This window comes from Tenrec ecaudatus, chromosome 6, assembly GCF_050624435.1.
Source record: "Tenrec ecaudatus isolate mTenEca1 chromosome 6, mTenEca1.hap1, whole genome shotgun sequence".
NCBI lineage: Eukaryota > Metazoa > Chordata > Mammalia > Afrosoricida > Tenrecidae > Tenrec > Tenrec ecaudatus.
In genome coordinates this window covers 82,455,978-82,599,235 of record NC_134535.1, presented here as the reverse complement: position 1 = coordinate 82,599,235, position 143,258 = coordinate 82,455,978, and the positions used below count along the sequence as shown (strand labels likewise).

At 48.8% G+C, this 143,258-nt stretch overlaps 1 protein-coding gene across 1 annotated transcript; it reads left to right on the top strand.

Annotated features, from left to right (window-relative positions):
* Positions 1–45,948: 45,948 nt before the first annotated feature.
* Positions 45,949–132,731, top strand: SLC4A8 (solute carrier family 4 member 8). The gene is made up of 25 exons (XM_075551665.1): positions 45,949–46,139; positions 63,703–63,784; positions 76,907–77,053; positions 77,516–77,651; positions 78,953–79,113; positions 80,768–80,956; positions 81,946–82,037; positions 82,968–83,125; positions 84,001–84,088; positions 85,021–85,167; positions 87,549–87,649; positions 101,744–101,918; positions 102,633–102,766; positions 103,484–103,729; positions 105,804–105,909; positions 106,450–106,611; positions 109,799–109,912; positions 113,599–113,760; positions 114,631–114,882; positions 117,894–117,962; positions 119,092–119,265; positions 119,955–120,092; positions 122,362–122,450; positions 124,989–125,084; positions 126,548–132,731. The coding sequence occupies exons 1-25, from the start codon at positions 46,095–46,097 to the stop codon at positions 126,558–126,560; spliced, it is 3,276 nt and encodes a 1,091-aa protein (XP_075407780.1). The 5' UTR covers positions 45,949–46,094; the 3' UTR covers positions 126,561–132,731.
* The last annotated feature ends 10,527 nt before the right edge of the window (positions 132,732–143,258 follow it).

Sequence of the window (143,258 nt, the reverse complement as noted above, 5' to 3'; positions counted from 1 at the left end):
GGCTCTTTAATGTGTTGGGTTGTTCTGGCATTTAATGCCTTGATAAGCCACAGATGTAAAATTTGAATGTTACAGTGGTCAGGGTAGTTCCACCCCCACCCCCACCCCCACCCACCCTGCCTCGATTGGTCCTTAGGTCTGAACTCAGTGTACTCCTTCCATACTCCTTGTCCATGGGGGGCCTAGCAGGGCATCTGCTGGAGGCCTCTGCGAACGCTTTCATTTCTTTGAAACAAGGAGACACACAGTCCCTCGGGAGCCTACCTGAGGACAAAGTAACAGACCTGGGCCCCTGGCGATGCTGTGGAGCTCAGGTTCATGCTGCTCATGGGTCCACCCCACCCTAGCATCTGTTAGGAGGGATAGCTTAGTAGGCTGTTGTAGATCCAAGGTGCAGGGAGGGGAAACCAAAGGCAGAGAGTAACACCGTCCCAAAGGGACATGGGTCCCCGTCATGTGTGCAAAGATTTTCTTTGAGTCTAGACGTACTAGAACGTCTGCAGAACCTGGTGTGTGACTGGAAACAATTCCACCCGAGGAGCCAGAGAACTTTAGAGCTAATATGAACCTAATCTTTTAAGCCCAATGGCCAAGAAAGCCATATCCGGATCAGAGACTCGGTCTCCTGGGCATGGTGAGTGACTCAACCCCCACAGAGGAGCAAAGCCCTGGAGCTTGGGCTACTGTGCTCTCTGCCTTTGGAACCAGAAAGCTGGAGCCCAGGGAATCTCCATTCATTTCCACAGCGGTCTCCAAGATCTCAGGGCAATGCTACAGCAGAGTCACAGCCAGGGTCTGTGACCCGGGGAGCTAAGAGAACTTGCTCCAATCAGAGAAGAGACGCAGTCAGTGTGGTTGCATGAAGTTCCTCAGCGAGCAGTTGTAGGATGCTGGGCAGGCTGTTCAACTTTCTTCATTTTATTGTTAAAAGGGATTATTGACATGGGCATGCTGTGGAATTTTAAACAAAAACCTACTGCTATTGAGTCGATTCCTGCTCCCAGGAACCCTGTGTAGGTTTCCAAAATTAGATGAGATAATATGTGTAAGGAGTGCCTGGTTGACCCAAATGGCTTAGCCCTGACTACTAATCAGAAGGTCGGGGTTTGGAGTCTACTCAGAGGTGCTTTGGGAGACAGAATGACAATATAATCTTTTGAGTCCTGAATCTCAGTGATAGAAAAATAGCAGAGGTGACTCCACATAGCTTATCAGACTTGTTAAAAAAAAAAAAAAACAAACCCCTATGGAGCACCATTCTGCTTAGACACACATGGTGTCACCATGAGACAGAGTCGACTCACCGGCAACTGGTTTTAACATGTGAGTCACTGGGAGCAGCCCTCAGACCGTGAGAGTCACAGTAGAAACGCAGGCACCCAGGGCCGCTCCTTGCAATCTCCAAGTAGACCCAGAATCACTGAACTGTGCTTAAGGTGTTGAAGGTCCCTAGGGGCCATCAACAAGTTTGTGCTCACTGCTAACCTAGGGTTGGTGGTTCATTAGTGCACCAGAGCAGATCCCCAGGGATCTGTTTCTATTAATATTACAGTCAAGAAAACCCCACAGAGCAGATCTCATCGGTTACACAGGAGTCACCATGAGTCAGAATCAACTCAATTCAATCAAACAGCAACAAAGAAGTTGGAGCGCTCGGGCCTGAAGAAAAGGAACAATGGAGCCAACTCTCTTGATATGTGCTTCCACTTGAAAGCTTTTTATTCGGTTACAATGATTTATTTATAAACATCATATAATGTATATAATTACATAGATATGATATAATATCTGCATTAGGCCAGCTTGACTAGAGAAACAAATCCAGTGACACTCATATACATATATGAGTTTTATATCAAGAAGTAATTGTTTATTGAAAAAACATCACAGCTGTATGGATTGTGATAAGAGTTGTATGAGCCCCCAATAAAATGAATAATAATAATAAAATCCCAGCCCAGTCCAACTGAAGTTGATAAGTCCAATACTAGTCCATAGTCACGCAGCCACATGCTGTGATGCAGAATTCAGGAAGATCACAGGCCGGTGGTGCAAAGTCGTGTGGATCCAATGGTGGTAGAAGCACAACAGGGCTCTGGCAGATCCCAGAATGGCTCCCCAGCAGGAAGGCAGAGAGAGGGGGGAGGTACCCAGGGCCCTCCTTAGGAGAAGGCCACGCCCACCAGGAGGCACCATCAGGCTGCAACCTGATTGATAGGTTGACTACCACCCCTCCACTTGTATCTGTCTTCAAGTTGACCTGAAGTTATGCAACTAGCACAATATCTAGAATATATTATATAATAATATATTATACATTATATAGTTCAGTTACATTTATGTTTTTCAATTTATTCAATTATAAATATATATACTTCATTTTATGGCACATACTTCACATATAGTGTAGTTTATGTCATATACAATATAATTGTTCAATCATGTTGAGAAGTGAGGTGGAGGGTGAGGTGCTGGGAGAAAGAGGAAAACGCTCTGGGACATAGCAGGATCATCAGCCTTAGTTAGAAAATATCTAAGGATAACAGAAGGACCCATAGGAGCCTAGGCCCAGATGAGTTTAGAGTCCTTGTTCCAGCACATCATCTTCTTGGACCGTCAGGTTGAAGGAGAGCTGCTTCCGGATGCGAAGAGGTTGGAAACAATTGGATGTCAGAAAAAATTAAGAAGGCAACTGAGGAGCTTAATGAATAGAAAATCAAGTTGGAAGCGAAGAAGTTTCAACAATTTTCTAAAAAATCCTTCCTCTGACATCTTTTGTAAACTCATGAAGATGCATTAAAAAGATAATGTGTACAAATGTGCTTGACACAATGGATGTATGTATGGATTGTGATAAGAATTGTATGAGCCCCCAATAAAATGATTAAAAAAATACAGTGAAATGATAAACCAAAGGGATATATTTCTTCAAATTTTTGAGGCTACAAAGAAAACAATGGAAGAGGAAAAGTTTTTTTTCTTGAAAAGTGTATTAAGGAAGTTACAGATTTCATTTATAAATACAAAACAACAACAACAGCAACAACAATGGAATAAAATCGGGATTTGGAGTAGATTGCTCTAGGCGGTATTGTCGTTTTCACAATATTGCCTTCCGATCCAGGAACACGGGGCATTCTTTCCTTTGGGGGGTCTTTTTGAGTTTCTTTTCCTAAGGATCTGTATTTGTCTTTGTTCAGGTATTTTGATTATTCCCAAGTAGTTCATCTTTCATGTGACTGTTCTGCCTACTATTGTGTTCTTCATGCCTTTTTGATCTCTCTTAGTAGGTATTTAGGAACCCACATTGGTTTCTGCTTGTTAATATTGTATACTGCTTCTCTACCCACCACCACCTGTCTGTCAGTTTGTCCTACTGCAGTGGGTTTGACAGGCCAAATTGTATGGTTAATATATATATATATATATATATATATATATATATATATATATATATATATAATAAAGTCATAGAGAGTAAAGAGAGAAGAGAGATTGAAATAATAGAGTCAGATACATTTCATGGTGCATGCTCACCCCAGCCCTGCTCAGTGGTCCACGTGGAGATGGGAGAGGGCATGAGAGAGTGGCAGGGAAAGGAGAACAAGGGGAGAGGAGAGGGAGCGAGGACTCGGGCTGGGGGGTGGTGGGGGGAAGGACTATGGGGGAGAGCCAGGAGAGAGAGGGATCGGGAACCAGGGGAGAGAGAGCTTCCTTATTGCTAGCCAAGGCTTATATATCTTTGGGGGAGTGCAAGCCTCCTAATTACAGGTAAAGACATACATCACAGGAAGAGGTTGGACTATAGGTTATACAGTAATGAGAGGGGGACAATATAGGGCTATACACACAACATGAAGGGGAGGGATTGGGTGCACACATGTGACAAGATGGGAAAATCCTAAATTCAGGATGGCAGCCTAACTTTGGATGTCGCTGAGCAGGTTCAATCACTTCTCTGGCTCTCCATGGAAACCATTATCAGCTTGTGAATGGGCTGTAAAATCCCACCACATACAATATTGCTAAAATTTTGAGGGATAAAAACATATTTTGCCAAGGCTCTCCAGTCAGCAGGTACCCAGCAGTCAGACTGCCCACCCCTTATCATGCTGATTACTAATGAGAGTCTGGGCGTAATCATTGACTTCCTTCTGGAGACCTTTGAGCAACTCAATGGGAACAGCACTGTGAATTACTTGTGAGTGTTTCACGTAGGGCTGTATGTTAATAACTCTAACAGGATAAATTCTAAATCCCCTTCTTCTGCAATCCCTCTTTCTACCCTTGAATGTAAAGGTGCTTTCCTAGGCTTTGCCTCTTTGCTTCCATTCTCTGACCCGGTGTCCTCACCAGCTTGAAGCTCCACTTGCTGAACTTCATCTTCTATGTTAACTCTTAATTTGCATTTCTTTGGAGCCAATCTCTCTACCTCCAGCACTGGCTTGATTAATTGTTTTACAATCTCTAGTCTTTCTCACACTAAATTCCAGCAGGGGAGCAGATGCTTTTAGTATGATGTCCCCTTCTGACTCAGGCTTAATTTTCTAAACTCTTTCTAAAATCTTCTAAGCTCCCTGATATTCATTCTGCCTGCCTCTCACCAGATTTAAGTTTGGGTCTATCAGAGGCTTCTCACGACTCTGCTGGTTTTGTTTCTTTGCCTTCCCTACCTTTGAAAGCAAGGGAGCTTCCTAAGGTTGTTTAATATCCTTGCTTTGGGTCTTGGAATTTACTTCCTCTAGAGCTTTATCATCTTTAGACCTTTGCAGTCTGCAGTCCCCGTAAGGGCTTTGCCTGTGAGGTTTCCTTTAGAATCGTAGCCTTTACATAACAAATCAACCCCAGCGTCTTCAGCTTTTTTTCCTAAAGTTTCACACCCAAATGCTCATTCAGAGACTTTAGCTTGCTTTCTAGATTTGGATAGGCACAAGACTTCGCACGGCACTGATAATCCTCTTTCTCTTCCTCCTGCAAAGGTACTAAGACCGTCCTAACTTGAACCCACAGAGACCATGTCTCCACGGGGGATATTCCCCCCATCTCTGTGTGCTTCCTTTAAGTTTACAATGACTTCCTCCAGGTCGCTAGATCAAAAGTTCCTTCCTCTGGAAACCATGGATTATACCTTTTTACTACTTTTAGAAAACATTACATCTTTTTCTTTGATACTTTTTCACCCTGTCTTTTCAGTAAGTGGATGAGTGGAATACCATACGCTTCAGGTTTACTTTTACCTTGCCCCATTGTCCTCTTTAACATGCTCATTCACTACTTCCACCACTTATCTGCTAATCCCCACACCAGCTCCTCACTTCACACAACTTTCTGCAATTGTTACATGGGGTATAACTCAAAAGAGTTATTCCTACTGCTACTCTGTGGGTGACATTTGTCAGGGTAGGCCAGCCCCCTAAACTAATTGTGGGTTCAATAGGTTCAATTGTACAGTTCAAAATATATAAATTATAATAAAGTCATAGAGAGTAAGGAGAGATAGAAGAGAGATTGAAATAATGGAGTCAGATACATTTCATGGTAGCATACTCAGCCACCTGGTCCATGTGGAGATGGGAAATGAGTGGGCAGGAGAGAGGGGACAGGAGAGTGAGGACCTGGGAAGAGGAGAGGACTGGGGGAGACAGTCAGGGAAAGAGAGCGATTGGGAACCAGGGGAGAGAGAGCTTCTTTATTGCTAACCAAGGCTTATATATATTTGGGGGTGTGTGCAAACCCCCTAATTACAGATAAAGAAATATGTCACAGGAAGAGGCTACACTATAGGTAATACAGTAATGAGAGGGGGACAATATAGGGCTATACACGCAATAGGAAAGGGTGGGATTGGGGGCACACGTGACAAGATGGGTGGATCCTAGATTCAGGATGGCAGCCTAACACTGATATCACTGAGCAGGTTTGATCACTTCTCTGGCTCTCCATGGAACCATTATCAGTATGGTGTGAACCCCACCTACAATGGACCAGACTGATGTCTGAATGCCTTCAGGGATATCATTTACCATTAGTTTCAAGCAGTGTCCTAAGACTAACATATATATTTGGGGGAGTCCAGTGGGGAAAAAGTCTTTTTGTATCCCACAGTGCTGTGGTGCTGGAAGCTACGTCACTGGTATTTCAAGTAGGGTCATCCGAAGTGAACAAGTTTCCGTGGAGCTTCCAGACTCAGAACAGACAATGAAGAAGGACTCTGTCTCCCACTGTGGAGAAAGGAGCCGCTCAAAGCCTTATGCCGAGCTTCAAAGCATTTTCAAATACTGAACGGCTAAACAAAGGAAGCAGCACATTGTTGGCGACATTACCACTCAGACCCAAGGATACTCAAAATGTGATTGAAGAGGAGCTGATTTCTTGGAGCGGAGGTCAGCTGTGGTGGTGTGAGTCTGGTGAAGCCTGTGGGTGTAGAATCTTTGGGGTCTTTATTTGCTGCTGGGGAACGACTCAAAGTAAAAAGAAACAAGTGAAAAATCTGTTAATTATTGGAACTTGGAATGCATGAAGTATGAATTTAGGGAAACTGTAAGTGGCCCCACATGAAATAGAATGCATGAAGACTCATGTCCTTGGCATCGGTGAGCTCAAATGGACTGGTATTGGCCATTTTGAATCAGAAAGTCATATCTCTTACTATGCTGGGAATAACACAATCAAGAGGAGTGGCATGATATTCGTTGTCAGAAAGGATCTTGCTAAATCCATCATGAAGAACAGTGCTACCTGCGAGTGGATTATATCCATCTGCCTTCAAAGAAATCTGATCAATACAACTATTACTCAACTTTATGCACTAACCACAAAAAGTCGTGATGAAGAAATTGAAGAAGTCTTATCAATGACTTCAGTTGGAAACTGATCAAACGTGCAATCAAGAGTCACTGGATGGTTATTGGTGACTGGAAAGCAAAAGCTGGAGACAAAGAAGGGGACAGTAATTGGAAAATACAGGCTTGGTGATAGAGAGGTTATTTTTTCCTCCTTTGTGATGTTGGGGAACTTTCTTCCATGATGTTTTGGTCCTGTTTTCTCTGTAGATTTGTTTCTTCTTGTTCTGGGATCTCCATGACACCAAGGTGGTTTCTCTTGATAGTGTTCCATATTATCCCCAGATTTACTTCTGGTTTCTTTGCTGTGTTGTTGTTGTTTGTTTTGCTCGTTGACTGTAGTCAGGGCGAGTGTCTTCCGGCTCACTGAGTTGATTTCCCTTCTTTTCTATTCTATTTCCTCAGGTCTTTTACTAGCTGCCTAGTTTTGATATATCATTGTTTATCTTCTGGGATTCTTTTTTTGTTTAAGGATTTTAATATTTTAATTTCCCCCCCTCTTCTCATGAGTGTTCACATCTCTTGAAAGGATCTAAATATTATTCTTCTGAATTCTGTTTCCAGGGCCTTTTTCAGTGTATTCCATTGAGTTTGGATTTTCAGTGATTTTTTTGTTTGTTAGTTTACTATGGTGGACGGCTGTTTTATTGGCATTGTGGTACAGCTATAAGTGGCATGTGAACTTCTGGGTCATGTTGAGATGGTTGGTTCTGTCTAGCGATGTGGGAGAGGTCTAAGAGGAGCTGGGAAACACACAGCAGGGGAATGGTGACAAAAGGAGAGAAATGGGGAAGTGGAGAAGTGGAGGAAAGGAGAAAAAGAGTAAAATTAAAATAATGATAGTAATAATAACTGACTGTATAGGCCAACAGATTTGTAAAAATAATGGGGAAATATATTTTAAGAAGGGTGATCAGAATTAACAAATGTCATGGAAATATATTTCATAAGGAAAATAAGAGAGGAAAAAGAGATGATGGTGTATGTGCAGGGGAAAAGAGGGACAAAGGAGACAAAAGACTCGGGTGAAGCCTGGGTGTGGGTGCTAAAGTTCTGTTGCTGTGGTAAGTGATTATGGCATGTGTCCATGCAGCCCTCGTTGGAGTGGGTGCATTGGAATCTACGAGCCTGCCTGCTTTTGCCTTGGGGAAATATGTGTTCTCTGAAGGGTGGGATTGCTCCAGAGGAGAGGAAGTGGGAAAGAACTAGAAGAGGAAAATTTGTTACATTAGAACAAAAGTACAAAAAAACCCCATGAAATTTAAAACAAACCAAAAAACCTGCCTCTGGGTGGAGATTTCTGTTTATTTGGTAGTTTGAACACCTGCGCCACTTGGGGGAGATGGGGAATGTGGCCGGGGAGGGCACCAGAAAACAAAGCAGGAACTAAGAAAGAAGGGGGGAAAGGGCAAACAGTGAATCGAGGGGACTGATTACGTCTTCACCATGCTGCCCACACAATCTGCTAGCCACCAGGACCCCCAGAGGTGAAAGGTTTGGCTGGTTGGGTTGCCTCTGGGAAAATGGGCTCTTCCAGGGAGGCACAGGGCGCACAGAGCAGCTGGTGCCCCTTGTCCGTCGCCGTAAATGGGAGTTTGTCAGCAGGCACTGCTTCTCTCCCTACTTAAGACATTTGGATCCACCTAGCTTTGAAGTGGGATTTCTCCATGCCAGGAAGTGCAGGATTTCGCTCCTAATGGAATCTCTCCAGTAGCTGTTTGTTGTCTGGTGGCCATGTTCCCATGTCTCGCTGTTTTTGGTGTTTGGGTTGTTGCCTTGATAGCTCCTCGATGAGCTTGGCTGAACCCCGAGGTTTGGGCTGGTTTTGAGGATGAGGGAGAATGACCCCAGGAATGCTGCTGAAAGTTTACTTTATTTCCCAGCAGCTGAAAGCCGTGCAAAGGTCAGCAAACTGCCGAGGGGAACATACAGGTGGGTGGAACTGCTCCCCGTGGTCTCTTGTGTCAACTCCCACAGAAGAGCCCTCCAAAGTATGGTGATCCTATGGGTCTGTGAGAAGCAAGATGTTAGAGATATTTGTTAGACTGAAGTTACACAGAACTATAGGGTCACTGCTTTTAAAAAAAATCTTTTTATTGGGGCTCATAAGGCTCTTATCACAGTCTGTACATACATCAATTGAGCAAAGCACCCTTATACATTCGTTGCACTCGTCATTCTCATTATTCACCTTCCATTGGGTTCCTGGAATCAGCTCGGTTTCCCTTTTTCCCCCCGTCCCCCTCCCTCCCCGATCCCACCCCTGGTCCCTTGATAGTTTATAAATAATTATTATATCTTATCTTACACTCCCCGGCGTCTCCCCTCACCCGCCTCCCCCTTGCCAATCTCCCAGAGAGGAGGTTACACATAGATCTCCGAGATCAGTTCTCCCTTTCTACATGCCCTTCCCTCCTGGTGTCGCCACTCTCACCGCTGGTGTTGAGGGGTTCGTCTGTCCTAGATTCCCTGTGCCTCCAGATCCCCACTGCACCGCTGTACATCCTCTGGTATAACCAGGTCCGCAAGGCAAGGTAGAATTGGGGTCATGATGATTGGGAGGGGAGGAAGCATTCAGGAATTAGAGGAAGGTTTTGAGTTTCATTGTTGCTACACTGAACCCTGAGTGGCCCATCTCCTCCTCACTACCCCTCTGAAAGGGGTGTCCAGGTGTCTACAGGTGGGCATTGGGTCCCCATCATGCACTCCCCCTCTTTCACGGTGATGTGATTCTCACCACCACCCCACCTTTGTTGTTGGAGACCTGGTCTCCTCTGTCCTTCATGGTCACCTATGTTGGTGTGCTGCTTCCGTGTGGGCTCGGTTGCTTCTGGGCTAGATGGCCGCTTATTTGCTTTCAAGCCTTTAAGTCCCCAGACGCTATATCTCTCAGTAGCCGGGCACCATCAGCCTTCTTCACCACACTTGCTTATGCACACTTTCGTCTTCAGCAATTATGTGATCACACAATGATTGTTTTTGTTCCTTTGTATCTGCTACATGGTCCATTCAACACCTTGTATTCGCTTAGGCCGTGTGCTTCTTCTCTGTGGGCTTTGTTGCTTCTGAGCTAGATGGCCGCTTATTTGCCTTCAAGCCTTTAAGACCCCAGACGCTATATCTTTTTTTCATAGCCGGGCACTAGAGGAAGGTTTTTAGTTTCATTGTTGCTACACTGAACCCTGAGTGGAGGGTCACTGCTTTTATGCCTCCGCTTTGTTACAACCAAAACAACAAAAATAGTCAAGAGGGAATTACTCTGCTAACTGAACCATGCTACCTGGTTTTAAGTTCAGGTAGCACATTTTGAAATGATTTCTGTGCCAGCCTTGGTGCAATTGCCCCATATCTGCAGCTGTGCTGTAGGTCCAGAGGGAGCTCTGTGTCGATTAGGCCCGAGCCACGACTCATGACTTGGCAAACAAGCATGGTCCCTCCAGTCAAGTGCCCTTGTGGAGTGTACAGATCACACAACCAATGTCCCAGTCATGGCTGCAGGGCCTTGGACTTTCCGTTTCTGCCCCCTCAGTGGCGCCACGTGGCATTCCCAGATCTGTGCAGGCCCTGACACAGAAACCTCCACCTTGAGGGAGGAATGGAGAGTGGGATTTCCTCTGGTGAAGCCAGGACTGTGGGCAAATTCCAGGAATCACATGATCAGCCATCGTTCCCGCTTGCTTGAAAGCCAACCAGAGTAGATACAGTGCGATGGCGAGGAGTCACAGGAAACTCAAAAACTCACTGCCATGGAGTCGGTGCTGACTTACAGCTATGCTTTCTCCTCCTGTAGAGAGTTACAGTCTCCGAATCCCTCGGGGATAGGTTGATCCTGTCCTACAGGGGCCCTGTGAGGTACAAGAAGGGGATTGATAGTTGTCTGGAACCTGGGGCTGCCTTGTGATCATAGACTGTTTAGTCTGTGTGTAAGTTGATTCCAGATAATGGGTAGGAGAAACTGGGAGCTTGGCTCTGTATAAGGACAGGCAGGGACTGGGGCAAGGTCAGTCCATAAAGAACCTGCTTTTCTCTTTAGTCAGCATTTGTTTAGGGACCTACTTTCCTTTGATTCTTATTCCATGAGATTCAGAGGAGGCTGGTTTTACTCCCTAGTAGTTCTGGGTATGTATCATCTCCTTACCGTAGTGACTCGTTTAGGGTCAGGCGCATGACTCAAACCAGGTCAATCAAAACCTTAACCAGGACATTTGCTGGAGCTGGCAAGAACGATGCACCTACGCCTCCCCCCTCACCAATGGACGACCACCAGTGGCTTCATTCTCGGGGAAGTAAGTTTAGGCCTATTAGTAATCATCTTTGCTATTACTTGAGAAAGGAGAGTTTGACTTGAACATGAAGCAAATACAGCTAAAGCAGAGAAGGGAGGTGGAGAGTGAGAGCCTGCAGAGCCCTGGATCCTTCTGTACCCAAAGTCATTTATTCCTAAATTACTCATCCTTTCTGGTTTCCCACCTCTCTCCTTTTTTTCCTCCTTTATCCTCCCATTTCCTCCTCCTTTATCTTTTCTGTTCTCCTTTACCCTCAACTTCTTTCTTTTTTCTTGCTCTCCTTTCTTCCACTTCCCCTACCTAATCCCTCTCCTCTTCCTTCCCCCTCCTCCTTCTCCTTGTCTTGGCTAAAACTTGAATGGGTTTGCTCACTTGTGGTGAAAAGATCAGGTCAGTAAATAATATGATATACTGAACTGACTGTTTTGTTCTGAGACTAAGCTAATTTGGAAGTTGCTGGGTTAAAGACCATGAACATTATTTATTGGAGTTTTTGATCCACATTCCAGGGTGAATTATCCATTGTTGTTGTTATGAAGCCTTGGTGTTGGACTGTTAACCACAAGGATGGCAGTTTAAACCCACCAGCTGCTCTTTGGTCCAAAGATGAGACTTTTTGCTCCTGTCTTGGAAACCCACAGGGCAGTTCTGCTCTGGTTTATAGGGTCACTGTGGATAGAAATCCGTGTGGTAGCAGTGAGTTTGGCTTTGGGTTTGAGCTGTTGGTAGGTGCCTTTGGGTTGGTTTTGACTCAGAGGGATCCTATGTTCAACAGAAGGAAACACTGCCCGGCCTTGCTCTGTCCTCACAATCACTGTTATGGTTGAGTCCACTATTTCAGCCACCGTGTCCATCTTTTCTTTGAGAGCCCTCCTCCTTTTTCAGGACCAGTTACTTTATTAAGCACTATGTCTTTTCCCAGGGACCGGTATCTCCTGATTGTTGTTGTGGTTGTTATGTGCCATCGAGTTGGTTATATGAATAACACAACGAATCACTGCCCGGTCCTGCACCATCCTCACAGCTGTTCTTATGTTTGAGCCCCTTGTTGCAGCCTTTGTGTCAGTCCATCTCGTCGAGGGCCTCTCTCTTGTTTACTGCCTCTCTACTTTACCAAACATGGTGGCTGTGTTATTCCGGGTAGACTAGAGACACAAATTCATAGACACTCATATGTTTATAAGAAAGAGCTTTATGTACAAGAGCAATCGAATATTGAGAAAACATCCCAGTCCAGATCAAGTCCATAAGTCCGATATTAGCCCGTATGTCCCATACCAATTCCTCTTCAGACTCACAAAACACAAGCAATGACGCTGAATGCAAGAAGATCACTGGCCAGTGGGTGGAAAGTCTTGTGGATCCAGTTGTGGTGGAAGCATCTCAGCACTGGCGTGGGTCTCCACATGGCTCCTCCAGCTCCAGGGCTCCTTGTCATAATGTCTCACAGGGAGTCAGAGTGTGCCCTGCCTCTAGCGATCTCTTTATCTCCTTAGCCCTTTCAAATGAGGTCATCAAGCTGCAACCTGATTGACAGGCTAAACTCCACCCCTTCACTCTTAATACTGTCAAATCGACAACAGATTATGTAACTGTCCCGTCCCGCGGGAACTTCAGCGTGGATCCTGGAGGAGAGAGTGGGAATTGGGGGGACAAGAGGCACGGAGAATGGAGACAAGACAGTATCCTGATCAAGTCTCGTTTATTGAACAAAGGGTTACAGCTTATATGGGTCAGCAATGGGGGAAGCACCCGTCACACATGCAAATTAGGCTACTTTGGCGACAGGCCAATCAGGGAGTTCAGGGAAGCTTTCCTTGCCCGTGAGTCAGTAACGGCTTACAGTCTTCAACCAGGTACGCGGAGTGGCATGTTTATCCAAATCAGGCGCAGGCACTAGATAGGGCAAAGATGATCTTTTGCCCAATCAAAGTGAAGCAGGACACGGGTGCTTATCTAAAGAGCATCACCCCTTGTTTGCTCAAGCTTTACAGCTGCAGCGCTCTGTCACGTAGGCTGGGGTAGAAGAATGCCCAGAGCTCAGGCTAATAAATTCCAAGTAATGGCCGGGCCTCACGGCTCCGGACATGTAACTACCACAATATCCTTCTCCAGGGACTGGTCTCTACTGGATAACATGTCCTAAGTACATGAGATGTGGTGCCACCATCCTTGTTTCTAAGGCGCAGTCTATCTGTCTTACAAGACAGAGCTGTTGGTTCTTCTGACGGTCCATGGCACTCTCAATGTTCTTGGCCAGCTCCATCATTCAAATACATTGAATTTTCTTTGGCCTTTCTCATTCACTGTCCAGGTTTCCCATGCATAGGAGGTGGTTGAACCAGAAGCAGCGTAGTCCTCAAAGCAATATCCCTGATTTTCAACACTTTAAAGAGGCCTCGTGCAGCAGATCTGTCCAAAGCAATACATTGTTTATTATTCTTTTTACCTTGATTGCAGATCCAAAGAAAGAAATAACTTGAAGCCCTTGAAGCATGGGCTGTGATTCATAGGGTCGCTATGAGTTGGAACCAACTCGATGTAACATAACCACCACAACAATCAGGAGAGACTAGGCCCTGATCATTAGAAGGCCAGAGGCTACAGCCTTGAGGATGGATCACACCTCAACCCCGAGAAAACAAAACAAAAAAATCCTCATAATTGGACAAACAAATAACATGATAAAAGGAGAAAATCTTTAAGAGATGAGTGGTTTCATTTTACTCCGATCCACAATCAATGCCCATGGAGGCAGGGGTCAATATATTCAACCAGTATTCCTTTGGGCACAGCTGCTGCACAAGGTTGTTAAAGAGCGAAGCTGTCATGTTGAAAACTAAGTTGCACCTCCCCCAAGCCATGGCGTTCTCAGCTGCCTCACACGCATGAGAGAGCTGGACCAGGAAGACCAGAGAAGAATGTATGCATTTGGATAATGATGTTGGCAGTGAATACTGAAAGTTCTACAGATTGCCCAAAGATGTAATAAATCTGCCTTGGACGGAGCCCGGGTTGCTGTGTCAGGTCAGTATTGGCTGGCTAACCGCAGATCCGGCAGTTCCAACCCACCAGTCACTCTGCAGGAGAAAGATGAGCTGTCTGCTCATTGCTGATGGCAATGTTTTTGGTTGCTGTTATTGGAAGAAGTACAGCTAGAATTCTTCTCAGAAGAGAGGATGGCAAGAGTTCATCGCATGTAATTTTGGACACAAATGCTATTAGGCAGGTCCAGTCCCTGGAGAAGAACATCCCACTTGGCGCAATAGAGGGTCAGCGATGGATTGACACAGTGGCTGCAGCAATGGGGTTGAACCCAGGAACGAGGGTGAGGATGGCGCAGGACTGGCAATGTTTGATTCCGTTGTACACAGGGTTGCTATCTGTCGCCACTGTCTCGACGGCCCCTAGCACCAACAAAGAGCAGAAACCTAAAGAGTTGCCACCCTTGGCAGCGACGAGACGGCTGCTTTTCAAATAATTCAGGGTAAGAGATGACCTGCTTTTTCGAAAGGCACAGTCATGTCACAATGTTATAATAAATGGAATTAAGACCATAAAATGTGATGTAGGTGCAGTAGATTATAAGACATTAAACAAATTGTCTGGTTCTCTGGAGATACGTCAATCAAAAAGCCCCAGGAAGGCATACTGGGGTTACCAGGTGCCCCTACCCTTGAAAGCAGGAACACAGGATGGATGGCCGGAGCAGTCGTGAAACGCATAGGGGTTTCCTAAGTGAACGGGGCTAGGACCCGAGGAGGGCAAAGAACGGGCATTTTCTCTCCAGGAACTCTTTGTCTAAGGAGAGAGATCACCAGGTCCAAGTGCAATTATCCCAGGCGATTGATTTTGGCCTCATTTAAGAAAATGCAGTCTAAAATTCTATTTGCCGTTGGAGACATGCATTTCAAAGCGCTGTGGGAGCCACAGGGAGCAGTGCTAGCTCCCAGGGAGTTCGAGATCAGCGACAAAGTCTCTATCGATAGGAAGCTCTCACTCTAAGGAACATTTTCTCTAGAACATATCAAGAGCCATAGCCCAGGAACACGGGTCAGAGGCCCAGTGCTAACAAAAAGTGGGAGCCGTTAACTTCGCAGACTGGAGGGAAGGAAGCGTTAGAATGGAGAAGAGGTGGCGGGCCCTGGTTTGAGTTAGGGGGAGAGAGGTGGGTTGAGTGAAGATCACATGGTGACCCCTATAAGTTGGGTTTTCAAATCTGTGTGCAGGAGTGAGCAGACGGCACCGAACGACACTGTCAGAAGGGGTGGCGGCAAAAGGACTGCCTATAAAGTTTGGGTGCTGTTTCCGCAGCAAGTTATTATTTTAATAAAAATGTCCCTGTTTATCATAAGGAAATGATCTTTTAAAAGCCTGGCTCACCTATATCCATGTCCCTTCAAGGCTAAACCTCTTGCTTATTTACTTTTTGAAATTTCTAATGTACTCGGGTTGGAATTGTCATTACTGCTTCATTCCAACTCGCTTTGACTTGTGGTTTCATCCCCCAGGGCTACAAGCGGCAGCTGTTGTTTTTGTTGCTACCTGTTGCTGATCTTGGTAATTCCTAATTGTGAACCTATATCAATAACTTCTTTGAGAATGAAGTAGCAATTAAAGGAAAAGGAGAACCAATTTTCTTAAGCTTCTTAGCTACTAATAATGTAACTCAGGATGCTGTCGTTCAACGTAGAGAGATTCTGTAAAACTTGTTGGCATCCATATAATCCAAGACATACTACATTTAAGCAATATATAAGTCATACTATATATTACCTTTAAGCCCTATGCAATTTACCCCATATTGTTCTATGATTCCAACTGATAATCATTTCATTCCCAAGGATTCTGAGTGGTCTAGTTTTGGGGGGGTGCCCATGCAGTAGAGGGTGGGGAGAGACACCATGAGTTGATGAGGTGAATGACATCAAGCCCAGTGATATCACTGGTTCAAATAACACACCCTTGGGGCTCCCTAAAATTTAGCACTACAGATCCCACATTCAATGACAGCGAGTCCAGAAGGCAGCTCAGCCCTCTAAGGCTTCATTCTCTCCCCAGGATCCCTGGGGTTCACTAACACCGAGAGAAGGAAGGTAGGGTGGCCTGGTTGTGGCTCAGTGGGCTCATGGAAGCAGAGAGCCACAGTCAATGCAGAGCTAGCCTAGCCCAGGTCTCAGTGTGGCAAGGGGCAGAGTTCAAGGCCTGTGGAAGGACATGGGCATTGGGGTGATGATCTGGGTGGGATACTCTAACTGTGGGCTCCTTGTTCTCTGGATGTTACACTTTTCCCTGAATTGGTCAGCATTCCTTGTTTAAAACTCTGTGGGGGGGGGGGGGGGCGGCGGCGCAGAAATACAAATCTATGTAGGAAGTAGACACACTAGCCACACATACTAGCCAAAAGGTGTCCACAAGCAAATGTGGTGAATAAACAGTGGGACTCTCTCCAGCCAAAAAGAACAAGGAAGCCTGGTACACTGTACAGTGTGGGCCCATTTGGGAAACATGACCCTGAGGGAAGTTGGCCAGTTGAAAGGAAAATACTTTATAACCTCACTTATATTAAATAATCAAATGCCCTGAGAGCAAAGCTTCCTAGTGGTTACCAGACAGGAGGTTAAGTTTCTGCTTGAGGGCCACAACTAATTGCGGCTTTGATAGGCGCAATTGTACAGTTAAATAAATATAGATAGATTATAATAAAGTCATGTGGAATAAGGAGGGATAGAAGAGAGTTTGAAATAATGGAGTCAGACACATTTCATAGTAGCATGTTCACCTCAGCTTCTCTTGGTGCTACAGGGCAGGAGAAAGAGCAGGCGAGAGAGGATGAAGAAGGATATGGGGAGAGGAGACAGGAGAGAGAGGACAGGAGAGGGGGAGAGGGACCCAGACCAGGGAGAGAGGACTGGGTGAGAGAGAGAGCTTCTTTATTGCTAACCAAGGCTTATATATCGTTGGGGGGCATGCAAGCCCACTAATTGCAGGTAAAGACATAGGTCACAGGAAGGGGTTGCGCAATAGGGTACACAGCAACGAGAGGGGGACAATCTAGGGCTATACACGCAATAGGAAGGGGAGGGATTGAGGCACACATGTGACAAGATGGGTGGATCCTAGATACAGGATGTCACTGAGCAGGTTTGACCTGTTCTCTGGTCCCCATGGAAACCATTATCAGTATCATATGAATCCCACCTACAGTGGACCAGATGCCTTCAGGGAGAATATCTCTAAGCATCTGACCTCCCACCATGTGCTGGCAAACAGCCTCTAATGTTTGGCATATCTTTGGGGAAGACAAAGCTGGGGGAAAGTCTTTTGTATCCCACAATTTCCCTTTTATTTTGTATATAAAATTTAAAAGAGTCATAGGGGCAAGGTGGTTATTTTCTATATGTTGAACGCTGTCAAGGTAAATTTAATGACCAAATTAATATAGCCAAACATTCAGGCTTAGGGTAAACATTTTGAATCAGGGGCAGGGGAAAAAAATCTTCCCATGCCCATCTACTATTGGGGGAAGGTATGAGAGGGGTTGGATGCCGAGGCGGGAAGAAATAGAGCAAATAGGAATGTCTGCTTCTATAGGGAGATAGAATCAAACATGTGCTCACTTTAAGGCAGCACAGCTTTAATGGGAGAATCTGTGGAAATGATTGACTACTGCAGGGAAATGTACTTGGACTATATCTCCAACTACCAGAGTGTCTGCCTTCCTACTGTGGAACACTGGCCTTCCAGATTCCCTCCATACACGTCAGGGAATAAGTCCCGGTCCTATTTCCTTCAGAGTTAATGTCCCACAATTCCCCCTTCTGTATTACGTTTAAGATTTAATAGTGTCACAGAGGCAACATGGTCTCTCTTCGTAGCTCTTAGCTTCCTATAGAAGTGGCACGAGACTGCAAGCATCAAAATTTTGATGAACAACACAATCAGACTGGAACTTAAGCTACGTGAAATACTTTTAACCCAAGCATGTGGGATCCAGCCTTGTTCTATGCCATCCACCATTAGTTTAATCATCTCAGCTAGTGGAATGCCGTAAATCCACCCTTGAATTTATAGAAAATATCCTTTTAGCTGAATCACATCTAATGAAATGTTTCGCTTAAATCCTTGCACATGTTTTCTAATAAAATCCCAATCATGCAATGTCTCCTTATATGGGTAAAGGGTTACACAGAAATCAGTTACATTCCGATTATGTTTTAGCCTTAATTGATAAGTGTTTGAGTTGAGCTGAAGCAGGTCAGGGCCTTGCTTCCCTGCACTTCCCTGGAGATAACTACCAGATAAGATAACCAGTGAAACCAGATGTTCCCGCTTCAAAGAAAGCAGCAAGAAGTCCACATGCAATTCTCAGAGTGTCCAGACCTCATATGCTAATTTCCATAATTGCCATACATTCCTCACTGTAAGGTTTATTGGAGTGCAAAACAGAACCAAAGATCCAATTGGCAAAGTTTTAGAAGTAGGCTTTATTGAGAAGCTTGCGGGCGGGTTCAGCAACTCAGGGTATTGAGCTATTGAAAACCGCACCCTACAGGTGCCGAGGCAAAATTTTTATATTTCGGAGAGAAGGCAGGTGCAGCAGGCAGGCTGCCTGGGGCACCTGGTGTTCTGGATACATTCCGTGCTGACCGTAGTAATTATTCTGAGAAGGGTGTTCACTGAGGGAGGGGAAGGGCAGCAAGGGGTGAGTTTGAGAGCTAAGATGGAGGTGCTGGATTCAAAATGGAGTTCCTCGTGCCAAGACCAGGCATCCAGACTCTACCTTATAGGGAAGATGGACGAAGTTAATCTTTTCCGTAACTGCTTCCTGCTGACGGTGGACAAAGAACAAGGAGGTTTAGGCAGAGTACTGGGGGTCCTGGCCTGGCACGGGGCAGAGAGGTTAGTATTGCTGCAATATCTGATTTACAGCGTTTTGGGTGACTTCCCGTAGGCGAGCCTGTAGGAACTAAAAAGCACACGGGGCTAAGGTTAAGAAAATTATAACTAAAATTATGGGTCCTAGTATGGGGGCTAGGAAGGAGTACAGAGAAGAGTTCCATCAGGAAGAGGATCCGTCTGTTCTGAATCTGGTGTTTTGCAGCTCACGGTTTAGCTTGTTGAGGGTCTGGACTCTAGTTTCCAAAATTCCAGACTTATTGATGTAATAACAGCATTCCTCCTGGAGGAAGAGGCAGGTTCCTCCTTTTTCAGCCATGATGAGGTCTAAAGCATGGTGGTTCTGCAAGGCAACTTGTGCAACAGAGCTTATTTGTCTCTGCAGGGAGGCTAGAGACTTGGAAGAGGGCATTGATTGCCAGCTGGAAGCGTGCGGATAACTTGTCTGCTGTGATGATAGTGTCCAAGGGCCCCGCCGCTGAGTCCTACTGCAACTGCTGCTGAGGCTAAGGAGCTGCCCACTGTTATCGGGAGAAAAACTGCTCTTTTCATATGGAGACTGTATACCTGGATGTATTTGTCCTGGAACTCAGCCAGAGTATATATAGTGAGCTGCAGAACCAGTGTGACGGGCAGGCACAAAGGGTAGAGGTAGAACTAATGTTTAAATGCTCAGTGAGTGTATAGTTGCACCAAAAGAAAAATTCTTTTGGGGCTGTTAGTGGTTTGGAGGGAATTTGGGTGCCATTACATGTCTGTGTAGATGCATTAGAGTAGCAAAAGGGCACTTGAGTGCCTTTTGGTTGGATGTCTAAGAAGGTTGCTGAACAAGGACAAAGTATGGAAGGTACGAAGCTAGCAGAGGGCAATCAGTTGCAGGAAGAGGCGAGAAAAGGAAAGGTTGTCCATAGAGTATTTCGAAAGGACTGAGGCTGGGCGGCTCCCGAGGGGCTGCGCAAAGGCAAGTAAGAGCAAAGGGTAATAGTTGAGGCGAAGAAAGTTGCAGTTCTAGGGAGTTTGGTGAGCTGTTGTTTTATGAGACCTTTAGCTCGCTTAACCTTACCAGAAGACTGGGGGTGGTAGGCTGCGTGGAGTTTCCAGCAGATGCCCAGTGAGGCGCTAACTGCCTGCTGCACCTTAGATATGAAGGCTGGGCCGTTGTCTGACTGAATTGAAGCAGGCTGGCCAAAACGAGGAATGATGTTTTGAAGAAGGTGAGCAGCGATTATGCTTGCACTCTCAGAGGAGGTGGGAAAGGCTTCGATCCATCCCTTTTAGTTGAGGAAGAGAGCAACACTGGATGTTTTCCTGATCAGTGTAAGTTGGAGTGTAAGTGGGAGAGCAGAGGGTGGAGGGGACTGGTAAGGCGGTGGGAGCGGCGCGCTGAGGAGCTCGGGTAGTTCCTCGAGAGTGGGGTGGGGGGTCTGCGCTAAGAGGATTTGATGGGTGGAACAGTGGCTACAGAGCTGGGGTGGGAGGGAGGAACTCAAGTTCCAAAAAGCCTGCACATAGGGGACTTCAGAATTCTTACCAGTCCTCCTACAGAAATTGTCCAGGTTCTGTAGAACTGTGAAATCGAAAGTGCCAGTCGGAGGCCAATGTGACTGGTTGTCAAGCTGGTATTGGGGCCAGGTAACTTGAGAGAGAAAAACAAGTTTTTTTTCTTTTGCAAGGTCTGAGTATACTCTAGGCTAGAGAAGCTTTTTAAGAGACAGCCCAGTGGAGTCAATGGGTCAATTTTGGACTGCCCGCCACCCATGGTGAGAGTCAGAGGGAGGAGAAGACAAAGAGATTCAGTTCACAGACACCACAGAGGTGTGAATAGGAAACACACAGCGAGGTGAAACATTCCTAGGCTAACCCTCTGAGAGTTAGTTCAGTCTTGGGGGGGTGGTGTGGGGGCAGCTGCCGCGAGGCCTATTGCCAACAGTCTCGTCAGCGGTGGGACCGTCAGAAAGTGAATGCCAGCACATTAGGCAAAAGGCCACACGGAAAGAGGGAGAGGGAGTGAGCAGAGACAAGGTTTCGGCTTTCTTGGTGAGCTGGACCAGTCAGGAGGCACCCAGGCGTCCCCAAGTGAGTCCTGGCTGGGACGGCAGTGAGGGAGGGATTGGCAAGATGTCTCAAGAACAATCACTCCCCAAGGCCCCTGGGACCAACGGAAGGAGAATTCCAGCATGGCTGTGTCTCGGGCAGGAAGACTCTGGCATAGCTCAAAAGCCGAAACCAAGCCAGAAGGGAGTGAGAGGGAGATAGAGAGAGGGAGTGTGGGAGAGGGAGAAAGGGAGTGCGGGAGACGGAGAGACTCACGAGGGAAGCCGTAGACTGGTTTTGAATGCGTCCAAGCGTGGAAGGCAAGGAGATAGAGGGGCTCTCAGGGGACCCCCAAAGGAGAGGAGAGCCGCACGCCTATCCCGGGTTTCCGATGCCAAGAATGTAAGGTTTATTGGGGCGCGAAACAGAACCAAAGATCCAATTGGCAAAGTTTTAGAAGCAGGCTTTATTGAGAAGCTTGCAGGCAGATTCAGCAACTCAGGGTATTGAGCTATTGAAAACTGCACCCTACAGGTGCCGGAGAGAAGGCAGAGGGGTGGGGAGTTCCTACTGTTAGCAGGTGCAGCTGGCGGGCTGCCTGGGGCACCTGGTGTTCTGGACATATTCCGTGCTGACCGCAGTCATTATTCCGAGAAGGGTGTTCACTGAGGGAAGGGAAGGGCAGCAAGGTGTGAGTTTGAGAGCTAAGATGGAGGTGCTGGATTCAAAATGGAGTTCCTTGTGCCAAGACCAGGCACTCACCACCCCTTAAAAAACCCGAGCCCTCAGCTGCTGAGCGCGACTTCCCTGGCCTGTTGGCCTAGGTCACGGAACCTCGTCTGGAGCTTTCCCAAATAAAGCTATTTCTGTTTCTGCTCTCCCTTGTTCTGTCAGTTATGTCTGTCTGCCTGTACCTCAGTTTCACCTTTACATTTGGTGCCAGAAACCCGGGAGAGGTGGGGACATGGGCTCCGTGCCGTCCTGGCTCTGCTTCAGCTGGGACGCAGCCCACCCCTCCTCTCCTCTCGAACCTCCAGCGCATGTCTGAATGTGCGACTTCTGGTTAGTATCTCTCTGTGTATGTTCATTCTGTCTTGTTTATCTTTCCGGACACTGAGGACCAGCAAACTCATATGGGAACTTAGGGTTCACGTTTTTAGGGGTGCCGCTACAGGGGTTATTCTACTACCCTAGTACTAAGAGGAGCTAGAAATAACTGCCTTTTCCCTAAAAGGGTGTGCCAATAAGATCAGTCTCTCTGTCTCTCTTTTCTCTGTGTCTGTCTTCTCTCATGTGGCCTCTAGCCTTTTGTCTCTGTGTTTACTTCCTAGAATTCCTGCTGCTAACAGGACTCCTAGCACTAGGCCTAGCAGTCACTATACCTTCTGACTGGACTGGAATGTAGAGGGTGTGTCTGTTTGTGTGTTTTGTGTTTGTGGCTCTGCAGTGCTTTCTCTAAAATCGTCTGCGTCCCCTTGTTCTCACCCTGTATAAAGGCCTCTGACCAACCTCCATTTTTACCAGCCATAAAAGCCAGGACCCCCTCCCCCTCCTCAGCTCCCACTGTGTCTCTCTTTGATCCAAGGTCCCTGCCTGCTACACAAAGCCACAGGCCTGCACCAGGGAACCTTCCTGTTCCAGAGAGTCCAGGACTCTCCCCAGGTACCTAACTTTGATTGGGACGCCCCTCAGGGTTACCGGACTATCTCCTGACTGACGGTTGTTGCTGGGGACTAGGGAATGCCCTTCTCCTCTGTCCGTACACCCTGCAGTTTGAGACACCATAGGGAGCCCCCTGTCCCAATCCCCTAAGGACAATCCTTTGGGGTGCCTACTGCCAACCTTACTGAATTGGATTGGGCTCCTGATCTCCACCCAAAGCTCCTGGTCTTTTCTGTAAAAAAGTTTGGCCCCAATACCAATTGGACAATGAGTCACACTAGCCAAAAAATAGAACTTTCAATTTTTATATCCTCCTTGACCTTGATAATTTTTGTTGACAAACACACAAGTGGTCAGAAGTCCCATATGTTCAGGACTTTTCTTTCTTAACTTCCATCCCTCTCTATGTTCTGCCTGTCATCTTGCTCAAGTTCTCTTAATCAAATGCTCTCTTAATCAGACCCCTGACAGTACTCCCTTTCGTCTTTCTCCAAACCCCCTGACTCCTTGTCTGTGCCCCCAGTAAAGCCTCCTCCATATTCTGGGTACCCCTCACCATCACCTCCTTCCACTACCCCCTCAACTCCCAAAGGCTGAGGTGACTCTGTCTCAGATACCTATTCCCTCTCTGGAGCCAGACCCTTCAGATTCCCTGGAGTCTCTCCCTCTCCCCTTCCTGGCTCCCTCCCTGCTCAGCCTCCTCTGAGCCAACACCTGCAGCCTCTGACAGACCTCTCCTAGATAGGGAAGCAGAGCACAAATCCATGTTTGCCACCCTGAGACTGGCAGGAGGGAGGGGTCAGAAAGCTCCGGAAAGTAACAACTTTAATCTCCTATTGCACTTTTGATTTCAATATCCTCCGAAATCTTGACAATTTCTGCCAGTGAACTCACAAATAGTCTGAGATTCTGTATGTCCTGGCTGCCTTCCTCTGGGAACCCTGAATTGTACCTTTTTACTCCTTTTCGCAAACATTACATCTTTTTCTTTGTGTCTTTTCAGTAAGTGGATGAGTATAGTACCATAAGTTTCAGGTTTGCTTTTACTTTGTCCCATTGTCCTCTTTAAAATACTTATTCACTGTTTCCACTACTTATCTGCCAATCCCCACACCGGATCCTCTCTTCACATAATTTTCCATTCACTCTACATTCCATTGAGTCCACACAATTGTTACATGGGGTGTAACTCCTTCTGCCATGTGATGGGCACCATTTGTTAGCATAGCCCAGCCCCCCACAACTAATTGCAGCTTCAATAGGGGCAATTGTATGATTAAGATAATAAAGTCATAGAGAATAAGGAGAGATAGAAGAGAGATTTAAATAATGGAGTCAGACACATTTCATAGTTGCATGCTCACCTCAGTTCCTCTTGGTGGTACAGGGCAGGAGAAAGAGCAGGAGAGAGAGGAAGAGGAAGGACATGGGGAGAGGGGACAGGACAGAGGATGGGGAGAGAGGACTGGGGGAGAGAGCCAGGGGGAGAGAGCTCTTTATTTCTAACCAAGGCTTATATATCTTTGGGGCATGTGCAAGCCCCCTAATTACAGGTAAAGACATATGTCACAAGAAGGGGTTGTACTATAGGTATTACAGTAATGAGAAGGGGACAATCTAGGGGTAAACATGTAATAGGAAGGGGAGGGATTGGGGGCATATATGTGACAAGATGGGCTGATCTTTGGTACAGGATGGCAGCCTAACTTTGGATGTCACTGAGCAGGTTTGACCAGTTCTCTGGCTTTCCAGGGAAACAATTACTATACTTATCAGCAGGGTGTGAGCCCCACCTACAGTGGACCAGATGCCTTCAGGGAGAATATCTCTAAGCATCTGACCTCCCACCATGTGCTGGCAAAGAGCCTCTAATTTTTGGCATATCTTTGGGGAAGACAAAGCTGGGGCAATGTCTTTTGTATCCCACAGCTCTGGAACATGGTATTTCACTCACTGCTTCTCAGGATTGTGGCTGTGAGAAGTTGGAATCCCTTGCTGCTCTGCTATCTTGGGAGCTCAAGACAGGCCCTCTTGCAGCTGTTCCTTAAGGGAAGAACTTCCAGTGTAATGATGCTCCTCTCATAGTGTTTTCCTTCTAGAACATGTATTGCACTGGTTAACATTGGAATCTTTGGTCCACCTGGGATTGATTTAGGAGTAAGGTGTGAGGAAGGGATCTAACTATTTACTCAGTTTTAGCTTTGCAGAGTTGTCTTAGACAGCTTTGGTTCTCTATTATAGAACAGCCAAAGAGTATCTTGAAAATTTTATTAGGAAATATATTTTTAAATATATAGACAAGTAAAAGTAGCATTATCTTCTTTAATATAATTGAGGTTTCCCCATTGGGGGACGGCAGGGTAGGGGAGTACTTTTCCACATATTCAAGGTTTCTTTTGTGCCTCTCAGTGGCATCTTAATTTGTTATTTAGCAAAATAGTTCTCACACATTACTTATTGTGTGTTAGGTTTTTTAAGTTTATGCTTGCTAAAAATCAGGAACCTTTTATCTCATCTTATCTAAAAATGCATGCTTTGGGTTACAAGGACAACTTCTCTCTCTCTCTTTCCCTCTCCCTCTCTTTCTCTCTCGGTCTCTTTCTCATAATGCTGTAATCTTGTGTCCACTCTTCTGAATTACCTAATTGTTATAGCTTTCAGTGGATTCTTTTATCTTTACAATCATATAATTTAATCCCCTCCTGTCTTGTTTTATTTTTAAATTAAAATTAAAATTTCCTGTCTCATTCACATACACACACACACACACACACACACACACACATTTCTGGTATCAAATTCCACTGGTTAAATCCTTCCTCAGTAATTAAGTAAGTAGTGATTGTGACTGGGAATACTCTAGTATTTTCCTACTAAGTGTGGTGCTGGCTTTGCTTGTTCTGGAAAAGTCATCTGTGATTGCAGCTGGCCTTGAATTTATTCTTTTATCCACTGGAGGTGTCTCTTTAAAACATGCTACTTTCTCCATGGAAAATTTTCTTTGCTTTTTCTGTAGGGCATTATCCATTTAACTGATTTTTTTCAAACTTACACAGAATAGAGCCAAAAGGAGCCTTGGACCTTCATGCGAATGTGAAGGGTTGCCCGTCTCGAAGCATGTCCCAAATGTACATGTCAGAACGGGGTGCAGGCACACCGCAGTTTATTGTGCTTTGCCTTATCGCGCCTTACAGATGTTGCGTTTTTTACAGATCCGTTGTACAAAGGTTTGTGGCAACCCTACCTTGAGCAGGTCTGTCAGCACCAGTTCTCCAATAGCATGTGCTTATTTTGTGCCTCTTTGTCACCTTTGGGTCATTCTCACACTATTCCCAACTTTTTTCAGGATGCTATGCACACTTCATTGTGTGCACATAACTCATATGCACTGGGAAACCAACCATCTCAGGTGTCTTGCTTTCCTGAGATACTTGCTTGATGGCAGTGACCTGAAACTGGAATCCCCAGCATCTCTGAAGTACCCCACCTGGATACTTTGCTGTGTATATTCTCAACCACAAGAAAGAAAATTTAATGAAAAAGAAATCAATATAGCCAGAAGGGAAGGCTCTACTGCCTACTTTCCTTTTTATTGCATTTACCTGATATACTTTTGCCCAGTCTATTTTCCCAGTGGCCTCAGAATTAGCTTGTGGGATGATTAGCCCATGGGATGTTTATTTATTTATTTGTTTGATTGATTATGATTTTGAAAATATCTTTTTTTTACGCCCCCACCACCTTTGTGGCTCTTTATCTCCTAATTTTTAATTATAAAAATTTTCTAAATTGTAAAGTGTGTTAGACAGGGTTCTCTAGAGAGACAAACCAGATTGCTAGTAATTATATATAAATATATTTATAAAGATAGATATATATAATACAAGAAATGAACCTTTAAATTATATACAGATAGATGATACAAGAAATTAGCAGTTAAACTATAAAGCAGTGAGACACTAGCAGTCCTTTAAGGCTTGAGAGCCACCAGTTGTCAGTCCCTTTCTGTTGAGAGAGCTGGGCTATATATATCCAGGCAGCAAACAGCAAGGCAGGTCCCCAACTGTCATCAACTGCCGGTCCCCAACTCCAGAGACGAACATTCCAATCGTGTGGGCTTAAAGGGACCTCAACTTACAGCAACACAGTCCACAGGCTAGGCATCCCACAGGTAGTGTACCCCTTTAAACTGAGGCACAGAACAAGCAAGGGCGAGGCTCACTGAGCCATTTATCCCTCTGCCCTTCAGTTAATTCTACTTGTGATTATCAGCCAGGCTGGCACAATAAACTGTCACATAAAGCAAGGACAATGAAAATCTGGAAAGTCACTGTTAGATCCCACAATTGTTGATATTTTGTCACACTTGCTTTGTTGTTATAATCTATCTCCCTAGCTATTCAATACCTATACTCCTCTAGCATTAGAAAGTAAGTTATAGACAGTATAATACACTGCTGCCCCTAAACACTGTAATGTGAGTATCCTAAGACTTGGATTCATCTTATACACAACCATAATACTATTAATATGTTGTAAAATGAACAAAGGTAGAAATCTTTTAAAATTCTGTATTTCATTTCTGGAAGTTCTCTTGATGGTCTTGACCAGGGGGGCTCACACTTTTTCAGCATGTGAGTTCCTTATAAAATGATCAAGTCAAAATGATCTATCAACTACAAAAATGCAAAACATATATTTATTTTAATTTATTTATTACATTTATTCATATATCCACTGAGAATTCTTTATATGTACAATGTATGTTTATGTACCTTGCATAACCATATGAGTCCATATTGTACAACACAACACTATTAACTATGTACATTTTTGGTTATTACCTGAGTTTACTCTGATGACTTGCACTGAATGGAATGAGCCAGGGATGCGTAGTCTGGACAGTAGCTGCTGACAGCCAACCTCAAGCACACATCCAAATGATCATCAGTCATGGAGGAATGGTACTTGGACTTACTGATCTTTATGTGGGAAAAGGCTGACTCACATAAATCAGTAGAGATGAATAATGCAGTCAAGGAGGTAGAACATTTCCTCATGTTTGGGTACTTTCCCCGTGCGAGTAAGTTCCAGAACTGTTCATACACTCTGGGCTCCAGCTGAATGTCAGCTTGTGGTATCAAAATCTCCTATCCCGTATGAAGGTGATATATTTTTGTCTTCATTTTAATATCCTTGCTTACGTTTAAGAGAGAATAAGACAAGGTCTAAACATTGGTGATAACTTAGCTCGTCAGTTTTGCTGCACTTAGCACAGTTGTTTGCGCATGCGTTCCACATCTAGGATTGACTCTGATTGCGCTGTACATCAATTAAATGACGGGATTGGTGATAGGCTTACGTCTATTTTTAATGGCATGCAATTTACCCCACTACATTTGTGATTGACTAGTAGATCATAATCGACGAATTGAGCACCCCTGGTCCAGACTCTCGAGTCATAGAGTTAGTTGCAGGTGGCTTGCTAGTGATTCCATCCTGGTCACTCCCTGTCTCCGGAAGGAGCCTGGGAAGAGAAGAGTAGAGGAGGCTGTCACACAGGGCTACACGTACTTGAAGGGTTGTCGTGTGGAAAAGCAGACGTTCCCTGTGTAGCTGTAGAGAACAGCATTAGAATCAGGTGTAGCACTTTCAAGGCACAGATTGAACCTAACCTTCTTCAAGGGGGAATTACTGGTCACTGGAGGTATCCAGGGAACATGGGAAAACATGGAATGTTACTGGAGGGGAATCGGGTTGGATAGAACATTGGCCTATAGCATTTTAAAATTCCCATCAACAGTTCTCATGGAATAAGGACAAGCCGTTTAGGCTACATGCAAACCAACACAGAGGTTCTACTCAAACCCACGTGTACCCAGCCACTTTAAAGGAGGCCTCCTGTGTTACGAGTTGGTGTGTATGTTTGGGCTGCTAACTGCATGGTCAGCAGTTTGAAACCACTAGCTGTTCCACCCAAGAAAAAGGAAGCTTTCTGCTCCTGTAAAAAGTTACAGTCTCAGAAACCCACAGAGTTCTGCTCTGTCCTCTAGGGCTGCTGGGAGTCAGAAACGACTCCATTGCAGTGGGTGGGTGGCAGAGTTCCTGTGGTCGTCAGGTGCCATTGAGTGGATTCTGACTCATAGCACCCCTACATCTAAACAGGATGAAAAACTGACCAGCCCTGTGTCATCCTCACAATCGTATGTATGTTTTGAGTCCATGGATGAAAATTCCTGGTGGCACAAATAGTTCAGGGATCAGAAATTTGGGGGGTTGGATATACCCAGAAGCTCCTTGGAGGAACCCCCTGGAGTTTTCTGGAAGAAAGCTCACCCCATGGAAAACACAGTGAAGTTCTACTCAGCACCCTGTGTGGCCGGCACAAATCACATTAACTTATCAGCAACTGATTCGGTCCATTTGCCAACAAACAAAGGTGATTGTTCCTTTATCTGATTTAAGCTGGATTTTTCCCCCCTCCTCTACTTTTAATTGGCCACTCAGTTCCTTTCTTTGTGACCGAATAATCAATTTGGGTGAATATTCTATGGGCCCTTGAAAGAATGTTTTTTCATTTTCGAACAATAAAATTTAAGCTATAATTTTATAGCCCTGGTTGTTCTTGGTAAATCTAGTAAATGTTTTTTCTTAGATTTTTTGGGGGAGTGGGGGTTAGCTTGCAAAAAGTACAGAGAACTCAAGCTTCTTTAAACAGACCCCCTGCCAAAAAAACCCACAAACAAAACTCACTGCCACCAAGTCAATACTGACTCATAGCAACCCTATAGGATAGAGTAAAACAGAGTTTATGGGAGTAAAAAGCCCCATCTTTCTCTCCCAGCTTGTGATTTCAAACTGCAGACCTTGGGGATTATAGCCCAATGCTTAACCTCTAAGCCACTAGGGTTTCCTACCCTCTTTGAAGGGTAGTGTAAACGTGGCCTCGGGATAGCATCTGACATTTACCCTCACTATCAGCCCAAGCCTGATTCCTATGAGGCAGAGGACAGGCATGTCTTCCTTCACTCTTCAACCTCTTTACCAATTCCAATGCCAACTCCGCCTCCCAAAGCACTCCCTACTCCTCTGTGGACTCCATCATGGGTTGCCTTGGCCACACAGATCTCACAGACAGTACTCATGACTCTGGGATTTATTAGGGAAAACACAGGTTACAATTCAGGCTCAAGAATGCTTAGAATCTTCCATTGGGATGGCTTCTTCTCAGCTATGCCCACAGACAAGCCTGTTTCTGGCCCTTGGCCTATGTGGGCACAGTGGTCTCTTGGCCTCTGCCCTCCTCTTTTAGCCCTACTCACTATGCACCTTGGGGCATCCCGATTTGCCGGGGAATCTTGACCCTAAAGCATTTGGTTTTCTGGTTCTTCATTTTTTTTTTTTCTTTCCACTTTAAAAATAGGATTTATTGATGTTTTAAAATCATTTTATTAGGGTCATACAAATCTTATCACAATCCATACATACATCAATTTTATAAAGCACATTTGTACATTAGTTGCCCACATCATTCTCAAAACATTTGCTCTCCACTTAAGCCCCTGGCATCAGCTCCTTGTTTTTCTCCTCCCTCTCTGCTTCCCCCTCCCTCATGAACCCTTGATAATTTATATATTATTATTTTGTCATATCTTGCAATATCTGAAGTCTCCCCTCACCAACTCTCCTGTTGGCCGTCCCCTAGGGAGGAGTTCACATGTGAATCCTTGTAATCGGTTCCCCCTTTCCAACGCACTCTCCCTCTACCCTCCCAGTATCGCCACTCACACCACGGGTCCTGAAGGGATCATCCACCCTGGATTCCCTGTGTTTCCAGTTCCTATCTGTACCAGTGTACATCCTCTGGTCTAGCCATATTTGTAAGGTAAAATTAGCATCATGATAGTGGGTTTGGGGAAGGAAGCATTTAGGAACTAGAGAAAAGTTGTATTTTTCATCATTGCTACAAAGCACGCTGACTGGTTCATCTCCTCCCTGAGACCCTACTGTAAGGGGATATCCACTAGCCTACAAATGGGCTTTGGGTCTCCACTCCGCACTGCCCCCCTCATTCACTATAAGATTTTTTGTTCTGATGATACCTGATCCCTTTGAGACCTTGTGATCACACAGGCTGGTGTGCTTCTTCCATGTGGGCTTTGTTGCTTCTGAGCTAGATGGCCGCTTTTTTACCTTCAAGCCTTTAAGACCCCAGATGCTATATCTTTTCATATCCAGGCACCATCAGCTTTCTTTTTTCTTTTATTTACATTTTATTAGGGGCTCATACAACTCTTATCACAATCCATACATATACATACATCAATTGTATAAAGCACATCCGTACATTCTTTTCCCTAATCAATTTCAATGCATTTGTCCTCCACTTAAGCCCTTTGCATCAGGTCCTCTTTTTTTTCCCTCCCTCCCCGCTCCCCCCTCCCTCATAAGCCCTTGATAATTTATAGATTGTTATTTTGTCATATATTGCCCTATCCAGAGTCTCCCTTCCCCCCCTTCTGTGCTGTCCATCTCCCAGGGAGGAGGTCATATGTGGATCCTTGTAATCTGTTCCCCCTTTCCAACCCACTTACCCTCTACTCTCCCAGTATCGCCCTTCACAACCCTGGTCCTGAAGGTATCATCCACCCTGGATTCCCTGTGCCTCCAGCTCCCATATGTACCAGTGTACAACCTCTGCCCTATCCAGTCCTTCAAGGTAGAATTCAGATCATGGTAGTTGGGGGGAGGAAGCATCCAGGATCTGGGGGAAAGCTGTGTTCTTCATCGGTACTACATCGCACCCTGACGGACCCATCTCCTCTCCTAAACCCTTCTGTGAGGGGATCTCCAGTGACCGACAAATGGGCTTTGGGTCTCCACTCTGCACTTCTCCCTTCATTCACTATGGTATACATACATATATATTGTATGATGCCTTATCCTGGTCCCTTTGGCACCTCGTGATCGCACAGGATGGTGTGCTTCTTCCATATGGGCTTTGTTGCTTCTGAGCTAGATGGTCACTTGTTTACCTTCAAGCCTTTAAGACCCCAGACACTATCTCTCTTGATAGCCAGGCACCATCAGCTTTCTTCGCCACATTTGCTTATGCACCCATTTGTCTTCGGCGATCGTTTCATGGAGGTGTGCAGCCAATGATATGATTTTTTGTTCTTTGATGCCTGATAACTGATCCCTTCGGGACCACTCGATCACACAGGCTGGTGTGTTCTTCCATATGGGCTTTCTTGCTTCTGAGCTAGATGGCCGCTTGTTTATCTTCAAGCTTTTAAGACCCCAGACACTATCTCTTTTGATAGCCGGGCACCATCAGCTTTCTTCACTACATTTACTTGTTCACTTGCTTTGACTTCAGCAGTTGTGTCAGGAGGGTGAGCATCATAGAGTGCCAATTTAATAAAAGAAAGTATTCATGCATTGAGGGAGTGCTTGAGTAGAGGCCCAAGGTCCTTATGCCACCTTAATACTAAACCTATAAATATAGACACATAGATCGATTTCCCCATCCTCATATATATATTTGCTTGTACATGTCTTTGTCTAGACCTCTATAAATGCTCTTTGACTCCTAGCTCTTTCCTCCATCTCCCTTGACTTTCCTCCTGCCCCACTACCATGCTCCGTCCCCATCTGGGTTTACAGCTATAACTCTTCTTTACATAACCTTACCCTTGATCATTCCCTACCAGGCCTGCCACTCCCCCGTCACTACCATTTTGGGCCCCATGTTGTTCTCTTGTCCCTGTGTTTGTTAACACCACTTCCTTACCCCCCCCCCACCTCCCCTTATCCCAAGTCCCCCCGGAACTGTTGGTCCCATTGTTTTTCCTCCAGATAGTTCATCCAGCCTGTCCTATTCAGACAGACCTGTGGAGACACTAACATGCACGAAAACAAGACAGAGGAAAACAAAGCAACAGTATACAACCAGACAACAAAACAACAACAACAAACCACTGACAAAGAACAAAACAAAACACATCAAGAAAGAAAAGCCTGTAGTTAGTTCAAGGATCATTTGTTGGCCCTTAGGAGTGTTTTCCAGTCCAGCCTGTTGGGGCACCATGCCCTGGCCCCAAAGTCCACTTTCAGCATTCCCTGGGGACCTTGCCACTCCATTCCCTTGCTGTTCCGCTGCACTCCCCCAGTGCTTTGCCTCGGTGTGGTGGGAGCAGGTCAGGTGCAGTTCGCATACTGTGTCTCAGGTGCTGTCCCCTGTATCGCCCTTAGTCACTGAGGGATCAGCTTTCTTCACCATAGTTGCTTAAGCACCCATTTGTCTTCAGTGATCATATCAGGGAAGTGAGCACACAATGATATGTTTTTTTGTTCTTTGATGCCTGATAACTGATCCCTTCAGCACCTTGTGATCACACAGGCTGGTGTTCTTCTTCCGTATGGGCTTTGTTGCTTCTGAGCTAGATGGTCACTTGTTTACCTTCAATCCTTTAAGGGCCTAGACGCTATCTCTTTTGATAGCTGGGCTCCATCACCTTTCTTCACCATGTTTGCTTTTGTACCCTCATTGTCTTTAGCGTATGTGTTGGGAAGGTGAGCATCATGGAATGCCCGTTTAATAGAACTAAATATTCTTTGTTGAAGGAGTACTTGAGTGGAGGGCCAATCCATCTGCTACCTTAATACTAAACCTATAAATATATGCACATAGATATATTTCCACATGCTTATATATAAATATATTTACATATGTACATGCCTGTATTTAGACCTCTATAAATGCCCTTGGGTTTCTGTTCTTTTAGATGCCAACCACTCTCTCTCAAGCCACACTCTTAGGTCTGCTACCTTTGCTGTCTCCATTTCTCTGGTACTGCTTCTCACTGTCTCTTTCTCTTGGTTGAAGAAAGTTTTGATGCAGGGATCTTGAGTGCAAAGAACATTATTCATTCTCTTCCTCTTGAGGGTTGTGAGATAGCCCTTTCCTTCTCCGGGATGATTCATTTAAAATTTAGTCCAATGGAAAAATTGACCAGTCCCTTTTTCAAAACCTTCAATACTGTTTTTTTTTTCCAACAGCACAACAGGTTACTCTATGCATGTACTTCTCCAGATGGAATACACTGAAATCAAATGGACTACATCTGTGGGAAGAGACAATGGAAAAGCTCAATATCAGCAACAGAAATTAGGCCAGGTACCTACTGTGGAGCAGACCCTCAAATGCTCTTGGGTAACTTCAGGTTGAAGTTGAAGAAAATAAAGACAAGTCCACAAGAGCCAAATACAATATTGAGGTGATCCTACGTGGATTTTGAGAACATCTTAAGAACAGATTTGCTGCATTGAACACTAATGACAGAAGACATGATGAGCTGTGGGATGGCATAAAGTACACCATTCCTGAAGAAAGCAAAAAGTCTTTAAAATGAGAGGAAGAAAATATCAGAGTAGATGTCAGAAGAGAATGAAGCTTGCACTAATCATAGAGACACTAAAGTAAATGGAAGACATAATGATGAGCTGAACATGAATTTTCAAAGGGCAGTTTGAAAAGACAAAATAAAGTATTTTAATGAAACCTACAAAGACTTGAAGGAAGAACATGCTCAGCAGATCTGAAACGGAAAGAACTGAAGAAAAAAATTGAGCCTCAAGTTGCAGTATTCAAAGATTCTATGGCAAAATATTGAATTATGTCGGAAGCATCAAGAGAAGATAGAAAGAATCCACGGAGAACAGCTAGGGGAACAGAGCAACGAAGTCCTCAGGGAATACCAAAATTAGACTTTGGGCCAAGGCTTGTCTCCCCAACAGACTCGACTGGAAAACACTCCTAAAGGCCAACAAACAGTTGGACTAACTACAATCTTCTCTTTCTTGTGTTTTATTTTTTTGTCATTGGCTTGTTGTTGGTGGTGTTTTGTTTTATTGTGTTGCTTGGTTTTGCTCTGTCTTGTTTTTGTGTATGTTATTATCTCCGCAGGTCTGTCTAAATAAGATAGGCTGGATGAACATGAGGAGAAAACAATGGCCAGATGTGAGACTGTATACAGATTCATGGGCTGTGGCTAATGGCTTGGCTGGATGGTCAGGGAATTGGAAGAAACATGATTGGAAAATCAGTGACAAGGAGGTGTGGGGAAGAGGTATGTGGATAGACCTCTCTGACTGGGCCAAGAAAGTAAAGTTAATTGTATCTCCTGTGAATGCTCACCAAAGGATTACCTCTGAAGAGGAGGACTTTAATAATCAAGTGGATAAGATGACACGCGCTGTGGAGACTGGTCCTCCTCTTTCCTCTGCCACTCCTGTTATCGCCCAATGGGCACATGAACAAAGTGGACATGGTGGCAGGGATGGAGGTTATGCATGGGCACAATGGACTTCCACTCACCAAGGCTGACTTGGCCACTGCCACTGCTGAGTGCCCCATCTGCCAGCAGCAGAAACCAACATTAAGTCCAAGATATAGGACCATTCCTTGGGGAGATCAACCAGCAACTTGGTGGCAGGTTGATTACATAGGACCACTTCCATCATGGAGGGGACAGCATTTTGTTCTTACTGGAATAGACACCTACTCTGGATATGGATTTGCCTTCCCTGCACGTGATGCTTCTGCCAAAACTACTATTCGTGGACTTACAGAATGCCTCACCCACTGGCATGGCATCCCACACAGCATTGCTTCAGATTAAGGAACTCACTTCACAGCAAATACAGTGTGGCAATGGGCCCATTCCCATGGAATCCACTGGTCGTATCATGTTCCTCATCATCCTGAAGCTGCCGGCTTGATAGAATGATGGAATGGTCTCCTAAAGACACAATTACAGCGCCAACTAGGTGGCAACAACTTGCGGGGCTGGGGCAATGTTCTCCAGGAAGCTGTATACACTCTAAACCAGCAGCCAATATATGGTGCTGTGTCTCCAATAGCCAGAATTCATGGGTCCAGGAACCAAGGGGTGGAAGCTGGAGTGCAACCACTCACTTTTACTGCTAGTGATCCCCTTTCAGCACTTTTGCTTCCTGTCCCAGCATCTCTGTGTTCCTCAGGCCTGGAGGTCCTGGTCCCGAAGAAAGGAACTCTCCCACCTGGAAACACAGCACGGATTCCACTGAACTGGCATCTGAGAATGCCCCCTGGCCACTTTGGGCTTCTCATGCCTTTGGATCAACAGGTCAGGAAGGGTGTCACTGTACTAAGTGGTGTGATTGATCCTGATTACCAAGGAGAAATTGGACTGGTGCTACACAATGGGGGTAAAGAAGAATATGTCTGGAATCCAGGAGATCCCATAGGCCGACTCTTAGTGCTACCATGCCCTGTGATTAAAGTAAATGGTAAGTTACAGCAACCCAATCCTGACAGGACTTACAATGACCCAGCCTCCTCAGGAATGCAGGTCTGGGTCACCCCACCAGGCAAAACACCACAGCCAGCTGAGGTGCTTCCTGAAGGCAAAGGTAATACAGAATGGGTAGTAGAAGAAGGTAAATCTACCTATCAGCTACGACCACATGATCAATTGCAAAAGCAAGGTTTGTCATTTTCAGTGTATTTTCTTTTTATGTGCTTATTGCATATCTTTCCTTTGTTCAGGTATGATATATTACATACAATTGGACTCAGTGTGTTTTCATTTATATTTATGATAGATGTTTGATGATAAGTATAAGTGTGATTTCATTAGTGTCTGGAAATGATAGAAGTACGTATGGCTAAAGAATTGTGTACAGATGCCAAGTTGGCAAGGGGTGGATTGAGGTAGTTAGTTTATTGTGACAAGCTGGTTGATAAACACATGTGGGAGTAATTGAAGGTCGGAGAGATAAATGGCTCAGTGAGCCTCACCTTTCTTGTCTGTTGCTCTTTGATCATTGGACCAGTGTGCGGCTGCCTTGATTTTCTGTGCCTCAATCTGCAAGCTACACTACCTGTGGGACATAGAACCCGTGGACTGTGTTGTAATTTGAGATTCCTTCAAGACCAGTTCACCACACCATTGGAATTTACATCTCTTGAGCTGGGGACTGTCGCACCCTGTCACCTGGCTGACTGTTGGTGACTTGTCTTGCTGTTTGCTGTCTGTGCCTGGATAGCCTGAATTGCTCTACAGAAGACTACCTGGCGACTCTCAAGACTTGAAGGACTGCCAGTGTCTCACAACTGTCTCATGGGAGTGAGTTGTACTGAGCCATTTGTACTGCTTTATAATTTAATTAACTGTTTATTTCTTATGTTGTACATCTATCTATCTATCTATCTATCTAATTATTAGCATTCTGATTTTGTTTCTCTAGAGAACCTTGGCTAACACATTAACAGTCAATCATTTCAAGAGGTAGCATGTGATCAAAAACAAATGGTACTGAAGGAGGAAGTCCAAGCTGCACTGAAGGCATTAGATGAGGGCTCTAGGGTCCCTATCACGATGCACCAGAGGGAGGCTGGAGCCTGTCAGAAACAGGCTCCAGGAATTGATAGAATACCAATCAAAATGCTTCAACAAGCTGATCAAGCACTAGAAGCACTCACTCGTCTAGGCCGGCTAATTTGGAAGATAGCTACTTGGCCAGCTGACTGGAAGAGATCCATATTTGTGCCCATTGCAAAGAAAGGTGACCCTACAGAATGCTCAAAGTATAGAACAGTAGCATCGATACTCCACACAAGTCACACATTGCTAAAGATCAACAACAGCAGCAGCTGCAGCAGTACAGTGTCAGGGCACTGCTGGAAGTTCAGGGAGAGTTCAGATGAGGATGTGGAACAAGGGATATCATTGCCACTGTCAGATGGATCTTTGCTGAAAGCAGAGAATACCAGAAAGACATTTACTTGGGTTTTACTGACTGTGGATCATAACAAACTCTAGAGAGCCTTGTGAAGAATGGAATTCCAGATCACTTAATTTTGCTCATGCAGAACTTGCCCATGGATCAAGAGGTAGTTGTGGGAATAGAACAAGGGAATACGGCATGGTTTAAAATGAATGTGCATCGAGGCCGTATCCTCTCACCATACATATTCAATCAGTGTGCTGAGCAAATCATCAGAGAAGCTGGATTCTATGAAGAAGAACACGACATCCGGATTGGAGGAAGGCCTATCAACACCGTTGCTGTGCTTGATGAAAGTGAGGAGGCCTTCGAGTGCACGGATGAAGATCCAGGACTGAGCCTTTAGTACTTATTACAACTCAGTATGAAGAAAACAAGAAACCTCACCCTGGACCATTGGGCACCATCATGCTCAATGGAGAAAGACTGACGCCGTCACGGATGTTGTCTTCTTGGACCCACAATCAGTGCTCATGGAAGCGGCTCTCAAGAGATCAAATAACACATTGTATTGGGCAAATCTGCTGCACAGGACATCTTGAAAATGCTGGTGAGCAACGATGTTACTGTGAGGACTAAGGGCACCTGGCCCAAGCCATGATATTTTCAATCTCCTCATATTGATGTGAAAGCTTCGCATGGAATAAGGAAGACCTAAGAAGAACTGATGTATGTGAATTTTTTGTGCTGGCAAATAATATTGAGAATACCACGGACTGCCAAAGGAACATACAAACCTGTCATGCTAGAAGTACAACCGGCATGCTCCTTGGAGATGAGGATGCCGAGACTTTGTCTCACCTCCGTTGGATATATTATCAGGAGAGACCAGTTCCTGGAAAAGGACATCCTGCTTGGTAAAGTAGAGGGGCAGCCAAAAAGAGGAAGGCCCTCACCAAGATGCATGGCCATGGTGGCTGCAACAGTGGGCTCAAACACAGCAGTCGTAAGGATGGCGCAGGGCTGGGCAGTATTTCGTTCTGTTGTACATAGTGTTGCTATGCATTGGAGCCGACTAGCTGGCACCCAACAACAATAAATGCACCAAAGGCATGACATTCTGTTGTAAGCCTCAACCCGCAAGCAGTCAGTAAACCCCGCTCCCCCAATTAAGTGTCCAGAGGCACTCCACTCCCCAAGCCAACCTCCTGCCCCAAAGCACTCAGCTTTCCTTGCTCTGTGGGCTGAGACATCCACTACTCTGTCTTAAGCTGTGGCTCCAGCTCTGATTCTGCTACAGTTCCTCTGTCCTTCCTTGATGATGTCACAGCTCTTTTGAATCAAGGAGGTTCACTGCACAGAGATCTCTTGGCTCTTGCTAGCAGGGAGATCCCTCCCCTCTTGCTTCTGAGAGGACTTATTCTATATGCAGCAGGATGGCAGTCACAGTGACTCCTGTGCACTTAATGAGCACTCACAACGGAATCCCGTCAGTATCTCCCCCACCCTTTCTTACCCAGGCCCCCGAGGAAAAGGTCTTATGGCAGGAGTTATAGAGACTGGCAGGATTAGAAGAACCATATGAAATAATTGGCGGCCCTGCACACCCCAAAGGGTGCCATACATCTTTTCTAAATTATTAGCAAGTTCTCCAATCCCCTTGGTGGACCACAAGCACCTCCGTGCTTACACAGGATTTGGTGGGACTTACAAAAGACGAGGGCTCGAAGGTTCCTATCACACCACAGGGAGACTGGAGCCTTGTCAATTTGGCAAGAGATGAGAGATAAGAAAAGATAAGTCAGTGAAATTCAAATTATCTATCTATCTCTATATTTGCCCCGGCTCAAATGTTTGAGTGGTTCCTTGTCTTTTTTCATTAACTGCACAACAAAAGTCCTCACGGGCTGTATCTTTGGAAGTGAGAGTCGCTTGGATGGTTAGATAACCGTCTCCTAGAGATTAGAAGTCGTCATAATTATTTTCAGAACTCCCTGGGCCTTTGCTTCGGAAACTGATGGATGGGTCTCACTGCAAAGGTTTTCCAAGTGGAAATGAGCAGAGACTGTCACCTGATGAGAAAGCACGCGAGAAGGGAAACTCCAGGCTTTTGCTGTGGGGTGTTCCTGTCGGGCTAAATCAGAGTCATATTTTCATGGTGCCGCTGAAACCGAGTCAATCCGATGCAGGACATAGCTGCATGGAATCATATTTCTAGGAAGCCATGGAGTGGAGTGGGACGTTATCAGTCATTCTTACGCCAACTCCCCTAGCCAGTGGCCTGGGCAAGCCCGTATGCCTAGCCTCAGTTTCCTCGGCTATAAAACGTCCCATCAGCATGTATCGGCTTGTTGACTATGAATGAGGTCAAGGGGATGTTCAAAAGTTCAGATCATGCAGCACTAGGCAAACGGGAGCTATTGAATTTGCTGCCACGGCAAGGCTACTCCCGGGTCTGTGGACTAAAGTGAACAAAGAACTTCCTTACCTCGTCTCACATGGCCAAGGGATCCCACGCCTGTTCACAGGGAAAGGAACAGGGCTTATTGAAGGAGGGAAGGTGCTTCGCGGCAGATGGAAACGAAGTGCGCCAGGCGACGGCATTTTTCACAAGGTTTAAGCACAAATATTTTCGAAACGTTAACCAAGGAAAATTCTTGTCCGTGGACACCGCCACAAAAGATGGTGTACGACGGGGAGCGAAAGCCCTCGGGACAGACCTGAGGCCATGCCGGCCAGGGTCAGAAGCAGATTTATTGCATCTGAGTTCATGCAAATGCGTTCAGAGCTGATAGGAAGAAGGGGGGGCATCTTGAATGAATGCCTCTGCGTCTCCCACATCGTGAGGGGCTTCCCTCTGGCTCTGGATGCCCCGCTCTCTCAGCTTTTGTTCCCCCACGGCCTCTTCTTGGCCTTGCCTGTGGCAGCCTGCGCTTCCAGTTTGTTCTCCCTTCCGAAGGCCCTTTCCCCTGCCTCTGCCTTAGGACTAAGGAAAAGCCGAGACGAGGTCTTGGCCATTTATTTGTGTTGAGTCTACCAGAGCCCCACTTCGCCTTGAGCAAGACGTAAATGGGGACATTGTAAGGAGGTTCTAAAGATGCCTCCGACTGACGGACGGCAGATGGTCTTCCTTGTCTGGTGCTACTTTGAAAAACAGGTGGCTTGAACCCAGAAACGAATTTTCCCACACTTGATGAGCCTGGAAACCCCAATCCAGGCGGAAGGCTTCCTTTGTTTGTCAATCTGGGAGAAGGTCCTTGCTGTCTCTTTGGAGCTGCCTCTGCAGCAGCAGTGGGGTGGGCAATCTCCATGCCAGTTGGCATCCCTCTTCCTCCATTTCTGCTTGGTCACTCGCTGGTTTCATCTCTTTTCCCTCCCCAAAGAAACAGATTTTAAGACGCACCCTACACCCGCCACACAGCAGAGTTGCGAGGAAAGCACTGTTTCCAAGTGGGATTCCAACCACAAGCATAAAACAAACAACTGCTGCCACCCAAACAACCCCCAAACAGGTTGCTGAGTGGATCCTGGCTCCCGAACTGTCCCAGAGGCTTTTGAAGTCTGCCACCTTCATGGATGCAGACTGCCACCTCCAGACCGTGTGCATTCAAATGGTCCAGCTTTCGTCGACCGCTTAACAGATCCGAGGGACCTCCCAACAAGTGTGGGGTTCGGGGTTACAAGGTCTCTTTTTGGAGGGCTCGCGGCAGAAGGGGTGGTGATTTTGCAGCGTCCGCAGCCCCGCCCGGGCTGTGTAGTGGTCCAGGCGGGCAGCGTGGGACAAAGAAGGCTGCATGCAGCCGTCTCATCTCTCGCTATGCTGTGACTGGAGGGAAGTAAATCATGCACCTGCAGAACCTTTCCAGCCCCACGATCCCTTCCCCTCTCCTCCTCCCTTCCATAGGAAAGACTCCCAGACGGCAGCACAAACAAGCCCTCATTAAGTCTTTCCTCAGAACCCGACCATTTTTCCTTCCAGCCTGTTCTTGGGTTTAGACGTGTAATTAAGAAGAAGGCGGTGAGACAAAAGCAGGTAGAAGATGCAGCTGGGAATTAGGAGCTGCCTAATGGCAAGTGGACCAGGACCTCGGGCCCCTGGCCCTGAGGCATGGTCACTGGGGGAGGAATCCACGTGCCTGTGAAAGAAAAGAAATGATTGCAATGATATAAGAACATACGTTCCAATCTTTCCAGTTTCTTTTCTCTCGTTCATTCTCTTTTCGAATGGGGGTTTAGGTGAGGTGAAGCATGCGAGTTTTCCACTCAACGATTGATTTGCGTTTGATTGACTGTGTGACATTAGCTGCAATTCCCCGAATCTAACACCCTCCCTCGCCCAGCTGTGCTCTGTGGCTGAGGCTGCCCCCTGGTCTGGTATGACTGGCCATTCCAAGGAGCACATGATTCATATGTGTCATTGTGCACAGCACAGGTCTGTCTACAGTTTGGCTGCAAGACCTCCCGGGGAGGGTTCAGTTCTGGGTGAGCAGGGTGTCTAAGGGTCACCTTCTCGACCAGACCGGGAAGTCTGATCTTTCTTACCATTTTGAATTTTGTTCTATATTGTTCCCCCATTCTCTCCAGGACCTCCGGAGGTCCCGATCAGAATAGCCAGTCTACTTCTTGACCCAGGGTAGAAGATGGAGCCTGTGGTTCTGATGGCCCGTTATTCCTTTGGACCCACTATTTCTTAAGGCTGTTGTTTTCTTCACTTTTCTTCTGTTTTCCTCTTATGTTGTCACCTTATCAAACCTCCCAATGACTTGCTCTGTTGCCTTCTTCCGCCACTTCCCCATCTCCCTCTTTGGATAGTGTCTGCCCATGCACCCACGCGAACACCTGTCTGCCCTCTAGTCTATGGCTTCTCTTTCTTTTCCACCCTTATTTCTTTCTGTTATAAAAATATGTCCATATTTTAAATAACAGTGGCCTCAGACAATATATGTGCTTTTCCAGTTGGCTAATTTCACGCAGCGCAATTCCATCCACTTTACTCTTTGCTCTGGATGGGGGGTGGGGTGGGGAGAGACCAGTAATTGCATCTTAGCCTTTTGCATTTCTGGACCATTTGCCTTTTCGTCTTGTAATAAGAACATTTCAATATCTCTCAGCCAAGAGTTGGAGACAGAAGGTGCTTATTATTTCTGTGAGAAGTCTGAGAATATAGTCTCAAACTGAGAATGCAAACTTCTGGGCTGTGTGGACTGATCTGAGAAGAAAGGGCATAGTTTTATCACATCTCCAGGGGTTCAAGACTCACCCTTTCTCCTTTAGGAGCTACTGGTATTAGAGAACTAAGAGTCTAGAGACCACACCTGGAAAGATGGTCTCACATTTGGAAGCCCTGGAAAGGGGGCAAAGTCTATGATACAGAAGGGTGAATCGGAAAACAGAAGGGCGGGGGTTGCCATGCAGGGCAATGGTTACTGCTCCTTCTCAGAGCGGTTTGCCAGGCTCAGTCTTCTGAAAGGGAGCCCTGGTGGCAGAGTGAGACCCACCAACTGCTTCTCGGGAGAAAGACCGAGCTTTCTAGCCCCTTCAAGAGTTGCAGTCTTGGGGGAAGGGGTGGTGGTAAAGGGGAGCTGATATCAAGGTGTTCGGTTCAAGAAGGAAGAGAATGTTTTGAAACTGTGCTACAAATTGTATAATACTGCTTGATGCGGTTGAACTATGGAATGGTATGGTATCTGTACTAACTCCAATCAAATGGTTTTGAAGGGGAAAAAAAGAGCCTTGGAAAACCCACAGGGACCATTCTACCCTATTCCATAGGGTCACTGTGAGTTGGAATTGACTTGATGGCAGTGAATTTGGTTTTGGGGAATTTGAGTCTTCTGAAGAATCTTGGGTGGATTTAAACGACCAACCTTTCTGTTTGGATGAATTTTTAAATTGTGGATTCGGTACATTGCAGACCATCAACTAACTGCATGAACAGTTTAAACCACTCTTCAACACTCCCCATCCCCCGATTTCTCTTCTGCTGCTATGAACCTCCATCCTCCTTTTCACCCAAGTCATCTTTGCACTTTGCCAGCACGATATGAGGCTGGGGTCCCGGGGTCTGCAGGAGCCAGCCAGCCTCTGTTGGGAAAAAGCTGCCCTGGTTGAGGAGAGCCTGTCTTCTGCAGTGCCCCAGATCTCAGCAGCCGCCTTAGGCAGCCTCAGGGGCGCCTCTCTGGCCTAGTTCCTTCTGTAATTTGCATCATCGGCCAGTAGATGGGGCTATTGACCCTGGAGTCAAGGGCTAGGAGCTCTCCCTTTGTCTCCCTGTGAATTGGCAGAAAAGCAGCTTTCACAGAAAGAGCTCTCCAGAAACACCTCTTTTCACACTTTACACTGTACCCCTCACCCTCCCGGACTATTTCACTTCCTGTGGAGACCTGTCTTCTTGCAGCAGCTGGGACCTGTGTTTTTAGGAGTGAAGGATGCAGGCCGCATCTTCCCGTGGGCTACCATCCTTGACTGTGAACAAACACCATGCTGCCAGAGCTGCCTAAGTGATCCCCCGGCCCAGGTCCCGCCCCCCCCCCCCCCCCGCCCATGCTGCACCGGATGGCAGAGGTTGATAAGGGCACCACTTGTGCTTTCGTGGCCAAGAACTCCAGTGTCAGACAGACTCGGCTCGAGTCCTTTCACCCCTCCTTAGAGAGGCTCTCCCTGACCACCCTGGTCTACAGCAGGTCTCCTCACTCCGCACCAGTTACCCACTCTCTCACTTGATTCACGTTGTGGCTGTGTGCTCTTGGGTTGGGTCTGATTGATTCCTAGGACTGCTCCCGCTGGGTTTCCTAAGCTGTCTCAGTGGCAGCAGGTCACAAGGTCTTTTCTCTACTGGCCTCCAGTGGATTCAAACCACTGCCAGCTGAGTCTGTAACCACCGCCCCCCACTGCCCCCAGCCCGCCCAGCAGTTATCCTAGCCTGCTCTTCACCTTATCTATTGTCTTCCCACTGGACCATTAAGGCACAAGCTTGCAAGAACTCCGATCGCCTTCTTGTTGTTTTCCCAAAACCCGACACGGGAGGGTTCTGGTGTCTGGTGTAGAAAGTCTTCATCCATAAGTGTCAAATTAATACACGAATGATTGGCTTCCAGCTTTAATGGCTGCGTGACTTTAAGAAAGGTGCTTCACCTCCCTGAGCCTCAGTATCTTTTCATACCGGTGAAATGGGGAGATGATAGGGATGCTATATTAAATAGCACCGTGCATTTACACCACTAAACTCAGGGCCTGGCACATGGAAGTGGTCGCTAAAACATTCTGCAGAGCCCCCTATCAGAAAAATACAGTTCAAATTAATCGGCTGCCTCTCCATGATGCGACCACCTTAAACACTTCCTCTTAGGGCTCACAGGACTGCTGCCCTGTATGCCTCTGTGCTTTCTATTTCCAATACTTGAAATGCTTGCTCGACCCTAATCTCTGCACCCGTGACTGTGATCTTGTTCAGCAACACGGTCGTTAAAGATGGAATTAATTAACATGAGCTCATTGAGCAGCAAAATGAGACTGATCCTGAATGATGGTGGTCTCCTTATAAAAGAGGACACACACACACACACACACACACACACACACACACACACACACACAAGATCGCTCCTTATAGAAGCTCTAGGAAATGGACACACACTTGCACCAGACTTTGCTCCCTCCACTGCGGCGTTTTTAGAGGCTGTGAATGATGGAATGACTCATAAGTCCTCCCATTCAGAGTGCCTGTTAACGATGGCAGTCTGAGCTCTGATCATGCTTATGCAGGATTTTAGCCAAATTTCCTTCACTTCACAATTCAAACCAGATGGATTGCATTGTTCAAGGTAGTCTAACCTTGCCTTAAACCAGTAATTCTCCTGTTGCTAATTTATCTTCATTCATTCCTTGGAAAAGTTGGTCACATTTGTTTTGTTTTGTTTTTGCGGAATTACAATAACCCTTAGCTCAGTTCAGTTCTCGGAAACTCAATTAGACCTAATCATAGTGTGTGTGTGTGTGTGTGTGTGTGTGTGTGTGTGTGTCGCTAATGTAAGATATTCTTTATCCGGCCACTAGCAACAAGGAGGAACAATTTAAGAGAGCCTTCCCCCCTCATTTTCAATGGTTCTAGGTACTGAATACCCCAGGATTAAACACGAAACCAAAACACTCCCTGCCCAAGGAATAAAATCCGAATAGGCATAAGAGGCACTTCCCGAGACCGACTCTCAGATGCAGCCACAGAGCGCAGCCGAGATGTGAGCTTTTCCATTTCTCGCAAGCAGTTGGAAGGACCCCAGCCCAGAGGCCCCTGAAGGGAGGGAGGCGGTTTCCACGGCAACCGAGCCCTGGAGCGGTTGGTTCCCGGGCTCCCTCCCCTCCCGGGTAGCCCAGGGTACCGCCGGACAGCGTCCTCCCGTGCTCCGCGCGCTGATTGGCTGCCCAGGCCTCGCGCTCATTGGCTGCGGCGGATGCCTCGCGGACCGGCGGCTATGGAGGCGGCGGCGGTTGATGGTTGACCGTTGGTTCCCGGCTTGGGGTGGCCGCTCCGGCGATCCTCTTGCGCGGGCTGCTGACCCCCGGCCGGGAAGCCGCGGGCAGAACCTCGCTGGGCTCCGCCATGCCGGCCGGCAGCGCCGAGTCGGACGGCGTCCTCAGCTACCAGGTAGGGCCCCGCCTCCCGCCCCTCCTCGCCCCTTCCCCCGGCCCCGGGCCCCGGCTCTGGCCGCTCCCCGAGGGCGAGGGGAGGCCCCCCGGGACGCCAGGGGCGCTCCGGGCAGCGGGGTATCCGGCCGGGCCGCGGGAGGGTCACCTTGGGCCGAACCCGGGGGCCGGCGGGCGGGCGCTGCTGCATCTCCGGCGCCGCGGACGAGGTCGGCCAGCCGGCCGGCCGGCGGGCTGTGACCTCGGTCTCCTCTGGTGGCCCCCCTGCGCGGAGCGGCCGGCTTCTGGCCTCGCCCTGGGCTGTGGAGAAAGCGGAGCAGGTGCCCGCTTTGTGTTGTTATTTCTGGACACTTCTGGTTTCTCAATGGCCCAGAGGCAGAGCTGGAAAGACCGGCGCCCGGCACCGAGCCGCTTTCTTCACCACCTGGCTCTGTGACTTCCTGCGCCCCGCTGCACAGACCCCTGACAAGTTCAGGGTCAGGAAGCAGCAGTGGGCTCTGAATGAGACCACCAGGTCTAAGTCACCATCAGCTGAGCGGTCGAGGTGGCTGATGTAAGACATGGGGTCAGGGATCAGAGTCCGTAGCTGCTTCAAATCCTTGCACAAGCGGTGTGACCTTGAGCCAGCAAGTCCCCTGCCTCTGTGAAAGTCCGTTTCCGCATCTGTTAATAAGACCATCTCCCTTGTTTACAGCTCAGGTGTGAGGCTTACACGAGGTGCTTGCTGCTGGTTTAGTAACGTTGAGTGTGCGCCAACTAATGAAGGAATTGAATTTTCACTCCCCCTTTCCGGTGCAATCAGGTGGCAGAATGACTGCCCTGGATAAAGGGGGTTGAAGGTCGGTCACGTCTGAAGAGGACAGGCTGTCTGAGGAAGGATGACAAGGGAGGGAAGCAAGCGCGCTGCCCACAGAGGGACAGCTTCTGGAAGGGGACTGGGCAAACACCATGCCTGTGGCAAAATGGGTATCAGACCCTGACTCTGCCCCTCTTCTTGCTGGTCACAGTTTGTTACTGGAAGATCCCCAACTCCCTTGTTATTGGTTTAGTCGGACAAAATAAAACAAAAGGGGGGGGATATCAAACCACTGCCATCAAGTCAATTCGGATTAGCCATGACCCTCGTAAGACAGAGAAGTGCCCCTTCTGGTCTCGGAGGCTGTAAATCTTAGAAGAGCAGCCTCATCTTGATCCTGCGGGGTGGCTGGCGGGCCTGAACCGTCGATCTTGGGGATCAGCAGTCAAAAGGTTAACTCAGTATGCCATCAGGGCTCCTACTAAAAAAAAACAACAAAACAAAAAACCCATATTTAAGGTTTTGTGAAATCTTGCCCTGTCTAGTGCTCTAGTATTTATGGAGGGCCTCATAATCTCTGTTTGGAGTTCAATGTTAAATACAAAGAAGCGGTGTTCTTGCCCTCCTGTAGCTTCCTGGGGAGAAATGACCAGTTTAAGCCAATCACCCACGCTAATGTATTATCAGCTGTGGGGAGTGCTTTGGAAGAAAGGCAGCGCTAAGAGTTTGTGTAGCAGTGGTTGCAGCCTTGGTGTCGGATCAGAGAAGACTTTACTAAAGAAGAAGAGTGGGGCATCAACTCAGGGGAAGGAAGGGGAGATCAAAGAGCCTTAGAGGCAAAAGCCTAGTCATCCAAAGGAGCTGTAACAGAAAGGGACACCTGGCTGGAAGACCTGAAAGAAGGTCAGCGTGCCTGGAGGCTCCGGGAGCAGTGAAGGAGCAGTACCACGCAGAGCCTTTGTAGTGCAAGGTAAGGAAGGAGGCATTGATCCCAGAGAATTAGGGAACCATTGCAGGGGTTTATGAAGCAAGAGGAGCGGAGGGATAGAGAGTAGGGGGGAGGAGGCAGGAAGAGGGCTGAGGGGGAGGGAGAGAACCAGAGATCATGATGAAAATTTCCTTTGGGGGAGAACAGGCTGGAGGGAGACTAGTGTCCTTAATGTGGGGCCCTCAGGCTTCTCTCAGGGCGCAGGGACATCCATCCATCAGTTCTGAGTGTTCTGGGCCAGGGAGAAAGCGATGATCTCCTGTCATGCATTGGTTCAACTTTTCCTGGGTGGAGGGGGTGGTGAGGAGAGAGGAGGAATAGCCTGGGAACAGTAGAACCCCATGAAGGCTGGTGGCGGGTGATGAGCATATGGGGCTCAAGGCATCGGGAGGAGGGGGAGAGAGAAGGAAGTAAGAACCCATGGGAGGAAACAGTCCATTGGAAATGACCAGTTACACCTCTTCTGTGCCCAGCTAGGCTCGCAAAGTGAGTAGATTGTGTGAGTGAGCGGAGAGGAATTTCAGCCACCACCGTGATGGAGAGCTCTGTCCTTCTCTCCCTGGTTTGGGCACTGCCTTGGCCCTGAGCCTCCTTTCTCGCCCTCGACAGTCCCCTCACCACACAGTGATAAGAGTGACCTTCTAGAAACACAAATCAATTCATGTCATAGCCTGTCTTGAAATCCTTCAGAAGTTTCCCATTGCATTTTAGAATCAATCCCAAACTCCTTATCATGGCCTACCAAATATTTATGTGATTTGGGCCCTGCCCACCCCCACTCCCCACTCTCTCACACTGCTCCGCTGACTCCTCCCCCCTCCCCCCGTTTCTTCAAAATGTTCTCTCTGCCCAGGGCACTGCCCACCTAGACCTTCCCATGACCAACTCATACGTCACCTCAGACTGGCTTTCTTTGACTGCATGTGTCCCCCCCCATCCCAGCCCGCCCCCCCCACACTCCTTTCACATATATGATCCCTTTTTATTTTGTTACTAGCACATCTCACTTTCTTAAAGTGTTTGCATCTGGTTTTGATTTCTTATTATCCCAGGGTCAAGGAGGACAGGGAGCAAGCCAGCCGAAGTCTTTGTCACCAGGACAGTGCCTGGTAAGAAAGACCAGCTGCTCAGGTGCATGAAGGCCTGTCTCCTCCTCGAAGCGAAGCCGTCTCTCCTTCAAGAGCACAGGCTCTGTCTGGATGGGCACAGAGCCCCGCTGGCCATTGCTCAGTTCCACACAACTCTCCCTGCTTGCTCTGAGCAGCCACAGCCAGAAAGTCATTCCCCTCCTCCCCACCTAGAAAACTGTTCATCTTCAGAGGCAGCTCCATGTCACTGGATCAGAATTTGTTAGCCAGTCTCTTTTGCTCCCCTTCCCCCTCCACGCGCCCAGCACCCCCCTCATTGACCCATTCTGACCCCTCGGGAGCCTGTGGACAGAGTGGGACTGCCCTCTAGGGCTGCCAAGGGAGCCGGGCCACAGCTTGCTCCCGAAGGGCTACTGGTGGCTCAACTGCCCCCCTTTTGGTTAGCAGCCAAGCACTAAACCCCTGCGCTACCAAGACGCTGTGCTCTGCCCACAGCACCGCCAGGGGCTGCCACTGCCCCCGCCCCTTTCTGGGGAGCCGTAGGCAAATAGAGAGCGGCCTTGCCGCTCACCTGGGGGCTCCCTTTGCGGTTTGGCTCACTTTTCTGGAGCGCATGTCAGAGGCTGGTGGTATAGGGGCGATGACAGGGCTGCCTTTGAAAACCACCAGGTGCGCCGCGGGAGAAAGCCAGGCTTTGACGCTCGTGAACAGGTGCCGCAGTGGTTCTCAACACACTCCATGCTCTCGTACAGTGCTGCGTGTGGTGGGGACCCCAACCATGACCTTATTTGTGTTGCTACTTCATCGCTGTCATTTTGCTACTGTTATGAATCTGGCAACCTCTGTGAAAAGGTCGTTTGACCCCCCCAAGGGGTCGCGACCCACAGGTTGAGAACCACTGCGTTACAGTCTTGGAAACTCACAGGGGCAGTGCCACCCTGTCCTGTAGGGTCGTGATGAGCCCTCATGGACTTGCTGGCAGGGTCTGCTCTGTCACGAGCCAGCTCTGTGCTCGGTACCTCGCATTTAAAGCTCACCTTGAGCCCGAGAGGCAGGTGCGCTTATTTGCTCCATTGAGGCCAAGAGAGATGAATCACTTCCAGGAAGTGGCCGGGCTCCACAGATGGGCCCTTCGTCGCTCTGTGTCACCGTAGGTAGTGTCTTTGCCCCCTAAATCCTCGCTGACATCGAGTGAGCACTTCAGGAGTGGTTGGGAAGGTATGTGTGGCAAGGGGGACAAAGGCCGTGTCTGCAGGAGAGACTGAGATGGCAGAGCCTGTTATGAGGCTCTTGCTAGGATGTAGGGAGCATCAGCGAAGGCCTGGTTGTTAAAGACCTGGTTGTCAAGACCTCTGAGGTGGCTACTGGCATCTCGAGAATCAAGGGGGCGGTGATGGAGGCAGATGGTTAGAGGAGTAGGTTAGGGGCAGACACACAGTTTGAGTGGAAACTGGGGACCTTTCTCAGCTTCCCAGAAGAGAACCTTCTGCTCTGGGGGAGTGCTGGAGGAGCAGGCGGAAGAGATGGGAACCTTCAGGAGGGCTCGGAGAGGGCGGAGGGTGGTGGACGCCGGAGGAGTGCGTTGGTGCACTTACCCAGGCAGGTGCTGGTTTATGTGTCTCAGACCAGCTGCAACCCTGGTAAGTGGATAGGAATCGGGGTGCATGGCCGAGAGGAGGAGGCCGTCTTTGGTGGACCTGGGAAGACTCCCCAGACAGGAGTCTGTTCCAGTAGGACTCGCAAGTGCCTGGTGGCCCTGGCACGTGTCAGAGGTCAGTGCGGATTTGCTGAACAGTGACGGGCTTGTGAGCAGGCCCCCTTCTCTGAGGGCCACGACCCATTGATGGAAAACAGTAATGTTTGGAACACCAGTATCCACCGTGGCCTGTTCTCCTCCCAACTCTTGGCAGTGAACAATCCAGACAGACCCTGTGCGTGGCTGATCGTCCCCTTCCTCCACATTGATCATTTTTGGTGTTTTGTCCCCTGTCTGTAGGAACCATTCTCTCTGCCTGGTTTCACCAGCTCTGCTGGGGAGCTTCAGAGAGTGTGGCCTGAGTTGCCAAGCAGAGAATTGAGGTGGTTTAGGGGATAATGCAGTCGGCACATTTACTTCCTTCCTAATTTGTAGAGAGTTGTCTTAGCTCATGGTCTGCCTTGGCAGGATAGACAGGACTCGCGCCAGTTGAGCCTATCACAGTAGCAGTCAGGACACAGAAGCGCCCGGCTTTATCCCCATCTGCTGCTAGGCAACAGCAACACATCTTGCTGGAGTGGCTGATTGTTTCCCACTGGAAGTAGCAAGTTGTCTTGGGCCTTGGTAGCCAGGTAGCTAGCCACGAAGTATGTATCTGTTTCCTGCTACTGCCACAGCAAGTTACCAGGAACACTGTGATTTACCATGACACATTACCTTCCAATTGGAGAGTTCAGAAGTCTGACACCAGTCTTACCGGGATAGAACCCAGGTGTTTGCTTGGCTCTTTCGGGAGACATTAGGGAAAAATCTGCTTCCTCACCTTTTTGGTAGCTTCTAGAGGCCTCACACATTCCTTAGCTCACCTCTTCCATCTTCAAAGCCAGCAAGTCTGCCTCTCTCAGACCCTGCCTCTCTCAGACCCTGCCTCTGTCCCCTAGCTCTTTTTCTCACCGGACTCTTCGGCTTCCTTCTTCCATCTTTCAGGAGACTTGGGATTACATGAACCCCCCCCTTCCTGTATAATCCAAGATGCTCCCCTTCTTTTGAAGTTGCCTGAGTACTCTAATTGCAGGCTCAATTCCCTTCTGTCATGTAAGATAACAGAAGTAGTCACAAGTCCTGGGGATACTGATGTATACAGCTCCCCGGGGGACCCTATTTTGCCTATATTAACTCACTCACTGGAAATCTATGCTGAGCAAGAGTGATTCTGAGTGGGATTCAATTAAAAAGTCATGGGAAACCAGAGCCATTTAGGAATCGTAGGCCCCTCCCTACTAGGCTGCTGAAAAGTCGGGCTGGGGAAAAGTCAGAAAGTCAGTGGCCAGCCTTGAGCAGGGCAAGTCCGGAGCCCTTTTGCTGCTGCTGCAGGGCTGCTTCCCTGGGGGCAGTCGAGTTGAGAGTGCCAGAGAGCTGGGCATCCGTGTGGGTCAGGTTTAGTGACAAGGAAGACGGAGCCAGAATTCAGAGGCCGTTGCTGGATGGAGGAGAAGGTGGAAGGGGACAAGGAGCGGGAGGAATTTGGGGGTAACTGCCAGTTAGTAAGGCAGCACCTTGGAGCCCGAGGTTCTGCGGCACCTAAGAAGGCAGTCATGCGGCTCTGGAGCTATTCTCCTTGTGGGCACGAAGCCGCGAGTGGGTGACTCGAGCTCTCTAACATGCCCGCAGTTTTGCTTTTCATGAGATTAGCATGTAATGAGGAGCCCTGGTGTCGTAGTGGTTGTGCATCGGGCAAGGTCAGCAGTTTGAAACCATGAGCTGCTTGGGAGAAAGATGGTGCTTTCTACTCCCACAAAAAGTTACTGTAGCAAAACCTGGCAAGGGCATTTCTACCCTGTCGTACAGGGTCGGTATGACCTGGAGTCCACTTGATGGCAGGGAGGGAGGAAGCATGTCATGAGCCCAGCAAGTTGGAGCTCTGCCCATGCCCTTTAGCTCTTTTGAGGTCTTAGCCTTGACTTAGGGCTCTGAAGAAGCTTCAGTGAGATGATGTAGGTAACGTCCTTAGTACAGTGCGAGGCATGTAATAAAGTGTTCAATAAAAATTTGCCCATGCTAATTTACTAACACAGTTTGCTAATTAGAAACCGCAAGTCGTTTTTGTATTCGTTGATGTTAAAATGATTGAATAAACTCAAGGAACACTGACTCTTTTTTGGCAGGCCAAGGGTGTAGGATCTGGGAGGTACTTGATACAATCTTTGATCAGATACAAGCATTTGACCCTTAGGGGCGTGAGAAAGGGTCTTTAGAGTTTGAGACTGATAGCGGAAGCGTGGTCCAGTCTGGACAGTTGGAGAGGGAGCAGCAGCAGAAGGATGTGTGGGGATGAGAGGGCTACAGGCTGGCTCCCCACTGTACCCCATTGCAACCCAGACCTGCTGCCAGGAACTGGGGCCATTTTGGAAGACTCAGCCTTCCCCTGCCTTTTAATTTGTCCATTAATGTAAGCGATGGGGAATCTGGTGTGCTACTCAGTCAGAGTAATTAATGTTTTAAGGTGCATGGCAGTGCCTTCTCTCTCAGTGCCTGCCTTGCCATCTTACTGTTTTAGTGCATTTACCTGCTTTAGGGTTTTCTGTCTTACCTAGTCCTGGAGGTAGCCATCCCAACTGAGCCAGTCGTTCTTTGCAAGATAGGGGAACTCAGGAATGAAAAGAGGCCATTTGGAAGCAGGCACTTTTCTGTAGCTCAGCCTTCTTTCCCTCCCTCCTCCGTGTCCTTTTCCTCTTCCGTTTGTATAATGTGGTTCTCATGGTTCTGATCTTTTCGGGGTTACAACCTTCTCTGAGAACTCATTGAACCTTACAGCCCTGGTGTGTGAACCTTAAAACCAAGGTCCCGGCATCACTGAACTGGGTGACTTCCATCCTCAATTAAAGTTCCATTTTGTACCAAACTGCCGTTTGGCGCACAGCCTTTGCTCCTGCTCATCCGACAAGACATACTAGCCTCTTGTAAAATGTAACCTCTAAGTCTGATGGGCCAGGGTCCGATTTTAGCTCATACTAGGTAAGACTGCTTGTTAAAAGATGTTTGTCAAGAATATTTACAGAGCTTGCCTCGGAGAAGTTGGTTTGGTCAACCTTTCCCAGGGGGCTAGGAAATAGCACTGACAGTGTTAAGTCAAGATGAAGCCCTGCAGTTGTGCCGGAGCTATGTGACCAAAAGGAAGAAGCACCAGTGAACCAACTCTCAACTCTCATTTCCTCACTCCCCCGAGACATAGTGCTATTTCTGCTGGCTCTCTATAAATCTGTAAAAATATAGCTTGTTATCTTTTAAAAAATCATTTTATTGGGGCCTCATACAACTCTTATCACAATCCATACATCCACCCACTATGTTGCCTTAAGAGGAAAAGGCAGACATGCAGAAAGTTGACTTCTCATTATTCTCTAGGTCTTGGCTGCATGTTTCAGGAGGTCGGTTCAAAATTAGGGTTTTGTTTTTGATTTTTAATTTAGAACATTTATTAGGTCTTAAAAGATAACACCAAGACACAGATACGTCGTCCGGATGAGGGAGGTCCTTCCCATGAGGCTGAAGCGGCGTCCCAGAAGTTACTGTTGAAGATGACAGTGTAACAGCCCCACCCCTGTAACTTGTAGCTACGCTCCGTGTGGCTTGAGGGCACGTAACCCTTTGCTTGCCCTCCTTGATGCGAGCCTCACCGTGCCCCCTGCACTGGGAGGCTGCAGCTTCTTCCCTGGTGCTCGGGCCTTCTCCCAACTTGGAGAAACTTTTCACCCTTCCACAAGACTCCGGCTTTATTTCTAGGAGAGTGTAAGCCTGGCGTTCTACTCTGCAGCCTTTTCACAAGAAAAGGCCACTCTCCCGCAGATCCGCTGAAGTCAGCCCGTTCACAGAGACTTGGGGAGACGTAGCATTCAGGAGAAGGCACCCATCCTCCTTGTCAGAAATAAGAGTGATGCTGTACGAAAAGTCTTCCAAAATATTAGAGTAAACGATAACCAACTGTTGAGGAATCTGTAACAGGTACAGACCAATGAAACCTCGTGTTTTTTCTTTTCATTTTTAAATGATTTTAAACAATGCTTGTAGATGCTTGAAGTTTATGATCACTTCAGGTGTATACTGAAATAGATTTGCATACCAAATCCTCATGCCCCTGTAACCTGTGTTCAACCAATCTTGCTTCCTTGGTGACTCTACTCCTGCCAGTCCCGTAACCCATTATTCAGAGTAACTCCTAGTCATCATTCACAACTTCAGTGTGTGTTACTGAAATTAAAGACCCTTTAGAATGGACATAACTACCATATCACAATATTATTATCACTCTGTAAAAAGTCCAAATATTTGCTTAATATATAAACTACCCACTCAGATTTCTATGTGCGCTTTGTCTTTTTTTTTCCCCCCAGTTGATTTGAAGTGGGACTCCAACAAGGCCCACACATTCACATCCATGCCTGACATTTCAGATGCTTCGGCTAATGGTTATTGATAGTGCTTCTGTTCTTCTTTAGCAAGACACAGTGGATGAACAGTTATTCAGTGAAGATAAGCTGTGGTTAACCATCCGAATTAAGGAAACTAACAACTCTTTTCTTCCAGTAGTCGATTTTCCAACCTGAATTTTCCAGATGATGGATCTTGCTCTTCATAGCTTTACGTTTAGCGCCTGAGCCGGCCCAGAAATCAATCACCGCTTACTTCCTTACTGCCTGCCGTCTTTCCTTTCCTGACCCCCGCTCCCCTGGGGCTGGTGACTGGGCTGTACCCAGTCGTATCACCCATGGGTCCCTATCCTCGAGCAGGAAGCCCTGGTGCCATCGTGACTGGTTAGGCGTTGGGATGGTGAATGTGAGATGGGTATTTGAAAGCCACGAGCCGCTCCAAAGGGAAAAGGCAAGGCTGTTTACTCCCACTAGCAGTGCAGTCTCAGAAACCCAGAGGGCAGATCTTCTCTGCCCCGTGCCCTCACCAGGAGCCAGAATTGACTTGATGCCGTAAGTTCGATTTGGGCTTCTGGATATTATGAACTGGTGAGGAATTCAACATGAACAAAAGCACACATAAAGTTGTATATTTCTGTGTGTCTGCACACAGGAAGGTAAGTGAAAGCATTGCTACAAAATAAACCTTTTGCTAAACAAAAATATCAAGTGTGAAGCTCCTGCTGCTGCTCTGCGCAGTCGTTTGGGGAGCTGGGTCAGTCAGTCACCTCTGGTAGCATGCTCGCATCCCTCGGAACCCCCAGGAGAGGCCTGTGCTCTCACATTGACGCCACAGCAGAATGGGGCTCAAACTGTGTTCCTGTTCAATGTTCTTTGAGTTTGGGGAACAGAAGGAAGCCTGAAGGGGCAGGATCAAGGCCATTGAGTGGGCAGGGTAAGGTTTCCCAGCATCATTCCATCCCTGGCTACTCGGGAAATTGCGCAGGTGTATTGTTGTGACAGAAGAAAAATTCCTTAGTGCAACTTTCTCACAAACATAGCTTCCCGTTTTCTTAAAGTGTTTGTATAAAAAAGATGTGACTGTTCTATGCCCTGTGAGAAAATATGTCAATATTCTCTCTTTGGGATCCAGAAAGACTGTCACCATCATCTTCTGTACTAACCTCTGACCCTTGAATTTAACTGGTCCAGCCAATCCCCTCAGAGACCACTTATAAGGCACTCTAATGAGACCAGCATGATGCCTTGCTGAGAGTCTGCATCTTCAGCACCCACTGCCTGCAGAGACGTGCTCGAAACGTCTGTGTGTGGCGTAAGCCCTGTGTGTGTATAGGAACTGGAGACATCGCAGTAATATGTATACTTTTACTTACCTGTATGGATACATGTGTACATATGTGTGTGTGTAAGTATTTTTACACACTCATATACAAATGACTATATTTAATTTTTTATAAGTTCATGGAAAATAGAATTAAAAGATCATTGAATTTTTCCACAAACGTTTTGAAGCCATCTTTTATATATCTATATATATATCCCACTCCTTACTTATCAACCAAAGTTCAGATCTTTATCTAAAAATTGGCCTTATATGAAAATAGAAGCTCACCACATCAGATCGCAAAATGGAGGGTTGACTGCATCATTTCATCCCTCCCAAATTACATCACTGCATAACTGCCAAACCACTGGAAAGCCTGACCCAGCCAGGTTGACATAAAAACCGGAACCACCACAGCCCGCGCTACTGTTGCCTGGCACCTTAGTGTTCGTTATAGCCAGACTTATATTGTGAATTCACAAGACTGTAGGTCAGTAGACTCCTTGTTGTAAATGTGAAATGTTGGCTAATAAGATAGTTGATAGATGAGAAGAAAGTGTGTCATTCTTTTAAATTTTATTTTCTTGCTACAATGAAAAATTTTCGTCATTTATTTTAAGGTACCACTCAAGTTTTCAAAATAGTTGGTTCACTAACGTTATCTTCCAATGTGACCACTCTGTTAATATACTCAGTGACATTGTGAACTCATGAATGTTGCCATGGCTGATGGACCCAGTTTGTGGTAGTTGTCACCCCTGTGGGTGTTTTGGCTTCCTTTACGTGACTGCTGAGTACTTTTGACATCACTGTAGTGGTCTTTGAGAGCTACTTTGCCGTCTGATATGGCAAGGTATTTCAGGCTCATCTTGTACATTTCCTTCCCCAGGTCTGTGTCCAGCAGGCCATTTAGTCAATGAGCTCTGGTCTCTGTTAGTAGACACAGTATTTATTTAAAGAGACCACACTCTAGATGCTGATGATGCGCATTTCTGTAATCCGATCACTTCTATAGGCCTTTTGAATGGATAGACCTAAGAAATGCACATTGTGAAACATTTACATATAAAAAGATATATTTATATTGATAAATCTAATTAAAACTCAGGACTACATGGTTTGTATTTAAATTCTTCTTCTGTACAATTGTATATACCCTTTCTTCTTTGCTGAGAATTCCAGTGTGCTGAGAAGTCCATTTGGAGTAGTAGAAGATGCTCTTGTAATTACTCATGTTTTATCCCACAATACACAGCAATCTCAGAATAATATCACCAGTACTGTAGCCAGCGATGTGTGTGGTTAGGTACCATTGAGTCAGCTCTGACCCATAGTGACCCTGTGCACAACAGAACAAAACACTGCATGGCCCTGCGCCATCCTCGCGATGGTCCCGTGCTGGAGCCATGGATGCAGCCACGGTGTCAATCCATTTCACTGAGGGTCTTCCTCTCTTTCACAAGCCCCTCCTCTTTACCAAACTAAGAACTAGTCCAACGTACGTAAGACGAAGTCTTGCCGTCCTTGCCTACAGATTGGTTTGTCCTTTTAGCAGTCTTTCAGTACTTTTCTCCAGCACCACAAATCAAATGCATCGATTGTTCTACAGCCTTTCTTATCCATTGTCCCACTTTCACATGCGAATGATGTGAAGGAGAATACCCTGGCTTGGGTCAGGTGCGCCTTAGTCTTTAAAGAAACATCCTTGCTGCCCAGTACGCTAAAGAGGTCTTGTGCGCAGATTATCGAACGCAATCCATCTTTTGATCTCTTGACTGCTTCCTTGGGCATTAATGCTGGATCCAAGTAAGACAAGAATCTTTGACAACTTCAATCTTTTCTCCATTTATCATGATGTTACCTATTGGTCCAGATGGGGGCATTTTAGTCTTTCTAACATTGAGTTGTAATCAGTACTGAAGGCCACCATCCTTGCTCTTCATCAACAAGCGCTTCAACTCTTCCCTTCAGCAACCAAGATCGTATCCTGTGCACACGGCAGGTGGTTAGCAAGCCTTCCTTCAGCCCTAAATGCGGCACTCTACTTTGTATAATCAAGCTTCTCTGATGATTTGTTCAGCGTGTAGATTGAACAAGCATGATGAGATGCAACCCTGACACACACCTTTCCTGATTTTAAACCATTTACTCTTGCCTTGTTCTGTTCACACAACTCCCTCTTGGTCCATGTGCAAGTTCTGAATGATCACAATCAAGTGTCCCGGAATTCCCACTCCCCTCAAGGTGATCTACAGTGTATCATGGTCCACGCAGTTGGATGCTTTTGCATAGTCAGTGAAACACAAGTAAGCATCTTCCTGGTATTCTGTGCTTTGAGCCAAGATCCAGCTGACACCAGCAGTGATGTCCCTTGTTCCATGTCCTCTTCTGAATCCAGCCTGGACTTCTGGCACTTCCCTGTCAGTGTGCTGCTGCACCCACTGGATGGTCTGAAGTACAATTTTATTTGTGTGCTATATCAATGATTAACGATCTATAGCTGGATCGTTATGTTGGGTCACTTTTCTTCGAGACAAATAGGAATGTCTTCCAGTCCGTGTCTAGCTAGCAGTCTTCCAAACGTGGTAGAGATGAGGGAGGGAGTGCTTCCGGTGCTTCTCCGGCTTCCTGGAACATTTCAGTGGGTGTTCTGTTACTTTCTGGAGCCTGGTTTGTGACTAATGCAGCTTGAACTTCTCCCATCAGCACCATTGGTTCTTGCTCATAGGCTACCTCCTGACACGGTGGACTAGTTGACTAGTTCCTTCTGCTACAGTGACTCTGTGTCTTCGTTCCATGTTTTCTTGGTGCTTCCTGTATCAGTCAATATTTACCTAAAGGATCTTTCAAAATTGCTCTTCAAGGCTTGACTGTTTTTCTCGAATTCTTTCTGTTTCCAATACGCTGAGTGTGTTCTTCCCCTTGGGTTCTCTAATTCTCAGTGCTTGCACAGGCCATTATAATATTTGTCTTTGCATTCTCAAGCCGCCCTTTGAGACTGTTATTCCACTTCTTGAGTCTACCCCTCTGAACTTCAAGGACATCTGAAGAACAGATGTGACACACTGAACACAAAGACAGAGACCTGATGAACTGTGGAAAGGCATCAAGACCATCATTCATGAAGAAGGCAAAAAGCCACTAAAAAGAAAGGAAAGAAAGAAAAGATCAAAGTGGATTCAGAAGAGAGACTCTGAAACTTGGAATTAATCATAGCCAACAGTAGGATCGCTACAATCAACTCAAGTTCTTTTTGCCCATTGAATGAAGGAGCTGGTGGTGTCATGGCTTATGCATTGAGCTGCTAACCATGGAGGCCAGCTGTTTGAACCAGCTGTTTGAACTCCACGGTAGAAAGGTGAGGCTCTCTACCCATGTCAAGATTGACACGCTCAGAAACCCCAAAGGGCGGTTCTACTTTGTCCTGTAGGGTCGCTATGAGTCCGAATCAACTTAATGGCAGTGAGTTTAGAGTTTGTCCATTGGCTATATAAGAATGTTCAGTCCATTCATTGGGTTTTAAAATTACTCAGAACAAAATTAATATAATTATTCAGAATACTTTGTCTTGGACAAAGTTATGCCCTCATTGCGCATTTCTTTCATTGTGAAGAATTGCTTTTTTTCAGTATCAATTTTGTTTAAGAATTATGTCCTTTCCACGGCTGGCCTTGTGGCTGCGGCTCAAGGCTGCCGGCTCCGACCTGGAGGAAGCGGTATGCTGGCGTCAGCCAAGATGGGGGCGTTGCAGAGCCGCAGTGGACGGGCCTTGGAAATACGAGTGAGGATGGGCGCCTCCTGACCTAGGCGGGCTTCAGGAATGAGGAAGCAGACACGGAGTCAAGACCGCCACCTCAGACTCAATGCTGAAGCTAAAGGGGCCCTTGTGGGCTTTCCAGAAGTCTCGTGGAAGCCACATTGAGTCACTGGAGTAAACGGTGTTCTGTGATGCCATGCCTGTCCGCGGGCGGTGCAGTCTGAGGCGCTGGACTTGCTGTTGTCTGAGACCTAGCGCCAAGCCGGATGCTGCTCTGAATTCCACAGGTGGTGACTGGGCACCTCCTCCAGACCCTCTGACCTCCTGGGAGAGGCCTCATGACCATGGACACCCTCTGCTGGGAGGGGCTGGAGCTCAGCCTAGAGCAGGCGTCCTCAAACTGCAGGTTTACTTCAAAATAAGATACGTGCCGTGTGCACAGGAATTTGTTCATAGTTTTTTTTAAAACTATAGCCCGGCCCTCCAACGGGTCTGAGGGACAGTGAACTGGCCCCTGTGTAACAAGTTTGAGGACCCCTGGCCGATAGCACCATTTCCTGGGTGTGAAGCTGTCATGGACCCTTAGTTTACATTTTAAAGCATAAATAAAAGGATTTTACTAAAAAAATTATGTAAAAATATTTACAAAATAAGATATGGTCAAAAGAAATCTAGTTTCTGCCTTGATCCTCTACTTCGTTCTCTCTCTCCCACCACAGGCAATTATTAAAACATTTGTTTATTCCCTTTTTGCCCTTGATTTAATTTTAAATATAAGCAGAGACTTATATTCCTCACCCTGCTTCTTAGATAAAAAGCAGCCAACTATCTATACAGTTTTCTCTACCTTGACTTTTAAACTTATTACACCTTGGGGACCATTACATGATAGTAGCACATATAGCTTTAAATACATCTGTAAAACGAACTAAGGAAACACTCTCAGTGAACCTTTGAACATTTCATCTACTTCTCTCAAAGGCTGCTTCATTCAGTTTGGTGTCTTTGGAGCCTTCCCGTTGGGAAACGGGCTACTTTACAGGCAGGGCTGCCTTATGTTGGGGCACAGGTGATAACCACAAAAGAGTACATTTCAGGAGCAAGCTGGGAATTTGCTGCCGGGGAAGGTGTGATGGGGAGCTGGGGGAAGGACTTGCCGGTGACTGGACAGTCCAGCGGGGATGTGTCCAGGGTTCTCGGAACCAGTGTGCTAGAACTGCAGGTTTGGGAAAGGAAGTAGGTTGTAGGGACATTGACTAAGATGTCTTTGAAATAATCCAGGTGTGAGGTCCTGATAAGGCAGATTCCATTATTTATTTCACAAAGATTTATGAATACCGACTGGTCAAACATCGTGCAGGGTGCTGGGAATACAGTGCAGAAAGGCAGATATTGCCTCTCAAGGGGTTTCCCTGTTGGAAAAGCATTGGACTGCTGACCCCCCCCACCCCCCATGTCCATGGTTCAAACCGCCAGCTGCTCCCTGGGAGGAAGCTGAGCGCTCTGCTCCCATGGGCTTGGGGTTATGGTTTAGAGTTTGGGAAGCCCAACCTAAGGGTGTTCTGAGTCGGCATTGACTTGATGTCAGTAGGGTTAGTGGGCCAAGGAGCATAAAGAGAGATTGCACTACTAAAGACAATCGCAGTGTGCTATTGGGTGCCGTGTCCGTGGCTTGAGGGTGTTAAATGAGTGCGTCCCCAGGGTCCATGGTGAAGTGGTCAGGTGCCACTGGAAGGGTGGGGGCTGAAGAGGAGTCTCGGAAGAAAGGACTGGTGAGAAAGGACCGAGCCTTGACAACCCTAGAGAGTGCAGTTCTAGGCTGCACACATGCGTTGCCGGGAATCAAAGTGGACTCGAGAGAGGGGGTGGGGGTAATGAGGCAGCTCTGTCTCCAGGTGGTGAAGTTGTGGTGGGGGGTAGTCAGGGAAGCCTTTCCAGAAAGCACTTTCAAGCTGGGATCTGTGGACTAGTAAGTCAATAGTAGCTGCTGGGTAGGGAGAGGCAATAGGGAAGAGGGTGGTCGATCTAGGCAAAGGGAGCAGCAATTCAGGAAAAAGCTGGGTGTGGTTCCAGAAACTACGACAACCCCCAGTGAGAGACAGGAAGCCTTGGGTGGCACACACAGTTAATTGCTGGGCTCTAGCTGAAGGGTCAGCCCTTTGAAGCCCACCCAGGCCACCTTGGAAAGGTCACAGTCTGGAAAGCCGTAGGGGGCACAGTTCTGCTCTGACATGCGTAGGGGCACTGTGACGCAAGGGCAGCTCACACCAGTGAGCGAAAAGCTGGGCAGTGTCGGGTAGAAGAGATGAAAAATGCACATGAATTGGAAAAAATGGCAAAGGACTTGCTCTGCAAAGGCAAATGCCGCCCTGAAGGAACGTGGTAGGTGCACGACACATGGATGACTAAATCGGCTTGAAATTGCAAATGCTGGCCAGGATGCGGGGGGCGGGGGTGGGGTGCGCAGAATAAGCACAGGGAACTGATTTGGGAAGGAAGGTTGCTTGGCTTGAGACCCACGGCATATGAGACATGGAGCTGGCTGAGTCCCCTCGATGGCAGAGTGTGCAGATGAAAGCGGAGGCTGGCCACTCCTCGTGTGAAGATCGAAAGCTTCAGAAGTCCAGAAGGGCAGCTGGGCACTGTCGCTGTGGCACTGGGTTTTGGGAAGCCACATAAGGAGCCTCGGCACAGTCAGTGACAAGTTGGGCTGCCAACCATGAGGTCGGCGGTTCTAGTCCACCAGCCTCTCTGCAGGAGAAAAGACAAGGCTGCCTGCTCCCCTCAAGATTCAGTCTCAGAAACCCTGGGACATCCCTCCCCTGTCGGCTGGAGTAGCTCCGAGTGGGAATCCACTTGGTGGTAGTAGTTCGTGGGCGTGGTTTGGGTTTTGAAGCCACCTAGTTTCAGGCTGCAGCGGAGATTTCAAGACTCAAGTGAGGGAAACAAGGGATGGAGAGCTCTCAGGAACTTGGCTTAGAGGAAGATCAGGAATCGAAGCTTGGGGCAGAGGGGACAATGATTCCACTAACAGGAAGGAGAAGCTCAAGGACAGAATGGTAAATGGGCCAAAGTGCTCCTAGTGGCCAAGGAGACGGATTCGCTCCAACTGCGCACCGAGACAGTGCTCTCGCAAACTGCTAACACGTTCTCATCTGCATCGGTGGAGGGCTGTGGGGTGGGGAAGGCACGGGGGCTGCAGTCACAAGAGCTGGGCTCAGGCCTACCTCTGCCTTTTACCTCGTCTCTAACCTTGGACAATAATTGTTTAATGTTCTCTGAGTCTCAGGTTGCTCGTTTTTAAAATGAGAAAGAATGGCTGTCGTATTTGACACTGAAAACGACTGAAGTTCAAATTAAAGAATACATAAAACTTGGTGGTTTCCCCCCAAGTGTCTTCTAAAGGGCTGGGCATCTCTCAGGTGCGCAATTAAGTGGTAGAATGAATGTCTGCATTTCATGGTGACCATTGATTTGTGTCTAAACAGAGACCAGATGAAGAAGCCGTGGTGGATCAGGGTGGGACCAGCACAATCCTCAATATTCACTATGAGAAAGAAGAGTTGGAAGGTAAGCACCTGGGTGATTGGGAAGTTGGTGTAAGGCATCCCGGAGTGGGAGGCACAGGGCTGGCTTTCTCATGAAAACACCTAGGTTTGAGCCCTAATTTTTTCTCACTAGGTATAAGACCAGAGGGGAGATCACTTAATTTCTCCTAGTCTCTCTTTCCATTAACCATTAGTTAAAAATGGGGGCATTAGAATCTTGCGTACCTGACTGGGATATGGTTAGCATCTAAGAGCTCTGAGAGATTGTCTTGAACACTAGGAAAGTCCAATATAAATATTAATAAGTGAGCCAATCCTTGAGAATGTCAATTGGCTCCGATGGGTTTTTTGATACTTCAAACTACCTAGAAATATACATACACACATATATAGTTCTTTTCTCCTTCAAGTTATATTTACTCTTGTATTCAGACTACCATCCCACATCTAGATAAAAAGTGATATAAGGCTAGCTATTGAAAACAATGTTTAAACTCAATTGGGCTATGAAATCCTATTTAACCCGTGATTCACAAAATGTGTTTGGACCCCCATTCCCAAGATTTGCTACTTCCTGTAATATGCGTGTCCATACCCAATTCTGCCTGTGGTTAATCTTAACGGGAATGAAGAAACAGGCTCACCCATGTGGCATACTCCTCAGGAGGGCACTGAGTTTGCGTCACAGAGTCATACAAACACCCAGTTGCAGTGGGAGGGAAGAGGAAGAGACACTTCCCTAAGATGCTCTGTCTGGTTCATCCCACGAGGCTCTGCTTCCCTTCCTGGTTCCTGTCTGTAGCTCCCTCCGTGACCCTTGGGTGCTGGTCTGCTTTTATTTTTTCCCACATGGCCTCTTTGGAGCTTTGGCACATTAGCAGCTGGCTCGTCCCTGGGCTGGATGCTGACGCGGGGCAGCACTCAGTTTTACTAGAGGAAGTCTCTTGTCTGGCTGTGGCTTTCATGATATCCACCTTGGGCTCAGAAGCCTTTGTGAAATGTCTGCAGCCTCCGCTGCAACGGTGACGGCTGTGATACAGCAACACTCTTGTGACCGCCACCGTGTGTGAAATGTCCCCTCTGTGCTGCTGTTCCCAGGACCTGCCTTCATCCGAGTTGTACAGCCCCCATAGACAACTTGTCCTTTGGATTGGTGGGGAGAGCGAGAGCTGTGGAGGCTGACTCAGCCTCTGCGTGTGTTACCAGGAGAATTCAAATGCATAGCAGTTGTGTGGTGGTCATGGAAGTATCTAATAAAGGTCAAGGTTTCCAAGCTATTTTGGCCAGATGGAAGGAGAGCCAGGGTGGCTGAAGGACAAGTCTGTAATGGTGGGAAGCTAACGGCTGTGGAGCCCCTCCCCCCGCCCTCGTGTGTTAGGTATTGGATTACACACACACACACACACACACACACACACACAGTCTTTAATCTTCACAGCTACCCAAGCCATGGGATCGTTCTCACTACTGTACATGCGGCAAAACTGCTCAGTCCTCTAGCCTGCTGGTGAAGCTGGAGTGGAAGCCCAGTGGTTCCCACTCTGACACGCTGTTTGTGAGGACAGTCCTCAGTGTGAACCACGCAACCCCAAGATCTTGCTCCATCATGTAAACCTGCTTGTGTCACCCACTCCGCCTCTTTGCTCTCCCCACTCGTCCCCTCTCATTGCACCTCAGGGCGCTGTTGCTCTCAGTGTGGTTGTCCTCCCTGGAGTGCCCGCACAGATGTTGCCCCAGCAAGGTCACCCTGCAGCCCACCGTCGTGCCGTGCACGCTGACGCACGTCCATCCTACAGGGCAGAGGAGCCCTGTTGCCTGGGGTTTCTGAGGCTGCCAGTCTTTACAGGGCAGGCTGCCTCATCTCCCGAGCGAGGAAGGAACTATTGTTGAACACGTGTGTCCACTTGGGAGGAGAATGCGAACCGTGAACAGGCTCTCTTGGGGCCCAAGGCCTGCATTTCCTCCATGGCTATCAGCTGAGTCATTGGCAGCAGGAGCAGTTCTTCAGGATGACATCATCGGCGCCTTATGTGCTCTCTGCTTCCCTGTTAAAAAAAGCAAAATGCCACCTGTTGGGATGTCATTCCTGGGAGAGAGATGATCCTTTAGATATGGGTCTTTTTGAAAGTGAGAATCGTGCTTATGTCACTGTAAGTTTTCTAAAAGCGGGACGAATGGAGCCCACTCCTCACAGTTGAGGTTCTGGAGCGGTCTAGGAGGTGAGGGGGAGGGGCACTGCAGTTCCAAAGAGAGGACCCAGGACTCCGTGAAGCTCTGGGAGATGTGGAGTAGTCAGCCCGTGGAGGTGGAAGAGGACTAGTTGTGCCTGACTCACACACTGTGCGTGCCACGAGAAAGATGGCGTGGTGGGATTTGTCTCCACGTCTTCCTTCCCCTTCCTCTCCTTCCTCTCCTCCGCCTCACATCAACCTCTCCCGCGCGCCAGCTGCAGGATGACTTTCCGTACCTTGTTTAAAAATGGGTAAATATGGGTATTTTCGGTTTAAATTCGTTTCACCAGTGGAAAAGGTGTTACTGGGACCCTGTTCCCATGGCCAACACTTTATGAAAGGGCTCTTACCTCTTGCCGATTATCTTTTACCTCTTGCTTGATTAATATTCACGAAAGGCAAAGATTGCCCACAGGAGCAAAAAGTTTTCTTCTCGAAGCCCGTCTCACAGGAAGCTGTGCAAGCTGAAATGCGTATCTGCAGAGCCGCTGCTGGCATAGGTGGCGGCTGAGTGCCTTCTTACCTGATTGACCTGCCCAGCCCTGCTCATCTGTCTGAGTGTCAACAGGCAGAGGTGTCCCCGCTGCTAAAACATGTGGGGAGTATGCGGGCGTGTTTGTTGCCTGAACTAAACATGCGTAACTTTTAGGCCGGTGGTCACCTTTATCAATGAAACCAAATAGAAAACTGGATCAGAGTCACAGCCCATCCTGCTAACCTATCTCACAGTCACAGCAAAGCAGGGCATGGCCTTAAAAAACAAAACAAAACAGAGCTGAGAGCTGAGAGCAGGCAGCAGAGGCGCTTTCCACAGAGGTACCCTGGAAGCGCGAGAGTCCATGACGCGCTGCAGCAGCAGGCTTCTCCCCGGGGACAGGGACACCACGCGGTTGCCCGAGTGAGAGGAATGGCCTTGTCCATTTTCTCTGGCAGACCATTATTCCTGATTAACGACTAGACTCATCAATCTTGGAGTAAGTTTAATGCTTCTGAATACGGGTTCAACAAAGGGAAGAGCCATTTGCTGATCTTACTCAGTTAAAAAGCCTTGCACCTGTTCCACACATGAGCTTCCCCCCTGCGATTATTGACTTTGAGTCAACCTAGCACCCTGGGGGAGCAGAGCACCCTTTTGTCTGAGCTAATGAGCTCCGTGGGAGGGCTCAGTAAACACTGTACATACAGCACTATCATGTGGGAGGCCCAACCTTCAGTTGAACAGTGGCTCACATCTGGGGTTTCTGTGCACAGAGTTCACTCTCAGTGGACGCGTGTCTACATGTTGCTGCGTGCTGTTGAGCAATTCCAAATCACAGCAGTCCCGTGGGACAGAGTTGAACTGCTTTCTTGTGCTTATTTACTGATCTGCAGTAAATAACTACACTTGGATTTCAACACCGCTACAGTCAGTGGGCACCAGCTGTAGGCTCAGGAGCCCATGCAAACTCCTTGTACTTCAGGCCACCTAGCCATTAGCCCTACTTTCGCTCCTCTCCCCTCTGTGTCATCTCTAGTGCCCGTGGGCGAAGGTGCCAGTGGAACATATCCCTGGAGGAGTTTCCTGATGGGCACTGGCTTGTCCTACCTCCCAGACTCAACACCTAATGACAATCCACTTAGAAAAGTGCTCCCCCTCTTAGGTCCTTAGGAGCCCTGGTGATGGAGTGCTTGTGAGCCTGGCTGTGATCTGCGAGGTCCAGGACCACCGCCTGTTCCTTAGCAGAGAGATGGGCTTTGCATTAGTTTAGGCCACTCACTGGGAAGCTATGCCCTGTCCCATAGAGCTCTTCCTTGGAGGACAAATGTCCAGTCTAGGCGGCAGTAGGTCTGGGTGGGTCTGAATGTCTTTTCAAATGCAAAGTCACTGACTCTGAAGATTTGGGTGGTGCTCAGGCTTTCTCCCTATACCTCCAATACTCTATACGCCACACCCAAATCTAAACTCACTGACATTGAGTCGATGCCGACTCACAGTGACCCTGCAGGACCCTGTGAGTTTCTAAGGCTGCTAACTTTTTACGTGAGCAGCTGGTAGTTTTGAACTGCTGACCTTGTCGTTAGCAACCCCAAAGTAAGACATTACACCACCAACAGCCCGTGTTTCAGGGAAACTAGAATTCCCCTTTTAGGATAGCCAATGACACACTGACTGGAGATGGATTTACATTGTTCTTTTATCTATAATAGTTAATATTCGTTTCCATCATACGTTTAGGTCTGTTTCTACACCACTGGACCGAAAACCCTTTTTCAATAGTCCTAGTACATTCAGACAAATACGTAACTGGTAGGCTTCTGGAGTGGTAATACCTCGGTTCTTTGCCTCACGCGCTGAAAGAGTTCATGCGCAAGCACGTTGTGTGATCCAACTAGGGTTTAGGAAGGAACAGCAGAGTCTCAGCTTTCACAGCCTCAAAAGGGTACGCGCTATTTCTGGAACGAGTGTTAAGCCACGTGGCAACCATGCTGGGCCCGAAAAACCACGTGGGAAATAAACACCCACACGTGTGGAACTGGGGGGCGGAATCCCAGAAGCCCTAGAGACTAAGAGCGTGTGGGTCAAGGTGCTGTGGGCCTCGAGTAGCAGTCCCAAGTGTGCCCCCCATGGGGCCGGGGAGGGGCCGGGGTGACAGGGAGACCCTCACCCTCTACCTGCCCCTGACCAGGAGCCGGGTAAGAGAGATGAGCATTCCCCATAGCTGGCGTTTAACACCTCTGGCTGGGGAGGCGTGGTTGGAGGTATTGATTGATCTCATTGGCTGAGTTAAGCCCACCTGGGTGATGTCATTTGCTGGTACCTAAGGTGAGCATATCCAAGGTATTGGTTTTACCTGGGCCTAGGGGCTTGTGTCTGCGCGTGCTCAGTTTGGGATCTTCTCGTAGGTGTCTAATAGGGTACCTGCTTTCTTTCCAACCTCTCCTATCGGGGGCCTTGCAGGCATGGGAGGGACAACCCCCCTGTCCCTAAATCTAGCTACCTAACAATAACCTTTTTAAAAAACCTTCCAATTTCATCTTTTCTTCACTCCTTGACTACCTTCCTATTGATGTGGTCAGGGCCCCAGACGCCTGGAAGCACGGGATTTTGTAAGAGAAAGAACAAAGCACTTGGAAGTGAGCCTTTGGCTCTTAGATGGTTACATTGACTGTCATTACCTGTAATGGAAGAAAAGAAAATTAGAGAGGCCATAGCTGCATCTGAGGGGAGAGCCATATCCGTCCAGAGTGATGTGGGACGAGCCAGGCCAGTTGAACAAGATGACTGGAAGGAGCCAGGTCCTCTGGTTCTCCTTCATCAGAAAGAAGCCAGCCCCTCACACTATCATGGTTCGGTAAACGCATTGCACAGTTACAATATATAAAGGTTGCAGGAAGAGATAGAGGAGGGGATAGAATAAAGAAGTCAGACACATTTCATGGTAGCATGCTCACCTCCGGGACAGCCATGATCTCAGCAGGCAGGTCTGTGTATAGCACGGGCAGAGTGGCAGGAGAGAGTCTCTTTATTTCTGGCCCAGGCACATATATACTTCAGGGGCGTGATTACAGGCAACCACACACATCACAGGAAGGGGCTGTACAGTAGGCATAAGTGTGACAGGAAGGGGATGAGCTAGGGGTATGCACATAATAGGAAAGGGAGGGACATGTGACAAGACGGGTGGGCCCTGGACTCAATATGGCGGCCTAACCTTGGTCACCCTTGAGTGGGGCTTGACCTCCCTGGGCTCTCCTTCAGGGGAGCAGTCGCTCTCGACAGCTGGCAAGCCTTAGGGAGCAGAACCTCTGACCTACGTTTGTTGACCTCCAAGTGTATAGTTGTTTACCATATGCAGAAAGCAGCGTCTTAGGTTTGGCATATATCTGGGGGAGACAACTTGGGAGAAATCCCACAGAAGCCCAAGACTCAACTTGCTGTATATCCTCGTGTATAAGCTAAGTTTTTCAGCACATTTTTAATGCAGTTTTTGTGGTAAAATTAGGTGCCTGGCTGATATTCAGGTCGGCTTATACTCAAGTATATACGGTATGTACAAATGTGCTTGATACAATGGATGTATGGATTGTTATAAGAGTTGTAAGAGCCCCCGATAAAATGATTTATTAAAAAGAAAGAAAGCCACCCCAGGCCATCACCATATGACTAGGAAGATGTTCATGGATTCTGATGCCAGCGACCCCCTGCTGGGGCTGTAAGTTACTATTACAATGGCTACACGTAACACGCAGACCGTATTCCTAGTTGTAGAGTTCAGTAAGGAAGAAGCAAGTTAGAGTTCAGTATGAGGAATGACTCAGGATACAGTTCTGTTAGGGTAGCCTCTTCTTAGCCACACCCAGAAGCATGCCCTTCTCTTGCTCTCAGCCTTTTTAGTCCCTAGGCATTTCAGCCCCTTGCCCTGGCCTCTGCCCTCTTCCGGAAAGTATTACCAAGGAATTTCTCACGGTCATCAATTGATTCTGACTCATCGCAACCTTTTAACACAGGGTAGAGGAGCCCTGGTGGATTAGTGGTTATGAGTTGGGCTTCAGTCCACAAGGTCACCAGTTCAAAACTACCAGCCACTCTGTGGGAGAAAGATAGGGCTTTCTATTCCTGTAAAGAATTGTTCTCAGAAGTTTACAGGAGCAGTTCTTTCCTGACCTATCATCGGGTCACTGTGAGTCGTTGACTGATTGGCAATGAGTTTTGAGAAAACTGGGTAGAATAGAAAGATTCCCATCTTTTTCTTCGATCCGTCAACTGGTACCCAAAGCTACCCTACTCCTCCAAAAAGCCAAAGGTCCTCAGCGCTCTTGCTCGGTGAGTGGGCAAGATTAGCTCTGTCAGCAAGTGCCCTGAGCTTCCTGCCTGGATGCTCTCAGTGTTCGCACGTTGTGGGTCAGCAGGTCCACGCTCGCTGCCTTGCTCTGTCTGCCAGGAAGCTCACCGTGCCGTGGTGCGCTGGTCTCCTGGTTCTCCCAGCGTTGTTTATCTGCTCTTGCTTCTCATTCATGGCTCTTGGTATTTGTGAGTCCCCACTTCCCAGCTCTGGGATGGCTCAGTTTATGCCTAGTGGGATGATAAAACTGACCAATCCCCTCATTAGGGTTCCATATGCCTTATTTACATGATCCCATCCCCACCGTGGTGACACACACCTTATTTGCATCATTCGCAAGCTGTCCAATCCCCTTGTCAGGCTACAAACATCTTCTTTGCATAGTCCTACCCAGTTATTTGGTGGAAGTTAAAAGGCAATAAAAACGAAACTCGCTTCCATCGAGTCAATGCTGACTCCTAGTGACCCCCTATGGGTTTCTGAGACTAACAGTGTGTGGAAGGAGAGAGCCCAGTCTTTCTCTGAAGGAGCTGCTGATAGTTTCTAACTGCCAACCACGCACACAACCCACTACACCACCAGGGCTCCTAAGATCATAGCTAGAAATGCCATATTAAAGGACTCCACTACATCACACTGATTCGTTCTATGTCCTGTCACAGAAACATCAGCATCTCACCCTATTTTCTTCATAGTAAGTTGTCAATATTTAAAATAATGGTTTCATGATGTCGGATCCCGGGGGCAGGAACTTCGTGCTGCTCACCGCTCTGTCCCTGGCCTTTGGGACAGGACCTGGAACAATTAAGTGGGTCCCGTCTGCCAGTACTGTTACCTTGGTTGATCTCAGTAATGCACTGCAGAGACCTCATTAACATTTCAGGGTGAACACCATCCTTTAACAGATGGTGGTTTATTAAGATGCTATTCAAATGAGTCCTTTTCATGCTTCATGTACTCGATAGTTTACAGTGATAACGTCAGCAGTCTACAGTCCCACATCCAAAGATAGGACCTCTTTTGCCTCTGTATTTCTGATTACACGACGTTGAAGATTACGACAGTATATTCAGAGACCTACCTGTCAGAAATGCTTGGCAGTGTGGCCATGTCACCGTAGCACCATCCTAAGACAGATGGAGAGTAAGAGCTATAGTTCGAACAGATAGTAGACACTATGCGTTTTATTCTTTTGCATCTAAATTCTCGAACACGTGTCTGACCACGTCTCCCGTAGTCTACTTCTTCCCCCGGTCATTTGGAATTTGGGGCACAGGAAGTGCAGCGTTAAGGAATCCCCCAGCGGAGCTGATGGCACTCGGGAAAGCCTCTTCTCACAGCCTTTGTCTCTGGGGAGGCCTCTTGGATTCAGCTTTCTATTTTCAGGTCTCAGCCCCCGAGCTCTGGTGAGAATGGAATCTGCCCTAACGACATTCACTTGGCGTACCTGTGCCTCTCTGGATGAAAGGCTTCCTTTGGTCAGGTGGTGTGTTTCTGAAGGCACCCTAAGGAGTTACATCCCTGGGGAGGTGCTCAGGAGGTCGCCTCTTAGGGGAACACACCGGGAGCAGTGAGCAGGTGCACAACACTGCGCTTGGCTGTGAGGGCTTCTCAAGGAAGAAGGGCTGACCCAGGACCTTGAGGAACTTCCAGCTGAATCGTGGAAAAGGCAGATCTCTGGTTAACTGCAATGCAAGGCATAGGAGCAATGCCAGTCAGGGACGCTGGGGATTTAGGAGGCAGCAAACATCTGATTAGAGAGGACAGGAGTACCACCAAGAAGGACGGTACATGTACAGCGAATCGTGAGCGAGGAGCCAAGTCCCGGGCCAGACAACATTGGCGCATTTGTGTCACAGTTGCTTGGCCCGGGGAGCGGGAGGGTGAGGTGATGGGAGCTGCAGGAGCCCAGGCCACCTGAGGAGTAGGAAGCACCGGAACCAAGCATTTGTGTTGCTGGAGTAGATTCAGGTAACGCCTTTGGAGATACATCTATTCTCCCCTCCTGAATATTCATTATGTGTGAGCATATGGGATTTCTACTTTTAACTCTCTTGAGCTGAGCACTCAGTTCTTTAAGAGACCTTCCCTTTTGATTTCCCACTGGTGGTATAATTTTTCCCAAATGCAGTAAAAAACTAGGAAAGAGCCGGGTGCGGGAGCATGGCAGCACGGGAGTCAGAGGGTCCTGAGTGTGTCACGGGCGAGCTCTGATCAGAGCGGTGTTTCAGGCCCATCGCCTGGTGTGGTTGAATTAGTGTGGAGGCACCAAGGAGGGTCCTGGATTGTCTAAGTGGGAGGAGAAAGAGACTGGACATTCCCAATGTATAGGATGTGCCAGTGGGGAAGGTCCGAGGAGTACAGGTATAAATCCCAGGTAAGTTTGAGGTTCCGAACCTTGAGAGTTGAAGGAGTGCCGACGCTGTCTGAGCAGAAGCAGGGAAGAAATGAGGATGACCTGTGTTAGGCTGGGTTCTTCCGAGAAGCACAAGCGGTGATAGATATAGCCAGAAGTGGTTGAGGATGCTGTGAAGTTTCTGCACACAGACACAATCTGGGTCCAAGTCTGTGGCTCAGATGTTCGACTGGAGACTTCTTCCCGCTCTGGTTGCTTCAAGAACTGATGAGTCTGGTGATGATTCCAGGTCAGCCCGTCAGGTGCAGCTCAGATGGCAGGCCACTTAGGGCAGGTTCCCAGGATGGGTGGGCAGTGTGGCAGGCCATTGACTCAAGTCCAAAGAACCAGAGATTGCGGCACCAGATGCAAGATCCAGACCCAGCAAAACGCAAGCAAGCTTTTCCACAGCATCTACTTATAGAGGCCCTGAGTCACACACCCCAGAAAACCTGTCAGTCGCTGCAGGCCACCTTACCTGAGTAAGGGGCTTGCATGTAACCCTTAGCTTCTTACAACTGCTCGGTGCCGACAGCAGGTCCCATCTTGGAGGGAATGACAGTGTGCTAGGCCACATCCTGCTGGCTTACTGCTAAACCAATGAGAATCTTGGCCCAGCCAAACTAGACCCAGCTACCACCGCTCTCAGTGAGATGGTGGATCGTGAGCTTGTTTGCTGTGGAATTGCAGTAGGTAAAGATTTGGAAGTCATGTACAGAAGTGAACTTGAACTCAGGAAAGTAGAAGTCACTGAAGGAGAGAGCTGAGGAGGGGACGGGGGGGGGGGCTCACGTTGGTGGGCGTAGGAGAGATGGAGGAGGGCAGGCAAACCAGAAGAGGGGCCGTGTCAGAAGAGCGAAGATGGAAAGCTTCAAGAAAAGGGATGTCATGAAGAATGTAGCCACGATTTGGTGTGTGCAGGGCAGTGAATTGCTGAATGTGGCTCTTCTTGTCAAGGCCTCTGATTTCCATCTGGTGAGAAGGTGGGGGAGGACACGGATAGGATGCACCTGTGAGTAATTGGGAATTGGAGTCCCTGGAAGGGCATCGTGCTGCGTCTACAGTGAGCCCTCCTCGAAGCAGGAGGAGGGATTTCATTACCAGAAAGAGCCAGGAGTGAGTGGAGCCCGTCCTCTGGACCCCAGGTCCCTGTGTAGTGAGCCTCCTGGATCCAGAAGACACCTGTGACATCAGAGGAGCAGCAGAACCAGGAGCCAGAGCACAGAACAGAGTGGTGGACTTCCCAAACCACCAAGCAAGGAAAGCCGAGTGCTTTTGTGCAGGTGGATGGCTTTTGAAGTAGGGGTGTCTCTGGGTACTTAATGAGGGGAGCTGGGTTTGCTGCTGACCCACAGAGCTTGAGCTGAATGCCTTCGGGTTGAGGATGCCTGTGGAGTGGTATGCCCCTTTGGGCATTTATTAGCAGAGCTGAAAGAACTTTGTCACCAGTCCCGATAAACAACACAACCCTGAGCATTTCTCACTGCGCTCGGTGTCTGTGTAGCCATTGCCGTGGCTGCGGGAAAGCAGACAGGCAAGTGAAAATAACACAGGCCGCATGGAGCAGCCCTGGTGGCAGTGGGTTATGTATTGGGCATCTCTGGGCTGCTAATCACAAGGTGAGCAGTTTGAACCCACCAGCTGCTCCACAGGAGAAAGGAGAGGCTTCCTGCCTCTGTAAAAAGTGACAACTGCAGACACCCACGGGGGCATCTATTTGGGTTGCTGTAGTCAGCGTTCACGCAGTGGCAGGGTGGGTGGGTGGGTTGGTGGGCACACAAGGGGCTCTCTGGAAAGTCTTTAAATGGAACTGAGAGATGTCAGAGGCTGAGGGTTGGGTAATTAATGGTCTGTTTTGTCTTTGGTGAGAGCAGTTTAAGTAGGGAATGTGGTCAGAAGCCACAGTCTGAGCAAGTAAGCGGTTGAGGAAAGGGAGCCAGGTTGGAAGACTGTTCTTGAATGTGGTTTCACGGAGGAGAGAAGACAAGGGGGACAGGAGCCTGGGGAAACAGCAGTGCCTCGGGAAGACTTCTTTAGAAGGGAATGGAGATTTGCACAGGCAGGTCGTCAGGAGGAAAGGGTGTGTGGCGAAGGGACCGGAGGATCAACTGATGCAGCAGGACTGGCATGGGCAGGAAGCAGGAGGGTCCCGAGCCGTCGTCATTAGCGCGGCAGAGAGGAGAGGGCCTAAGAGCTTCTCAATACAATATGAAGATCGGAGGAGACAGGCTGTGGATAAGCCTGTGGCTTTGAAGACAGCGGTTACAGGCTGGGTCAGCTGCTGCGGTGGAAGATGTGGGCATCAGGCTAAGCCCTACAGGGCGGAGCAGAAAACCAATGGGGTGAGGCGAAGTGATGGGGAGTGGTATTGAGGAGAGTTACTGATGTTAGGCTGCAGGATGGACAAGTTGTGACAGCCCTAGAAGTCATGAACAATCACACACACACACACACACACACACACACACACACACACACACAATGCGGGGAGAGCGAAGAGGAACTGAGGGGAGGCTGCTCGGGGATCACTTACTTTCTGAAGTTCCCCTCTCTTTGTAGGGCATTTTTTGTCTTTCCGTGAATGGCAGCCTCTTGCTCCTGATGCTTTTATTCTAGACTGCAGTCCACAGAGCAGAAAGGAATGCTGGAAGCTCATCTTAGAGGGTCTTGGCTGACATTGATTCCAGGCCTTGTGCTAAGCACGTTATGCATTCTTTTATTTGCTGCTCGTGTAACCCCTGAGTGTGAAGCATTAGCTTTTAGTGGTCCCTTTAAGGCTGAGCCATCAGCTGTGGAAGGTGACCGGCCTGGCACATGGTGCAGCTGAGGTTTACACCCGGCCAAGCTGACTCTGGCCCTTGCCCTTGCCCTTGCCCCTCTTCTGAATTCCATTCCTGTGGAGCCTCTAGCAGTTGGCATAGAGGTTCTCAACCTTCCTCAGGCCGCGACCTTTTAAGACAGTTCCTCACATGGTGGTGACCCTCCAGCCATAACATTATTTCCGTTGCTACTTCATCACTGTCATTTTGCTACTGTGATGAATCGTCATGTAAATATCTGACATGCAGGATATATTTTCATTGTTACAAATTGAACATCATGAAAGCATAGTGATGAATCACAAAGCAGTGTGTACTTCTATATTGTGAAATATTTATTTCTAATGACAAAGGGAATTTTTGTCTTACAGCATGGGTAACAGGGTGAGTCTTCACTCCAGGTACTCCTGTGTGGGCATATTTGCATGTGGGCAGACCACCTGCAGACGGATAGAGGATCAGTGTCTCGGTTCCTAAGACCATGGGAAAGAGGTGTTTTTCAATAGTCTTAGGCGACCACTGTGAAAGGGTCATTTGACCCCCAAAGGGATTGCGACCCACAGGTTGAGAACCACTGGCGTAGAGAGACTGGTTGTTTTTAAAAAATCGCTCCTGGCTCTGTACAGTTTGCTGGTCACTTTTGCACACACTGTTTCCTTTATCTTCTCAACATCCCCATGAGGTTGCAGCCACCCGAGTGTGACCGAGACCACCCTTGACTCTGGGGTTTCGGATTCTCCTGTCCTGGGAGTCTTCAAAATTTGGTCCTTACAGAGGGGTGATCAGGCCCCAGAGTGTGATCTTTGTTTTCCCCCTGACGGCGCTGGTTTCCTTTCACTAAAGCAGCTCCCTCCTCCCATCTCTGCTTCTTTCCAGGCCATAGAACTCTGTACGTGGGGGTTCGGATGCCCCTGGGCCGGCAGAGCCATCGACACCACCGAACCCATGGCCAGAAGCACCGGAGACGAGGGCGAGCCAAGGGGGCCAGCCAAGGGGAGGAAGGCCAGGAGGCGCTGGCACACGGTAATCCGTGCAGGAGAGAGGGTGGGCGCTTATGCTGGGAGGCTGGGTGCTAAGGCGGTGCTCTTGATTCTGTACTCGAGTCGGGTGTTGAGAGCTTGCTTCCAAGAAAGAATACCGCTAAGCATCAAACTCCACAGTCCAGGCCTCCAACCCCCTCTCACAGGAGGTGACACCATTCGCTGGAGAATTAGTCGTTTCTCTTGATCAATGTAGGCAGGGCTTTGGTTTCTGATGGGTTTTCTGAAAGTGGTCTCAGTTCCTGAGTGTTTCCTCCCATGAAACGTCTTCCACAGGACACTTTCTTTCTGGGAATACAGAGAAGTCTCTGATCTGCATTCAGGATGGTCGCCAGTGTGTGCTTGAAGCTGTTAGGCCACCCAGATGTGCTAAGTAGGGCAGAGTTCTATTTCTGTCCTGAGTTTGAGGCTCAGGGCAGACCTTTCTGTGTGGTTGATTTTCTAGACACGCCCTCTCAGCGCGTTCAGTTCATTCTTGGCACCGAGGAAGATGAAGAGCATGTGCCTCACGAGCTGTTCACAGAGCTGGATGAGATCTGTATGAAAGAGGGAGAAGATGCTGAGTGGAAAGAGACAGCCAGGTGAGGCCCCAAAATAACCCGGGTCAAGAGTTGCTTGCGTAGGCAGATGTGTCACTTCCAGCAAGTCACTGGGCTGCCAGCCCGCCTTCATTTCTTGGTGGCAGAAGAGATGGCTGAGGTGGGGTCTGATGCTCCAGAGGCTCCTCTGGGGCATCTTGGTGTTGGCTTCTTTGTGAGGTCTCTGGTCATACCTATGCCAACCAACCTAGAACTTGGGATTGGTGACATAAACATGAAACGTACAAAGGGACCTCCCTCATTTTGGGAGGACCATAGATTAGTTGATGGCCTACATTGGTCTTGTTCGTCTGGTTTAGACGATGCCCGACAGAGTTGCCTCAGATTAGATCTTGCCCTGCAGACACAGCATAGCTCCTAACTTTTTCTCCAGGCTAACTGTAGGGTCCTTTGGCTTTTTAATTCACTTGAAGTTTTAGAATTTTTGAGAATTTCATTTTATCGGGGACGACTCAACCTCAGAGACTCTTGAGATTAGAACCAGCCTGGTGCTGGGATTCTGGGATGACCATGCTTATTTTCAGATCACACTCCCTAAGAGCCCACAGATGAATCAAGGCCCTTAGACGTCAAGGCCGTTTCTAGTAGGTGACCGGCGAGACTGAGGGATGCTGCAGAGCCCACATGCCTGAGCTTAGAGAAAGAGACAAAGTAGGTAAACATGGATCCAGCTCTCGTCGGAAAGGTGTGTATCCCAGATACACACCACATCTTCCTGTGGACAGAGAGGACTGGCTGCTTTCTATGGGTACACAAGACTAAACGTACAGATTCGCCTGATACCAAGTGAAAAGGCAATTAGGCTCGTCATTCCGTCTTTGTGAGTTTCTAAAGGTCCCACAGAACAAGATGGTTACTCTTTCTTTCTTATAAAGGGTTGGCTTTTTAAAAAAGAAAAATATATTTATATGTGATTTTCCAATGTGTCCAAAAGATATAGGTTAGACCTGTTTTTAATTGCACACACAGTACATGATTAGAAAACAGAGCGGAGCAGAAAGAGAAGGCAAATGATCTAGAACCCCACTGTCTCCCTAATGAATATAGCATTTTACTGTATTATAAATGTATATTAAATTTTTTTAACAAAACTGAAGTCAAATTATACTGTTTTGTACTATTTTATACAGCCTGCAAACAAAACAAAAACGTATCAATGTTCCCTGAATGTACAGATGCAATCTTACACTGTTCAATAGGATTATTCAGATAGCTTCTCTCTTCGGGGCTTGAAAGCCCTTCACTTTGTCCCTGTGGCCCCCGGTTGTGGTTCCTGCTTTCAGGTGGCTGAAGTTTGAAGAAGACGTGGAGGATGGGGGCGAGCGGTGGAGCAAGCCTTACGTGGCCACCCTTCCACTGCACAGTCTCTTTGAGCTCAGAAGCTGCCTTATTAATGGGACAGTCCTTCTGGATATGCGTGCAAACAGCATAGAAGAAATCTCAGGTAAGGTCAGCTGAGGGCAAATAAGGAACTTCTCTGAAATCCAAGAGGTGGTTCAGGAGCAGAGTAAAGCGGCGCCGCGTCTTTAGGCGAGTCACTTACCTTCCTCCCCTCGGCACTCTCAGTTGTGCGATGAAGTGAGGTTCAGTTCAGCAGGGCCAAGTGCTGCTGAGAGGCCAGGTTAGGTGAGTACTAGAAATATCCCTGGAATTTAACACCTGGGAGGGGATTGATGATTTTATCAAGAGCAGTTTCACTGGGGCAGCCACACTGCAAGGGCCTTCGGAATGTTTCTTTTGGGGACTTTTCATGACAGGAGAGAGAGAAAAAGCAGTAGGTAGAAAGATGGACATTTCTCTTTTTTCCCTTCTTCCTGCCCCCAAAGGAAAGATCCTGAAGTATAAGTCAGTATCAAAGTTAAAGGGACCGAAATGTGGCTCTTCATGGAGCGTTTGCAGTCCTGGAGAGTCACGGGGGGAATGCTGGATGGTAGTAGTTAAGTCAGATTGAAGTAAAGCCGCTCACGCCCGTATATGCTGTCTTTCTAATGTCAGTGCTGAGGAAAAGGAGGCTGTCTCAAGCATTTCCTGTGAAAGACCTTTTTGTATCCATGATCTCATTTAACTTGCTAGCACAGCCCCCTGAGGTAGGTGATGCGGGTAGCTCCATCAGCAGGTGAGGAAAGCGAGGCACAGAGAGGTTCTGGAGTTTGCTAGAAAGATCACACAGCTAGAAGGGGTAGTAGTACCAGGGTCGGATGTGGGTTGACTTCAGAACCCATGCTCTTCACCAAGGGTTCCAACGGCCCCTCAACACCAGGTGTGGGATGTTTGTGCCCCTCATACCGCTCGCCAGATGGGTTAAAGGGTGATGCCTGAAGCTAAGTGTTGGCAGTGAGCGGTCAGCTAGCTTAGTTGTTATTGGTTCCACCTAAAAACAGTTATTTGAGTCCTCTGGTGACCATTCCCCTGAATGACCCCAGGTCCACGAGAACTCTGGAAGAAAGGGATGCAGGAGACGTTTGTAGATGGCGGAACCGGGTGCTGTGAAGTAAGGCAGGCTTTTGAGTTCAAGGGCTCTGGGCTTGAACCCCAGATCTGCAGCTTGCTAGCTTTGTGATCTTGAGCAATTTGATCACTATTTGGCTCTCAATTTCTGTATTTGTAAAAACTGTTAAGATAATACGTACGTATTAATTTTGGGGGGATTAGATAGCATGTGTAGACAATATAGTTCCTGGTACATTTGAAATGCTCAATAGTTCTTATTCCTAATAACGATGAAGCATAACTTTTCACAGATGCCGTCGTCACCTAAGAGCCCTGGTAGCATAGTAATTATGTGTTGTGCTGTGATTCCAAAGGTCAGCAGTTTGAAACCACCAGCTACTCTTTAGGAGAAAGATGAGCCTTTTTACTCCTGTAAAAAGTTATAGTCTCAGAAACAGGGGCAATTCTAGCCTGTCCTATAGGGTCACTGTGAGTCAGAATTAACTCAGTGGCAGTGAGTTATCATATAACTCTTTTAGATACTGAAGCTAAAATTGTGACTGTGGTAGAAATGCTTCCCCACCCCACCCGTACTCCCTCCCCATTCCCTTCCCCCCCCCCCAGCTGGTTCTGGCCTGCTTGGGTTCATGTCGGCTCCTGCTTTCCAGACCTGATCCTGGACCAGCAAGAACTGTCCAGTGACCTGAGCGACAACATGAGGATTAAAGTCCGGGAAGCCCTTCTCAAAAAGCATCATCATCAGAATGAAAAAAAGAGAAACAACCTCATTCCCATTGTTCGCTCCTTTGCTGAGGTCGGCAAGAAGCAGTCGGATCCCCATTCAATGGATAAAAACGGTAAGGGTTTCAGGAGGGCCTGTTCTCTAGCTTTATAAAGAAGACGCTTGTGAACGAGGTAGACACGCTATATTTGTCTGATACGCGTCCAGCCGATTTGGAGACCTCGTACTTCTGGCGATTGATTGCTAGGAGGGGTGGCTGGGATGGCCCTCATCTCTCTCGTGGGCATCAGAGGACTCAAGATGAAGGATTTCTGTCCCTGGGTAGCCACAGAACTAACACAGGTTTTGAGAGATTTCCAATCTGGGGACAATTGGGGGGCCAAAAGATCAGCTTCTTAAGATCAAAAGATGGTGCTTTTTCAGAAGGCTTTGGGTGTTAGGTGCTGTCGCGTCCGTTCTGTCTGGAGCAACAGAAGGAGACAGCGACTAGAGTGCATGTGTCTTGAGCCAGACTCAAGGTTGCAAAGTGTGTGACCTTGGGCAATATCGCAACCTTCTTTGAACCTTACTGTCGCTTGTGAAATGGGCATGACGATGAGAGGACCAACACCATTATCACGGGAGGCTTCAAGGAGTGAGTCCATGTCTTCATCATGACCAGTGATGGTCATAAGCACGCGGTGAGTTCCAGTGGCTGATTGGTTACCTTGTCTGTGGCCTCGTCTGCATCGGCTCCTGGATCCCACATTGACTGACTCACGATCTGCAGGAGACAGGCTTGGGAATGCCTGCTGTTGAAGGGTCTTCCATGGGGCTGTCTTCTAGGCCTCTGGTTAAGGACTGCTGCCATCAGAGACACAGACGAGAGGGTCAGGAAGAAGGGACAGAGATCACAAGACCTCTGTCTTCCCTTGAGCCCTAGCAGCAGGCCACGCGGTGGGCACGCGTGTCCCTGGGTAGCCACACAGTGGCTTCATAGTCATCTCCGTTTCTTCCTCCTGCTAGTTTTCAAGAAACAGTCACAGCCGGCGGATGGTGAATGAGTGAGCCAGATGGGAAACAGGCAGGGACGCAGATAATCCAGTTTCATTTTTCTCCAAATAGGTCAGATGTTATCTCCTCAGTCTGTTCCAACTACAAACCTTGAAGTAAAAAACGGAGTGAATTGTGAACACAGTCCTGTGGATTTCAGTAAGGTGAGCAACTCCTGGGAATTGGCTTATCACCTAGGGTCCAGTTGCTAGAAACTGACTGAGCTTTGGTCCTCCAAGACGGTTTCTCCAAGGCTATGGTCCCTTCCACCGAAGAGCAGGCCCACGGCTGCTCATGGCTTCTCCCTTCTCCCTCAGCCATATTCCACCTGTCGGAACGGAAAACAGCCATGACACAGCGCTGATTGTTTCAGTTACTGATTGACATTTGCTCTGGAGCTGCTGCTTCCAGCCTCCAGGGGTTTTGTCAAAAGAGTGTTCTTGTTAGCATCTCCTAAACCTCCTTCCTGGTGGGGACTCACTTATGGGGGGCTGTGACTTTGGTATCCAATACCTCCTGCAGAAGAAGTGTCCCCTTTACAGGGCCTTGTTCCGCTCTGGTCTGCTCTGCACTTGTCCCTGCTCTGACTCTCCCCGACCCTCTGCTTCTAAAACACTAGCGGTGTTGTGTCACTTCTCATGAGGCTTCCCACTTTCTCTAGAGAAACAAAACCGCGACTGAAATGTCTGATAAAGCCTTCAGCTACTTGAAAGTGGAAAGAATCTGACCCAGAACTTCTTCAAAAGCATTGCTCTCTGAGGAAACACGGTGGTATGCAGTCCAAATAAGTGGACCTGGATTTAAAACTCAATTTTCTCTGAGCAACTGTGTGGTCACGGGCAAGTCAGCTTCACTTCTCAGGGTCCCAGTTGCTGCTGCTTTTTTTTTTTTAAGTGAAGCTCATAATCCTGCCTTGCCCACGTGACAAGGTTATTGTGAAGCTCAGCTGAAAGAAGACATTAGCTATCCCACAGAAGACCCTGCTGGATCTAACGTACAAGCTCATGGACACCTACTCTTGAGCCGCTGCTCATAGGGAAGGTGATTGGTTTGAGGTGATGGCTCCCTGTCAGAGAGTTATTTTGGCGTTTTAGGTAGACCTTCATTTCATGAAGAAAATCCCCACGGGGGCTGAGGCCTCAAACGTCCTGGTTGGAGAAGTGGATACCCTGGACCGCCCCATCATTGCTTTTGTGAGGCTGTCCCCCGCTGTCCTCCTCTCGGGCCTGACGGAAGTGCCAATCCCAACAAGGTAAAGACAAAGACAACCAAGCTCAGTACATTCTAACTCAAGTCCAGGTTTTGGTACGTTCTGGTGGGAGACATGAGTTTAACTCCAAGAATTCAGATTAATTCATTTCAAGGATGCTGTGTAAACACAGCAAACAAGGGGATATTTGATTTATCCCTGCAGAAGAACCCTAAGGTCTGAAAGCCTTTGGACCACATGTACCTGCAGCCCTAGCAGAGGAAAGCTGGGGGCTATTAGAAGGGCGGAGCAAGAGCCAATTCTGCTTTGAAGGCACGCCTGCGTTCATTCTCCCATTTTTATAGAGCCACATCCCTGGGCAACATCTGGCAGGGTTTGCATGATTTGGAGATATGCCCCCCATTTGTTCAAAAGGTGATTCCTGGTCCCTGGTAATGCAGGTGATTCAGAGCTCCACTAATTACAGAGTATTAGCAAGTTCAGAACACAGTTTAGCCGCCTCTGTGAGGCCTAATCTTTTCAATTTCTTTAATCTTTTCTTTCCCCATCATTTTCTTATTGGGACAATGAATTGGATTCAGATAACCTTAAATTTACACTACAATAAAAATGTCATGTTGATTTTTTTTTAATTAAAAAAAACACTGTCCGTTCTATAGCAAGGATATGTGTCTCTGGAAACCCTCAGAAATGTAACCACATTATTATGTGGAGTCCGACCAATCACGTCTCATGCCCTTAGTGGTGCCTGCAGGTCAAAGGCAACTCGCGTTGTCCCGTTGTCGGTATGCGTCCATTGATGGAAGGTACGGTGATGGTCACTGTTTGATGAGAGAGAGAGGGTTGGCCGTTTAGAGAGGAAGTAAGGTGCCACTTCTTCATGCTTACTTACAGTGTTCTCCTGTGTGTGTTTCCAGGTTTTTGTTTGTTTTATTGGGTCCAGTAGGGAAAGGCCAGCAGTACCATGAGATTGGCCGGTCTATGGCCACCATCATGACTGATGAGGTACGCCTCTCTTCTGCTTTTCATCCATCTCCTAAATATTGATTGTTCACTCTGTGTCAGGCACTGTGCTAGTTGGTGGGGATAGAGGAAGGACAACATCAGGGACTGTTAGGAAGCACTTCAGGGCATGCATGTCTCTGGGAGCCTGGTGGACACGGCGGACCAATTCCTCTGGTGAATTCTCCCCTTTTGAGTAACCAAGGAAGTAGAGAAGCTTCTTTTCTGGAGCAATTCTTATTGAAAAGGAGGGTACTTGGAATACATGAAAGCTGACTTGACTTTCTAGTGAGGATGGTTAATTAAGTGCATCCAAGCTATTTATATGAGGAACCCACTCTTCTCCTGCAAGTCACTGAAACCACTGTACAAGGCCCAGTGCTGCGACGTGACTGACTGACCTATCCCAGCCAGTGCATCCAGACACTTCGGCAGCCTGTGATGCCGAACCCACAGTGCATACTCTGGTGGGAACGGCCTGGCTCCTGGAGCTCAAAGCCCAGCTTTTGATGCATATGTCGCAGGAGGCTCAGGGAGATGAGGGCTGGAGCTTTTGTTTGCTTTTAAGACATTCTTTTTGGGAGACTTCTTACAAGGATGTCATTCACAATGCCACTCAGCTTTCCCCACCATTACGATGAAGACAGTTTTGCATGCCTCTGGCCTTTGCTTCAGCTCTTTGAGGAGATAATTGAATCAGACAGCTTTAGAGTCAGGCGTATAGTTAGTTCTTTTTGACTTATCTGCATTCTTTTTTCCTTCTTTTTAAAATACTTTAATCCATTTTCCTCATACTTCTCTAAGTCCTCAGCTTTCTGCATGTCAATCCCTGTCGCGAAGAAATGCAGATCGTCTCCATCCTTCATCATGTCCGTTGATGATCGTATTCAGTCGAGCTACTTTCAATGTCCCTGAGAGTGTTTCCTTTGCTTTAGATTTTTCACGATGTGGCCTATAAGGCAAAAGAGAGAGATGACCTCCTGGCAGGGATTGATGAGTTCCTGGACCAGGTGACGGTGCTCCCTCCAGGAGAGTGGGACCCCTCCATTAGAATTGAACCACCCAAAAATGTCCCTTCCCAGGTAATGTATGCGCAGCCACCAGTCCCTCCCTTGCTGAGTGCCCACCAGCAAAGACCCTCTAATAGGGGCCCTTAGAATGTCAGAACAGTTGTAAAAATGTAATACATCGACTCAGGTGTGATGGGGTGATCCCAGATTATCTGGGAGTGAATTTTAAGTCGCGCTGCGGGATTCATGTGAATGGCCGAGTACGGAGGGGAGGCTGTTTTGGAGGGGTGCCTCGCATATAAAGCCGTCACACGACAAGGCCAAGTAATTGTGAGGGCAGAGTTCTGCCAGGCTTTTTTTGACCTCTAAAGTGGGGGAGGAAATGCCCCTGCACGAGGCACTACCCCCAGTATTGTACAGATGCTACTTAAACCTCAGTATCCTAAGTAGGTAGCATTGTTCCTGTTTTTACAAATGAGGATTAAAAGCTGGAGGGAGGAAAACACAATCCTGTCTTCTAGGGGAAAGGTTAGACATAAAAGCAAAGGGCATTTATAGAGGTCTAAATACAGGCATGTATATATGTAAATATATTTATGTATGATGATGGGGAAATAGATCTATGTGCATCTATTTATAGGCTTAGTATTAAGGTAGCAGATGGACAATGGGCCTCCACTCAAGTACTCCCTCAGTGCAGGAACACTTTGTTCTATTAAACTGGCATTCCATGATGCTCACCTTCCCGACACAATCGTTGAAGACAAATGGGTGCATAAGTGTGTTAGTCTGGGTACTTTAGAGAAACAAATCCACAGAAACTCCTACATAAGACAGAGTTTTATTTAAAGGTTAAGTGAGCATCAATAAAACATTCCAATCCAGTGCTGCCCAAGCCCACAAGTCCAACATTAACCCATTAGTCCAACACCAATCCACAAAGTCATCCTCCATCTCACAAAGCAGACACAATGATGCCAACTGCAGGAGGAAAGCCAAGTCAGTGAATGTGTAAGCATCTCAGTGCTGGCAGGGGCTCCACATGGCTTCTCCAGCACCCAGACTGCATCGGGGTAGGTCCATGTGGCTTCTCCTTGGGATGTCTAGCAGGAAGTCAGCCTTGCCAGCTGAAGCAGGGAACTGCTAAGGCAGCTGCACCCTGGCCCGGCCATCACAAAGCAAGAGACCTGAGAACTAGAAAGGTGAGGCTCACTGAGCCATTTATCTCTCTGCCCTTCAATTAACCCCACATGTGTTTGTCGGCCAGGTTGGCACAGTAAACTAAATAACCCAATAAGCAAACATGGTGAATAAAGCTGTTGGTGCCTGGCTCTCAAAAGATACAGCACCTGAGGTCTTAAAGGCTTGAAGATAAACAAGCAGCCATCTAGCTCAGAAGCAACAAAGTCCACATGAAAGAAGCACACCAGCCTGTGTGATCATGAGGTGTTGAAGGGATCAGGTATCAGTAATCAAAGAACAAAAAAAATCATATTGTGAATGAAGGGGAGTACAGATTGAGGACCCAAAACCCACCTGTAGGCAACTGGACATCCCCTTACTGAAGGGTCTCAGGGAGGAGACGAGCCAGTCAGGGTGCAGTATAGCAACGATGAAACATAAAATTTTCTTCTAGTTTCTAAATGCTTCCCCTACCCTCCCACCCCCACTATCCTCCCAATTCGACCTTACAAACCTGGCTAGACCAGGGGATGGACAATGGTACAGATAGGAACTGGAAACACAGCGAATCTAGGACAGATGATCCCTTCAGGACCAGTGATGTGAGTGGCGATACCGGGAGGGTGGAGGGAAGGTGGGGGTAGAAAGGAGGAACTGATTACAAGGATCTACATATAACGGACAATAGAAAAATGGGTGAAGGGAGATGTTGGACAATGTAAGATATGATAAAGTAATAATTTATAAATTATCAAGAGTTCACAAGGGAGGAAGGAGCCGAGTGGGAGGGGAAAAATGAGCTGATACCAAGGTCTCAAGTAGAAAGCAAATGTTTTGAGAATGATGAGGGCAACAAATGTACAATTGTGCTTGACGCGATGTATGTAGATTGTGATTAGAGTTGTACAAGCCCCTAAAATGATTTTTTAAAGGTTATACGGAGGTAAATTTAACCTTGAACTTGAGGTCATATGCCATGCATGTCAAAGCCCCCATTTTTCCTGTTTCTGGGTAAGGTAGAGCAAGAAGTCATTAAAAAAATTTTTTTTAAATCTCTCTTGGATATAGTTGTATATTATCCCAAGGAAAGTCAGTAAAGTCAGAAAATGCATTGGAAGGTTACTGAGAAACACTTGGGCATTGGGGCTGCTTTGCGTTATCTCCCCATGTGCCCTGACGCCCCCCCGCCCCACCCCTCGCCCACCCGCACCCCTTACGCAGGTTGGACAGACAGATGGCTGACTTCTACGCTGGCGTTCTTCTGTTAACAGGAGAAAAGGAAAATGCCTGGAGTTCCAAATGGAAACATTTGCCACGTAGAGGTGGAGCCACACGGGGGCCACAGTGGGCCAGAACTCCAGCGGACCGGAAGGTGAGTTCTTGGCTGCTTCAGAGCTGCTGCTGCTGCCACCGCCGCCTGGGGAGGCGTGTGTAAAGGACCGCTTCCAGCCTCCGCCTCTGTGATGTCTCTGTGGTCTGGGAATGGCTATTTCTATTATAAATATGCCACATCTTGTATTCATTCATTCAGGTTTCCCATCCCCCTGACCCTGCTTCATCTCACCCCCAGTTCTGCCCACATGTTCTCGCTGCCGGGAGCACTCTCTGTCCCTCATTTCTATGGAATCACTCCATTCCCTTTGTCTCCTTTGAGAAGCCTTCTGGGACTCTGGTATGTGATGTGACAGAGGTAAGGTCTTCCTGTTCGAGCCCGTATCCTCTCTATATTTTAACTTCTTACTGTCAGTTGGGTGAACGTTTACAGAGAAGTTCGGATTTCCATCCCACAGTTCCCATGCATTGTGTTTCGTGGTATTGATTGCCATCTCACGGTGTGACGTCCAGCCCACTTCCTCCCTGGGGTTCCTGCTTGAGTCCCTCCTCCTCTTGGAGCTTGATGTCTCTACGGTGTGCACAGTGCTGTACACCTGTCTGTTGTTTGACCGACCATTATGCCATCCGCCTGAATTGATTTCTAGATCTGAAGGGTCATGTTGAATTTGGTTGCACATTTTTTCTCCCCTCTATTCTGGACCGTCTCCCAGTCTGTCCCTTTCGGAGCCGTTAGCAGGGGTAGCTGTGTGCACAGTCTGCTTCTGCTCTCGGAGTCAGGGAGACTGATATCTGCGTGGTACATGGGTCCATTAGACTAACTTGTTGCCGTGTGCTTTTTAAAAATTATTTTATTCGATCTACTCTTCATTCCTTTGAATGGGCAGAGACAAATACTTGGACCATAGAGAGCCCCATCCTTTGCTGCCAGAGTAGGACAACATTGTCTTTCTGGACTGTGAGAGGCCAGTTGACCTTGAGATTCCCCAAAACATGATCTCCCGAGCCTCCAGGCTCAGTGGCTCATTCCCTCAAAGTGTTTCTGCCGACGTTTTCGTCACTTTACGCCTATATCCCCCTCCATGGGAGACCTGGTGGTTCTGCTCTTGGACTGCTAACCAGAAGGTCAGCACTTGGAAATCACCAGCGGCTTCCCAGGAGAAAAATGAGGCTCTCTAGTAAAGCGTTGCCGTCTCCGAAACCCACAGGGGCGGTTCTGCCCTGTCCGGTAGGGTCGTTGTGAGTTGGAATCAACCTGCTGGCGGTGAGTTTGAGTCAGGCCACACCACCTTCATGGATATATTTGCTGCAAAGATCGATAAACAGGTTAGCCTCTGTCAAACCTATATCTACTCATCGATAAGCTCCCACGCTCCCTCCCGCACCCGTTTAGCCTGCACTTCTATCTGTGCATAGCTGTCTCATTCATAGATCACCATTGTCGCAGGATTATGCAGATACGTTTTTACTTCTGTTGCACCTTCCAGAGTCTTCTCAGCCTGCACCAATGTTTGCTGGCCCTCCTCCAATTGCATGCCACCTTTCACCCCCGGTCACATGAGTCTGACCTCTAGCCCAGCGGTTCTCAACCTTGCCAATGCTGTGACCCTCTCATACAGGTCCTCATGTGGTGGGGACCTCCAACCATAACATTATTGTCGTTGCTACTTCATCACTGCCATTTTGCTACTGTTGTGAATTGGGCGACCCTGTGAAAGGGTCGTTTGACGCCCAAAGGAGTCGCGACCCACCGTTTGAGAACTGCTGCTCTAGCCAGTCATTTGCTTCCTTTGCCTCCTGGTAACCGTCAAAAGATGTTTCTTTTACTCTGAAAACCTTTTCTTAACTTTTTATAACAGTGATCTCATATATTTGCCCTTTTGTGATTGATTTCTTTCACTCGGCATAATATTTAACTCCAGGTTCATCCAAATTAGGAGATGCTTCACAGAATCGTCATTATTCTTAATGTTGCACAATATTCCATGGTGTGTATCTATCATTCTTCCACTGATGGACAGCTAAGTAGCTTCCATCTTTTGCTAGTGTGCAGATTCCGGTGCACATGGGTGTGCATCCATCTATTTATGTTGTGACTCGTTTCTCTGGGGCATGTACTGTGGAGCAGAATGGCTGCGTCAGGTGGTCTTTCTGTTTCCAGCTTGCCATGCTGCACTATTTTACAGCCCCCCTACCCCCCAGCAAGGGCATGAGCGTTCTAGGCTCTCCACACCTCGCCAGCATTGTTTTAGCAGCTTTTACTAATAATGCTGGAGTTAGAAGGAAATATCATTGTCGCTTTGATTTGCGTGCTCTGTTGGCTAGTGATCAGAAATATTTCGTACGCTTTTTGGGTCACTACATGCCTTCCCTGGTGAAAGTTTGTTCTTGTCATTCGCCTATTTTTAAATTGCATTGTTTGTTTGCTTCAGGTGTTGAGTTGTCTATAAACTTTAGAGATTACTCCCTTATCCAATATGCCATTGCTAAAATATGTTTTGCCTAGTCTGAGGATTCTCTTTTTACTCATTTATTGAAATCTTTTCATGCACAGATGTGTCTTAACTTTTTAGAAATTCCAGTAATCTAATTTGTCTGTTGCTATTAATGTATTTTTAATTTCTTGATAGTGTATTTATTGCCATGTGTTTAGGTCCCTAAGTTTGTGACTCTTTATCGTTCTAGATTTTACATTGAAGTCATTGATCAGTATTGAGTTTTGATTTTTTAAATGGTGTAAAATGGATTGTTTCATTTTTATGTAACGGGGTAGCCTCTTTTCCCAAGACTGATGATTAAAGAAAGTGTCCCTCACCATTGGCTGTGTTTTTGGCCCTTCGTCAAAGATGAGTGTCCGCAAGTGGATGAGTTTCACTCGGGGTGCTCAGTTCTGGTTCCCATGGGTCTGTGTGCCTGTGGTTGGACCAGGACCAGGCGTGCCGGCTGCCCTGACTGGGGAGCAGTCTTGTGTCTGGAGGGAGGCCTCCTGCGCTGCTGCTGAAGGCGCTTCCCTTTCACAGAAAGGCGATGTGTGCTTTCCTCTCCTTCAAGAATGATGTTTGAGCCTGGATCAGGATTGCGTTGTAACTGTAGATAATTTTGGGTAGTATTGACATATTCACAATATTAAACCTTCCTATTCGTGAGCATGGCATCTTCTTCCGTTTATGTGGGTCTCTTTTGGTTTCTTGCTGTAGTGTTTTATGGCTTTCTTTGTCTAAGTCCTGTTTCTCTAGTTAGATTAATTCCTAAGTATGTCATCATCTGGGCGGCTACCGTAAGTCACATTACTTCCGCAGTTCCTTTCAGAGCTCTCTTTATTAGTGCAAAAGAACCCAACGGATTGTGTGTGTGCGTGTGTGTATTGATCTTGTGCCCTGCCACTTTGCTGACTCCATCAATTCCTGTAATCATTTTACTGAATACTTGGCATTTTCTGCAAATATGGTCATAACATCTACAAATTGTTTTACTTCTTCTTTGCCACTTTGGATACCTTTGATTTCCCTTTCTTGCCTGATAGAGCCGGCTACGACTTCCAGCACAGTGTTGAATAGAAGAGGTAATAAAGGCAACCTGCCTGGATCCCACTCTCAAGGGGAAAGCTTTCAGTTCCTCTCCTTTGAGCCTGTTAGCCATTAGTTTTGTAAATATGCCCTTAATTATACTGAGGAATTTTCTTCTTTGTTGAGTGTTTTTTATCAGGAATGACTATTGAATTTTGTCACATTTATTTTCTCTGTTGATGGATGTGATCATGTGATTATTTTTCTTTTATTGATTTGGTTGGTTGCATTGATTGTTTTGCTAACGTTGAACCATTCTTGCGTACCTGGTGTGAATCCCACTTGATCAGGATGATGTACTCTTTTTTTTCACATTATTTGAATTTTAATCTGTAAATTCTTTTTTTAAAAAACATTTTATTAGGGGCTCATACAACTCTTATCACAATCCATACATATACATACATCAATTGTACAAAGCACATCTGTACATTCTTTGCCCTAATCATTTTCAAAGCATTTGCTCTCCACTTAAGCCCTTTACATCAGGTCCTCTTTTATTTTTTTCCCCTCCCTCCCCACTCCCCCCTCCCTCATGAGCCCTTGATAATTTATAGATTATTATTTTGTCATATATTGCCCTATCCGGTGTCTCCCTTCACCCCCTTCTCTCCTGTCCATCTCCCAGGGAGGAGGTCACATATGGATCCTTGTAATCGGTTCCCCCTTTCCAACCCACTCACCCTCTACTCTCCCAGTATCGCCCCTCACACCCTTGGTCCTGAAGGTATCACCCACCCTGGATTCCCTGTGCCTCCAGCTCCCATATGCACCAGTGTACAACCTCTGCCCTATCCGGTCCTTCAAGGTAGAGTTTGGATCATGGTAGTTGGGGGGAGGAAGCATCCAAGATCTGGGGGAAAGCTGTGTTCTTCATCAGTACTACATCGCACCCTGACTGACCCATCTCCTCCCCTAGATCCCTCTGTGAGGGGATCTCCAGTGGCCGACAAATGGGCTTTGGGTCTCCACTCTGCACTTCCCCCTTCATTCACTATGGTAAGATTTTTTTTTTTTTTTTATGATGCCTTATCCCTGCTCCCTTTGGCACGTCATGATCACACAGGCTGGTGTGCTTCTTCCATGTGGGCTTTGTTGCTTCTGAGCAAGATGGCCGCTTGTTCACCTTCAAGCCTTGAAGACCTCAGACACTATCTCTTTTGATAGCCGGGCACCATCTGCTTTCTTCCTCACATTTGCTTATGCACCCGTTTGTCCTCGGCGATCTTATCAGGGAGGTGTGCAGCCAATGATATGATTTTTTGTTCTTTGATGCCTGATAACTGGTCCCTTCAGGACCACGTGATCACACAGGCTGGTGTGTTCTTCCATGTGGATGATGTACTCTTTGATACACTGGTGGACTCTATTGGCTAGACCTTTGTTGTGCATTTTGCATCTGTGCTTGTGAGAAGTATTGGTCTGTAGTTTTGTACTCTGATGTCTGCTGGATTTGTATCAGGGACACAGTCACTTCATAACTTGAGTTTGGAAGGAGCTTATCTTCTTCTACACTCTAGAATTGGTGTGGGCTCGTTGACTATTTGGTAGAATGTAAGAGACGCTGTCAGGGCCTGGATTTGGTGGCTGTGGGGGAGTTTTTCTAACGACCACATGGATTTTCCTTTTGTTACAGGTTTTTTTCAAATTTTCAATTTCATTCTTTGTTCAGTTAGAAAGGTTGTGTGGTTATAGATATTTGTCAATTTCTTCTAGGTTTTCTTTTAAAAAATTAATTGTATTGGGGGCTCTTACAGATATTGTAATGATCCATAAATCAATTACATCAAGCAAACTTGTACCGATGCTGCCATTGTCAGTTTCAGAACATCATTCTACTTGAGCCCTTATTATCAGCTCTTCTTTTTTTCCCTTCTTCCCCTCCCCCACCCTTGTGATCCCTTGATAAATCATACATATATTTTTTTTTCTCCTCTTACACCGTCCACTGTATCCCTTCACTCAAATTTCTGTTATTCATCCCGCTCAGCGGGGGTGAGGTGGGGTTATCCATCCATCCATCCATCCATCCATCCATCCATCCATCCATCCATCCATGCTATCATTTCCGTTTCTCCATCCCCCAGTTTCTTCTAGGTTTCCCATTTGCTGGAGTACAGTTAGTTCTTCATAGTAGTGTGTGGTCATCTTTGCTGGTTCCATTGGATCTGCCTGTCGTCTGCTCCGATGTGCTTGTGTATTGCTGGAAAGAGCCCTCTGCTGAGCGCTGCTCTTGCTACGTCCCAAAGGTTTGGGAATGTCGTGTTTTGATTCTAAGATTAAAAAATAATTTCTTCTATCACCCAGTAATTTTTAAGGAGGGTGTTACTCAATTTCCTTGCATATTACTTTTTACTTGATCCTCCCATTTGATTGATTTATTTTATTTTCCTAGTTTTATTTTGATTTGATTTTATATTGGATGGTTTCTGATTTTATAGTGATTTGAGAAGATACTCTATCGTATTCTGATGTTTTAGAATGGATTGAGGCTAGTTTTGTGGCCTAGCATATGGTCTATGTTGGAGAACATTCTGGGTCCTGAGAAACACTGTCTGCTGGGTTGTAGTTAGGTTGAGGGTCCTGTGTTTGTCTGTGCGGTCAGGTAGTTAGCTGCTCTTCTGTGTCTTCCCCGAGTTGAATTCTCGTTCCTCTGTCCTTCATTAAAAGTGTTTCATTAAAGCTTCCTGCTATTATTACAGAGTGGTGTATCTCTCTGTTCACCTCTGCCAGAGTTCTGATGTACGTGTCATTCTGAGGCTCCTTCGCTTGGTGCATAGCTATTCAGTATAGCTATGACTTCTTGTTCAGCTGACCCTTTCATCATCACAGAACGTCCTTCCTTGCCCTTTCCCTGGTTTTGCCTTAGAGTGGATCTGATCAGAAATGTAAATTTCCACTCCTGTTCCTTTTTGATTAGCCCAATTTACTTTATTTCATCCTTTGGATTGTTAGTCTATTTGTCTTTGCAACTGTGTGTCTCTCTTGTAAATAACATATTGGTGGGTTCTGTTTTCTTATCCATTCTTGTACTTGCTGTCTCTTAACTGCTGCATTTCATCCATTTGCATGCAGTGTAATTATTGATACTTGGTGAGGCTGCAGGAAGCACAGTGTGACTGGGCTATGTAGGCATGGTTACTTCTCCTACCTGGTGGGACAAGGGGAAAAAACAACAGCGGGAAATAAAGTAATAAAGAAATATGTGTGGGAGAACAAGCAAACATCAAGAAAAAGAATTATTAAAAGGAAAAGGAAATAAATACAGGGAAGAGGGCAAAACTCCAAAGCCAGGAAAAAACCCCCATACTAACCAAAACTCGGGGGTGTGGGGCAGAGGAGAAAGGGAAATAGAACAAGAAAACCGAGGCGAGAGAAAAGGAAGGACGGGGGGGTGGTGTGGGGAAGGGAAATAGAAAGAAAGATGAAAACTGAGAAAGAAAGTAAAAAACAGGGGAAGGGAAAGAATAGGAGAAACCAAGGTTGGGGGAGAGCACCTGGTAAGACTTAGTACCCACTGCCAGCCAAGGGGGTCATAGGGACAAAGGGAGGGGTTGAAGACAGCTGCTCCTGGGTGGAACTCCTCCAGCCTAGGAGGTTTCTGGGGTTAGGGCACCTGCTCCTGAAGGAGGTTGTGCCAGCTCAGAGAGTGGCTTGGGTCAGGGTGTCTGTTCCCAGCAGGCATTCTTTCAGGCCCAGAGGGCAGCTGGGGGCATGGTGGCTGGCTACAGACGAAGGGCCTGCTGATCCAGGAGTCACCAGGACAGGACACCTCTTCAGCAGTGCTGCTGTCCTAGTGGTCTGAGAGGTGGGGTCTCTCTGCCTTCAGATGTCAGGGTGGTATGCATGAGGGCCACACCTTCACCTTCAGGCTGAGCAGGCACTGGGAGTGGGGCCCACTAGTGAGGATGGGGCTGGTCAGCCCACACTGAGGTTGTGGGAAGTAAGAGGGAAACACACACCTTCTGGTGATAGCCCTGGTCAGTGTGCTGTGCGGTCCTCAGTGGGCTGAGCAGATTGCCCGGCCGCGGTCTTCACAGAACAGGGCTGTGTCAGGCCATCCGACAGATCGCACACCCTGCCCACCTCTCTTCTTGCCACTTTGCTTCACCTTCTGCTAGTAGAGTCTACTGGTCCACCCTTCCTTCTGCAGCTCAAGGTTCCAGGATTGTCATCACTATCTATTTTATTTGGTCTCTCGTGTTCTGTTGTAGAGGGTGTGCCTGCCATCTCGCTCCCTATTGCTGGATTGTCTCTCTTTTCTGCTAGACGGCTTCATCTGGGAGAGGACTCCCTATGTCTCGTTCCCCTTGTGTTCCCCAGATCCAGTCTCGTGGGCTAGCCCAGAGTAGACACGCAGTTAGTGTCTGATGAATGAATGGATGCCTCTCGAGCAGTAGTTCTCAGCCTGTGGGTCTCGACCCCTTTGAGGGTTGAACAACCCTTTCATAGGGTTCGTCTAATCCATAACAGTAGCAAAATGACAGTGAAGAAGTAGCCACGACAATAATGTTATGGTTGGGGGGTCACCACAGCATGAGGAACTGTATGAAAGGGTCATGGTGTGAGGAAGGTAGAGAACCACTGCTCCAGAGTGATGCCTGTGTTTTATAGCATGGAATGGACAAATGATAAATGATGGTTCTGGGTTAAGAAACTCCTTAAGAATAGGAAGTACTCTCTTAGGAATGAGTGCGTCTCAGAATAGGAACTATATGAAAGGACTTCAAAAAGTTCATGGAAAAATGGAGTTGAAGTAGAGCAGACTTTTCCTGGAGTGACTGAAGCCCTCTCATACACTCACTCTTCTAGTGGAAGGCGTCAAAGATGTGTCCTGGTGGAGACCCTTATCGTAGGGAAGGGGAAGCAGGCTCCCAGAGTAGGAGGTTTTATTCCCAGGTGGAAGGATGGTAAAAATTATGTTCTTTTGGATCAGGGGCGTCCCCAGAGCAGGGGAGACAGTCGCCACTGTGGCCCCGGCTGCCTGTGCTTACGCTTGAGGAAGACGGGTTGGATGCAGAGTCTTAGGACAAGAGCCTGAGCACGGAGACCAGTCGAATGGCTGCCCCTCCTTGGCTTTCATCACTCCTGCGTCTTTGCTTGACATGGTTCTCCCCTTTGATTCCTCCCCAGGACTCCACCCAACAGAAACGCAGGTCTGTTTTCTTTGGGACTGGTAGAAAGTTTCTTTTTTTAACTCCTTCACTCTTAGAAATTCTGGAAGAAGCCAGAGAGGAGCTAGAGAAGCGGGAACGTGACCTTTCAGCAGCCGTGTCGGCTCTGGAGTGTTTCCTGTTGGAAGGCAGGCTCTTGTCAGTGTGAGAGAGGCTCTGAGGAGTGGGTGCTGGAGGAAGGCACCCTTTTAAGGGGAAGAGTCACCGAAGAGAGCGAGCAACCAAGAGGAGTTCAGCACTGTCTTTGATGTTGGGAAAGATTTGAACCGGGGGGAGCCTAGATAGCGAGGCTCTCTCTAGAATGAATGAGCTCATCATTTGGGGAAAAGACTATTAAGTGATGGATATGATAGTATTTCCAAATAATGTAACTTCATCTTTGGGCACAAAGGGCATTTGTACTCCAGGATTTAGAGTTTGAACGTTATCCATAGAAAGGAGATTTTAGGTGTATTTTGGTGCCAAGAACATGGAAAGTTGGTCAGGGAGGCAGGCACCGCCTCACACACTTAGAATCAGTTCTACATGAGGGGTTTAGGAGGCCGTTGGGCAGAATCCCAGTAACCCTGGAGAGTTAGAAATGGTGACTGAAGTCCCCAAAGAGAGCTCTGATGACCAGGACCATAACACGCTTAACCACCAAGGCCGAAGAACTTATTTACAATTCAGGTAGAGCTTGAGAGAGCGCTTCCCTAAAGCTGTGCCCGGAATTTTGACGATCGACAGAGCGGAAAGTGTTGTCTGGGGCCAGGGTCTAGTTGTGCTCAGTGTGGGAGCCAAGTCCTCTTCCTGAGCTGCTGCCGCTTGATCTAAATAGTCCGGGGAGACACGGTCTCCCTCTCCCAGGGTAGGTCTCCAGGTCGGGGGACTGAATACTGGCATCTGGGAGTCATCGTTTCGTGCCAGCTCTGGTTCCTTCCCCAGCCTGATTAAAGGAGGTGGGGTGTGAACGTGAGCCTTCCTCTACAGGTGGGCCACCACACAGATACAAATCCACACGGGCCTGGTTTCATGAGTCCTTCAAGTCACTCGGTGTAATGCTTGCGTTGGAGAAGCCACTTTCTTGGCGTCACGTTGCACAATGGAGCAGAGCTGTAGAGACTTGGGAGGCGCCCCCTCATCGGAAGAGGGGCGTTTCAAGATGAGGTAGAGTAGACTGGAGGAAGGGGTGAAAGGAGACAGAGTTGAGAATAATGCTGGGGTGCTGTTTTATCTGAACCTCCACCTTGGGCTCAGGGCAGCGTGGTGAGCCGCCCTGCAGCCACTGCTGGGCAGCGCTGCTACTGCGTTCTATGAGACCAGCGGGGGGGGGGAGGGGGGGCGGGGGGGCTCTCGCTAGTGTTCCCCAGAAGCCTCCCTGCAGGGGAGCTGCTGGAAAGGGGTCTTCCAGGGTAGACCCGTGCCCACACTTTGAACAGTTTCTTCCAAAGCACATCAGGTGGCTGGCTGGCCTGTCCTTAAAGCCCCACAGAGAAGGCTACCCTAAAGCAGTGCTCCAGAGCCCAGTGACCCCCCCCCCCAAACTGGTCAGTTCTTTCTTGTATCCCACTTAAATTCATATCCCTGTGTGTCTCCTGCTCCCCCAAAGGTGACATCCAGGACAGCATTGAAAGGGAAAGAAAAGAGCATATAAACAGAAGGGTCCCTGTCTGATGAGTGTCCGAGGTAATTCTGGCTTGATTTTTATCACGAATGAGCCATCAAGCTGACTCCATCAATTGTATTCAGATCTTATTCTAGTTACACCACTGATTGCGCCTCAGATCTCTCTCCCTGTAATCCACTAGCTACCCTCCTTTTTGATGGCGTCTCGTGAATCCATTTCACGTAAATACTTTGTCTGTTATCCCTGGCACTTGCTTCTCTCAGAAGGCATCTTGGGCCCCCAGGGGCCGGCCTGTGGTGGCAGTGTTGTCAGCAGCCTCAGTGGGGCACAGGGTGACGGCTGGCTTCATTCATGCAGCAGAAAGCGATCGGTCGTTAAGAAGTGACTGTGTGGTCATAGGATGATATGTTGACTCAGAATTGAGGCGTTCTGGGATCTTGGTCCAGCTGAATCCTGGCTGCCTGTCAGGCTTTATGGGCTGTCGACAAAGTCACTGCCAATTCTGAGTCCATCCTGAGGACCCTATAGGACAGGGGGCAACTGTTCCCTTTGGGTTCCGGAGACTGTAACTCTCTATGGGAGCAGACCGCGAAAAGCCTTCTCTTTTGGGGGGCTGCTGCTGGGCTCGAACTGCCGACCTTGTCGTTAGCAGCCCCACACATAACCCAGTGCATGCCCAGGGCTCCTAAAAAAAAGATAAAGTGAGATGCTTCATACTCTCTGGAACCTTTAGCCCGCGTGCTGAGGGAGGACTAGGATGGCTGGGGGTCGCCCTTGACCTGAGCTGGGATTGCCAGATGGGCTATGACTGAAGCCGCCCATGGGGGTGCTATGCTTTGCTTCCTAAACTCAGACTCCGATGGCAATGGTACTGCTGCCCATGGAAGAGATGTGAATCCCGAGGACACCCACCCAAACTAGCGGAAAAGTGGGGAACAGACTGTTCATTATCTGCCCCATGTCCCTGCGGCTACCCACTGTAACTGCTAGGCCAGGTAACTCCTAGGCCAGGTAACTGCTAGGCCAGGTAACTCCTAGGCCAGGTAACTGATAGGCTAGGTAACTGCTAGGCCAGGCAACTGCAAGGTCAGGTAACTGCTAGGCCAGTTAACTGCTAGGCCAGGGGGAAGATCTGATTGGAGAAGGAAGGAAGGAGAGGAGGCCGGGTCTTTTCTGGGATGAGCACCCAGGCCTCATCGGGCACCTCTAGGCAAAGAGGGGGCAAAACTGGCTCGGCCTTTCCCATTAGAGTAGCTTGTTTTTTCTTTTCTTTGCTTTTATCCTTCTCTTTTTCAAGTATGATACTCTCCCCTGAATTTTTAATACTTCGCCAATCTTATTTTATTTTTGTGTTTTGTAGGTTATTTTAAAACCAAATCACCGCTGGTAGGTCATTTTACCTGTAAATATGCATCTTCATTTGATAAGAGCGTTATAAAAAATTGCCATCATGCCAGTAGCAAATCTAACAAGGTTAGCAATAATTCTCTAAATTACTGAAGGCTCAGTCCATATGAAGTATTTCATGGCTGTCTCTTTGACATTGTAATCTCCTTTTAGAGTTCATTTGTCCAGCTTGTAGTCCATTAAGATTTGCATACAGTTATTATGTGCCTGTCTTAGGTAGGTAGTGCCGCTATAACCAAAGCATCACCTGTGGAGGGCTTTGATGACAGAAATGTCTTCTCACCCTTTAGGGGGCTGGCAGTCTGGATTCAGGACGGCAGCTCTCAGGGAAGGCTTTCTCTCTGGGTCGGCTCTGGGGAAATGCCCCCTCCCTCACCCCCCCCCCGCCTTTCTCTCTCTGACATCTGTGATACGGTGCTCCTTGGCCATCTCTGTCTTGGCATTAACTTCCCTCGGTCCAGGAGGCTCTTAACACAAGAACTCTGGGTCCAAAGGATGTGTTCTACTCCTGGCTCCTTTGTTGTTGTTGCTCCTGAGGTCTCTCCTCTGCTCCTGCCTCTTCTCTTTGATCTCTCAGAAGATACAAGCTGATGCAGGCCACAGCTCAAGGAACCCCCCCTTAGGTCGGCTCAGGCCTGTGACCTATGAAGGATGTTGCATCCCACCCTAATCAATCCCTCAAGGGTAATGATTATAGCCTTACCTAAGTGTCCAGTGTCATCATTGCACAGCTGCCGAACCACCGAGATTCACAGCCTATCAGCTACGTTGACCGTCTTTTGGGGGACACACAGTTTAATCCATGACAGTCCTCTTTCTGTAAGTAACAGCCCTCCTTGTTATCCCAGCCATTGGGTTGAGAAGGCTATAGGAGAGATCAGATCATCTGTCCTATCGAAGGAATGACGAGCGGCTCTTCCATCACACCAGCCTTACCTGACAACTTCACCCTGGCATGGTGACGTCATTCTTAGCCAAAGTGACCCCTTTGGGGGAGGGTGCCTCCTTTGGTGGGAGAGATCTTGCTCCAGGACTGTCTCCTCCCAGGAAGCAGAGAGGGACCCTGTAGTTCTGCCATCAAGTCATGTGGCTCCACCTTCTTCTTTTTAAAATCATTTTATTAAGGGCTCATACAACTCTTACCGCGATCCATGCATATATCAATTGTGTAAAGCACATTTGTACATTCATTGCCCTCATTATTCTCAAAACTTTTGCTCTCCACTTAGGCCCTTTGCATCAGGTCCTCTTTTTTTCCCCTCTCCCTCCCCGCTTCCCCCTCCCTCATGAGCCCTTGATAATTTATAGATTGTTATTTTGTCATATCTTGCCCTATCCGGCGTCTCCCTTTCCCCCTTCTCTGCCGTCCATCTCCCAGGGAGGAGGTCACATGTGGATCCTTGTAATCAGTTCCCCCTTTCCAACCCACTCACCCTCTGCTCTCCCAGTATCGCCCCTCGCACCACTGGTCCTGAAGGTATCGTCCACCCTGGATTCCCTGTGCCTCCAGCTCCCGTCTGCCCCAGTGTCCATCCTCTGCTCTAGCCAGACCTGCAAGGGAGAATTGGGATCACAGCACTCAACTCCACCCACTTCCCAGTTCCAATCCGCCGCCTCCTTGCTTGTCATGCTGCCACCAGAGCGACCTTCCTAGAAAGCACACGCAGTCCTGCCTCTCGCTGTCTGTAATCTCTCAGTGACCTGCCCCGAGAGGAACCTTCAGGGCCCTCCATGGCTCAGCTTGTCCAGCCTTGTCCCTTTCACACAGTCTCTTGTCAGCTGCAGCGCCCCTCCCTGTGCTGATCTAGCACCCCACCACACCGTCTGTCTCCCACACTAGCCTGGGACCGGGGAGCCAGGGCTGTGTCTGTCTTGGTCACGGCTGCATCTCCAGCCCTGGCACGCTCCCTGACAGGAAGCACCGCTCCTCGGCCTGCCAACTGCATGAATTAACTATTATGCCAATCCCTGAAGAGCACCGTAGGAAATGCATGTGAGAGAGATTTTTCACCGAGAAAGTGCATAATAAAGCTATTTTAATACCTTAGTTCGACTTTGCACACTTCCTCCTACCAGTTCAGAATTGAATTGTGAAGCAAATGCACACTGGCGTGGTAGTGGTTTTGACCGTTTCCCTGACTGGGTCGTGTGCGCCTCAGTTCATGTTCTCCGTGCGGGGTAGTCGTTCGGATGCACCGCAAGTCATGTTCCTTGTTGCAAAGAACATCTGCGCAGACCCACCCCAGAACGCTCTCCTGCCCTTGGGGTCCACTTAAAGCCGCAGCGCTCCCTCCACGCAGGGCACATTTTCAAATGTGTGTGGGCACATGCTTTTGTGGAAGAGGGCCGGCATCCGCGGCCTGGCTGCCATGTTTCCGCAGGCTCTTCGGGGGCTTGGTGCTGGACATCAAGCGGAAGGCGCCCTGGTACTGGAGCGACTACCGCGACGCGCTCAGCTTGCAGTGTCTGGCCTCCTTCCTGTTCCTGTACTGTGCCTGCATGTCGCCCGTCATCACCTTTGGGGGACTGCTTGGAGAAGCCACCGAGGGACGCATAGTAAGAGCTCTTCTCTTTGAATAGCATCTGGGTTATTTTATTCTTTTCATCATTTTATTAGGGGCTCGTACAACTCTTGTCACAATCCGTACCTCCATCCATTGTGAGTAAGAGCTTGCCACCCCTTCTCGTGAGCCCAAACAAGACCTACTTGTTGGGGTGGCAGCCGAGCCACTAGGGGGGCGGATTCCCGTCGCTGGGATGAAAGAGCTACGAGCCTTCCTGTGGAGTGGCCATGGCTTCCCACCTTCATACCGACCAACACCACCGCTCTCCCTGTAGAACAGGCACTTCTGCCGGAAAAGCAGCTACTTTCAGTAGCTGTTTGCACAGTAGAGTTTCCTGTGCCCCCAAGGATGACAAAGAGATATATCGATGCCACGCAAAACTCAAGATTTGAAGATGACCCTGTGACGACTGACCCTGTGGGCAGTCTCCCGTGGCCTGTGTCTAGATTTGGATACTGACGGGAGTCGCTGCAGAGCCCCGCATCGCTGAGGATGGCGCGGGCACGGGGATGGGTGTGGGCGCGGGCGCCGGGGCATGAGAGTAGCGTTTGTTCACGGAAGCCTTAGGTGGTGTGCGCACGTCACTCTTGCCAAGATGAGATGCAAGCAAGGGAGCCGCACAGCCGGGAAGCTCAGTTGGGAGTGTACACAAGCCCGTGTTACTCTGCCGGCCTGGGCACTCAGCGATCATTTTGTTTCCTTCCAGAGCGCCATTGAATCCTTGTTCGGCGCCTCCATGACCGGGATCGCGTACTCCTTGTTTGCGGGGCAGGCTCTCACCATCTTGGGAAGTACTGGGCCCGTGCTTGTGTTTGAAAAGATTTTGTTCAAATTCTGCAAGTAAGACCTTTGGTTTTTCAGAAGCTCTTGCCTGACTGGGGTCCATGTGCTGCCAGGGTCAGATGCCAGGGCCCTAGGGAGGAGGACACGCAGGCAGACAGCATTCTGGGTCACAAGGAGCCTGGGGGAGAGACCTCATTCGGACAGGCATGCCGTGTCCACGCGACACCCTGCCTGAAAGCAAAGGAGTTCTGTCAGTGTCCCCTGGCCACGAGGGAAGTCAGCATTTTGTCTCTCAACGCTGATGCTTCTGGCGGATTCCGACTCCTCCTCGTGTTCCTTTCTGGTCCGTGTTAACTTGGCCCAATGTCCTCCCACCGCTTTCCAGTTGATCGCGGCGGTGAGGGTGTCCTCGCGCCCCTGGGCGAGCTTTCCCTCATTGGGGAGTAGGGGCAGGATCACATGGACGAAGGGCCTATGGGTCGGGATCTCTGCAAGAATTCGATGTGACTGTTGGGCAGGAATGGGCCCAACTGTGATGATGCATGGGAACACTTTTTTCTTCCCTGCTTTTCACGTAAGGCACGTCCCACAGTGAAGCAAATTGTTGTCACCGCGGCCCCGGCACAGCATTTGGGGGCGGAATGCAGGCAGAGTTAGAGGTGAACTGGGTTTTAATGCAGGTTACGGGTGGAGGGAGATAAAGTAAGCACAGTGCGGAGCTGTCCTTCGAACCCCAGGCACGCAAACGTGTGATGCACGCTGGATTTGTTTCAGAGACTACGCGCTTTCATACCTCTCCCTGCGAGCTTGCATTGGACTGTGGACTGCCTTCCTGTGCATCGTCCTCGTGGCAACGGATGCCAGTTCCCTTGTCTGCTACATCACCCGCTTCACTGAAGAAGCCTTTGCCTCCCTGATCTGCATTATTTTCATCTATGAAGCCATAGAAAAGCTGATCCACCTGGCAGAGACCTACCCCATCCACATGCACAGCCAGCTGGACCACCTGAGCCTCTATTAGTAAGTGAGCCTCTCTGCTTATTGTTTCTTTGTTTAATAAGCAAAGGGCTTGAGTTTGATGATGGATTGTAGTGTTGCATGCGGTGCTGGTAGCTGATGTTAAGGAATTTGGCCCGCTGGGAAAGGGAGCTGAGCTCAGGGTGAGGAGCCTGGGAGGACTGCCAGAGGACAGTCAGAAGGGATGACGGAGAGGATAGACTGAGAAACTCAGAAGAAGCTCAAAAAGTGCTTCCCAGAAGGCATCGAAATAACCAACACACACACACCCCTCTGCAAATGTAGCAGGGAGAATTTGAGTTAGTAATTGAGAAGACTGTGTTTGCTGCTAGGACTTGTAAGACTCTGCACTATATTCCCATGCGAGCGAGTTAATTCGCTTCCTCTGGAAGAAAGCACTGGACAGGCAATTCTTAGGGATCATTAGGCAGAGACAAACAGGTGGCGCTGTATCATAAAGGGTCCAGAGAACTGGGTGCGTATCTACTTTTCAGTGGAGAATCCTGTGTTTTTCTTCCTTGGTCAACAACATTTGGATCAGCTGGAAAGGAATAACAACCTCCAGCTCAGTGTTTAACCATTTATTCCGGGCGCTATACAGCATTTATCCTCCAGCTCTGGCTAGAGCCCCAGCTCTTCCTGTAGCTCAGCGCATCGAGTTCCCTCCCCCGTGACGGGGGGGTCTGGGCGGGGAGTGAATCATGTCCGTCTGAAACTGCCAGAGAGGAGGGAGCCTACACCCTGAGAGCATTGCCAATCCGACACAAATACCCTGTGTCTGTTCTTTCATGCATTCATCTTTTGAAAATCAGAATTAATAGAAAATTTATTTGAATTAAAAATATATTTTATCCCTCCGACCCCAACCCTCCACCCCCCAAACGAATAAAAAACTCATTGGGGAGCATGATCTTCAAATTCTAGTGGATTAAAGTCTGATTTCTATAAGACTCACTCTTTGATTTCCTTTTATCCTTCGTTAAACAAATATGTGTTGAGCATTTTAATGTGCCGAGCACTCTCGGACCCCGAGAACATAGCGATGAACACGACAAAGAATCTACCCTCGTGGAGCTTGTTTTAGAAGTGACGAACCCTGACTCTAACAGGCTTTGAGGGTAGGCATAGCAATTCTTTGTTAATCAAGTTCGGGAGGGTTTTTTGTGTAGTTGCCTTTCATTGCTGTTCCACGCGGTGCTAATGTAAAGCTAACGCTCCCTGACCCTTGAGATAACTTTGAGGCAATAGGCGTAGAACTGAGTCTCAAATTTAACGCGTAGGAAGTGAAAGCCTTCCCTGCTCACATTTTGCTCCTTTTTATTCTAACTTGTTGAGAGAATTTTTTGCATCTTGATGCTAGTTGTTTAAAAGCTAGGATCATTAAATGTGCAGATAAAAACTGTGACAAGGATAGCTGTATCAGCCCATTCGGGCTACCAGTAAAAGGTGCGGGGACTGGGAGGCAACAGGCTGCCTAGTGAGACACAGCAGCAAGTATGGTTTGCTTGAGGAGGCCTTGGGAGCCAGCATCGCTGCCACATCTGGCCCTGGCCCCAGCCGCTAGGCGAGGCCCTGGGGTGAGAAGAGAGGGGTTGGCGGGAACCGTGCCAGTACCAGGAAGAGCTTGCATCCCACCTCTAGGAGACTCCAGTGTTCAGCAAAGAAATGTGCTAGGTTCTAGAGGGCAAGCTGGTGAGTCCTGGAAGTCGCTGCTGAGCACAGAGTTGGGGGCAGATCCTCCATGAGGATCAGGTCATCCTTGCGATGTTGTTGCTTGACTTGCACAGCAAGAGATGAGACCAGGGAACCACCCAGGGGCCATTCTCGGCACAGCCGATGATGCAAACTTGGTTGTCAACACAATGTCGTTCTAGACCCACCCCACCCCCGATTTATCTTTAGGAATGTCAGGCTAGCATGTGGACAGATGGACCTCAGCTCATAGGCAGAATCTCAGGGTGCGTACTGGGCAAAGGCGAGAGCTACAAGGCGAGCTCTGAGTCATTGGCCCCGTCGTGGACAAACTCGCTTACAGTTTGGTTGCTTTCCTCAGGAATGTTCCTTCTGTTCCCCACAGCTGCAGGTGTGTTCTCCCGGAGAATCCCAACAACCACACGCTGCAGTTCTGGAAGGACCACAACATCGAGGCTGCGCAGATCAGCTGGGCCAACCTGACAGTGAGTGTAAGTCTGGGGGCTTCTGGATGCTCTCGCGTGGGTTCAGGGGAACTCCCGGGCAGCCCTCAGCCAAACTTTGGTGTTTGAGAAGTAAAGGTTACTCGTATTTTATATCCATTCTTAAGGCTTCCTCTTCTCTTTCCCAAGTGATCTTGCATGCCGTGGGTCAAGGAGCTAACTTCTCCGTTAGCTCCCAGGCTCACCCTGTCCAGCTACCTACGGCCACTGAGGTTATGTGGAATAAAGCAGGCCCGGAAGTGGGATGGTCTGGAGTCTGAGGGGATTGAAGAATATTGACGTTTGGAGAGACCCTTTACTAAAAGCAACCCAAAACGTCCAGGACAGTGCTGGCGTCATTCTCACAAGTGGCCTTGGTGGGACCCTAAGCGGTACCCTCCTTGGAAGGAGCCTGCACAAGGGAGGGCCCGGCGGTGGCAGAGAGGCCGAGGGAGAGCTGCGGGCAGCCCCACGACGAGAGCGGGTGGTGGGGTCGGCAGACGGCGGATTTCCGGGGCTGCCTGGACTTACTCAGGGCTTGCTCCCCAGGAGTGCCAGGAGCTGCACGGAGAGTTCATGGGCTCGGCGTGTGGCCACCACGGGCCCTACACCCCGGATGTGCTTTTCTGGTCCTGCATCCTCTTCTTCACCACCTTTGTCCTCTCGAGCACCTTGAAGACGTTCAAGACGAGTCGCTACTTCCCCACCAGAGTGAGTAGCTGGTCAGGAGTAGCCTCAGTCCACACGCAATCCGAGCAGGTGGGCTGGGCGTGCGCGGCTGCATCAGAAATGGAAAGTAAGCGGGCCGTTCGCACCCTCCGGGCCGCCTGCTTGGTGGGCGTGGGGCTCCTAATGTTCCCAGGAGCGTCTCTCCGACCGTTTGCCGGCCTCTTTCATAGATATGGGCTTGGAAGTGAGGGACTAATGCTTATAAGTGTCCCCTTTCCTCCCATTTTGGAACACGGAATTGATTCATGCTTCTTTTCCCTCTTTTAAAGAATGGTGATCTCATATCATGCACACACCACACGCACACACGCATATATACATACACACATGTAACAACTGTCTTCACTTGTGTAGTCGAGTGCCGTGATGTTCATCGCCGCGTTGTTCAAACATCACTTTGGGGCTTAAACTTTTTGAGGTTAAGGGGGTAGTGATGCTCCTCTTCCAGAATACGGTTCCGTTCCATTTCCAGAATGCCGGCACACTTAGCAGGCTGGGGCTGGAGCTGGCTCAGGATATGGCCCCCCAGGGCAATCACCTTGGACGCTTTAGGGAACCTTGAAGGTTTCTCCCAGAGGTGGCTCGTGCCGTAGCCCCTGCCATCGCTCGTCCGCTGACAGCGGCCGTCAGCAGGCGCCTGGCTTGGTGTGCGCGGCCGTTTGGGTGCAGAGGGCACCGTGTGTCTGGTGGTCAGAGCTTCTGCCCGTTTGGGCAGGATTAGAGGTGGAGTGTAGAGTGGCTTTTAAAAAGCAGCTCAGGAATGTTTTGGAAATGATGACGGCAACATATGGACAAATGTGTGTGATACAATGGGTGTGTGGATTGCTATTAAGAACTGTAAGAGCCCCTCCCCCCAATAAAATGATGTATTACGTGAGTTTTTAAAAAGCAGCTCAGACCAGGAGGAAATGGTGCTGGTTTGTAAATCAGGCCTCAATCCGGTACATTCAGAGAGGAGGCTGTGGGAAGGGGCGAGGGGTCAGTTGATGAGGGGTGGACTGAACACCCACACAAGCCTGAACCACGCCCAGCAGTGAGGGGACCACAGTACCGGTCAGTGGGGGCCTTTGTTTCCTATCTGGCCATCTGCGTGCTCGCGTCCTCTGCCAGGCTGGCTGTATGCTTAGCCCAGATTAAGTGCTGTGGGTGCCAGAGAAATTCAGCACATGGTATCTGCCACCCGTGCAACAGGAAGACGCATAGCCCACTCGTCTTCATGGGAGAGCGTATTACATGGTTGGATAGCAGTCTGGGAGGTGAGTGCTGGGGGAGTCGGAGGCAAGAAGGCCACTGGGCTCCAGGCTGCTCCGTCCTGGCTTTGCCGGGGTGGCTGTTGGGCGAGCACAGCACAGGTGATGTTCCGAGAAGGACTACCGGAAGTGGGGAGGGAGCCGGAGCCTGAGGCTAGTGATGTTACATGTAGCGATGACATGTTTTGTTCTCCCTCCCTTGGAAGGTAAGGTGAAGGTAGGCACTGGTCGATTGACTGGCAATATACTGTTAAAGCTACACGAAACTGTAAAGTAGGGCAGTCCTTTGAGGGCAAACGGGTGGGAATCCCTAGCAAAATGGTCGTATTCAAAAAATAACGCAGACTCAAAGAAATTGAAATGATAAAGTTCCCTCTGAGCAGCCATTCTAGATGAACGCAGGGGAATCATTTCCTTTCTTAAAACCAGTGCCTCACCTGTTCGAAACATACCTTGACGTCGCTGAAGCCAATCCCGTGCTGTGCGATCGTTGATCACTGAACCGTTTGCAGACTGGAGGAGCGCCAGCCTGCTCACGCCGAGGAAGGACCCCTGAGGACTGGAGACTACATAGGCTCTCAGACTGCCTCTGTCCGTCTCCGGGTGACCACGTGTTTAATGGTTACTGAGTTAGCATTGAAAACGTAACTCCTCAGTATTTGACTCTGTGCTCTGGGGTAGCTATGCGACACCGTGAAGTGAAGATTATGGAGAGATTGGGTGACTGCACATTGCATGCAGCAGCATAGAAAAGGGCTAAAAAAGTGAACATTACGGAAACCCGCCAGTTTTTCCCATTAAATTACGAGGCCATGGTTCCTGCTGGTCTGTGGTGAAGCGGCTCAGTACCTGTGCAGTTTGGGTCGGGCTTTCTGATGCTAGTGTTTGGTTTTGTGGGTAAGAAACCCATGAAAGTTAAAGACAGATTCGCTGTTGCCTTTTTTCTTTTATGGCAGTAAATGCCGCGGAGAAAAATCGAGGCAGACAGCGGTCCGTTAAATGGTCGGCTAGAAGACGGTGACCACTTTTCAGTGGAATCGTCAAGAGAAATTCTCACACACACGTGACCCTTGAGCAAAGTAAAGGGGGTGAGGGACATGCCGAGGGGAGAGTGGCCCGGGTGAAGGGATCACCAAATACGGGGGTGGGGGAATGAATCTCCCATATGTAAGAGGCAGAAGGAGGCTTGTGAAGCTGGCACCGAGGAGTGGGGAGAGCACCAGCAAGATGATGGAGGCGGGGGCTGGGGGACAACCAGGTACAGGGGTTTCAGAGGCCACAGAAAGACCTGGTTTTTAGCTGGGTGAAATGAGGAACCTTTTCAGGTTTGGAGAAGAGGGGTGACATGCTGTGACATACGTTTGAACATCATCACTCCAGAGTCTATGCTTAAAGACCCCTGCAGAAGACACAAGGACCAAAGCAGGATGCAGCGGGCTGCTGCCCTTCCTCAGACCGGAGACAGGTGGTTGGGCCTGGGCATGGGCGATGGAGGCGGTGAGAAGCGCCGAGGGGGTGTGTGATCTGAAGGTAGAGCCAGCAGGACTTGCAGACGGACTGAGTGCTATGTGTTAGGAAGACGAAGAATTGACGTGGTGCCAAGGTTCTTGTCTTTGGTCCTGGAAGGCTGTATTCCAATTGTTTAGAACTAGGGCCTAAACTTAGGCTGAAAATGCTCCAAGCCGAACTCTTGAGAGACCGAGGTGAATTGCGTCACAGTTGAGTCAAGCGTTCGTTTTCCTCCATGATAGCCGCGCTTCGTGGTCGTTGATTGGGGTGTACTAAATCTGCATGTAGTAATTCGGCACTAAGACGAAAGCATTCTTCTGAGGATTCAAAAAACTGGTACAATTCGAAGTTGTTTTCTGTGCTGTTGAGTCTACTGAGACATGTGTGCTCTCTGTTGTATCTCATGCTAGGTCCGCTCCATGGTGAGTGACTTTGCCGTGTTCCTCACTATCTTCACCATGGTGATTATTGATTTTTTGATTGGCGTGCCATCCCCCAAGCTTCAAGTTCCGCATGTGTTCAAGGTAAGCAGATCGCAGGGCCCTCAGGGAGCTCTCCGAGACTCGGGCCCCTAGCTGCTTGCCAACGCCTTTCCCATCACAGCCATGAGGTGGGGTGTGTAGTGTTCGCCACTGACGCCTTGCAATGCAGAAAAGCAAGGGGCCCTGGTGGTGCTGTCAGGTAAGCATTGCACTGCTACCCTTAAGGTTGGCAGTTCAAACCCACCAGCCGCCTCACAGGAGGCAGATGCAGCGGTCTGCTCCTGAAAAGCTTTACACCCTTAGAAACCCCCTAGAACAGGGGTCCTCCACCTTCCTCAGGCCGTGACCCTTTCACAGTGCCTCATGTGGTGGGGACCCCCCCAACCATAACATTCTTTTCGCTGCTGCTTCATAACTGTCATTTTGCTACTGTTTTGAATCGGGCGACCCCTGTGAAAGGGTCATTTGAACCTCCCAAAGGGGTCCCGACCCACAGGTTGAGAACCGCTGCTCTAGAGGTTTGTTATGGGTCAGAATCGACCCAATGGCAGTGCATCTTTCTGTTTTGCTTTTTAATTCAGAAAAACAAACTTTTCCATCTTGCCTTAGCACGGCAGAGAAAAACTGAGGTTGTTTAATGAGGAGCAGTGCTTATTATCACTGAGGCCACTCACTGTTTTAATATGTGAAGATGTAAAACCGTGAATGTGTACATTTACTGTAATAAAAGCCAGACACTGGTAAAGAGGTAAAGTCTGGTTAATGTACTTCCGTTGAGCATCTACTAGATAAGAGCACTGGGAAGAAAGAAAAGGCTGCGGTCCTCTTGCCCCCCAGGATTTTGCCTTTGTGGTGGGGACTGCGACCAAGAAGGGCCTCTGTTGGGCGCTGGGGCCGCAGGCAGATATGCTTTGCATCTTCTATGGTATTTAAAAAAAAACTACACTAAAATCAAAACAAAAGATCCCTATATAGAAACTCCAAATGTAGTAAGTCTGGGGGCATACACTGAGTAAGCAGAGACGGTGGGACAGCTGAGCCCATCGACCAGCACATCAATGAGGCCAGACTAGGACGGGAGGCAGGCACAGTGACGCCAAGGAGGCTGGGAGAAGGCAGCCCTGCACAAGGTGCTCCCTGCTGTGTACACGCCCCCCCCCCACCCCGCACACCCAGCCTGTGGCTTTCCTTACTCCTTTCTGCCTCTCCCTCCCTGAAGCTTTCCCAGTTAAAAATATCTTTTTCCATATTGCCTGAAATATTTTGCATTTTATTTTGTGAAATTTACTCAAATGTCACCCCTTAGAAATTCATGGGCTAATAAGTACCCTCTTTAAAAATATATAATACCACTGAGACTATGTCAGTCACACCTTTGTGTGAATGAGCGCCATCAGCTTTCTAATGCCTAGTTGGGGTCAACGCTGCAGGAAGGATTTCCTGTGAAAATGGGCCTTTGGGAGCATGCAAGCCATCCCTGGGGAGGTATTCTGGTGGGTAGGCTGAAGGTAGTCAGGAGGCGTCTGGATAGAGAGAGGGAGAGAAGAAATGGGAGAATGTGTACGAAAACGCTGCTCCAGTCAGTCCTGCTCCCAAGGAAGCAGAGGAGGGTCTGTCTCTCTCCTCCCCTCTCATTACCACATGGGCTCACGCTTCCCAGCCCCAGGCTGAATGTTAGTATCCCTAGGGTGAGGGGAATCCAGCCCCTAACACATCATCACGGGTCCGGTAGGTGCAGTTGTACAGCGATGATAAGTAAAGATCATAGTAAAGTCATAAAGAGCATGAGAGAGAAGAGAGATTGAAATAATGGAGTCAGATACAATTCATGGTAGCCATGCTCACCTCAGCCCCACTGGATGGTCCATGTGGAGGGGGAGGGGAAGGAGGACAAGGGGAAAGGGAACCAGAGCTGGGACAGGAGAGAGGGAGCCAACTAGAGGCCAAAAGGGGAGCCCGAGAGAGAGTTCTTGATTGCCAACCGAGGCCTATATACCTTTGGGGGGGGGGGTGCAAGCCCACTAATTGCAGGTAAAGACATAGGTCACAGGAAGGGGTTGCGCAATAGGGTACACAGCAACGAGAGGGGGACAATCTAGGGCTATACACGCAATAGGAAGGGGAGGGATTGAGGGTACACATGTGACAAGATGGGCAGATCCTAGATTCAGGATGGCGGCCTAACTTTGGATGTCACTGAGCCAGTTTGACCTGTTCTCTGGATCTCCATAGAGACCACTATCAGTAGGGTGTAAACCCCACCTACAGGAACCAAATCAATGACTGTAAATAAGCCTTTAGGGAGAAGAAACCCATTGTCTTTAACATCAGGGAGTGGGTCCTACCAGTCCAGACAGTTGTTTGGCAACTGACTGCCTTCAGGGAGGTAACTTGACCATCATTTACCATTAGCTGCAAGCAGAGTCCTAAGTCTAACCTATCTGGGGGAGACAAAGGTGGAACAGTCTTCATAATCCACACTAGGGTCAACATTCCTTGTTTACTACATTTTATGTTGGCTGGAGCACTTAGCCACATTTACAACATTGTTGCACGCTGTAGAAGATGAGCCCGTGCCATTGGGATTTGGTGGTTTTACCGAAGAATGTGCATCCTGGAGCCATGACCAATATGGATCTCAGTGCTTCCTAGAGTCTTGGGTCAGATCTGGACCAATTTGGTGAATGAACTCCTCTTACCCATGAGAACTGGGGAAGAGAGAGGGCTTGAGGGGCGAGGTGACTTCCTGTGTGTCATGAACAGCCTGAGCTGCAGTCTTGCAGGAGCATTTCAGAGGGTCCCATAATCTAGTAAGGCCCCAAATTCAACAGGATTGAGCCTCTCTCTCATGTTCAACAGTATCGAGCCTCTCTCTCATGTCACTGGTACCTGGACCCCTATTTTCATGCCTAATAGAAGGCCTCTGGACCAATTCAACATAAACTCAGAGATTTGGTGTACTATTACCTTCATCTGGTTGTCGACACATATGATGTGGCTTCTGGAAGGGAGCAGCAGGGAGAATCACCTAAACTGTATTTGTCTTTGGAAGTCTTAGAGTCCTGGTGGCATAATGTCTTACATATTGGATGGTTATAACCACAAGGTCAGCAGTTCAAAACCATCAGCTGCTCCAAGAGAGAGAGACGAGGCTTTCTACTTTCAAGAGTTATATACAGTCTCCGAAATGCACAGGGCATATGTACAAATGTGGTTGATACAGTTGATCTGTGGGTTGTTAAAAGAGCTGTAAGAGTTCCCAATAAGATGATTTATTTTTTAAAAAGAAAGACAAAAGAAATGCACAAGGCAGATCTCTTTCCGGTAGGGTTGCTATGAGTCGGAACGAGTTTGGAAGTCTTAATTAAAAAACAACACTAGATTTAGTTGTTACACTCATTTTTCTTAGGCGGACGCCTGCATAAAGTTGCTTTCTGTGTGCATGGGTTTAGAGGATGGTTGGGAGAAAGCGCAGGAATAATGACTCTTACACAGGAAGTTGGCAATAGAGCACTGACTGTATCAATGCAGGTTTGCAACAAGGTCAACGGCTTTCTCAGGTGTTTCTCTCTCTCTCTCTCTCTCTGTGTGTGTGTGTGTGTGTGTGCGTGTGTGTGTAAGATTCTTAATTCAAAACCAAAAAGAAGTAGGGATATGTGGTTCAGTTTGATCTGTTTCTCCCTAAGTTAATTTAAAAGGAATAAAGCTTTGTTTATTGTTTCCCTCAGCCAACCAGGGATGATCGGGGGTGGATTATCAGTCCCATTGGCCCCAATCCCTGGTGGACTGTAATAGCGGCAATTATCCCGGCCCTTCTCTGCACGATCTTAATATTCATGGACCAGCAGATCACAGCGGTCATCATCAACAGGAAGGAACACAAGCTCAAGGTAACAGGAGGTTCTGACCCAGAAGGGCTCATCGTAGCCCGTTACGTTTTATTTTTCAATTTTGGGATAAGTCTTTGTAGACCAGGGATTGTAGAGCCTGGATAAAAGAAGTCATGTAAGGTGTTCTTCAGGGGTTTCCGTCCCCCCCATAAATGACAGCTCTTGGTGTGGGGGTAGACTAGAGCAGAGTCAGATGCCATTGTTCTCCCCTCAACCCCCCAGGCAGAGTTCCTGGTGGTCTCTAAATAGACGCTCTGAGTTAGGCAGCTGGACAGCTGGTTTGCCTGAGGTTCGGGTCAGAGTCTAGGTCACATTCATCCAGAAACAGGTATCTCCCATTAATATCTATTCCTGGCCTTTCCAGACTGAATTTTGAACCCAAGGATCCGAGAGAGGTAGGATTAATTCTAGTACATTTATACGTGCAGACTCTGTGCCTTTTTCCTTTCTATTCTTCCCTTACTCAGAAGAGGCAGCGTTCGACTGTGATGAGGGTGGACTGCAGGAACCCAATACAGACGTGTTCCCAACTTCCCTAGTGTCTGTGGTCTATGAGGATCTCAGTGTAGCTTGGACCCCTGGCTACTCTGCCAGGGAAGGAGGGATCTTTGAGTGTATCAAACTCACAGTGAGATCTGGGGACACATGGTAACGAACAGAATACTGGCATATATAGGACAGACGGAGGTTTCCCTTTACCTTCCCTGTCCCCTCCTAACCAGGAGGGACTTTGAGACTCCTTTGGGGTTCCTGGACCCATTCCATTTTACCCATACACCCTCTCTGCTTTGGGTCTGAAACCCTTAACTCACTGATCTGCGGTCCCTTGTATCCAGCCCACTGCTGGTAACAGAGACTCTGTCCCTACAGAAAGGCTGTGGCTACCACCTGGACCTGCTGATGGTGGCCATCATGCTGGGTGTCTGCTCCCTCATGGGGCTTCCCTGGTTCGTGGCTGCGACTGTCCTGTCCATCACACACGTGAATAGCCTCAAGCTGGAGTCGGAGTGCTCTGCGCCTGGAGAACAACCCAAGTTCTTGGGCATCCGCGAGCAGAGAGTGACCGGCCTGATGATCTTTGTGCTGATGGGTTGCTCCGTCTTCATGACGACCGTGTTAAAGGTAATCGCCGAGTCACCTGTTTGGCAGATAGCAAGTGCCTGGTTTATGCCAGGCATCTGCTAGATGCTAGGAAGACAAGGGGACACCAAACAGACACACACCCAGACCCCAAGTCCCTATTCTGCAAGGGCTGCTTCTAGTGGGGCAAGGCAGATTACATGGAGTGACAAAAACAAACCCGATAATTCCAGAATCTGATCAACACTACAATAATCATATAGTATTATAATAATAGAGCCAAACTGTTGCCATTGAATCGATTTCAACTCATGGCAGCCCCATGTGTCTCCTTGCAGGCAGAACTGTGTTCCCATGGGCTGTGGGACCAGGTGGCCAGGACTGTCTTCCAAGGTGCCCCTGGGTGGATGTGAACTACCAACCTCTCAGCTAGCAGTGGCACACGCACGGTTGGCATCAGGCAGGAAGCCCCATAGATGAGAAGTGCCACTGTAGTGAGTGATCGGGGGAGGGCTCTCTGAAGACAGGGCATTCAGAAGTGGTGGAGCCAGTTCAGTCATGCTGGAGAGGGTGGCGGGGGGAGGGATGGGGGAAGGAGCCTGATGTGTACCAGGAAGTACCAGAGCCACGCGGTGCCAGGGAAAGGAGCACTGGTTAAGCAGTGAGCAAGTGACAAAAAGCCATGTGGCCCACCGGCCACTCGGAAAGAGGAAGAGAACTAGTCTGCTTCCGGAAAGATTTCCAGTCTTGGGGACCATGTGAAGCCACTCTACTCGGTACTATGGGAACTCTGCGTCTGAATCAACTCGCCGGTTGGTTGGGTTGGGTTGGGTTGGGTTGGGTTGGGTTGGGTTCTGGCTCAGAGTGCCGAGTTTTACAGTAGGGGTGCAGTGAGATGGGGCTAGAGAGTGGGCAGGGATAGGTCATTCAAGGCCTTGTCCGCCACGGGAAAGATAACTTTGAAGGATTTTAAAACGAGAGACATCCAGGTAGTATTTTCAAAAGGTCACCATGGCTGCTGTTGAAAGAGTAAGTTCTAGGGTTGGGAAGAATAGCCGGGAAGCCGGCTAGGCTGTTACACCTGAGACGATGACAGGGAAACGGTGAGGGTTAGTTATGGGGGAGCTGCTGACGGTGGGGAAGGAAGGGGAACGGTGAGGGTTAGTTATGGGGGAGCTGGTGATGGTGGAGATAGGTAGAAAGGCAGCACTTGTGCATCTTGAAGGCAGAGCTGAAGCTCTTGCTGGTTGAGTGGATGTGGAGCCGGCTGAGGAACCAAGGGTGTTTCCTCTGCTCATGACTGGACATCTGGGTCAGGTGCCCGGTAGACGGTAAGCCGGAGAAGCCTACATGTAGGAGGGAGTGGCGTTGGGAGGAGGGAGGCTTGATTAGACTTTTCAATGTCTAGAGGCATGTGAGGAAAGATGGCAAGGAGACTCTGGATGAAAGACAAAGGCCGGGAAGTTAGCAGCATACAAGTGGTTTTGATGAAATTGTTCACGGAGAAGGGAGGACATAAAAGAGGGCTGAGGGAAGGACGGAATCAGGGGCTCTGGGACAGAGGTTGGACAGAGACGGCTCCGAAGGAGTTGACAGAGATGGAGGAGGGCATGGTGTCTGGAGTTGGTTCAAGGAGAGCCTGACTGGGAGTTATCGAGAAAGATGGAGATCAAACTAAGGGCATGGAATTTAGCGACATGTAGATCCAACTTGACAAGAGGAGATTTAGTGGATTGACAGTGCCGAAGTCGCAGTGCAGGGGCTGAAAAATGAATAGGAGATGAGGAAGTAGGGGGGCCGGGGGCACTTCAGGGCAATAGCCTGCATGAGATGTGGGACTTTGGTTGATAAAGATGGAAGCTGTGTGAACGTGAGAAAATGGTGTGTGTGTGGAAGGTCAATATCATGAAAAGGCAGGAAGCCTCTCTGGCCGTGTAGACAGCACCACCCTTCCAGAGCCTGTTCCCCTCGCCTCTTTTTGGCGACTCTTTGACCACTGTAGCTTGCACTCCAAGGGCCCTTCCTGGGCGAGGAGGATGGTAATTGAAAGGGAGAGTTTGAAAAATGAACTGTCTTCCTGTAAAAAGTACAGGGCTATTTTGTACTTGACCTTGTCACCTCTGTTCATGCCTCTTGCCCCGTGCGCCCTCTGGGCGTAGCCGCACTCCCACGCTCGTTCTTGGTCTTGGTGGCAGTTGGAGAGGAGGCCTGAGGCTCCTGCTGCTCCAGCTCTGGGACCGCGAAAGGATGGTGTGGGGCATTCTCTCAGGAGGGCTTTCCGGGACCCAAGGATTTCACCACACTGAGATGTTCACCCACCCCTGGGCCAGTGCAACATTTAATCCCACAAGGATTTTCCACTCCTGAGGGGAGAAATGTTTGGGAATATTCTTAAGCCCTTGAGAAAAAGCAAGTCAAGTTTAGACTTCAGAAGAGACTTTCCCTCCCGTGATCCTGTGCCCACTTTCCCTGCTTCCTGGTGCTGCTTCAGAGATTACACTAGTAGATGGGAAAGTGATTGATAGATGGGAAAGTTATGTTTGTATATCCAAGGGTAGTCTAATGATTTAATATTTCCCCTCAAAGTTACTGCCTCCAACAAGATAGCCTCCCTCTCCTGTCTCTGTCAATGAACAAGGACATTCTTTTAATCTGTGAAAATACACCAAATCCCTGAAGAGATGACTGTGATTACAAAAGATTAAAAAGGCATCGGTTCGGTTCGGTGGTTAAAGAGGGTTTGTGTGTGTGTGTGGTGTGTGTGTGTGTGTGTGTGTGTGTGTGTGTATTTCTGTCTGCCCATCTGTCAGTGTCTACCTGTGATTTAATCAGGTCCCATTGTGCTCTGCAGTGTCATTGCTTTAGGATGAAATGGTTTTTATGATTGTCAGCTTCTGCCAGCACTGCGTCAGTCACACACAGGCGAGAGGAACTAATGCATGCACACAGCTTCTCACTTCCCTCTTGGAGGTGGCAGGCTTTCACTGTCGTCGTGCGCTGGACGACGCAGGATAGAAGGTTCATCTCCGGCTCTTCTGTCCCTCTGCCTGCAGTTTATCCCGATGCCAGTGCTCTATGGGGTGTTCCTGTACATGGGAGTCTCGTCCCTCCAGGGAATCCAGGTATGTCCTGCATGGGTTAGTGGGAGCCGGGTCTCCTTGTGGTCAGCTGTCTGGTCTGGGCCAGGGAGGCTTGGCTATCAACGCAGGGAAGCGCAAGCCAGTGCCAGTGCTTGAGAAGCCATCTCCTGGTCTTGCTGGCTTACTATTTCACACCTTTCTTGAGTACGGGTAAAGCACAGTCATGTTGGCATGAGGGGCCACAGCCTCCCCTGGTGACCTGGCTTTGATGGTGTGGTTCCAATCATTAGTTACTCCATAGATACTTACAGGAAACTCGAGGGGCTCTGCTGGGTGTTGGTAAACTGGGGCCTCAGAGGTTGGACAAGAGCCAAACCGGCTTCCTCGCTCCTGAAGGAGAGAGCACTAGTGTGTAGCAAGAGAGGGGTTGACTTGTGGGGCTTGAAAAAGAGACTGGGGGAGTGACGGGAGTTGCTTCAGGTAGGCAAATGTGACTTCCTGTCATACTCTCATTTCCTCCTCTCCTTCATCACACCTTCTTCTCCTGAGTTCCCCCAGCAGAGAAAAGCAGCAGCTTGGCTCTGATAACTGGAGTCCCTCGGATGCTATGATGGCGTCTTGGGTGGGTGACTCCTTCCTTTGGGTTGTCAGGGTTGCCCGGGTCATTCTTTCGTAGACATGGACTTCTAATGTGACCTTAGGGCATTTCTGTACCTGCTCGGTATTTGTCTGTGTGCTCATTCATATAAGCTTGCCCACGTTTCTCTGTCCCCATCGTTCCCAGGCTTCCTTTGATCTTCTTACTACAAATAACCAATGAGCAGCACCCTGGTTCTCAAAGAACAAGTGGGAGATGTGGTTTTGAGTAGAAGAAAGAGGCAGTCTGCATTTTTTGTCTTCATGACGCCTTGAGAACGCCCTCTTTCAGGGCTCACCGCCCAAGATGGGGTGAGGGGAGGAGAACTTGACCCTGGCATGAGACGAAATGGGGGACAGGACAATGGTGACTCTGCCACTCGCCGACCTTGGCCAATCGACTTGGTCTCGCGGAGATCCCGGGTCAGTTTCCGTCCAGTGGGGACAGAGAGCAGGGGCTAGCACGTGTGGGAGCGTCTACGCAGGCCTCTGACCCAGAAGGGCTCCTGGTAACGCGTGCCGGGTCCCCTTGCAGTTCTTTGACCGTCTGAAGCTCTTTGGGATGCCAGCCAAGCACCAGCCAGACTTCATCTACCTGCGCCACGTGCCGCTCCGCAAAGTGCACCTCTTCACCCTCATCCAGCTGACGTGCCTCGTCCTGCTCTGGGTCATCAAGGCCTCCCCAGCTGCCATCGTCTTTCCAATGATGGTGAGCCTTGGCCGCAGCATGTTCTGGGGACCCAGAGGGCCGCATGCGGCTGTGTAAGCAGTTGGCCATGCTGATTTTTCGAGGCTACCAGACTTTTTCTCCCTCCTCCTCAGTGAATCTGACATGGAGAGAATAATTTTTCTCTTGATGAGGGTAATACTTTGCATAATATTTCCAAAACAACGTCGCTTCCATTGAGGATTTGTTGCGATCACAAGTGTCTAATGTTGTGCGCACGCCCTTTTGAGGCCGCTGGGAGCGAGGGAGCGAAGCTCTTCTACTCTTTGAACAAGAGATCAAGGAAGCGTGTGGTCCAGCAGGTGACAGACAAACTGTGTCCTCGAAGCCAGGGTCCTACGACCCAGGCTGCTGCTGAGGCTCTTGGTACCTTTCTCTCTAACTTGCTTGTGTCATAAGAACACCGGCCTGGCCATCCTCTCTGGCTGACTCGTCCCTGTTTGAAAAGCATTTTCAGAGTGTCAGAGAGACAGGGCAATAGCGTCTGTTGATTTGTCCAGGTTGCAGCCCAATACGTAACTACTCCACCATCGGGGCTCTTTCTGATGGAGGTAAAATACGCATTGAAACCCCGACTTTGGCAGGCATTCAGTCAGGGGCACATACTGCGATCAGCGTGAAGTTGATTGTGCTCGTCTACTGTGGAAATAACACTCTCTCCTTCTCTCCAGGTCTTGGCCTTAGTCTTTGTCAGGAAAGTCATGGATCTCTGTTTCTCGAAGCGAGAGCTGAGCTGGCTGGATGACCTCATGCCTGAGAGCAAGAAGAAGAAGTTGGACGACGCCAAAAAGAAGGCCAAGGAGGAAGAGGTCATAGTCCTTGCACTGGCTGTCACTCAGGGCAGCCTCCCATTGCAGAACGTAGCAAGGGCTGCGTGACAGTCAGCGTGTATTCAATCGCACGGGGCCGGGGAAGATCACCCCGGAGATGGTCTCTGCTGAGAATGGGATCAGGATTCTTATCCCGCTCTGCCCTGCATGATCTGACTTGAACGTGTTTCTGTCTGTAATCTAGTCACACCCGAATGTGAACAGAGTCTGCATTTTTCAGGTCTGATGGATCTTGTCCTCCAGGAGGTCCTCTGGACAAGAAGAGTCAACCGTGGATGGTGGAGGGTGTCTGTCCCCTGTCTGAGCGCTGTCTGTGCCACGCAAAGTGGAAACTTGCACAGAACGCTTTGCCCTCAGCACCTGACATCTGGCCATCCACATCCTGGCCTATCTATGCAGAGCATGGCTAGGTGGCAAAATGGACAAAGTGGGCAGAGCAAGAAACGAATAAAAACTTAAAATAAAAAAGAGAGAAATGAATGAGCAAGAGATAGAGTTTCCGGATACAGTTAGTGCCCATTAGAGGCCTTTGAAGTATATTAAACTGTTATTTTCTAATAGCTTTTACTTCCAAAGCCATGATTTATTACATGACTGTTAAGAATTAGTGTAAAAGCAATGGAAGAAATTTTCAAAGAGAAAATGGATCAATTCACTATTCAAAATGTAAAGCTTTCAGACATCTAAAATCCCTATGAGCAAAAATTAAACGTAGTAGACCAGTTGAGACAAGTTAATATCCTCCTCAAACAATTTGTATCAATAAGAATAGCGGTGCACTAGAAGGGAGCGCTGGTGAGGGACGATAGACAAAGAAGAAAGACACGTGGCTAGTTAGTTTATGAGAAAAAGTTAGTTCCCATTAATAAAGAAATGAGCATGTAAGTAAGACCACAGTTGTTCACTTTTCAAATTGACAAGAATTTTTTCTTTAAGTAAAAATAACCAGTGTTGGCAAGATTGTGATTGAAATGGGCAAGTGGGAGGCTAAGTTGGATAAATCTTGTTAGAGGACCGTTTAACACCGGAGACCTGAGAATGCCCCTTGGCCCAGCTCCTCTAATTCTGGGATTTCTTCAAAGTGATAAGGACAAAATGTTTTAATTGTGGTGTTATATGAAGGAATAACAAAAAAAATAATACAAGGGAGCTTCAAAAGGCCGAGGTGGGAAAATCACGGTAAAAGATAGTGGAATTTTTCTAAACCTCTTTGAATATTACTATGGATTGTTGTGCAAAAATTTAAAAATCAAATGTAAAGACTGTCAATGATACGTGAAGGTGCTTCTGCCATTTTATGTGAAAAACACGTGGGACAGAAAATGAAGTGTAGAAAAAGTCGGGGAAAAAATCTTAAATTTATACATGCACAAATATTAGGGGGGAAAATTAGAAGGAAATTCACCTAATTGTTTACTGTGATGTTTCCCGAGTGGTGAGATTGTACATTTTGTAAGAAAAATTCCCCCTTCCTTCACGCCTTTTGCTTTTTCTTGGCTTTCACAACATTGCGTGCACGCCCAGGTTCCACGAACACGCTGGCAGACGCGTGGGAGTGCCATTCTCATAATCGAAGAAAACAGTCAAGGGGGCTTCAAAAGTTTGTAGAAAAAATAGAATTGAAGGGTAATGGATTTTCTCCACAAACTTTGTAAAGCCCCTCTGTGTGTGTGTGTGTACTCACATCTATCTATTTCTTAATATGAAGCGGGTACCCAAAAACCAATTTTTTCCCCAAAGCTTGGTATTTAAGTGTGTTTTACAAAACAACCTTATCACTTTCAAAGTACCCTCCATTACACAACATAGAAAGATGTCAGTGTTCATATTTCTCTATTTTATTTTTAACAATTTATATTAATTGGTACCCAAATAAAGGCTATATTACTACTGGATAATAATTCTTAAAATTTTTCTTAGGTATTTCTCTACCTATAGGTATTTCTTTGACCTGTAGAATTTCCCACCATCTGTATTCTTGCTGAGGTCTTCCGTTGATGATTCCAGCACGTTCTCTGTTCCCTGTATTTGCACTCCATTGGCACTTGGATCTAGAGGCCTCATTAGATTTAGGTTCTCTCCCATCCCACCCAGGATTCCCTAGGTACAAATATTGGGTTGATTCTTTTTGCAATGAGTCAGGCTTCTGAACAGAATTGTACTCTCTCGTAGTAGATGTGAGAGCAAATTAGGTCGGAGTTGTGACTGAAGGAGGAGACTGGACTAACGAGCATGTCTTTTCTTCCAGGAAGCTGAGAAAATGTTAGAAATGGGGGGAGACAAGTTCCCCTTAGAGAGTAGGAAGTTATTAAGCAGTCCCGGAAAGAACAATTTCAGGTAAAGCGTGCACAACACCAAGGCCTCTGGTGCTTTGTTTATTATATAACTGTTCTGGCACTGTGTTGGGTGGGGTGGATCACAAATGCAGCCGCTGGGTCAAGAACCGAGCATTCAGCTTCCCGCCCTAGCCCCAGCCCCTTTCATCCCCCTTCCTGTTGGAGGCTTAGTTAACACCTGCAATGTGCCAGGGGCCGTATCGGGCTGAGGATCGGAGGTAAGGCAGCCAATGTACTGAGGCCTCCTCTGCCAGGGTTGTGCTTATGGGATTTCATTCAATCTTTGTAACACCCCCTCTGGTATAAGTCTAATTATCCACATTTGTTCAACTGAGGAAGCAGGCTTAGAAAGTTTTAGGTAAATAGCTCAAGATCATGTCTGCTGAGTAGAAAAATTAAGATTTAAATCCTCATCATTTTATTTCTCAAATTGGTATCCCATCCAAAGGGGCTGTTGGGCTGGGTTGCCTAGAGAAGCGCCCCTAGTGACACTGAAGTCTAAGATATCAAGAAGTAATGTATACCCAGAGGCTTCCCCCTGCAGCCCAGTGTAAGTCCATGGGCCCCATGCTCCCCGGGGCCCCTGCAGACGCCCGTAGCTGCAGGCTGATGACACACAAGGTTAAGTGGACAACAGGCAGCTCACAGGCCAGTGGGCACAGAGTCACGTGGATCCACGGCTGGTGGAAGTATGGCTGGGCACTGACGGCTCTCCTGGCCCACATGGGACCACTCCTGGAGGCAGACTCAGAGTCCCAGTGAGCAGGAAGGGGAAGGGCCAGAGAGGAGGAAATTCCTCGTGTCCCCCACCTTCAATAAAGCGCTCTTCCCAGGAGGAGTCACCTGGCTGATGGGATGGCCTCCAGCCTTCCACTGTCACACAGGTGCAAGTGGACATCAACTCTAACTGCCCTGGGGGCACGCTGCCACCTTCCACGATGGAGAAGGTCATTTTGGTATTTTAGCACAGGCCTTGGGAGACGGGTGCAGACAGTTGACCCCAGTCTGGATCATGGGCTCTCGTCCCGGGCTCGAGCCCGGGTGGCAGCACGGTGGTTAACCACACACCGGCGTCTGCTTCCGTAAAGATGACCGCTTGACTTTGTTAGTTAAGGTCAAAATGTCCTCGGACCTCCCTCTTGACCCAATATATAATTGTTCCAGTTTTGCTTTTTTGTTTGTTTTTTTTAAATTGAAGTTTTTCTTTGTTTCATTCTGTTGTTATTGGCCATTTTGTATGTTTTTCCTGTTTATGAAACTCAGGATAGGTGAATCTATAAAGGTAGCCACTGGATTAATAGTTTCCAAGGGACTGGCAGGGGAGGTTGGCCAGAAGTGGAGAGCTAAGAATGAACACAAGGAAGAAGAAATGTCCTGGAATTGATCGTGGTGATGGCTGCACAACTCTTAGGAATTTATTATCATCGGCGAAACTGCTACAAATAAATGAACGGATTTCCAAAAGATCACAGCCTTGCAAACGGTCCAGGGCAGTGCTGCCGTGCCCTGTCGGGTCGCTGGGAGCAGACATGAATTAGCAGTCCCGTCGGCCTGGGAGCCCAGGAGGGACTGAACGGGGATCGTGGGAAGGCCTTACCGCTGCCACAGGCTTTAGCCCTTTTTCTCTCCGACCCCTGCTCACCTCACATCATGGGAGTCGAACCAGGCCCTTTGTGGTTTCACGCTTCATGACTTGTTGCTACTTTGGAATCTGGATCCACAGGCTGTAAGAAGCCCCACGACTAAGGGGTGTGTGTGTGTGTGAAGACGGACACGGCAGACACTGAGTCTTGCAGAGCCTCGATCATTTACTGCTGCATCACTGAATTGATGGCAGGTTCCACGGAGGCCCTTTTAAGGCCCTTAATACTCTGTCTCCCAGTGGTTACTGCAGAAGTCCTAGGGCCTGACTTCCCTGGCTGCAAAGGAAGATTAAGGCTCCTTCTCTAGCAGATGTTGCCTCCTCTCTTAACCTTTCACAAGGAAAGCTTCAGAATATTCTGGAGCTCTAGGAGACCGAGGACCTGGATTCAAAGTCTGAATTCTCTGCTTGCTGGTGTTTGACCTTGAGCTTAGGCCTATGGCGCTTTGGTATCTTCCCTTTGAAACTGAGGGTGTTAGTGTTACTCAAGTCTGTTGCTGTCATCACTAAGAGGGTTGTGAAAGTCCTTTGTAAAGTGCAGATGGCAAAGGTTGGGCCAGAGAAGTGAGGAAATGAATGAAGAATGGGTGCCATCGGTGCCTAGCCCGAGTGCTCATCACGTGGTCCTGGTGGTACCTCTGCTGGCATCATGGCTTCTTCAGAGGGGCCCTTTGGAGCAGGGCTGGGGGCAGGGCCACCCAATACTAGCTCAGTCCTCGTACCAGACCCCATGGGACCCCTGACCTCTTCCCATTCTGACCTCAGGGACTCAGACCTGTCCCCCGTGCTCCTGGTAACCGGGTTCCCTTCGGGTGGTGGTGGTGGGGGGTCATTACAGATTGAAATGTGTACTTTATTTGTAAGTCTGACAGTCACTGTCATAAACCTTGCTTTCAGATGTGACCCCTCTGAGATTAATATTTCTGACGAAATGTCTAAAACCACAGTCTGGAAAGCTCTCAGTATGAATCCCGGGAATACAAAGGAAAAGAGGTAAGGAGAAGGAGAAAGCACATTTTGGGTTAATTTTTACAATGACAATCACGTTAAAGCAAGACATTTTTTAGTTGTAGGGAACAAGCGGTTGCTTGGTCCATGGGCCCCGGGACTGGGCGCGCGTAACCCCAGGAAAGCAGCTCAGAACCTAAGTGAGACCCAACCCACTGTCTCCGAGGCGATTCGGACTCAGCAACCTTAGGAAAGGTTTCCACAGCTGTGACGCTTGGTTGTAGCCAGCAGCCTCCTTGCTCCCCTGGGGAGCGGCTGGTGTGTTTGAACTGCCGACCTAACTGCAGTCAGCAGCTCAACATTCTAAGTCTAAGAAAAGTACAGCTCTTTTGTACCTAGTCGAGTAGACCGGTTACTTTGAGATGCTCGTTTATTAACGCAGACGCGGTCAGCACAGAATCCTTGTGAGATGTATGGTGTTTGCTCTCACGATTCAGTTTTTTTTCGGCTTCCCAGAGGGGTGCAAGTGGCTCAGCCCCTGGCCACTAGCGGGAAGGTTGGGGCTTCAAATCCACTCAGAGGCTCCGTACAAGACAGGCCTGGCGATCTGCTCCCCAAAGGCCACAGCCTGGCACCTCCCCTGGGGCACAGTCGTACCACGCGCCAGAACAGGGATTGTCGCCAGACGAGGAGGGCGCGGCCTTTTCATTGGAACTGCTTTCTTCCGTTGGAGCCCTGGTGGCGTCGTGGGTCACCACGTGGGCTGCCACGTGCACTGCCACCACCAGCCGTGCCCCAGGAGAACGAGGGTTTTCTACACCCGGAAGGAGTTCCAGTGTAGAAAACTCACAGGGGCAGGCTGCCTAGTCATAGGTCACTATGAGTTGGCATCAACTCAATGGCGGTGGATTTGGTTTGGGTTTTAATCAGACTATTGCAGAAAATGGAAGGACTCTAAGTTTCTTTGCCTGTACTGAGTAACTGCCCCAAATCACATGGATAAGTTCATTCAAACAGCAAGTTTCAGTCTTCAGGCAACTTTCCTAGTTTAAATTGACATAAAGACAAAAGCAGTCGGTGGGAATCGACAGACCTGGCCTTGCTCTGAATACTCTCTGCAGAGTCTCTACCCTGGCAGGCCCCTGCGGCTGGCGCTCCGGCTACCCAGCTGTAAAAGGGGAAGAAGAGACACAGCAGCCTCCTCTGAGGAGCAGCGGAAATGTTGTGAGCAGGGTCAGCCACGGGTGGCCTTCCTTCATCGAACGGGTTAAACTGAATCTGCGCTGACTGTCAGTGAAATATAGAAGCTGCGTTCCTTCAGAGGAAAATCCAGGCAGCTGTCGAAATGTATAACACACATGGTTATTTTTAGTTGAGAACTAGTCTGCTTGTAAATGAACTTAAAATATAGCCGGATCCACATTGTGGCGACATCTTCAAAGTATTGTGTTAAAAGCAGCAGTGAATCATGTGCTCCCTCTTTGTCTAATTGTAACACTTTTATTCAGTATCTTCAACTAAGAGTCTCTGCTGGGATGGACGGTGTGGCCCATGAGTGCGTTGGGGACGTTCTGGCTACAGAGACGATGGCGGCTCTCTGGGAGAAGCAGCACAGCCCCGCCTGGCCCTGTCCTGGTCATGTCAAAGCCATGCCCATGCCGAAGCATTCAGTTCTCCACGGTGTGCACGGGAGGGCGGTCCGCCACCCCCGTGCCAGCAGCCAGGTGTGAACGCGGGAGGAGCACACTTCCTCTTGGCACGACTCCTCCTCTTCCTCTTCACAGCTGCCACCATCGAAGACCCAGCTTCCCATTTTTCAGACATTTTCTCAAAAACTTCTGGTGGCCAGATGTGGATCCCTCCTGCCACTGAGGATTCTGCCCCTTCCTGAAAGAGGAGGTTGGGAGGCTGAGAGGACCGGACCCATAGGAGGCGGCCCTCCAGGTCTGCCAGCACAGCAGTGGGCCTGGCGTGGCTGCCACTCTGGGGCCAGCTGGTGAGACCCAGGGCTGTTGGGAAGAGCCGTCACTAGGACAAACACGATCTGGGCATTGGCAGCCCCCGCCATTGCCGCCGTGGCAAAGATGGCTCTGACCCCTGTTGGTCCTCATCACTCCCTAGCAGCAGCCTGCGTCACGCCGGCCGTGAGAACCTGGGAAGAGGAAAGAGCCAGGGGCAGTGGGATCGGTCAGCTTAGGCAGGGAGAGGCCCAGCAGGGAGGTCAGTCGTGGTGCGTGAGGAGGAGCCCTCTCCAGGGCTTCCAGGAGGCCCGAGCTGGAGGAGGCCGGGCTTCCGTTGCTCCAGCAGAAGTTGGTTTGGACACCAGGAAGGCTTGTGATGGGGTCTGCTTTCTGGCTTTCTGGGACAGGTTTGGTAGCCGTTGTTTGTGAGCAGGAAGGGGGATGAGGTGGTTTTTGTTTGACTTCTTTGTGGGAACATTTGTCGTCTTGCTGCTGTCCTTTGAGCACACCTTCTGATTCCACTCACTGGAGAGAGCCACGTGCTTACGTAGCGTCTCCTTAGCTGCCTTAGTAGTGAACCATTATCAGCTCAGTGGACCAGAACCACCTTCAGCCGGGTGGGCTCCATCATCATGGATTTCCGTTGGTTGACCAACATTCTGGCTTACAATGGATGTCAAGGGTGTGGGCCCTGGTGTGCTCAGCCCTGCCCTGCCCTTGTGCAGCGGGCTCCCAGAGAATCCAATCCCATTCGCTTTCCATCCTGGATGGCAGCTCCCTCGCTGAGCTTGCCTTTCCCGGGAGAAGGGCACAGGGTCTCTCACGCACTGGCACCCAAAGCCCGCTGCCATGGGCTCAGGGCGACCCTGCGAGTGTGCGAGCAGAACTGTGCACCAGAAAGCCTTCAGTGGTGGGTTTTTCAGGAAGGCGACCCCAGGACCTTGGAGGCCCTGCGAGTGGACTTGTGGGGAGCAGGCAGCTGAGTGCAGGAACCTTCGGCACCACGCAGGGACCCGTGGCGCCCCACCCACCTGCAGCCATACTTCTCCATCACCGACCCGCCCTGTCTTCCAGCTCAATTCCCTTCTCCTCCACCCTCTGCGTCTGGGAAAAGGCGGCTTCCCTTGGATCCCTACAGCGGCTAGCTTCCCTTGTTCCTGGCTTCTACAGAACAAGTTATCTGGAGATTTCGTTTTTAAGTTTTAACAGTAATTAAAATTACAACCCTTCTGCCCCCATGATTTTTTAAAGCTTTTAGATTTAATTTCTGAATCGCCTTGTTCTATTTCAATAGTCTAGCAAACTTCAACACTTAATGTCTTAAAACTATTGAAACTGCAGTGATAAAGTGATTCGATTTTCCTTTTAAATCTTAAGATTGTCTGACTTAACAGAATCTCCCTGAGTACTCAAAGTCTTACTCAGCAAAGATGCTAAACTTATAAAAGATGACAACATTTAAGTTCTCTTGGTGGGTATATAAACTTAGAATTTCAACATAAAATCACAATTTATAATTTTAAAATTTGTGATTGCAAATTTATTAGCCAAGTAAACAATTTAGAACCAGAATTACATAATTAATGTGCCAGGTTTTTTTAAAGAACTATATGTAATTATAATTAGATACCTACATTATTTCTAAACTTAGCACAAATATATTAACACTGTAGGTTTGATTAGCTTTGTATCTCTGTACCTGATTCTAGAACACTCCAGAGCTTAAGCTGCTTAACCTTCAAAGAATGTTGGAGGTTTCCTTCCGAACAGTCTTGTTGGATGAACTTTCAACTTGCTGAGATGTCTTCAGATTTATTGCAAGGAATGTGACTGGACCCTCTCTAGAGTGAGTGAGTGAGTGAAAGAGAGAGAGAGAGTGTGTGTGTGTGTATGTGTGTGTGTGTGTGTGTAGAGGGGTGCCTGTCTTCTACTCATACCTGATTTCCCTTCTCATGGAGGAATACAAGCCTCTACCAAGAACAGGCTATCTCACTCATGGAAATATGCATTTCTTAGAGTCTTGGGATACATTAACGTAGTCTAGTCTTACACTATAGGCCTTTGATGGTGAAGGAATCCTATATTTCTTTCCAATTTCCCAGGTTCTCTTCAGGTTCTCATGATTTAACAACTGGTCGAGGATGCCCCGCCACTCTGCGCAGACGCTGGCGTAGACAGGCAGTTTGTGCGGGCGGCTTGGCGGGGGCCAGACGCTGCCTCCCATTGCTAAAATTACACCCCCTTGAGTTTGAGCGATTGCTCCCGGCTGGTCTGACATCCAGTCACAAGGCTGCTTTAGGCACGGTCTTGAGTGGGGCAGACAGAACCAGGCATCCTTTTGTTTTTAACTGACTGGGCGTGCAGGTCTTTGAGAGCCAGGATTTACTGTTGATCACGTGCAATGAGCGTGTCTGGGCCTCACGCCCCTCCTTGGGAAGATGGAAGACACTGTCAATGGGAAAGCTTCCTTGATGCCTTGTCCTTGCCCCTCTGCCTGCTTCCTTGGGCTTACCTCCTTTTCTAGCATCTTTGCAGCCTTGAGAGCATCCTTCCTACCTTCCTCCTCCGTCCTGGCCCTCCCATCTTTGCTGGCCACCCTCCTCTAGGGAGGCTGGTGATGGCCTAGTCACAGTGCGCTCTAAGGACAGCGGGCAGAGTACAGCCCACAGCAGCCCTCGGTGACAGTGGCTCCCTGATGGCACATGATACCCTCTCTACCCCAGGCCTCGGGGGAGAGGGCACCCCTGAGGTCACTTCTGGGCAGTGTCGTTACAGGACCACGTGTGCAACTTCGAGTCCTTCCCAAGCCATATCCTCTCAAGTAACGGCGCCCTAGGAAAGCCAGCTGCTGTGGAAGGCCACTTGGATCTTCTCCAGTAGTAACTGCCTTGGGCCTGCCTGCCTGTCTGATCCTAGTGGTGACCACCCTTTTCTCCTCCCAACTCTGCTTGCCCAGCTCCCAGCAAATGCTCCCTCTAGCCTCGGCTGCTCCCTTGCTCAGGTCTAAGTCAGGGAGCACTGTGGCAGACAGGGGCAGACTGAGGAGTGTCTGGGGCTGGACATCGGGGGTGGAGGTGAAGAAGCTGCACCATAGGACTGTGTGTGCAGGTACATGTATGTGTATCAGCAACTGTGAGATTATCCAGAAGATTTCATCGCTGCTATGGAAAAGTCTTTACGTTACCTAGCTGCGGGTACCTCTCAAAAATGGCCAGTCTTGTGCGCAGGGGATTTCCAGCTCAGATTGATCTGGTAGAATAGTTTGGGGATATATATATATGCAGGTTAATAAAAAAATATTTGTAAGTAGAAAAGAGTATCTAAATGGAAAATGAAGGAAAAACTGAGTTGGGGGCAGAAGACAAAGCAGGTAGGTAGGTAGGTAGGCGAGTTTCATGCCCGGGTATGTTTGGGTCAGAGGAACTGGTCTGCTGCTTTTTGATGAGGAGAGAGAATTCTGGAAGGGCTTAGTGTCTGTCGGACAGTACTCTGGTGCGCTGCTGGTGGGGAGGAAGAGGCAGGAGGCTAGGAACTCAGGAAAGTGGCGCTGAAGGAACTGTTGATTTTAAGGAGCGAGAATGGGAGCCACGCCCCGAGGGAGTGGCTTGCTGGTCAGTGGTTTTCAGGCCAGGGTTGGCATAGGGAGAAGTGAAGAGCAGACACAGTGAGTTGGGAGACTGCCCAGTACAGTTTCATTGTGTGAGGTGAGGTGCCAGCCGGCCCTTTGTGGCTCTCTAGCTGGCTGGGCCTTCAGGCTTCTGGCGACAGGATTGTTGGGGACTGCATACAACTCCTGTCCCTCCCGCCTTATGCATTGGGGTCAAGGGACAGGGAGTCATGTTTGATTAGGAGGTTCTTTCCCTTTGTGGGAGATGTGATTGGATTTAAAATTAGCCATAGATGTTTGGTAAAAGCCTGATCTGTGTTTACATGAAACGCAGGCTTGATTGATGCCTCGGGCCAGGAGGCAGCCGTGACCTTCAGGAGGCCTCCGGCTTGAGGAGGCTGCATTTTCCAGCTGCTCCGAAAAGACACTTCCCAGTTGTATTTTATTTTCTACCCGCTCAGCGATCCCATCTTTAATTCTCCCTGCAGCTTCTGCTGCTGCTTCTGTCATTATCACTGCCCGTGTGCCCAGTCCTTGCCAGTGCGCGTGACAGCGTGGCCTCGGCCCCCGCAGCCCTCTCCAGCCCGTGGCCAGGGGCCGCCGCTTGCTCAGCTGCTCTGAATTCCTTCTGGGCCACAGCGCGAGCCCCTCCGCCCAGGCTGTTGGGCATGCAGCATGGCCGCTCGGACGCTGCCGTTTGCTCCTTGCTGTATTTCTCAGGCTCCCATGTCACATTCCAGCAGGCCATCCAGGAGCCTCATGGGCATCAGATGTTTTTGGTGGTTCGAGTCAGGGCTCCGTGAGAAAGAAGCCCTTTTGTCTAGGGCCGGGGAGGCCACACAAGGCGGCCACCAAACCCTTCCCTTTTCTTCTCTCGGCTCTTCCCAGCGCCTCCTCGCTGCCTTTTCCTCGGGCTCTCTGAGGAGGGCACAAGTGACCGGCCGCCAGTTGAAGGTGGCAAGACCAATGAGAAGCATGGGGGCCATCGGGGCTTCTCAAAAAGGGGATTTCCAGTCAGTTCCCCTGATTTTGGGAGAGGAACTAAGAGTCTTGAAGCTCACTGTATTGGTGAGCAGGTAAAGGCAGCGAGAGATGACACTTTCGACACTCTGTTGTGGGTGGTCCCCGGTGTACTGGTGCCCTCGTGCTATTTACAGCCAATGGACAGGTGACTCGGTTGCCTTGCCTCACTGGCAAGGAGGGGACATTCCAAAGCCAACGGAGGTGTGAAGGAACTGCATCGCTGCTTGAGGTGTGGTGAAGAGGTGGTGGTGTGGGGATCTTCTCAGTGGGGAAATTCAGAAAGGGGATGATTCGCCCGCAGGCATCATGCTTTTAGGCTCTCGCATGCACACAGGGAATGGAATGGTTTCTGATGCTTGCAGAAGAGCATTGTCTTAACCGCACTCTACTTTTAGCATTGGGGGGCACACAGAATTTTTCCCCAGTTGATGGCATTACTAATTCCAGGAGAGAGAGGAGAGATTGAGCACATAAACCCTCTCCCGGTATTTTCCTGAGCCCCAGCCCCGCAGAAACTCCCCAGGCAGGCTTTTCGCAAGTGCGATCATGCTGGGGACGGAAGCAACCAATTGAATGTGCAATTCATCCTTTTGGGAAAGAGGCCAACCCCCTACACACACACAACACACACACATACATTCTCCCTCCCTCTCCCCTTCCCCCATACCCCACCAGGTTGATAAGCCTCCCTCATGGGTATCTGGGTCACTGGCGGCCCTGCTAAGCTGATGGTGGCCGAGCAGCTTTCCACAGGAGGGGACAAATTGAGGTGCTGGCACACTCCCCTCATTTTCTGTGTTGTTCTTTCTAGTAGATCTTCTCATGTAGAGAGATATTTTTGTTTTAGAGATTCCAAAGTATATATTTGTAGTGTGAGAACTGTCCCCTCACCCCACTCCACGATGTACCTAGAATCCAGGGCAGTGCGTCTCATTGTGGTAGCCCCGCCACCGCAGTCTGTGGCGGGAACAGAGTCCTTCCCCTTTCCATGCCCTCTCGTGGTCTTGTGTCTGTACCCCAGGGCAGGCGACTGTGATGCCGCATCTCGCTGAACCCCGCCTGCCCGCCCTCCCTCCCTGAGCGAGAAATAAAGTCTGTATCAACTGTCCTGTCCAGCAGCATTCTTGGTCCGAGACCACGCCGGGCTGGCCCGTGAAACAAGGGGCTCTTGTCAAGGCTGGCCCTGTGCAGCAACGAAGGAAGACTGGAAGATTGAGGAGATGGGTGACGGGGTGTGCAGGGTGGACGGATTGGGAAGGCAGGGGGTTGTCCTTGTGTGAATCCTGAGCAGGGTCCTGGGGCAGAAGTCTGGGAAAGGCGGGGAGGCCTCGCATTTTGGAAACCACTCTGATTTATGGGAACAGGATGGTCTGATAAAGCCCATTTGAGAGACACAGCAGGCAGATGAGAGCAACTGCTATTGGCTAGGGACTCTCTCCGTCCAGAAATCTGGATTTCAAAAATCTGGCGTCACTCCAGAGTGTTTGGGTCAACAAGTCTTGTTGGGGGGTGGGGCATAGGGGGCTGAGGAGAAGGGACAGACGGGAAGTGGAGTCCAAGCATAGAGACCAGGGAGGGTGGTGAGAGGCAAGGGGTGGGGGAGAGTTCCAACTGAAGCAGCATGGTTCATATGGGGAAGCTAGTGCACGCTGCTTCGGAGCCTTGGCAGTGCCGTGGGTATGCAGTGGGCTGCGATCTGCATGGTTGGCAGTTTGAAACCAGCAGCAGCTCCTTGGGAGAAAGACTGGGCTTTCTACTCCAGTAAACAGTCTTGGAAACTCACAGGGGTTCTCTAAGATCAGCACTTGATGGCAGGGTCAGAGAGAGAGATTTTAATGCGAGTTGGGCCTATAGTCCAGACAATGAACTCCATAACCCCGAGGGCTGTGCTGTCTTCTGGCTATTTTTAAATACCTAGCGGTGTACACAAGGGGCGCTTGCATTGCACTGAGCAGTGGGCAGCATACACGAGGGCTACCAGGCGGGGAACGGAGCCAGTTCTCGGAAGCCTCGAACTGCAGGGAGGGCAGTGGGGATCTCCTGCCCCGAGGACTGGCCGCAGGGTTGTGGAGGCCTCGGTGAATTAATGTGTGGACAGAGCTTAGTAGGACAGTGCTGGGCACACAGTGGGCACACGGTGGGACATCTGAAGGGAGGGAGTTTATTCAGCAGCAGTCACAGGACTGGTCCTTTAGGCTTTCTCCTCCTCCTCACAATCTGGCTGCTGAAGCTCCAGGCATCACATCAGCCAGCACAACTCAAAAGGAGGGAAGACAAAAGAATGAGGGGGCAATTCCCAACTTCTTTCTTTAAAAGGAAGTTTCTTTCCCAGAAGGTCTCCTCCTCCAACCATGCCATTGGTCAGAACCGGTCACATGCCATCTCTAAACTAACCTGGATTGGTTAGGCTGGACCTGTCTTCCTTGACCATATTGTGGCCCACCATCTGCACCAAGTCGGGTTCCTCCGTCAGAAAGAGGGTGGTGCTTGCTATTGACTACACAGTCACATGTCTGCAAAAGACCCCAGGAATCTGAACAAGGAACGGGGCCAGGCTGCAGAGAGCAAGCCACGGAGGCAGACACCATGGGGGCCTGGCCAGCTTCAATGAAGGTCAGTGGTCCCCTCACCCCCACTCCTGTGGTTTGGCTTTCCATTCACCTGGGTTTGGAGTGTTTCAGCTATGAATGCTTGGACCCCACTGTATACTAAATAAGTAGAATCTCGGGGTGGGGGGTGGCACGGGCAACAAGCAAAACAAACTCACTGCCATCGGCCAGTTCTGAGTCACAGTGACCCTACGGACTCGGGTTTCTGAGGCTGATGGAAGCAGGCAGCCTCATCTTTCTCCAGCAGAGTGGCCGGTGAGTGAACCATGGACCTTCCCCCCAGGGGGCCAGTGCTTCCCCGACAGCACCACCAAAGCCCCTGCGCATGGGCCCCAAGACTCACTGCACCGCCCCAAGTGGATTCTGACTCACGAGGGCTCTGCTAGACATCTTTACGGAGCACACAGCCTCCTCGACCACACACGCAGGGCCTGGGTGACACTTGAGTAAAGGCAGTGGTTTCACCTGTACCTTGGCCACGTCAGGGCGACCAGTCCCTGGGGAAGGACGGAGGCTTGGTAAAGTAGAGGGTCAGTGGAAAGGGGCACGCCCTCCACGAGATGGCTGCGCTACAGAGGCTAGCCCATGGGCTCAGGCAGAGCAGCAGGCATGAGGATGGCGCTGGACTGGGCAGGGTTTCCTTGCGCTGTGCACAGGGTCACTGAGGGTCAGAACAGATTCCTAGCAGCTAACAACGAGAGCGGTCTCAGAAGGAGCCGTGGAGGCGTCGTGTGTTCTGAGTGGGACTGCTAACCACAAGGTCTTCAGTTTGAACCCACCATGGGCCTTCTCTGGGGGAGAAAGAGGCGGCTTTCCCCCCCTGTAAAGAGGTACAGCCTCAGAAACACACAGCCACAGTTCTAGTCTGTCCTTACCGGGTCCCCGTGAGTGGCAGTCGGCTCGAGGGCAGTGAGTTTGGTTTTTGCGTTTGTTCTCTTTGTGGGATAAGGAGGCTGTTCTCGAGGTTACAGCCTGGCCACTACTTCCAGCTGTGTCTCATTCCCAGGACACAAAGGCACAGGCTTGCGCTTCAGAGTCCTCACTCCCTGCCCAGATCTGCGGCCAGTGCTCGCTCACGTCCCCGTGCCATAGGGGTGCCAGTGCTCAGGAGCGGCTGGAGGGAAGCCCAGAGCTGCCCTATCAGGAGGCTGGGCAGACCAGGCTCGGCCTGAGAGGCAGTCCACACAAAAGGCAAATGCCTGGATTTGGAAGTCACTCGGCCTAAGTTGAAGCCCCAGCCCTGCCTCCGCAGTGGCACAACATTGGGTCAATTGCTTACCTTTGCCTTGATTTCTTCATCTGATAAGTGGGGTAAATAATAGCGGCCACCTCATTTGGGGAGACTAAAAGTTTGAACAAGTAGGCTTATTGCTGGGTGCCAAGGACCAGGGATAGAGTAGAGCTGCCCCAGAGGGTTTACTTATTTTAAAACTTTTTGTGAATTGGGTGAAGGAGATCAGTTTTACCTTCAACGATTCGCACACGCTTTGTTCCCACCCATTCATTGCAGTCCCTCAGTGTACCACCGCTTGTCACTCTTTCTCGTTGGTTTTGTTTCCATTCCCCCGCCCTTTCCTACCCCTCCGACCCGCTGTCCCTGGGAGATACTGCCCTTTGGTAGGGAGCCAAAGGCTCTCGCTGAGCCCAGCTGGCACGTGAGAGACAGACAGTTGAAAGAGACAGAGCCCTGCTGTTTTGCAGTTCCCCTTGACTGGGTGGTGGGGACATCTGGGTGGAGGCAGTGGGGTCACATAGAAGGACTCCAGGGTTCACGCTTGGGGACATCTTCCTGAAGGCGTGGCACAGGGCTAAGGGTTCCAGTTAACGGGGTGAAGGGCAGGGCAGTAGCAGAAAGCACTTTAGGCAGCCACGGAGGGGACTCCCTGAGGCAAGTGGACAAATCCTCACAACTTTTCTGGTCTTTTTTTTTTTTCTCCACCTTAAAAAACCAAAAGCAAATCCTAGGCCCAAATCTGAGGGAGTTGGAACCCCCACCCCTTGGGGACCAAGAAGCTCTCAGGTCCGTTGTTGGGTTCCCAGTTGGGTTCCATCAGATCACGCCACGGTTCACGCAGCAGAAGCACATTTTATAATCCAATTGATTCTTCAGAGGAGGGGTTTCAGTTATTACCGTCTCAGAAGTACACGGTTTCAGGACAGCGCAAGACCTCGCCAGAGCCTCGCGGGACTTCCCGGCTCAACGGGAGAACCACTGGAAAGAATATAGGAACAGGAGGCCCAAACCCACGCTTGCGGAACCCTGCAATCCTAAGCGGCCAAGAGAGGGCATGCGCTCCCTGCAGTCCCCCGCCCCCCAGCAGGCCCCTGGACCGGGAGGCATCTCCTCCTCTTACCCACTCTGACTGGGAGGCCTGTTTGGCGGTATCGGCCGCATTTAAGCACACCTGGGTGATGTCATGTGCTGGTACCTAAGGTGGGCATGCCTGATGAAGCTCCCACTTGTGGCTAGGTGGCTCCAGTGTGCACATGCTCAGTTGTGGAGTTTCCCATGGGTGTCTATAGTGTGCCTGATTTCTCTCCAACCTCGCAATCGTGGCACGGACAGTTAATCTTCGTTTAGCGCGGGCATTAGGGAAGAAAGCCCAATCATACAATCCGTTGCTAAGGGTGGAGGAACCCTGGAAGACTGCCATCTGGTTCAAAGGCCACCCTCCTCTGGCAGCTCTGAAGGTGGGAGACAAGATGGCCCTGGGAGGCACTTGTTAAGTATTTGGGAGCCTTCAGGGGACGATAGCTTGTAGAGACAGATGACAAAAGGGCCCCCAAGACCCTCAATTCCTCCTTCTGGCCTCTGCCCCAGGGAAGCATGAACCCCAGCATGAACATGCTGCCTTCTCTCTCAGCAGCTCGCTCCCTGCTCCCCACACGTTCCTTTGATCCGTGCGCTGTGTGGAAGGGGTGCCACTCTCCCTGCAGATGAGGGAAAGGTGGGACAAGTGACTGTGGACAGACAGCCGGGTCAGTGGCAGAGCCAAAACAAACCCCTTTTAGTCTGGAAGCCGTTCTCTTAGCCTTCGCGCACTGGCCAGCATCCCAAAGGCAGCCCCAGGGTGCACAGACAGACAAAAGGACATCCTGAAGCTACCAGCACGAGAGAGATGGGAAGTCAGAGAGCACCAGGAACACTGCATGTAAACAGCAGCAGAAGTTGAGAAAATGAATTAGTAAAAAATAAATAAACACGGGAGGGTGGAGGGAAGGTGAGGAAGGGGGAACAGATGACAAGGATCTACATATAACCCCCTCCCTGGGGGACAAACAGTGGAGTAGTGGGTGAAGGGAGACGTTGGGTGGTGTCAGATAGGACAAAATAGTGATTTATAAATTATCAAGGGTTCATGGGGGAGGGGGAAATGGGAAGGGAGGGGAAGATGAGAAGCTGATACCAAGGGGTCAAGTAGAAAGCAAATGTTTTGAGAATGATGATGGCAACATATGTACAAATGTGCTTGACACAATGGATAGATGGACTGTGATAAGAGTTGTATGAGCCCCCAATAAAATGATTAAAAGTAAAAAAAATAAACACACACACCAAATACATGGCTAGGATAGAAACACCCCAGACCAAACCCACTGCCATCCAAAATCAATTCTGACACCTAGCAGCCCCATAGGAAAGAACTGTTCCCCAGAGTCTCCAAGACCATATATCTTTGGGAGAGCAGCAAGCAAGCTTCCGCTCTCTGCCCACACAGGAGTGGGTTTGAACCGCTGACCTTGTGGTTAGCAGTGCAACACTGAGCACACTGTGATGCCAGGACGCCTTAGGATGGAAGACTCCTTTTTGCTTTAAAAGGGAGTAAGGGAAGTAGTTGCTGCTCCTGAGCAACCCCAGAGAAGTGGGAGGTTTGTTTTTGGTTTTTCCGGGAAGAGAGCTGCAGGGTCCCTTGTCACGACTTGACCACAAGCCCAGTCCAGGATTCTGGAGTCCCGAGTGTGTCGTTGCCGTGGCTACCTGGTCACATCATGTGCTGCCTTCTTTTCCCTGCTTTGGCTCCAGAGAGCTGTGGTGGCATCACTGTGCAGGTGATGCCCCACGTGGGACACTGGGGAGAACTGGAGGTGAACCCCGCGGGGGTGCTGGAGGCGGGAGGGGGCCGGTGAGTGCGACACGTGGGAGGACACGTCCCTCTGTCAGCAGGCCTCAGGTGCCTGGAGGTGGGGGAAGTGTGGGTGAGGCACAGTGTTAGCCCAGTGTCACCTGAGAGAAAGTCACCTTGCTTGGCACAGCTCCGGAAGACACAGCCATGATGGACTGACAGACCTTCCAGTCCGAGGACTTAGGCTCCGTATTAGAATGTGCCAGGAGCCCTGCTGGTATCCGTATTAAGCTCTTGCCCACGCAGGGAAGGTGGAAAGGTCGGCAGTGAGAACCCACCAGCCCTTTGCTCTCCAAGAGAAAGGTGTGGCTGGCTGATTTGCAGCCTTGGGAAACCTACGGGGATAGTGCTACCCTGTCCTATAGGGTCGCTAAGAGTCAGGCGACTTTAACATAATGGGCTTGACGTTGTTTGCTTGTTTATGAGGACCTTACAGCTAAACCTGTCCAACAGTGGAAGTAGCTAAGTCAGGAGCCAGCAAGTGCCTGGCGTTGAGAATGCCCACATGTGCTCGCGGCTGGCTGCCTGCCAGGGAGACTGTGGGTGGAAGTGGGTGGACTTGAGGGTCCCCAAGGCAGGCCCTGCTCCAACAGCCCAGATCTGGGTGATAGGGGTAGGGAGGGTGCCGCAGACAGACTGCACTGCCTGGGGACCAGGGTGGTGATGGAGGAGTGGGCGGGGACAGATGTCTGAGTTGAGTGGAGGGAGAGCGAGTGGGATGTGGCGGCTGCTGCTGCGGCTGCTGCGGCCGAGCGGTGGGTGAGGGCCTCAACACCAGCCCCCGCTGCCCCGGGCTCTGTCTTTGGGGACCTTGCGTGCCAGGTGACAGGGGCCTAAGCTAGAAGCACACCCAGATGGTTCTGACTCAGGGCGACACCTTGTGTTGTGGAGCGGACCGGGGCTTCACGGGCTTCCTGTGCTGGGATCTTTAGGGGAGCAGCTTGCCACACCTTCCCTCTGTGGTGCACGGTGTAAGTGTCTGGTTGCCGACTTTGGTACAAACCCTTCATGCCACGCAGAAGCCCTCCGTAAGCACAGAAAGGCATTCCCCTGCTCCGCCCCCCTCCCCCACTAACACCCATTGCTGTGATCCTCCCCGGGGTGACTCACATCTCTTCGCGAGCACGTCTAACCAGTGACATGCTCTCCATCTCAGGCTCCAGTGCCAGCTCTCTGCCATGCCCACTGCTGAGCAAGCCCGCACCGCCGCCGCCGCCACCCACTACCGAAGCGCTGTGCCAACCCGTTCTGTGACAGGCCCACGACACCCAGTACCCATGCTGGCGTGGCTCTGACGCATCCTCCCTGCGTCCTTGGAGCCTGAGCCGCCTCTCCCAGCATGGACGCTCCCTCTGCCAATGGATTCCCCAAGCAAAGCTGCAGGCAAGGGCTCACCAGGGGCCATGGGGCAGTGAGGTCACTCTAAGGTGGCAATTGCCTGGAGGGTCCAAGCCAAAAGCCAAACTCACTGCCAACTCATAGCAACCCAGGAGGACAGGGCAGAACTGCCCCTATAAGTTTGTGCGACCGTAACTCTTCATGGAAAGAGAAATCACCCAGACTTTCTCCTGTACAGCGGCCGGTAGTTTCGAACAGCTGACCTTGCAGTTCGCAGCCCAACAGACTATGCCACCAGGGCTCCTAGGGAAGGTCCAGGTCCCACAAAAAAGGGACTGTCCATGTTGATTCTTACCACTTGTCTCACGCTCTGGAACTGTCGACTGTGGCCCATACCATAGTCACCTAGCAGGCCCAGGTGTCAGGCAGACCCCAGAAGCTGTGAGCAGGCTTCTCCGAGGAAGAGGGCGGCGGGGGAGAATTAGCTTCTCACCCACACCCAGCCCCCGTGGTTTGAGTGCTCAGTTCCCTGGACTCTCAGGACAACTCTCGGAGGTCGGCATTGCGATACTTCGGTGCGCAGCTTCTGCTAAGAAAATGTAAGCCATTTGCTCTGAGGTGTACAGCCAGTGGGTAGCAGAGTTTGCACGCAAGCCCAGGTTCCCGCAGATGCCAAAACCCATCTGTGTTCAAAGCACATCATTCTTGGGGATGTTGTGCTGTGTACATATTCTCAACGACAAAATGGATTTGAACATTGGAACAGCAATAGAGCACTGCTGTCACTACACGGATTCGATTGTCTAGGCCCAAGTGGCCACTTGGAGGGCAGTGTGACTTGATACGGCCTCGTCTCTGTCGTGACTCCACAGAGATGATGTTGGGGGTGTCAGGTGGATTTTGAGTCACAGCGACCTGAGAGGTCATCAGGGCCACCCTGTAAGGTTCCCTCCTCCACTGTCGTCTTCATGGGTGCAGGGCTTTCTGGCGCAGGGTGACTGGTGGGTTTGAGCGGCTGACCTTCAGATGAGCAGCCACACTGATGAATCAGAACACCTCCAGAGCTCCTTACAAATCAGGACAGAGCACTTCATCTGTGCACGGCTCCGCTCTGGGCCCTCAGACACAGTGGTGAACAAACTTCCAGAACTTCTGGACTAGAAGAGGGTGGCCAAGGTGGGAAGGCTAACTAGGGAGAAGCTGATCTCATCACCAGAATGAGCAATTGAGAGAACCTATACAAAGGACCCAGCTCATGTCCTCACACCATCCAGATGGGGCGGGGTGGGGCGGGGCAGGCAGAAGATATGTTTCTGATCCAGATTCCATTCTGACCTAAGTACAGTTTCCTTTTCTGGGTATCAGTTTCCTCAGTGGTTCAAATGAGGAGGCCACAGTTAAGGCAGTTTCTAAGCTCTCTTCTAATTCTGGGTTTTCTGAGTCCGTAACAAAGGCAGAGTCAGCCCCAGGCTTTAGGTCTGTTCGGCCAGGAAGCGGAGGCATGAACAAGGTTGGAAGAAGATGGGCAGGGCGCCCTGTTTAGGGACTCAAGGCATCCGAGAGGGGCCAGGCAAGCTGGCATCTAGCGTGCCGTGGGGAGACAGGGTGAGTCAGACACCAGAAGGAACAAGCTGCTCACAGGGCTCAGGCCTTGGGGAGCCCCATGAGGGCAGCCTGGGACCCATGTCCATGTTGGTCTCCCAGGCCTGGCACCTGGACATTGATGACCATCTAATGCAGTGGTTTTGAACCTTCTTCATGCCACAACTCTTTCATACAGTTCCCATGTTGTGGTGACCCCCCAACCATAAAATTATTTTCGTTGCTACTTCATAATTGTCACTTTGCTACTGTTATGAATCATCATGTAGATATCTGATAGGCAAGATGTATTTTCATTGTTACAAATTGAATATCATTACAGCAGTCATTAATCACAAAAACAGTCTGTACCTATGTTGTGTGAAATATTTATTTCTAATGATAAATAAATGAAATCTTCTCTTGAAGCATGGGGTAGCATGGGTAACAGTCTTCACGCCGGGTACTCGTAGGTGGGTGCATCTGCATGTGGGCGGACCCACCTGGAGACGGATAGAGGAGCGGTGGCTCAGGTCCTAAGACCTTCCTAAGACCATGTGTTTGGGGGGTTGTTGGACCCCCAAAGGGGTCTCAAACCACATACTGGGAATCGCTGGTCTAATGGAAGGCATCTGTGGCCTGTGGTCTCCTGCCTGGAGGAGTTCTCCAAAAGGCCCGTGCAGTGGGAAGCGGCATTGTGTACTGCAGTGGCAGCCACTCCTCAGATACACAGCACTGTGACCTTGGGAATCAACTCTCCGAAACCAGATTCTTCACCTGCCCCCTTCCCTGGCAGCGTCTCAACCAGGAAGGGTGGAAATGGACACCCCCAAGAAAGGAGGACCTTTCTGGGCCTGTGGATCATCCGTGCATTGACTCCGTCACAAACAGCTCACGGCCGACGGCTCACTGACCGCTGCCAGTTCACTGGCTTCTGTACAGAAGTGGTGACAAAATGACCTTATTCCTCTGCATCTGGGGTCCCATCCCTCTCACCTGCTACCTGAGACACCGTCTCTCACCCTCATCTCCAACCCTCAATTTCTTAATAAATCTTTTTATTGGGGCTCATGCAACTCTTATCACAATCCATACACACATCAATTGAGCAAAGCACCCTTATACATTCGTTGCCCTCATTCTCAAAATTCGCCTTCCACTTGGGTTCCTGGAATCAGCTCGGTTTCCTTTTTTTTCCCTCCCCCTCCCTCCCCGCTCCCCCCCAACAACCCTCAATCTTCCGGCGAGCTCCTCCTCAGCCATCTCTCCCCGTGCACAAGACGAACCTACCGAGATGTGTCATACTTCCGACACCATCTGGAGCCTTGTTCTCCTCAGCCCAGCTCCAGTTCCAGGTTGCCCTGGGTACCTGGGCACACCCACTGCCCCCACTGGAGGAGCCAGCGAATCCTCCTCCTTCCTCTCCAGCTCCTCTCCCTCCGACTCCCCATTCTCAGCCCCACCAGAGAACTGGGTGGGATGTATCCATACTTCCAAATAAAACAAACATTTTGTGGATCACTGGATAGGAGGGATAATTATTCCTCTTTTACAGAAGGAAAACACTCAGGCTCAGGGCTGCTAAGTTATTTTCCCAAGATCTCACAGCTACCACGTGGTAGATCTGACTCCAAAGACCAATCCTCTGTCCAGGACATTAATGTGCCTCCCAGAGCTTCCAGAACGTGCTTTCTTGTCTTTTCAAACTCACGCACCACCAGCAACGGGACTTTACCCAGCTTTCGTTTCTGTATCTTCTATTAGGGACACAAGAGGCAAACTCTTCTTTGTTTTTCATCATCCAAATCGAAATTCACTTCCTAATATTAAATGTGCTTTGCCCACTCCTTATCCTGCTTTCCTCCAGCCCCCAGAGACTCTGCAGAGCGCACTCAGAGGAGGAGGTTCCTGCGCCCCCACCTCCTGGGGGCCCGGAGCTGCCTTGGGGAGGACAGAATTCCACCGCACTGAGCCAG

Excerpts from the sequence above, each read along its gene's own strand:
- SLC4A8 (XM_075551665.1), top strand. The coding sequence starts at position 46,095 with ATGCCGGCCGGCAGCGCCGAGTCGGACGGCGTCCTCAGCTACCAG. Across the intron at positions 77,652-78,952 it reads GAGTGGAAAGAGACAGCCAG|GTGGCTGAAGTTTGAAGAAG; the intron begins GTGAGGCCCCAA and ends TCCTGCTTTCAG. Across the intron at positions 114,883-117,893 it reads TCATGACGACCGTGTTAAAG|TTTATCCCGATGCCAGTGCT; the intron begins GTAATCGCCGAG and ends CTCTGCCTGCAG.